This window comes from Paramormyrops kingsleyae, chromosome 17 (assembly GCF_048594095.1).
Source record: "Paramormyrops kingsleyae isolate MSU_618 chromosome 17, PKINGS_0.4, whole genome shotgun sequence".
Taxonomy (NCBI): Eukaryota; Metazoa; Chordata; class Actinopteri; order Osteoglossiformes; family Mormyridae; genus Paramormyrops; species Paramormyrops kingsleyae.
In genome coordinates, this window is record NC_132813.1 from 23,670,831 (window position 1) to 23,815,009 (window position 144,179).

General features: G+C 40.6%; 5 protein-coding genes across 9 annotated transcripts in view; 3 read left to right on the forward strand and 2 right to left on the reverse strand.

The window, feature by feature from the left end:
* Positions 1-7,095: 7,095 nt before the first annotated feature.
* ywhag2 (3-monooxygenase/tryptophan 5-monooxygenase activation protein, gamma polypeptide 2) lies at positions 7,096-21,144 on the reverse strand. Of its 5 annotated transcripts, XR_002841881.2 has the most exons (4): positions 20,900-21,144; positions 10,106-11,112; positions 9,710-9,758; positions 7,096-9,079 (listed from the first exon to the last, which is right to left on the reverse strand). XR_002841881.2 is itself a non-coding variant. In XM_023842672.2 (2 exons), the coding sequence occupies exons 1-2, from the start codon at positions 20,984-20,986 to the stop codon at positions 10,456-10,458; spliced, it is 744 nt and encodes a 247-aa protein (XP_023698440.1). In that variant the 5' UTR covers positions 20,987-21,144; the 3' UTR covers positions 7,096-10,455. The 5 variants fall into 5 exon arrangements, 1 of the variants encoding a protein (XP_023698440.1); XR_002841880.2 differs by having other exon boundaries at positions 7,096-9,758; XR_002841879.2 differs by having other exon boundaries at positions 9,710-11,112.
* A 12,205-nt stretch (positions 21,145-33,349) lies between these two features.
* Positions 33,350-100,254, forward strand: LOC111859710 (RIMS-binding protein 2-like). Its single transcript, XM_072701475.1, has 25 exons — positions 33,350-33,488; positions 49,333-49,402; positions 51,720-51,801; positions 57,918-58,035; positions 58,117-58,221; positions 62,713-62,763; positions 63,330-63,350; positions 67,760-67,922; positions 68,505-68,701; positions 78,046-78,146; positions 78,254-78,324; positions 78,437-79,237; positions 79,374-79,525; positions 84,409-84,717; positions 86,409-86,579; positions 87,445-87,558; positions 89,982-91,058; positions 91,258-91,363; positions 95,936-96,105; positions 97,007-97,175; positions 98,158-98,261; positions 98,398-98,469; positions 98,567-98,659; positions 99,530-99,564; positions 99,766-100,254. The coding sequence occupies exons 5-24, from the start codon at positions 58,120-58,122 to the stop codon at positions 99,560-99,562; spliced, it is 4,077 nt and encodes a 1,358-aa protein (XP_072557576.1). The 5' UTR covers positions 33,350-33,488; positions 49,333-49,402; positions 51,720-51,801; positions 57,918-58,035; positions 58,117-58,119; the 3' UTR covers positions 99,563-99,564; positions 99,766-100,254.
* Positions 100,255-120,542: 20,288 nt separating this feature from the next.
* On the reverse strand, positions 120,543-125,977 carry LOC111859697 (vitamin K epoxide reductase complex subunit 1-like protein 1). The gene is made up of 3 exons (XM_023842643.2): positions 125,692-125,977; positions 121,159-121,268; positions 120,543-120,933 (listed from the first exon to the last, which is right to left on the reverse strand). Exons 1-3 carry the CDS (start codon positions 125,880-125,882, stop codon positions 120,707-120,709), a joined length of 528 nt encoding a protein of 175 aa, XP_023698411.1. The 5' UTR covers positions 125,883-125,977; the 3' UTR covers positions 120,543-120,706.
* A 4,352-nt stretch (positions 125,978-130,329) lies between these two features.
* Positions 130,330-135,681, forward strand: LOC111859701 (dehydrogenase/reductase SDR family member 11). The gene is made up of 7 exons (XM_023842652.2): positions 130,330-130,619; positions 131,568-131,777; positions 132,524-132,618; positions 132,914-133,043; positions 133,292-133,384; positions 134,006-134,071; positions 134,350-135,681. Exons 1-7 carry the CDS (start codon positions 130,488-130,490, stop codon positions 134,389-134,391), a joined length of 768 nt encoding a protein of 255 aa, XP_023698420.1. The 5' UTR covers positions 130,330-130,487; the 3' UTR covers positions 134,392-135,681.
* A 455-nt stretch (positions 135,682-136,136) lies between these two features.
* The window catches only part of LOC111859700 (flotillin-2a-like), a 64,702-nt gene continuing 56,659 nt past the window's right edge, over positions 136,137-144,179 (forward strand). Inside the window, exon 1 of the mRNA XM_023842651.2 lies at positions 136,137-136,292. Coding sequence (XP_023698419.1) covers positions 136,244-136,292 — 49 coding nt within the window. The 5' untranslated portion in view covers positions 136,137-136,243. The remainder of the gene's footprint in view (positions 136,293-144,179) is intronic.

Here is a 144,179-nt window from a genome sequence, read left to right on the forward strand (position 1 = left end):
TAGATAGATGGATGGATAGATGGATGGATGGACATGTTATCCTGCTGGAAGTAGCCATTAGAAGCTGGGTACACTGTGGTCATAAGGGGATGGACATGGTCAGCAACAATTTTCAAGTATAGGCTGTGGCATTTAAACGATGCTCTACGCTGGAACTAAGAGGCCAGAAGCGTGCCAAGAAAATATCCCAATACCATTACACCACTAGCAGCAGCCTGAATTGCTGAAACATGGATCCATGCTGTTTTTTATATGAATTTATGACCCTATCATCTGAATGTTGCAGAAGAAATCGAGACTCATCTGACCACGTGAGACTTTTTAGAAGCCCATGTGAGTGTTTGTTCTATTGTGTCCAGTGATCAATAGCAATTATATTTGAAGAATATATTTTAGTGAATTATTCAGTTGCCAGGTTAGTTAAGCAAGTATGCCATGTGAAAAATGTATAATGTTTTTAATTTGTTAAGTTTCTTAAAAGAAGGACAACTCAAGAATGTGAAATTGCCAAAACACACAAAATAGCATAAATCATGTATTTTCATTCTAATGGATTTTTTTTTTAATCTTTTATCATTACCCAAACATTTTCAGTTAAACATTATGTCTAAAATTAATTTTGGCTCAGGATTATGCAAAGGGATGCATTTCCCTTGCTTTTGATTACCATTAAGAACAGAGCTTCTGTTTCTTGTGATATTTAAAAGTGCATTTTCAGTTGACAATATTAATTTTTGAAAGTATTTGAAAAGTATTCAAAAAGTATTCAGAATAAGTTGCACATTTTGAGTACTGAGTCAGAATACAAATCTGAATACATTAAGGACTGTAGGGCTATAATCAGTATTCAGAAACTAAATACTTTTTAAGATAATTCTACCCAACAATGGACACGACACTCTAATTGTATCAATGTGTGTACAGGTATGTTGTATTCTGACTTCCTCTGGCCTATATCTCCCCCTGGCTTCAACTAACAGCGTTACAGCTTATACGTTCAGTTTTCAGTGGCTTGTCAGTGGTAGCTTAATTAGGAGATATACTTTGCAATTGTATCTAATGACCAAACAGTTCACAGTACAGAGGTTAAATGAGTAGCACTACTGCATCATACATCTAGTGCTGAGGGTTCATTTGCTGCCTCTACTCTGGGCATGTGGAATTTGCATGTTGTCCTAGTATCCCAGAGATTTCCTCCTGTAGCTCAAAAACATGCAAATATGACATCAATAAGTGCGTGTAATAGCCAGGAATGGTGTGTGGCCCAGGCAAACCAGGAATTTGGCGGGGAGTGTCAGACCACTAGGGGCGCACTGAGAAGGTTTTAGTAATAATGCGCAATTGTCTGCCATATTGGTGCAATGGCAGGCATGAGCTGTGTCCCAATTCAGGGGCTGCATCCGTCAAAGGATGCGGTGGCATAGCCTTTGTAGGCTGTGTCCTTCTAAAAATCCACACAATGAATCTTTAGATAGGTGGGCACATCACCCAATGGATCCTTTGCAGCCTGGGAAAAGAAGGACTCAGAAGGAACCTTCAAAATAGGACAGACCTGTCGTGCCGCTGTGACACATTCAATCTTTGAATGCAGCTTTAGAAGGCTGCAGCCCGTCAAATGGGACACTGCTATGGTAATGGAGTACTTTGAGCATGCAGATGCAAGCAACTCAAATACGGCTTTATTGTTACACCGGTTATATTCAGTACACAGCAGACGGTGATGTGAAATTATATGATGGTATATAAAATGTTATATAAAAAATAAATAAAATGAAATAAAAGCAAATGATACAAAGACAGAATGGATATTGTTGGATGTCATCCATGCACAATGAAAGCCGCCTGCTGTCCGTTATGAGGATTTCGTTAATTAATGGGTTTTTCAAATGTCATGAGTAACACTAAAGCAAATGACATCTGGAAGCTTTATTTCCTTTTTCTGCTTGGGTACAAGAACTGCAGAGAGAAAGTGTGGAAAAATTTTGGTGTATTCATGGGTAAGTACAAGTATAAATATTATGATCATTATTCATCATATGCTAATATTATATATTATTTATTTTCAGCTTTTAATGGTAATGTTAAGCAATTACATTGTTCTGCACTGTAATGTTAACATTATAATACTGCGCCAACTGTCGTTATCACAACAAATTTGGTATGATCGCACATAAGTGAATGTGTTTTACAGCTAAATAGCTAATTGATTTATTTTATCCCTGGATGTGCGGCTTTCATTTAGCTGAGGGTACTGTCTGAGTTGTTTTTGTTTTGCATTCCTCTTTTGGTGTCTGTCATGCTGTCAGATTCTTCCCACTGCAGTGTCCCAAGTTCACTGTTGGCACCCAGTTAGTGCTGCCTTTGTCATGGCTGGTTTGGTTTGCCTAGCATGAAAGGATAAGAATGTCCTCAATGACGTGTTTTTTGTTTTTTAAACCAAACAATAATTTTATCTCATTAGCTTTCCTCTCATAATTTACGTGGCACCAAAAGCCATAAAATTCCTTGGATTCACGTTAGGTTTCATGATCAGTCGCTACAACCATAAACAGAATGGGGATCATGAGATGCAGTGGCATTAGCACGCTACCAAAAATGAAGCCAATGTTCACCAAGAAGCCCAAAACCGTTATCTAAGGAAATGAACACATACAGTGTAGAAACACTAGTAATTAGTGTTATTCTTACAAATTACAAAGAGATTTCCACAAACTCTGGACCTGCTAAGGTTCTTCTCAGTATGACCTTTATTTCAGTGGAACCCATAAAATATCTGTACTTTATATTTCTGCTCCCTGCATGGATTACCTTACATTTATCTACGTTAAATTTCATCTGCCAGGTATAAGCCCAGTCGCTAATTAAATCAAGATCCCGTTGTAGCCTCTGTGCTGCTAGTTTAGTATCTGCTACAAGTTAAACCGATTGGCCTATAGTTTGCTGGATTACTTCTATCCCCTTTTTTGAATATGGGTGTTATATTAGCATGCTTCCAATCGGAAGGTACCATACCAGTAGATAAGGATTTCTGAAATAGTAAAGTTAAAGATTGGCTAATAATATCCATCATCTCTTTTAAAACTATAGGTAAGATGCCATCAGGGTCCTGCGATTTATTTATTTTGAGCTTAGCTAGGCTTTGTACCACATCAGCCTCAGTTATACATACACTGTATATTTGTCATAGATGGCGCTGTATTTGCACTAAATGGTGGCAAATTACTTGTGCCCTCTACTGTGGACACTCATATAAAATAATCATTAAACTCTTTTACTATATCAGTTTCATTTTCAGTTGTAAGACCCTTACTATCCTGCAGATTAGTGATTTCAGCTTTTAGAGCTCTTTTGGAGTTAAAGTATTGGAAGAAACTTTTATTGACATCCTTAGCCTCCACTGCAATCTTCCTTTCTACATTCCTCTTAGCAAATCTAATGTTATTTTTTAACTCAACCTGTAGACTTAGATACTTCTGCTTTATTTTGAAATTGTTAGTTAATTTCCATTTGTGGAAGAGAGCCCTTTTCCTCCTGACTTTATTCTTAATTTTCCATAGTAAACCACCTTGGCTGCAATTTCCTAGATTTAGTTTAGCTGGAAACAGGTATGAAGTCCTCCTGCACTTGTAACAATGTGCTTTTAAAAAATTCCCATGCCTCTTCAACAGTTTTTCTGTTTAACTCCATCCAGTTTACAGTTTATAGTTTCAGTCTCATACCATTAAAGTTAGCCTTCCTAACATTGTATATGTTTTGGACTTTGCTCTTCGGACACAAAAATTAACCTCAAATTTAATCACGTTGTGATCACTACCGTCCAGTGGCTCTAATTTTCCAATGCTATCCTGGTTGTTAGAGAAAAGCAAGATCAAGAAGGGCTTCTCCCCTGGTAGGGGTATTAACAAACTGAGTAAAAAAACAATCCTGTACTAATTCCACCATCTCAAGTTCATTTACAGAAGAGCCAGAGAGTCCCACTGTATCCCAGGTAAATTAAAATCTCCCATAACCACCACATCATTTTTATTACTCATAATCCTGATATTGATGAATAACATTCTGCTTTGCTCCGCAGCTACATTAGGTGCTTTTTAACAATCAGCGACAATTAGGCCATTTGAGTTTTTAGCATCTAGTTTTACCCATACAGCTTCTGTACTTTTATTTTCATCATTGAGCTCCCTTGCCTCTCCGTCGTCTCCATCATCGTCACTCCATCATGTTTCTGTTATTCCTATAATATCATAAGTGTCTGATGAAATTAAAGCCTCTAAATCATGAATTTTGTTTCTAATACTCCTAGTGTTTAATTACAGCCCGCAAATGATAGGCCTTTTACAGTGCCCACTTTTAATAGTAATTGTGGCTTTCTGTCTCTCCCCACCTATATTCATAACTAACCTCCCTGCCCCCCCAGTACCTAGTTTAAACATTCTTCAACTACTCCCCAATACACTGATTCCCCTCTTGTTCGGATGCAACCCATCTGGCTTGAACAGGTCCCATCTGTTCCAGAAGGTCTTCCAGTGCCCCATAAACCTAAACCCCTTTTTCCTACACCACCATTTTAGCCATGCGTTTAATCTCCTTATCTCAGCTAACTTAGCCTGGCTTGCACGTGGCACAGGAAGTATTCCAGAGAATACCACCGTGGACATTCTTCTTCTAAGCTTATCTGTGACTTCTATAAATTTATCCTGTAGAACAGCCCTCCTGCCAAAAGCCTGTCCACTCGATTCAGAAGGTCCCCTACCTGGGCACCAGGCAGGCAAGACACCATACAGGACCCTCTATCATGGGTGCACACATAACTGTCTACACCTCTAATAATTGAATCCCCTACTACCACAACCTCCCTCTTCCTGACCCTTCTGCATGCCTCCCCAGTTTCTTCTGGCTCTAAAGCTGGAAGCACCTGAATGCGGTTAGACACAGTCAGTTCAGGTGATGCCGCCTCTGTGAACTGTGTACGCCCTTTTCTACGTCTGCGACCTACATTCACCCAGCTCTCTCGACCTACCTGTTCTTCATTGTCCCCCCTCCTCGCTTGTGATGTACACACCATCTCCCTAAAAGGCGTATTAACTCTCTCCTCTAACTCCTTGTTGTGTCGGATGAGAGCCAGTTGCTCCTCTAGGTCACGAACCTTGACCACAAGTGAGTCCACTAGCTTACATCACTTGTAGATGAAGTCTGACTGGACGCAAGCATCCAGAAGGGCAAACATCTTGCAAACACAACACTGAGCTGGCCCCATAATTAACTAGCTCACTATGACCCCGTCCTTTACTCCCAGCCCAGTATATTTATATAGCGTATTTCACTTTTACTTGATTTAATTAACGTATAGTTAATATAATAAAGTGTCGAGTACAATAAAACACTACCGGTAAGTTAATATTTGCTTTTAAAACGGAACTTTTTAAAGTATTCGATAGGGTCAGAGATAACAACATTAAACTTTTAAAATAACCAAATGAACAATTCCTTACCCAAGAATAACTTACTGAACCACGTTTAACTTCAATTAAATTAAGTAAAAGAACGCGAAATTGCTCTTGGGAGGCTAAAAAAACACAAAAAAAGGTCCTAAAGTATTCTTTACATTTGTCACAAACTCTGCTGCTATTGCATCTGACAACAGCACAACCAGTCATGATGAACATGCTATTTGCACAGATCATGCATACAGAGTATCATGCGGCAGATGACACGCTTTATCTTTTTTCTGAAGTCAGCCTTTGCTTAGTGTGGATGCTGCAGTGTGCCATTACCTGCAAGCCTCCTTTTCATGATAGGGAGGGGGTGGCGTTTGCTTGTTTTTGCTGGGGGAAGTTGATTGGCATGCGCCGGCCTGGGTACTAGGCCAGTGATGGACTGGCATCCCATTTATGGTGTCAACTTTAACAACTTTAAAACTTATGGAGCAGATTTTTATTTTTTATTTATACAGTATATTTTCTTGTAGTATGGGAGAACTTTTATTTGAAGCACCTGAAAGCTGCAGTGACAGGATTTGGTGACAATGATGCCTGAGACAGCCTGTTATCAGGTAGATGGGACAAGAACTCAAAACCAATATTTATTTCTTGGTGTAAAATGTACATAGGCTTAAAATTAAAATGCCAAACTGGGAGGTATTTTTAAACTTGAAACCACAAAATGAACACATTTCATGTAATTTAATGGGTAGTGTGTGGCTCAGTAGGTTAGGAATTTGTGCCCATGTGCAGATGGCTGTGGGGCCAAATCCTATGAGAAACAGAGAAATCATAATCGCCACTGGACCGCTAAACAAGACCTTTCACTCCAACTGCTTCAGACTGACCCTGCTGACTGCTAAATAAATATAATTACAATATTCAGAGACCACGGGGACCATTTTAAGACACATAATGGTTTATGTATAATTATGGAGCACCTGATCATAGAATTCCAGGGTCTGATTTATTATTTGATGTAAAACTGCAAGGATGTTGCAACTGATATGGGACTGAGGCTCTGCTTAAAGCTTTATAAGGTATTCTGCAGTAGAGCTGAGATTTTCGTAACTTAAAATCTGTTTCAAAGTATGGGTAAATGGCATGTAGTCACAAATGCATACTCATAACCTTGCTATGCATGCCACAATCTCAATATCTTCTAAAATTTAACCATTTGCCAATCATGACTTTTCCCATTATTAAGCGATACAGATTTGGTCCACAGGGTTCAAGTCGCCGCCTGGGTTGCATGTGTGTGGAGTTTGCATGTTCTCCCCATGTCATCGTGGGGTTTCCTCTGGGTGCTCCGGTTTCCCCCCACAGTCCAAAGCCATGCTGAGGCTGATTGGAGTTACTAAATTGCCCATAGGTGTGCATGTGTGAGTAAATTGTGTGTGACTGTGCCCTGTGATGGGCTGGCCCCCCCATCCTGGATTGTTCCCCACCTCATGCCCGCAGCTTCCAGGATAGGCTCCGGACCCCCCGCAACCCAGAAGGATAAGCAGTTTGGACAATGGATGGATGGATTTGGTCCAAGCAAAATTTTACAGCTCATATAGGCCGAAGTGTGACAGTAAACCTTAAGAAAATTCATCACAAAAACAATGAGACATTGCCAAGAAACCAATATCTTTAATAGGTAACAGAAGGCAATCAGCTTTCCTTAGAAACATACAAATGCCTTTGTAACAGTATACCTTCCCGTTTCTGGTTTCCCATTTGTGGAAACTGTACCCACCCAATTATTATTACTTTTAATTACCCCAGCACCTTGATCACTCATTAGTTTCCCAAACAAGGCAGGATAACACAGTTACACACTGTCGCCTTAGTAACCACCATCAGCTGACGCATTCGGTACTTCCTCACTTTCTATTGGAAGATGCAGCAGAGCATGCATGTGGTTGTGAATGTTCATGGGAACAGCAAGAAGCATCCTGTCATCTGCAGTTTTTGTTTTTTGTGTAAGGGTGCTTTTTTCCTTCCTCTTAAGGACTGAACAATATGGTAAGGATCAGTGTCGGAGACAAAACATTAAACTGCACTATAATGACCCTATGTCTAGGAACCAGAAGTATTGCTAAGACACACATCCAAACAAAGCAATGGTTACAAAAGCTTGATTGTTATAACTTTTCCACCAACTAATGAAACAAATTCCCTTTGGATACATTTTACATATATTTATTATTTTTGGTAGCTGGCTTAGTAGCACATAGAATGCTTATTATGTTGGTGTCCAAAAAGCTAAGGCAACAGCAAGTTGTCTGGAGCTAGTTCATTCTTAAGAGTCTTTATGATTCATTTCTAAATTTTAACAGTCCCTCCCACTATTTCCTTTCCATTCTCATGTCTCACAATATCATGAACCAGTCACTCGGAATTTGCACAAATCTAGTTCTACACCCAACACCACCAGCCTGATTTTAACAAGCATCTATTATCACACCCCCACCCCACCAAAAAAATTAAAACCCTGTTTAGATGTGATGTAAATAGGGCAGTGTGTCTGGACTGGTGTGGTGTTATTTGTCTAGTGGGACAGAAAACCCCAATTTGTTGGACTGCAGCCTGGTTGTCTGCAATACCAGGCATTTCACAGTGATAAACTGTTATGGAAGATGGCTTTAAAATAACAGCAAGGAAAACAGCAAAAATCATGATAGGGCAAAATGTGTGGAAAACTGTATAGAGGACGTACTCGGGGTAAAAGCCTCTTTTCCAGCTTGAACTGTTGCTTGCAGCAGCTCCTCCCACTTTGTACCCCACATCTATCACTATTGTTGTCCGCAATGATGCTCTGCACTGAAGTCAAATGAAAAAAAAGAAAGATAATAATCATAATAATCAATTCAGTAAGTGAATAAGATGATTTAACGTTAATCCTAAGGTAAAAGATGGTTTAAACTAAAGCAGCTCCTCACCAGTATAGGTAGGACATCACAATTACAGTTGTGTCACATATGGAATAACAACAGTAACAGCAACAGTAACAACAACAAGACAACCTTCACTGGTATCTTATCAAACGCTAATGAAATATAACCTGGAATGAGCAGGATTTTATAGATGCCATTCCAATTGCACTGTCCCACACAAAAAAGGGATCTTAACCTCAGAGCAGATCACTTAGTAAAAAAAATAAGAAAATACCTGAAATAGCAGCAAAAATTTAGGGTAAAACAAAAACAAGAATAAAAGATATATTTGTATATCCCAGTGACAGATAAGTAAGCAGTATGTCAGAACCAATTTATGTGGTTTTTCTGTCCTGTATTTCTGTCACTGCTGTCTTATTTTGAGTCACTAAACAAAAACTAAGTTAGACAAATTAGACCCTAGTCACATGAATGAAAATATAAATTGCTGTTTTAAAATCATATTCATAATACATCAATTCTAAAAACAAAATTACTAACTCATCTCTAAACCAATGCAATTTCTAAAAATATTGTGACATAACTCACCGAAACAGCAGAGATTTGGTCCAGTCATAATTCTGTTGTATTTTTTGTTTACATTTTCATGAATATTATAACTGTTACTACTATTTTTGCTCAAGTGACTGCTCCACATTTTCACCAATCAGGAAACAGCTAAAAAGTGAACAAGAAATACAACAATATATATAGTCATAAATAATGGTCCATATGAATAACTTACAGAAACACTGATTCTGAAATGTTACCACTGTTCAAACCTTAAATATCTTACTGCATATTGTAACATAAATCAGAAAGGTAATAAACGTTAATCATGATACAACGCCATTATCATAGTTTTACCATTACACCAGACAATTAGATTATCCTAACACTGGTGTTTTTACTTTTCCCGTGTTTTTTCATAAATTGTTCAACAAATCAAACACAAGAAGTGCATCTCACAATAGCAACATCCATAAAAAATTTATTAACGAACACTCTTTTGGTATAGCATACTTAAGCAACGGAAAAATACAACCAAACCAAGAAGTAATAAATTAAAGTATTAAGATTAATGCTTATTTAATTCTTTTTCATAGGAATACATAACACCTACGATACCTTAAAGACAAGCTACTGTATTAAATACATCACCAGCATGCACAATATCGAATCATTGAGAATATTTGAGAAGCTATTGTTTTACACTGAAGAAACAGTATAATAGGCAAGTGCATTTCATAAAAAACACAAAAGGTACATCACAAACTTCAAAGCTGCTTAGTCCTCTTAAATCTTTACCTCCAAAGTACCTTGACCTCCACAAAAGATTTTTGGGTTCCAGTAGACTCTGTGCAAGTTTAAACAAGAAAAAGACTGAGATACTACAGTGTTTTTGGTAGCAAATCAGCTCACATATTTCACCATATCTTTTACAAGGGATTTATTACTGGTATTATGATTTAAAAGGAATTTAAACATTTCAATGCATCTTTAACTAAAACATTGATCCACATTCAATTATTTTCCCTTTTCAGGCAAGTACTCATGCATGTCAATTTCGGCCATTTATGGTTGGACTCTGTATTACTCATCATGACAAGGTTTACTCTTAGCAACCGTCTAAGATGTACAACACTGGAACCTATGAAAACTGGTTTTGAGAAGCTCTCCCGGTCAGGAATTCATTATACTTACTACTCTTACAATGGTCTTACTCCACTCCAATCAATAAACAAGCAGCTCCACGTTGTTTGTACTACATGAACAGTCCCTAGGCATGTGTGAGACTCACAGGTACAGCTCACAAGCCTCCACTGCTGACTGATTGGCCTCATCCTCCGTTTGGTTTTGGCAAATGCTGAGGAGGCGATTGAGAAGGTGGAGGTGCTTTTTTAAATTCTACATTTCACTTAACCTCCCGTTTATATTCATTTGTATTCTTTAAACTTGTGGAAAAATAAAGAACAGCTGCTGCGGTAGTAACATTGGCAAAAGCTGCTGCCAAAGTCCACCGACCCTTTTGCCTTGCAAGCGCGATTCACGTTTTAATTGTTGCCCTCGCCTCCCTCGTCGTCCTGCTGGTCACTCGTCCACAGCGTCAGGTTGTCTCGGAGCAGCTGCATGATGAGCGTGGAGTCTTTGTAGGAGTCCTCGTTGAGGGTGTCCAGCTCGGCAATGGCGTCGTCGAAGGCGGTCTTGGCCAGGTGGCAGGCCTGCTCGGGGGCGTTCTGGATCTCGTAGTAGAAGACAGAGTAGTTGAGGGCCAGGCCTAGGCGGATGGGGTGGGTTGGCTGCATGTGCTCCTTGCTGATCTCGTGAGCTTCACTGTATGCCTTCTCAGAGGACTCCACCACCGTAGCCCTCTTCTCGCCCGTGGCCACCTCGGCCAGGTATCGGTAATAGTCGCCCTTCATCTTCAGGTAGAAGACCTTGCTCTCGTGCTGTGTTTCGCTGCAGTTCTTGATCAGGAAGTTGTCTAGGAGGTTAAGTACATCCTGGCACACCGCCTCCAGCTCCTTCTCAATCTTCTCACGGTAGGCTCTCACCATTTCGATCTTCTTCTCATTCCCATCTGCTGAGGTCTTCTGCTCGATGCTGGAGATTACCCGCCATGAGGAGCGACGGGCCCCAACCACGTTTTTGTAGGCTACCGACAGCAAATTCCTTTCCTCATTGGACAGTGCCTCATTCAGTTCTGTAACCTGGTTGGTGGAAAAAGAAAAGATAGGAAGTTAGGAAAATGTGTTATTAACAGTGTATAGTATATCTTTGATGACAGTGTTCTATGTATCATGGAATGTTAATAAACATAAAGAACAGAAAAAGAATCGTACAGCGACTTCATTATCTGTATCTGTTCAACCAACAAAATTATCTTTCTCTGGATCTGTATTTGGATTGAAGACCGGATGTGGATGTGGTTTATATTGGAAGTCCCGTTAAAACTGTATTTTCTAACTACCCCACCCGCCAACCAGAGAAGAACATCGAACAATCGGAAACTGGAAAAAAACAAAAGTTTTATAAATCGAAAGATTCAGTTTTAAAGATAACAGTGTTTCCCCCCCCAATTTTTTCCCTGAATTTTTATGTGATTTTGTAAGGAATTAACACATACAACTAAAAATGTCAAGGGATGTATAAGGGATGTATAGGTTTAGGGGTTTGGGTTTGTACTGGGGTTTGAAAAAAATCTGCACATGACACTGACACCTTCTCCCTCTCCATGTGAATTTCCCAGAGTGACAGCCAGGAAAACTCAGCTCTCAGCCCGCTGACGGTTGTGTACTAGCTTGGTGGCTCGACTACAGAATATAGCCATAAATTTTTAAATAATTTGCAGAAAATGGAATGATGAGTTACTGAAATCACAATCCTGTGTTTCAAACAGAATGGGCATTTATATCTAGTGGCCATCCTCAATAATATGAATCGATTTGAAGAAACACTGACATGTCAGTCATGGAGTTGACTTTTTCCAAATAACAACAACTTTGGGAAGAAAGAAATCTGTTTACAATATGTTATCTGTGCATTTCCAAATAATGTACTCATGTTTGGGTACATCCATGAAATATACCTAAATGTTATAGATCATTTTTTAAAATTAAACACTTTCTCAGGCCTGAGTTTGACTATAGTAAACCAAATTTAGCAACACTTCTGTGCATGGTATACAACAGATGGTTCAACTGTGACCTAGTTTAATTTTTAATGTTTCTTACCTATCCAGCCAGCTACTCAACCAGAGTTTTAATTTATATTCCAGCGGGAAAAACAAAACTCAACCAATCCCTTTTCTACCAAACTGAATAGAGTGGGAGCAATTTCACTGTAAGATCAGTTAAGATAATTTGTATACAAATACATATGAGTACTTGCTTTAGGTTTTCTCATAATCTTTGCAACGTGGAGCATTTTTGTAGAGAAAACAGCCCATTAGAGTCAAAAATGACCTTTGTTGCAAAAGGATCCTGAAAATAGTATGACCTGTACAAAGCAAAAGGGAATAGTGCTGCCCTAAATTATTTTTCAGAGACAGACAACTACCTACTGTTACCATGTCTGACTTGGTGAATAATACAGTTTTTTGACAAATCTTCTAAAAGAAATATTGCAAAAAATTGTTTTTAAAACATCTAGTAGAATAATACCTGTAAAAAACTGCATTCAGCCATATCTTGAAGATTTAGAATTTATCTTAAATGCAGCCAATTAAATACCCTCATTAAGCTGGATCTGCTACAGCACTACTAAAAGTGAAGATTGAACACTGATTTTCCTTCTATTTGCTTCTTTCAACCCATTAGATAAGCAAAAAGAAATCAGCTCTGGGTTTCTATGGCAACCTGCTTATTTGGCATACGGTACCACCACAGCTACTATGGTGACAGGCATCATGATACCAGTGAAGAGAGTGCCTTCACAAGCCCTACAGCACATCCAAAACTGGACATAATCAATGCATGCATGTGTTACTGACCTTCTGTTATGCACAGGCTGACTTTACAGGCTGAGTAAGATTAAAACTATTACTGTTATTAACACTATAATGATCCATATATGCCAGAAAATTTGTTTTGATGGAATTCCTTCCAGTGATGAGCTTGGAAAATTTAATACTGTTACACCATTAATGTATTCATTTTACATGACATATTCACTGCAGCCTACTGTATAGCCAATGGTGCAAATAAAGGTTCGTATTATGATCATTATTAATATGAAATATATAGTTTGTATTATTATAATAAGTTTACTGAAAACCACAAGAAAATTACAGATAACAGTAATATCACAAATTATGAAAGTGTCATCTTGGTTTTGCTCTACCAAAGAATCATCCATTTATCCATCCATTCCAGGTTCATGGTGTGTGACTGTATATGCAAGTTCTTTTTTTTTGTGATCAAATTTTTATTGGAGATTTTTTAACAAAGAACATGATGGAACGGAACAGAACACCCCCCCCCCCCAATACACCCTGAGACAGCACCTCAAAGGAAAAGAAACAAAAGACCAACAATGGTCTATATGCAAGTTCTATTTAAAATTATAATACCAGGTTAATCTGACACATAATATTGCCATTACAAACATTAGCAAGCATCCTAGCGTTCTTGTTATTAGATGTAGGCAACATCTCAGTAATGTATCCTGTCCACCTAGAATCATTAAATAAAAACTAGTTTGTTTACATTATACTGAAATGATCATGATCCCACTCTGAAAATTCTGTTTTCTGTGTTTAAGTGTACCAAACCTCAACATAGCAACATAGTAAATGTACTAACATACTGCAGATTTTGTACAGATACACTCTCGTGCTCTCACATGTACACAACTTATTTTGCTTTTGTGAAAACAACATTTTCCTTCAACTCAATGTAGTCCCAATCAAAAAACACCACATATTCACAATGTAAAAAATGAATAAGTGGGGTAAAAACACAACAATTTCTTTTAATATCTCTCAAATAGTACAACAGTGATGGGGGAATTTCTGTTGTTTTCCGACCATACTCTGTTTTCTAAACACAGACAACTAGTGGTAAGGCACTTTTCTCTAAACTAATTTGTATTGTGCCAAAAAAGAAAAAGGGCTAAGGCTGCAATGAGTTCAAAGTTTTATTCGTCACATACACAATTATACTGAGAACAATGTGCAGTGAAATGCACTGTTGCCTAGCTCAAGACTATGGGGAAAAGGACACAAGTTTGAAAGACAAGACAGAGACAAGGCATCAGGTATTACAGATATTAGACATTAAATACAACCAAAATATCTAAGGTGTGCAAAATTGGCAGTAAGTTGAGTTACTGCAAGAGTCCAGAAGTAAATAAGCATTTATATCAGTATTCATATATCTACTTGTATGAGTTAAGTAGACTGTAGCGTACGATGGTGTGTGGGTCCTAAACACTGTCCTCATTTAGGATCAGAATTGCCTGGGGAAAGAAGCTCTTCCCCAGCCTTTCTGTGCTGGCCTTCAGGCAGCAGTAGTGAGTGCATGCCTGGCCTCAGAAGAGGGAGTATTAATAATCGTTGTGGTCCTGGACCTGCATTGTCCAATGTAAACTTTCTAGAGGTTGGCACGTGAAAGTCCGATGGTGCACTTGCACTTACACAACCCTTTGCAAAGCCTTACAGTCCTGCTGTTTGTTGTTCCCGATGTTCCCTCTGGATGCTTTCAATAGTGGCAGAGTAAAAGTTTCTTAGTAATGGGAGGGGCAGCCTGAAGTCCCTGAGTAGTCTAAGGTGGTACAGGCGCTGGTAAGCCTTCCTCAATAAGGAGTCTGTATACAGGGACCAAGTCAGGTCCTCGGTTCTCTAAACACCAAGGTACCTGAAGCTATCCTCCCTCTCCACCAAAGCACCATGGATACTGATGTGGTGCTAGTCCCTCTGCTATCTCCTACCAAAGTCCACAATCAACTACTTTGTCTTTCTTACACTGAGGAGTATGCTGTTGACCTGGCATCAAAATTACAGCTTCTTCACCTCCTCCAGGTAGGCCTGCTATATGTCATTGGTGATCAGGCCTACCACAGCTGTACTGTCTGAAAACTGGACAATGACATTGGAGTTGAATGCGGCTATGCAATTACAGGTATACAGGGAGAACAGCAGAGGGCTCAGGACACTGCCCTTGGGGGGCCCCATGTTGATGGTGAGGGTCGATGAGACGTTACCGACCACTCATACTATCTGGGATCTATCTGTACCCAGTAACACAAGGAAACATTCAGTCCAAGGTCACTGAGCTTATTGATGAGTCTGGAGGGGTTTATGGAGTTCAGTGCTTGTAACTGTAATCAATAAACAGCATGCTCACAAAATTCCTGTTGTGCAGGTGGGCCAGTATGGCGTCAAGTAGAAAGATGATCATCAGTGGGTCTGTTTGGTCAGTATGGGAATTGTGCTGGGTCCAGGTCTTAATGGTCAAATCCAGACCAAATTGTTTCAACTAACCAGTTCAGTACTCTGTGACTGTGACTGTTTATACTCAGCTGGTTGGTTGAAACAAAACCTTTGTCTGGATTTGTATTTCTGGATCTGAACTTTCCACCTCTGTCTGTAATGGATTACTTTTGCAAGTAACTTCCCCGTCACTGTGAGCAAGGCACAGAATTAGTCTACAAGAAAGATCCCAATAAAACATTACAATTCCAAATTTTATAAAAGAATCCATGAAATTAAAGAGAATTGGATTTCATCAATAATTTTGTTTACAGTTCAGTTCAGTAAATTTCCAAAGTGTTCAGTTCGTTGTATTTTATATTTGCACATATTGGTTTGCATATAAATATGTAATAAAACCTATTAAATGAAATAAAAGTGATACAGAACTGTACTTCCACAGACACATTTTGCAGAGAAAACTCAAAATTTTAACATTCTTTTTCCAGGATTTTTCATTGAATTTCTGTGTTCTGAGTTCTGAGGAATTGCATAAAACTCTCCAAAAGACTTCATACAAAAGGGTTCAGCATTATAACTGGTACATTTATTGATCTAATGATGCTATGTGTTACATCCGTTAATGAGCTCAAACTCAAGCTACCTCTCACAAATTAGCAAGATAACATCTTGAATCCTGAGTCCAATATAAGGTCAACAAAACATGGCAACATAGCTTACCTGATGTATCAAGAAAGGTGTTAGAATAATCCATGTCTATCCATTCTACCCATTCTAGGTCAGCTCAAAGACTACTAATCAGCATGTAAAGGTGCACCGATCTGATATTCGGGATCAGTATTGGCACGACCCATACCTAATTAGACAGATCGGGTATCGGCCATATGTGACCAATCCATGGTCGATACTTACATATTTAGTTTTTGGCAGTCTGTAAAAAGATAGCTGCTATTTCTTGGTAAATTGATTTGTACAATGAATTGTACGACAGCTCTTCCACATTTAAGATGTGTTTTTGCCACTCAGTGGATGTGACTGCAGTGAATTCTGCCTGCTATGTCATATGCATACCCTTTGCAGTTGTATGAGAGTAAGAAAATCAGATAAGAGGGTGAAGATAGTAAATGTGACTTTCAAAGCAAACTAACAAACGTCTGCAATCTGGAAGTATTTTATAAGATTTGCAATCTTTGTAAAAACAAAGTTTTGAGAGGAAGTAGCATTGCAGTGTACAACACAAACAATTTAATCAAGCACCTTAAAATTCATCACACAAAGGAACGTGAGGAGCTCAGACAAGCCAAACAGAAAAAAGAAAGAGTTAAAAACAGCTGACCTTGACTGGGGCATTTAGCCGTCATGAAAAACTTCCAAACAACAGCCCAATAGCAGTGAAAGTAACAGAAAAGGTACTAGGATTCATTGTTCTAGGTATTGTAGACAATGTGGGATTTTGTCGCTTGATGGAACATCTAGAACCAAGCTACAGTTTGTCATTTTGAAAATAAACTCAGTTAAAGTTAAAGACCCAGAACTAATGCTCTGATTTGGATTAATTTGGTACATGTGCAGACCAGCAATAGGTATGTAAAAGATCTGATTTGCAAGAAGCTGGCACGTCTAGTCACTAGACACAAAGGTTGCCTCGTAGACGCATTAGATAGCATTACCAGCATTTGATGGAGTTTGATTGGGGTTGCATTGTGGGTTTGCATGAGGCCAGGTGGTCGTATTGTGCAATTGCCCGGCATGCAGTGCATGCAGATGTCATAGTTGCCCGATGTTGGAACCAATGGGCACATGAGGGCACCCACACACACTGTGAAGGTTCCAGTAACCCAAGACAGACCACACCAAGTGATCACCAGTCGCATTGTGTGCCAAGCATTACAGAATCCCATGACATCTGCACTTGCCATCCCGCACCTTGTCTCAACGACTGGCATCAGCCGGACTATGGGTTCACCATCCCATGCGTAGGCTACCATTAACACCAGCACAGAGACGGCTGCGTTTGAAGTGGTGCTGTAATCGGGAGGCATGAACTGATGACGAGCGGCGCTGTACCATGTTCAGTGATGAATCTTGGTTCTGCATTACCATGGAAGACCATTGTGTGTGCATATGGCAGCACCGAGGAGAGAGGACCAATCCTGCCAATGGTGTGGAGAGAGACACCGGTGTTACTGCTAGCAACACTGTGTGGGAAGCCACAGGGTGTGACTTCAGATAATCTCTGCTAGTGATTCGGGGGACTTTGATAGCATACTGCTACGTCAGTGACATCCTGCGTCCGCATGTGTTACCCCTCCTGAGACAGCACCCTGCTTCAGTCTTTCAACAAGACAACGCCCATCCACAAACGGCACAAGTGCCTATGGACTGTCTGTGTCATGTTGAGATCCTCCCGTGGCCAGCCAGTTCCCCCATCTTTCCCCAAACAAACATGTGTGGGATCAGCTGGGACATCAACTCAGACTTGGTGCCAATCTGCAGGATCTCGAGGGCTAGTTACAACAGCTGTGGGGTGCAGAAGAGGATACAACGGCTGTACGACTCCCTTCCGCATCGTATCGCTGCATGTATCCAGGCCCGGGGGGGTGCCACACCCTACTGACATGGGACCAGTAGTGTGCCCATACTGCCAACTCTGTTGTCCGTTTGATCCAATATTATAATCATTGCGAAACAGTCACATGACCTTTCATCACGTGCAGATTCATTTAATTTCCACCACTCTGTCTGGGTGCTTAACTTTTTTGTCACTGAGTGTATATTTCTGTGGTGGCTTTGCCTGAACTGTACTCTAGTGTGATTATGCTCATTGACGAGCAAGTCAAAGATGTTGAGTCAATGAGTTTCACTACAGATATTTGGAGCACCATGACTCTTAAGTTTTCCTATACACTGGATGAACCCGCACAGCTACAGCTTACAGAGTGAGGTGCTACAAGTTAAAGAATTTCATGGACCACACACCAGCACTTGAGTTTCAGATGCCCTAGAAATGCTGGATAAGTGGAATGAATGGTTTCATCCTAATGAGACTTTTACAATAAATCAACTGATAAACAGGACGATGAAATCTTGGACTAATATCTGATGATCATTCGTGGAGGCAATCCACTGATGTGTCCATCTTAGAAATAATTTCAGCCTTGAAGAGATTTGTATTTAACATTTTACTTCAATAAGTATTTGTGTATATTATATCATCAGGCTCAGCTACCTACTTGCATTACTATAAACAACCACAAGTTCACATTAGCTTAACTTGTTTAATGCATGAAGTGCCTCCACTAATACATGCAAGAAGCAGGCAACTATTTTTCTCCTCAATATCAGGAGATGGAATCTCCAGGGCTGCACATTTCATATGTTTCCCTTAATTCACATGTGAAACACTAAATAAGGATACTTTCCATCCAAATAAATACCTAAAACGGTTTGGGGCAGATTAAGAGAAAAAATGGTGCTTGAAAAGAAAACAACTTTCTTCAATAATATAGTTCATTTCAGAGTTTTAAAACATACTCTGGACAACACTGCTACTAGCCAGTTGCCATGACTGCAGCTGCATGTGATTACCCGTAGCAGGGAGAACGGTGCACAGACTCGTCTCAGGTAATGAATCCTAATGGTAACTAAGTTAACAAAGAAACAATTCAAGTAACATTACATAAATATTTTATGCTTCTTAATAGTATAAGAAATGTTATGTATGGAGGCTTCAACTGATGTGCACCCAAATCTAAATGTGAAAGGTAGTGAAAGTAGTATTTAAACTAGATACTTAAATAACATAATTAAGAAATGAGCCGATGAGATGACAAAGTGAACATCGGTGTCTCCATTACTATTGTAAAGCTTAGGCCCTCCTACTGAGAGCTGACAGCTCACTACCCACGATGGCAAGGCAGTTCAGGAAATCGTTTCATTATACTGCACAAAGACACCGGGCACACAAGCAAACGGTGTCTGATGACAATGCACTTTTCAATGTATGATCCATTATATCACACACACACACACACACACACACACACACACACACACACACATATATATATATATATATATATATATGCTTATTTCACAAATTACGTGATTGCAATTAATGAAAAAAAATGGAAAGTTGTGTTTTACTACTTGATTCTCCCAACAGAAATTACGTTTCACCAACGTAATAGTTGGTCAAAAACCAAGTAAAGTCTCCTGTGATCTGACAACGAGAATTACACTAGATCATTAAAAGGTAATAATTAATAAACCCACAAGCGCGCTGGTATATTAAGCGGCTCCACGAATTGGGATACACAATACAATGCGTATTTTCCCTATCAATGGCGCATAGCGAGGGCTTTCAGGAATGCGAATCTAAAACCGCATACATTTAGGCCTCCAAAAACAGTAATTTTAAATCCGCATTTGGATGTACGATATTTATTTATTACCAAAAATCCGGAAGCATCCTGTACTTTGGAAGAGGCTGCGGCATGTCTTTCCCGCTACCTGCTGAAGCTGTAGTCACATACAGCCATAAAAAACCATAACCTGATTTACTGATTTTCACTGCAATATGACAGGAACAGAATATTCTGGAAATATAGTTCTGGCGAATTCAATGCACATTTTGACAATCATTATAAATCTTTCAACGAAAATCCATATGTTGATACAGATGTTAACTACTTTCTCCACATATACGAAAATTAATTGAAACAAAAACCAAGCAGCCCACGGCCATTTTCCGTCCGGATCTGAAAATGAATATTTCACTAGATGTGCACAGGTAAACATATTTGAATATGTCATACATATGTATACATTAAGGTATATATTAAAGGTTTCGTTTGTAGTTAAATTATACGGTATAAAAACGTGCGCTTTGTCATTAGGGGGCCCTTAATTAAACCATTGGGAAAATCCGTGATGAATGATATAGCAATGTTCACAAATAATACAGTTAGCTAAATTATTTAAATAGTGTTTATCCCGTAGTCAGGATCCTACGCCCATTACACGCCATTAAAATGACTAGTTACACTGAAAGGCGAAAAGGCACCGCCCCGAAATCACTGTCTGCATTCGGCACCATTCCCGTTAGACGTCTGGGCTATAAAAACCACATATCAGCTTTGTTCTTTACATATTAGTAGAATATCCGCAACAGCGTGTTTAAATCATTTGACAACCTCAAACACACACAAACAGATATTGTACATACATCCATATAAAGAGAGGGGGAGGGGTAAACGACATGCAGTACATTTAGACCGTTTTATTCTATCTAAAGATTAGACATTTCGAACAGTTCATTCCAGCCTGCAAATAATTCCATTTTCGCCAATAAACAGCATGAAAGATTTAACAATGTATTTTTCGCAATATATCGCATTTATGTATGCTAGTACATCTACATTTATGGAAAAGAAAGGTTAAATATAATAATTTATTAAAATAATGACGGCTCCAAATATTGGTAAACTCCGGGAATATCAACCAATACAGGACAAAACAGAAAATATAAAATGTATGAAAATGATTCTGGAGCAGAAAAAACTTACCGATTTCATGGCAGCTGCCATATCATCATACCGTTCAGCTTGTTCGGCCAGCCTGGCTTTCTGCACCAGTTGCTCGCGGTCTACCATTTTCACTTGCTTTTGGTAGGCGCGTTAATCTTAATTTTAAAGTGAATATTAAAATGCTGCTTGTTTGTGAAGCGGCACTACGATCCTCTTACTGCAGCTGCTCCCTGCTGTCTGCGCGTGCCGACGGGACCCCCTTAGCCCCTCCCTGCAATTTCTACAGACTGCGTCATCCTCCTAAAAAGGCGGGTGCTTCAGTAATGATGTAACACTCCTAATATGAGAGACGGAATTTTTTCAGTGACAGATCGATTAGCCAATCAGAATCTCTGTTCGATATCCACTGCTTGACTTTAAAAAATCTAAGCGCCACGGGAAACGTAGTTTCACGTTGCACAAATTCGTGCATATATTATTTCAGAAGGAAACGCCCAGCAGCTATCACAAAGGGTTTCTCTGATCCTATTGTGCAGTAGTGATATAAGTTGTCCTAGATTGAACAATCACTTCAAAAGTTTGTGTCAGAGGCATAATAAATTCAGACATCTCACATAAGCATATTAATTTAATGTATTTCGGAAATGCCCCCCTTGGCAAATTTTATTGGGAAATTCCGGAATAACGTTGCTTTTTAAGCAGGGGCTTAGGAATCGGGGGCCGGGTACCCCCAGTATTTGATTTGGCTTCATTCGCGCTCTCACTATAAACAGACCTTTACCTCTAGATTATTAAATTGTGTCTCCCAGATATCAGACTGTCCATACACTATTAGTTTTTAAAATCCCGTCAAGATACGGTATATACCGCGATATAAAGTCTGGACGTTATGACTATTTAAAATTAGATACCGCTCCAACATAGTGGTGACCGGGGCTGCGGCGATAAAACTTCTTGCCTGCTAATCTTTAGGGATGACTCAGCATTGTTTAATATTCGCCTGTGTTGTAAATTAAAAAAAAATCTTAAAAACAAACAATAAATGGTCAATATAATAATTATTTAGCGACGATGTATAATTACTTGTGATTTATTCGTTGTCTGAGAACTTTATGGTTTGATCGTTACCTCCGCTATTTTTGTATGATCTCTGCATATTCCACAGGAACGATATTGAACTATAGGAAGTGAATCGCCAAGAGTGCACAACTCGCAGCATGGGTACCTGCAGATGTACTGTACGTTTGTATGCACTGTGCGTATGTTTGACATTTATTCTTATTTGGCTGATATGTTACATGTCTTTTGAGTCGTTATTTCTGCAACATAAACGTAAAAAGAGGATTGTGGGTAAAATATGAATCTTTTTTCCACTCATAATCGATATTGCGATTTTCTCTTGGGATTATTGACCAATATACTTACCACTTTATCATTATTTTGCATGAATTCAATTCAATTTTAATATTTTCACAATATTACATGTGTTGTGACCACGGGTAGCGAACAGGCAGGAAGCGGGGAAGGACGAGGCAAGTAGGCGAGGATGAAGGAAAGCGGGGTTTTATTACGGTAAAGACAGGGCACACGAACATCAATGACGGATCTGGGAAAAACACTCAGACGCAGACTAAACACACAAAACAAGCCGAAAATAACAGGAAACAGGTGATCACAATCAGGTAGTACGCGTAGGTAATGAGGGGGCGTGCCACACACGAGGATCGGACGAGCAGGTCATGACAACATTGTCTCAAAGCACTTTACATTATCCTTGACCAGGATTTTTTTGTTTTTTTTGGGGGGGGGGGGGAGATATTTTTAGCCCCCTCAAATAAATGTGTATTTATTGGCCTAAGTCATGAATAGTTTGCCATCAGCCTCCCCCCCCAGTAGAAACTCAACCTCCTTATCCATTCACCTCAAGCTACACCCTGTCCTTGCCCAAAGCACCCACTGAGCAAACCAGAGGTGACCATGGCAAGTAAAAACTCCCTAAAAGGAAGAAACCTTGTCTTTATGAAGATGGAACAGACAGTATGTGGAGATGTGCAATATAATTTACTGCTGCATGGGTACTAGACACAAAAATGACTTTTACTGACTGTATGCCAGTTGCTCTGAAAACTCACAAACGCTGCCCATCATGTTGGCCACCCTGAGACACACACACACACACACACAGGTTTGTAATTATATCTTTGTGGGGACTCTCCATTCATTTATATGGGGAAAACTCTAATGCCAACATGACAACCTTAACCACTACCCAGCCCTAACCATAGCCATAAGTAAACAAAAAAAAAAATGGGAGACTATTGGCAGTTTTAGGTTTTTGATTGCATTCACAGATCTTTGTGGGGACCTCAAAAATATTTCCCACAACATCAAAATAACAGTTTTTTATATCACATTTGGTCCCCAAAATGTAATATAAACTTAATACACACACACAAATTATTTATTCAATAATTATTTACAAGAATTAACATTAAACACTACACATGATACACATGACAGTTGGCACAATAACACTCCTGGGTATGTCCTGGATATGATGTTACACTGCATCCGGCCCTGCAAGTGGTCGTCCAACTTGCAGGGAAAACTTTTTGGAGGTTGGTGGAGGAATAGACACCGTAAAACAACTGACAAAAGCTCAATTTAAACAGACACAACACCCTTCTGCTCTCCGCTGGAGTAGCTCTGCTGCAGCCACCCATAAGAAGGCTGCACACACCATCAAAGGGATGGTGTGGTCAAGGCTGGTCAAAGCCTGCAGGAGCCTCATCCCCGGATCAGAGAGCTAATAGGGTCAGGCCTGTCGGGGATCTGGGCTCGTGGGGTCCTGAGGCGTCGTCTGCTGCATGGCACCACTTGGGCCCCAGCTTGAGGTGGCCCATCCCAGCCCAGGTAGGCATGTGGAACCTTGTTTCTCTCCAGCAAGATGACCATCTTCCTCTGCTGTCAAGGGAACTTCGTAAACCCCGGATATCAGTGGTGACATTCTCTGAAGTACGCAGACTGGGGAGTGGCCAGATCTCTGTAGGGGGGTTCACCTACTTTTGGTGTGGTCGTTCTGATGGCTGCCATACTCAGGGAGTAGCTGTTGCTGTGGTAGGTCAGCTCCTCGCAAAGGTGTCTGATGTCACTCCATTCAACGAGCATATTATAAGACCCAGGCACTCTTTGGGTGTCTTGTCTGTTGTGTCAGTGTATGCTCCGACCATGGTGACTGATGTCTCATTGAGAGAGAGATTTTACTCTCAACTTCACTCGATGGTTGATGGGTGCCCACAAATTGACACTCCTCTGGTCATGGGTGACTAAAGTGCGACCACTGGCACTGACAGGACTGGCTATGAGGATTGTGTCAGTCCCCATGGGTCTGGACACCGGGGTGAGAATGGCTCCATGTTCCTTGACTTTATAAAAGGTCAGGGGTTATGGGGCACTGGATCCTTGTTCCATCACCCTGAGCTGCATTGTTGGACTTGGTACTCTAATACAGGTAGTGTGGTGAAAGAGATCGATCACATCCTTGTGGGCAGATGCTGGAGGCTCCTGCAGAACTGCAGGGCCTAAAAGAGTGCCCACTTTGAGAATTCTGACCACAGACTTGTTGTTGCTACTTTGAAGATTCAGCTTAGATCCAGTAGGCTACTACCTAATAAGAGAATGAGGCTGGACTTCACCAGCCACCAAGATCAAGCTGTTTCTGATGAGTTTGTACTCAGTTTGTGTGAGGAACTTGCAGACTTGGGTGCAACTTCTGACTCTAATGAGATGGAGAGTGGGAGACCTTCTGTGATAAGACCCTGAAGATTGTTGAGGGTTGTGTTTATGTGGTTGCATGTATTTCCCCATATACTGTAAATGAATGGAGAGTCTCCAAAAAGATATAATTACAAATCTGTGTGTGTGTCTGCCAGTGTTTCCAGAAGGAAGTGTTTCATCTCGCAAGGCACCCTGGATATTATTGAGAGGAGTCACAGTGCACGACTTGGTGACAACTCCAGTCTGTACTAGGAACTGAGGAGGATGGCTGTGAGGGCTCTGAGGGCAGATAAGGTGGTATTTGTTAGACAAATCTGTGAGCAGGTGACACATCTAGTGACCCACGTCTTGCTTACAAGTGGAATCAAAGCATTACGTACAAATGAATCTGTTCCTCTGAGACTTGTAGTTAGGGTGGGTGATGGAATGGTCCTTACTGATGACACTGCAGTTGTGACCTGCTATTTTGAGCAGTTGTTTAAAGCTGATCCTCCAGGTAGGATGCTGGACATCTCTGGGTCCACAGTTCTTAAGGCTGATCAAGGCTCCAATCAGCTGTGAACCACCCAATCTCACTGAGATGGCATAGGTGGTGAATCAGCTGAGGGTAGGGAAGGTGGCAGGGATCTGTGGTATTCGGGGTGAACTTCTGTAGTCTGGTCGTGAGACTGTCCTCCTGGCATTGCGGGCAATCTTTGCTTCCATTTGGGAGTCCGGTGTCATCCCAACTAACTGGAAAATGGAACTTGTGCCTGTCTGGAAAGGGAAGGGTGATCACCGGGATTGTGGCAATTACAGGGGGATAACACTGCTCTCAGTGCTAGGGTCATCTGTAACAGGATCCATGATCACTTGCTCGCCTGTCATTGACCGAGATAGTCTGGTTTCACGCCTAAGAAGTCTACCATCGATCGCATCCTGGCACTGAGGGTTCTCATCGAGCGCAAGCATCAGTATTGCTGAAGTTCTTTGCAGCCTTTGCTGATTTTCATAAAGCATTTGACTCAGTTGCCCTGCGGGACCCACAGAAGTTGCTATACGTCATGGCTGGCCTGTACCATGGACTGGGTGTTGGGCAGGATGGTGTCCAGCAGTTATGGGGCATCTGATGGATGGAAGAAATTTAATGATCTTGACTTTGCTGATGATGCTGTGATATTCACAGAGTCAATGGATGCTCTGACTGGGGCTCTTGAAAGACGAGCAGTCTGAGTGTCTGGGATTGCGAGTGTCCTGGATAAAAACCAAGATCCCCGGTCATGAGGTTGCTGGAAAGGGGTGTGCGGTGCTCCCGAAATCTTTGCAAGAGGTCCAAGTCTTTAGAGTCCTGGTGCTCCCTGTCTTGCTATATGTCTGTGAGACACGGATGCTATCCAATGAGCTGGGCCGAAGACTGGACTACTTCAGTACTTCAGTAGGATCCTTGGGTACTGCTGGTTTGACTTTGTGTCGAACGAGCGGTTGCTGGAGGAGTCCCGAATGAAGCACATTACCTGCATTGTGAGGGAGTGTCATTTATGACACTACAGGCATGTGGCACATTTCCCTGAGGGTGATCCGGCTTCCAGGATCCTTGCTGCTGAGGACCTAGGTGGCTGGACCAGGCCGAGGGGACGCCCACGTAACACCTGATTGTGGCAGATGGATAGCTATTTCCGGAGAATGGAACTGGACTGTGTCTGCCTGGGGGGTCAGCCAGCTGGGATTCCAAGGACTTTCACCATATCGTGGGTGAGGCAATGCGCTGCATCTGTGCATGCTCCCCAACCTGACCTGACCTGACAATGACACAATACACACTACACACAGCTATTTACATTATTTACAATTAGCATCAGTCCAGCATGCTGCTGCGTTCCCTGATGGATACACCCAGCTACCCATTCTGATACCCCAACAAATTCCCAATAGTGCTCTGGTCAGCCACCGGGCCCTCCACAGCCACCGGGCTCCAAGTCCCTCTGTCTAGACTGCCACAGTCCTCACCCTTTGGTCCTGGAGAAGGGTGCTCCATGAGGGCGAGGGGTTGGTACGGAGTCAGTAGTCAAGATGTAGCACGACAGTCCTGTGCCGCTCTGGGATCCGCACCGTATACACATCAGAGATTAGCTTCAGGACCTCCCCGGGATCCCTCCAGTGGTTGTCCAGTTTGGGCAGCTGCCCCTTCTTCCTGATGTGACAGTACACCCAAATGGAGTCCCTGGGCTGGAAGGCCTGTTCCCAGCAGCAGAGGTCATTCACCCATTCCTGTCTGGCCATGACTGTGTCTTGTTGCCTGGCTAACTTGCACACACACACTCACATGCTGGACATGGGGGCGAACCAAACACCAGCTCTACATGGGTCCGCAGTCCATGGGCTAATATGAGGGCAGTAGGGGGTCTTCTGCATGATAAGCCCACAGGACCAGGGTAAGGTGGGCATTCCAGTTGCGCTGGTGCTGGTCAGTGAGGATTGTCAATTGTGGGGTTAGGGTATGGTGGAAATGCTCCACCAGCCCATCACTCTGAGGATGAAGAGGAGTAGCTTGAGTTTCTGTGATCCCCAGCCCCCAAAATTTCTGCATTACAGCTTCCAGTGGGTCCAGGGTCAGTCCTGTGATGGAGCTGGCCTTCCTGATGAGTTTCTTTCAACGTTTGGCATCGTCTGTGGCCACAGTGTAGAAAAGCACACTGGCTGCTAGGGACTGATAAAACATACACTGCAGCTGGAGTCGGCAACCTGCGGCTCGCGAGCTATGTGCGGCTCTTTTACCACGTGGCTCTTTTCATAAAGATAGACGCATTCACATTTTCACGTCTTAACATATTATGATAATACTTTCGTAAAGATAAATTATTTGTTTATGGGTTAATATTATTATTTTTCATTTAGATATTTCTTTAGTGGAGAGCGAAGACCAGACGACTACAGCGTCAAACGAAAGGAGGGATGAGGGTGAAAACTATCACTACAGAACTAATCAGTGTTGTACTGTCACCTTTGCGCTGTTACGCATCCGAGTGATTTATATCTGAGATGCCCCCCCCCCCTCCAAATAGTTTATCTATAATAGTTTTTGTTAGTGCTTGAACTTTTATTTTTGTGTTAAATGCATATATACACATATCACATTTAAAAATCTTTTCTCAATTCCCCCTTCTTTACCCATTGTGGCTCTTTGTAAATCTTGGGTCAGACATTTTGGGGAAAATGGCTCTTTGCTTTAAAAAGGTTGCCGACCTCTGGACTAGAGCCACCCTCAGAAAGTAAAGTTTGCTCTGGCCTTTCTCAGACAGTGCTGATGAACTTTCTTATTTACAGTATATATACTGTAGGAGGTTAACTACAATGAACAAGAATAGTATTTACAGATAGTAAACTTATTGTCACGCCCAGCTCCATCCGATCCTCATGTGTGCCACGCCCACCTCGTTACTTCGTGTTAATCCCTGATTGTACTCACCTGTTGCCTGTTCCTTTTGCCTAGTCTTGTGTATTTAGTCCATGTCTCAATCGTTATCCCCCAGATCTGTCATTGTGGTGTCATGTATTGTAGTAATGTTTGGTGTTTGTCGCCAGTCCGACCATTAAAACTCCTGATTACCCATAAGTTCGGCTTACTCTCCTGCTTCCCCGCTTGCCGAATCGTGACACTTATAGTAGGCCATACCAATTTCTTGCCCACAAAACAAGGAATATTGATGAACAAGAGACTTTATGTTGCCTGATGGCTGAACATTTGTTTGGACTGGCTATACTGGTTTCTTGTTGTCCTTTTCTGACACATTTATACATAATCACTGGATATTTTATTTGGAAGTTAACTTGTTCAACTGCTCGTTGAAGCAAATGTCTAATCAGCCAATCATATGTCAGCAGCCTAGTGTATAAAATTATGCAATTACAGGTCAGGAACTTCAGCTAATGTTCATATCACATACCAGAATGGTGACTTTGAACATAGCATGGTTGTTGGTGCTAGATGGGCTGGTATGAATATTTCAGAAACCGCTGATCTACTGGGATTTTCACACAGAACCATCTCTAGAGTTTGCAGAAAATGGGCTGAAAAAGGAAAAAACATCTGGTGAGCAGTAGCTCTCTGGGTGAAAATGCCTAGTTAAAGGCAGAGGTCAGAGAAGAATAGGCAAACTCGTCAGAAGACCATCTCTGAACACACAACACGTCGAGCTTTAAAATAGGTGGGCTACAGTAGCAGAAGACCAGACCAGGTGCCACTCCTGTCAGCTAAGAGCAGGAAACTGAGGTTACACTGGACACGGGATCACCAAAATTGTATAATGGAAAATTGGAAACATGTTGCCTGGTCAGTGGAGTCTTGGATTCAAAAACAAAACAATGCTCTATTTGCACAAATATATTGGAACACTTCTCTTCACCTGCCCCATCTCGCTCTCAGTAGCTTGGTGGGGGTCACAGTGCAGGGTCAGCCAACATGCAGCACCCCTGGAGCTGAGAATTAAGAGTCTTGCTCAAGGGCCCACAGACATGTGCCTATTCTGCCAAGGCTGAGCCTCAAACCAGTGATCTTCTGATCACTGGCACAGAGACTTAGCCCACTGAGCCACTCACCACTGCAAAAGTCTGATGAGAGTGTCAGAATTTGTAATTGATGCAAACAACAGCATCTTGCCATGTGTTAACAATTTAGGCTGGTGGTGATGTAATGGTGAGGGGGATATTTTCTTGGCACATTTTGAACTCCTTAGTACCACTTGAGCATCGTTTAAATGCCACAGCCTACCTGAGCATTGCTGCTGTCCATGTCCGTTTATGACCACAGTGTACCCAGCTTCTAATGGCTACTTCCAACAGGATAACATGGCATGTCACAAAGCTAATATCATCCCAGGCTGGTTTCTTGAACATGAGAATGAATTCACTGTACTAAAATGGCCTCCACAATCACCAGATCTCTATCCAATACTGCACCTATGGGATGTGATGGAATGGGAGATTTGCATCATGAAGGTGCAGCCAACAAATCTACAGCAACTGCATACTATCATGTCAACATGGGCCAAATTCTCTGAGGAATTGTTCAAGCACCTTGAGGAATCAATGTCATGAAGAATTAAATCAGTTCTAAAGGCAAAAGGGGTCCAACCATGTACTATCAAGGTGTACTTAGTAAAGTGGCCAGTGAGTGTGCATGTGTGTGAGCGTTGTGTTTGTTTGTGTGTTTGTAAGGGATCAACCCCTTCAAAGCGTACAGTTAAACGAAAGTAATCAATGACAATGATGTAATGCAGCCCAGTTGAAGCTGATTATTTCATATAGTCACACACCTCAAACTGGTTTATCCCACTTATACCAAGGCTAATGAACAAAAAATAATATGAGAATAAACTAGTCTCAGTTAGTTTTGTAGAAGAAATTTAATTAGCATTTAATAAAATCACAATGAACATCAACATCTGCTCAGGCTACTCATTGGAAGCAGCAAGTCTGTTAAGTTACCATGGAAACTGTCAACAGACAAGTTCTTGCATTTTGAAAACCATGGAAAATTATGCTGATAAGAATGACTGCATATTTATTTATGAGTAAAAAGTTACCAAGGTTTTTATATGAACATGTTTAATAAAACATTAAAACGCATTATTTTAAAACTTTTATTAGGCTGCCGGAACTACCTGTGCAGGTACACGAAAATAATTAGAATTTTAGAACTAGGTGATCAGTGGTCATTGTTAACACACCACACCACAGCACGCAACAACGAAATGTGTCCTCTGCATTTAACCAATATGTGACTTTCATGACATAGCAGGGGGCAGCTAATTCAGTGCCTGGGGAGCAGTGCTTGGGGATGGTACCTTGCTCAGGGTACCTCAGTGGTGCCTTGCTGATCAGGGATTTGAACCTGCAATCTTTAGATTACAAGTGTGCTTCCCTAACCATCAAGCCACCATTGCCCTCAAAGGGATTTGCACGTAGTTGCATGCTCAACACTTTGAGCTATGCGGCTGACAATAATACCCACGTGACGCCTCTGGACCAATATGCATCAAATTCAAATTCAGCATGCATTTATCACAAAACAATAATATTTCTCAGTTTCAACAATTGATATGTTGTCTTTCTTGTACTTTCAATTAAATATGGGTTTATATGATTTGCAAATCATTGCATGTGTCACAATGCGTAGCGCCCAGAGCGGGAACACAGGGTTTAATCAAAGGAATGGTAGGCAATAGCAGACTGACACTACACGCAACAATACAATGACCGGACTGGGGATACTAACACAGACGTGGACTAAATACACAAGACATGTCAAAATCAAATAGGAAACAGGTGATAACAATTAGGAAATAACACGAGGTAACAAGGTGGGCGTGGCACACACGAGGATCGTACAGAGCTGGGCGTGACAGCATGTTGAACTTTATTTACACAGCATCCCAACATTTTTGGAAAAGGGGTGGTATCACACATGTGGTATGGAAATAAATGGGGAAAAAATATATGTTTGAAATGTGCTAGGTAGTTTGTCCACTGGAATTTCCACTAAAATGTGAAAATATCATTGCAATGGGTCTCCCTGTGCCTTCTACAGATGGCATCCTGGTTTGATCCCCGGTGACTTGGCCATCTGTGGCAAGAAGGCCTAAGGAATACCTAATTGCTTTGAGTTCTGTTCAGTTAAACAACTGAGTTCTTTTCAGACACCTGTGGGCGTAGCTGAGCTAATAGCGCTTGCTGAGAAATGTGTCACATCACTTGATAAAACTTGTAGCATGTTGAGTGAAAAGAGGCACGTTGTCCCCATCAGATTAGGTGCGTGCTTAGTCTGTTCTCAGTTACTGTGATGGTAAAGTGTGAGCTATCTTTAAACTCAGCTTTTCCTGTTAGCCACAAACATACAATTCCGATGCGGAATGCGTGTCCCCTGTAACAATACCAATAAACACATTCAAAAATAAGCCACAAATTTTCATCCAAAAATTATTGCCATTAATTAAACAATTAATACTGTGGCTTTAAAGGTGAGAGATTAAAGAAGTTTCACTTTAATGATGTTTATGGGTAAGAAGCATAATTAATGTCAGTACAAAAACTACCAATGAAAAAGTAAGCCAGGAATTTATGAATAAATCCGTTTTCTATCTGCTTATCCTGGAGTTATAGAGGAAGCTAGAGCACATCCAAGGTACATAACTGGGGTACAGCTTAGATGGGATGCCAGTCTATTGCAGGGCACATTCTCACATAATCAAATATTATGGGCAATTTGGAGGCACTAATTAACCTAAATTCATATCTTTGCACTACAGCTACCTAGAGAAAACTTGTACAACAGAAGAAGAACATGTACACTCCTCAAAGACAGGACATAGGGAGGATGCAACCCCCTGACCTGGACAACAACTGATACCTAATGAGCCACCAATGGACAAATTGAATTATAAAGGAAGAATTAGGATTATTGAGAAAAGAAGGCTGTACAAAACCTTCTTACAGAGGAATCAGTTTAAAGTGGATCTTTCATAATATTACAGAAGGAAAAGTGTAGATAATATAACTCAGACGGTACTAGGTGACACATTGTCCTCTACTGTTGGCCAAACTAATCCATGGAATTAACTGCCAGCAGGAGTTTTAATGGCTGCAGTCAATACTTCTTGTGGTTGTTGAGCCCTCTACTGGTCATATGACTAACAACAGAGTAATCCTTTAAACACCAGGGTTGGAAATTTCTGAGAGGATTCAAAGACAATTTTTAGTTTTTTGATTGCTGTCACAGATTTTTATAAAATTTAGGTTATCCTTATGGGGACTGGAAAAATTCTCCACACAATGTCAAAAAAAAAACAGGCTTTTATCATGTTGTGGGGACATTACACATAATTACACATTAAAATTACATTACACTTAAAAGGGGTGGGGGAACACTTATTTTGGTCATCATATTTATCGCTGATGCAGCAGTTTGGAGGCATAGTGTAAAGCAGGTTTAGGCAGAGCATGAGTTTGGCATCCATGCATCTTCTGCATGCACGTGCACACACACACACATACACACACACACACACACACGTTTGTACTCATATCTTTGTGGGGACTCTCCATTCATTTATATGGGAAAAACCCTAATCCCAACAATGACAACCTCAGTCCACAGCTGTAACCTTGACCTTAAATAACCAAATAAAATACAAGAGTTTTGGCATCTTTAGTTTAGTTATAGTTATGGGTTTTTATTAAACTTAAGTTTCCCCTGTGGGGACTGAAAAAATGGTGCCCTCAACAGGTTTTTCTCAATATATACATGACACACATATACACGCACACGTATACACACACACACACACACAGACACACACACACTGAATAAACACTGTAATATAAATTTTATAAGGATTTAGGTGCATGCTTAGAAATATACATGAAATATAAAAATTTAATCTATTGTCTTTAAAGCACCAATTGTCTTATATAATCAAATATCAATATTACATAACCCAAAATACTAAAGGAAGAAAGGAATTTTAAATAGTTTTTAGTGTGTGTGTGTATCTGGTAATACAGTCAGGAGATTGCTATTTGCAATGGCATTATTTCAGCTTACGGACAAACTGTTATTATGAAAGAAAGGCCAAGTGAAAGCAGCCATGTTGTATACATGTTAATCCCCTCTGACAACAGAGTGGTATGATCCAGTAAATCCTCTCTCTGTTGCCGTGGCAGCACTGAGAGGGTTTTGTTGGATAGGTAAAACCTTGTTGCACCAAAGACTATTCTAGCACTTCTGAACTGGATAATTAGTAGCAGCAGAAGGCCTTTGAGCTACCAGAAATCAAGTGAAACGGCAAGAGGTGTGCATGCTTGTGGATTTGCGCAGGTATGTTCATTATGCAGGTTTGTGGGTATGTCCCTGGATATGGGTGGGGGTGGGAGCTAATAATTATTCTGGCTATCAGAATCCCTTTAAGAGTAGCCTACTACATTTTCTCACTGGGACAAGTAAAACAGTTTATTGTTTCACTAACAAGCAGTTATTCTAACTTTTATACTGGCAGTGTGTTAATGTGTTGCAAACCTGTATAAAAGACACAATTTATGGGTGAACAACTGAAGGATTCAAGATTTGTATTTGTCACATACACAATTGTATAGCACTATGGCAGTGAAATGTTATTGTGGCAAAATACTAACACTGTGCATATATAAACTATAACGGAAAATGTTTAGAAAAATAATAAAATAGAGGATAATAATAAAAAATGAAAACTATTACAAAGGGCAATAAAATATGTATGAGTATAGTATGAAGTGTGCAAAATTAGATGCAAAATCCTTCCATAGTATTGATGTTAAGTGTAAATGCAGTATCAGTAGCATAATAATCAGAATTAAAGACCATGTATCCTGGGTAATGCAAATACAGAATATGACAATGGTGAAAGATGACAATGATTAAGCAAAATTTAAAGTTCATATGACCCGAGGGGAAATCTTCTCCTCAGCCTCTCCATTCTGGCCTTATGGCTATGGATGCGTTTGCCTGAATGCAGTCACTGGAAAAGTCTATGGCTTGGATGAGATGTGTCTGCAATTATCTGTTTTGCCCTGGTCTTGTACCAATGGGTTTAGACGTCCTGCAGGCCTGGCAGTATTGTCCTGGTGAATCATTCAGTGCACTGTATCACTCTCTGCAGAGTCTTGTGCTTCCGGAGGTTGCAGCTACCAAAGTAGGCAAAATGATGCAAAAAGACTGCAAAAGGACTGCAAAATGTGGCAAAAATACTGCAAAGAGGAACAGAAGTAACATAACACTATCAGGGCTAGCCACGCATAAAAATTTACCTTGTAACTGAAATCCCAGATGATGTTTTCAGTTTTAAAAAATATTTAATCTGTTACATTTCCTAAAAAGACAAAAATAAAGTAGTGCAGTTTTCACACTTGACCCCATAGCATAATAATTAAAAAATTATTGAAGGATCTTCTTTAAACTTTGGAGACACATTGATGAACAACTGAAATTGGTCAAATTTTGATAGAAATTGCCTCAAAACTGAAATAACGCTGCTTAGTGGTAGCAAAAGGGAAGGGTATCTGCAAAGGACATTTGACCTTTTGAATGTGATAAGTCAAAAAGTAATTATTATTATTACTACTTATTATATGGATGACGATCTATACCACATTTAATTTTGAGACAAACTGCCCCAAATATGAAGCAGTGGCGTTATGTGGCAGCAAAAGAATGAAGGGGAGGCTATAGAAAACACTTGGTATTGTGAAGGGAACACATGTGATTTTGGGAGCAGCGCTGCTGCAGACACTTTCCTGTTAACGTAATAACTGTAAAAGTATTTGATGTATCTTTAAAAAATTTTACCAACATACTGTAAGGGTGAAGATCATAATGTCACATTTGGCAAAAACTAAATATGATATCAACACAAACACTTCATACCAACTGTCAAGCATGGTGGTGGAGGGATTATGTTTTGGGATTGTTTTGCAGCCACAGGACCTGGGGGATGTACTATGAAGTGGGGTTACCGGCTTATCGGGGTAACTTTTCGGATTTAAGGTAGTCTGGGCAAAAATGTAAGTGAACGAATATGAAGTCCATTTAAACTGTGGTACCGTAAATCCGACAAGTTACCCCGATAAGCCAGTAATCCCGCTTCGTAGTACAGGCCACAGGGCACCTTGCAGTCATTGAGTCCACCATGAACTCCTCAATATACCAAAGTATTGTAGAGTCAAATGTGAGGCCATCTGTCCGACAGCTGAAGCTTGGCTGAAACTGGGTCATGTAAAAGGACAATGATTCCAAGCACTCCAGCAAATCTACAACAGACCGATAAAGTCGTACAGAAAATGATTACTTCAAGTTATTGCTGCTAAAGGTGGTTCTACAAGTTATTTAATCATGGGGTGTATTTAGTTTTTCCACACGACTTTTCTATTTTGGCTACATTTTTGTTAAATAAATAATGACACGGTGAACCTGGTAAGGACAAGATTATTTTTTGTTATGTCCTGATATGTAAAACCCCAGAACTGACAGTTCTTCTTTTTCACATGACTATATCGAGTGTTATTAGTAATAAATATATATGTAAATACATAATCTGAAAATCAAAGGGTGTGCATTGTCCCCCACAGTCAACCAAAATAGGAGTGGTATAGACTGTGACCCCCATTTTGCTGATAGAATTTTCCTTGTTGTATAGAATATACTGTATGTGGTCTGGTAGAAACGTCAGTGACATCTTTATTTTGGTCCGGTAGTGGGATTGGTCCTCTGGTAATTGCCAGTGCTATTTAGGCAGAGAAAAGCTGTGGTTGAATGATTGGGACGATGGCAGTGGTCATGCATCTTCCCCTTTTCTCTTCTTTTGGTGTGGTTTTGGTAGGTCTTAATTAATTACAGTAGGGGGCTGCAGTTTCTTAATCATTTCTACTGTTGGGTTTACTTTTCTTTTGTTTGGTGTAGATTTCTAGCAGCAGCCTTCGGTTTTGTGGCTTTCCTTGCTACTTTTGTGCTTTCTTGTAGCGCAGGTATGTGGCTTCTTATTGTAATGTTTGTTTGTGTGCATTTATTTACGTTGGTTTTGTAGCATGGAACTATGACTTCGCCTTCCATTATCCCCGAGGGGTGTATTGGTTCCCCCAATTAATTCAGCGAGGCTCCGTGAGATGGTCGTCACTGGAACCCGGAGCGGGCGCATTAATGAGTAGCCTCGTGGGCAAAGAGGCTGGTTTTTGTGGGCATTGCTGTTTTGCTCTGATTGGATTTTTGTTTACGTATTGGTTGTATTCTTTTCCCTAATTTGTGTTATCGATTGGGTAGGTGCAGGTGGTTCGAATGGTTTGGCTAGAGTCATCCGATGGTGGGACCGAATCATTGCATGTTTGTGTATTGAAGGATTTCGTGTGGCTAATGTGTGCCTTTCTAGAGTGTGTGGGTGGTTTTTATTGGATTATTGCACCAACGTCATTGAGTGTGCACGAGTAGTGTGACTATGGGGATACACCATCAGCTAGTCTGTCTCCCCTTTGTAAAGGTATCCCTGCCTAGTCGTGAATGATTTCTTTCATTGTTTTGTGTTGTTCTGTTTTTGGTTGGGTAATTTTAATTGGTCTGTAATTTTTGAATTTAAGTTTTAATTGTTTGGTTATAAAGAATGTTGTCATATAGGTATCTTGTTAATTTGGGTTTATAGAGCTTCTGTTATTATTTATTCATTAGGCCTATTCTGATTTATGTAATAAAATGTGTAAAAGAGAATCCATGCCTGCTGCTTAGCGCATTGGACTTGTGTGGGTGATCAACTGGACGTAGTCATGTTGTCCCCCCCTTCTTCTTGCTGCTTTGCCACAATCTGGCGTAGTCGGCAGGATGCACAGTAAAACGTGGTAAGACTTGGATTTCTCTTTTTTTATGTACTGTACAGTCGTACCTCAGTTCTCGAACTCACTAGAACTTGAATTTCTTAAAAGTTGAAGCAACCAGTTTGAAAAAAAATTACCTAGAACTCGATCTGAATCTCAGAAGTCAAACCATGAACACCGACCTAAGATAACTTGTACAGGCGGGGAAATGAGTCACTCGGCACGTCTCTCTGCGGAAACAAAGGGTAACGCTTCACTCACAGCCTCACATTCGCTATTATAGCATCGTGCATGTTTACACTAGCTGAATACATATATTTAGACAGTAAAAATACATTTAGACAATGATAGACAGTAATTATTATTATATAATAAAATACATTTAAAAATAAAGATTTCTTATTAATTATTTTAATATTAATAATAAACCATTAATACATTTAATTATACAGTAATAATATTGTCATGCCGAGCGGGGATGGAATGGAGACAAAGACGCAGACGTCAGGGTATCGGGAAATACGGGGTTTAATTACAGGTAAGGCAGGCAAAACGCAGATGGACAATACGATGACCGGGCTGGGGAAACAAACTGAAACACGGACGAAATACAGAGGACTAATGACAACAACCAGAAACAGCTGATCACACAGGGATTCCACACGGGGTTAATGAGGGGGCGTGGCAAACGGAAGGAGCAGACAATCGGGGCAGGACACATTGGGCCTCATTCACCAATATTTTCTTAAGAATTCTCTTGAATTTGTTCCTGTGAAATTTGTTAAGAACAACCTATGTCGGATTCATGACGTGTTCTCAAGTAGCAGAATTGTTCGCACCTTTGTTCTTAAGAATGGTGAATCCCACGTCTTCGTAACTGAAGGCACGTGCCAGTTTGTCCTAATTAGCATAGGGAAACGGCCTGCAATTTCCCATAAAAGGGCATGAGACTGTAGGGCCTTGTGCAAGGAATGGTGAAGAGACGTGCAGGCTGTGAGCCGCTTGGCACTAAGAGGAAAAAAAAGTAATGCTGAAGTAGAAGTGTTAATACAGTAAAATCCCGTTATAGTGCACTCGCTTATGACGGAATATCATCTATAACGGACGAGGTCCGCTGGTCCCGGCATGCGCCTTTAAGAACATGCAGAAAAAGCATCGGATATAGGGGATTGGCATATAACAGAATTTCACTTATAACGGACAAACAATTTGGTCCCCCGGGCCACTTTTAGCTGTAGTTTTGTTCAGCTATAACGGACATGCTGGCTCCGCCGACATGGCGCGTGGCGTGCCGGTGATATCCAGCACAGATACGGAGTCGGGATTATTAATAGTCACGCATCTGATTAGGTAAAGTTGGATTACTACATGTACAATATAATAATCTATACCACAAGTGTGTCTGCTGGGGTGTGGCATGAGTAAATGGTGTCCTGTAGTTGTGTTCTGGGCATACAGCAACTCTGGACATAACGGACTTTGGATATAATGGACTGCTTTGCCAGGTTCCTTGAAGTTCATTATAACTGGATTGTACTGTACAGGAGGTAAATGAAAATAGACACATGTTATTTAGTAGTTTAACCAGTGGATATAAAGCCCCCAAGAAAGCTGACACATGGAAAGATATCACTTTCTCTGTGAACGCTGTGTGCCAAATAAATCTGAATAACAAGCGTCCCCTTCTCAGAGCACGATTGGCAAGTTCTTCAAGAATTAACAGAAATGCCATTTTGATAGCAAGGCCAATGCGCAGAAACAGACCTATTTTAAAATCTGCATGATTGCCATTACTACGATGAAAATAATTTTTACACTTTAAAATTATTTTTTATATTTTACTTTTATAAATTATTCAAATACTATCATTTTATCAACTGTAGAATGAAGAAAACTGCTATAACCGATTATTTTGAACAAACTATCATTACTCAAAAGTGCGTACAAATGGTTTTGCGTGTGCATAGATTCTGTTCTTAGCTAAGAACAAATTCAGATAAGAAAACATTGGTGAATGTCAGAATCTTCGTAAAAAAAAGTGCGTACGTGGGGTTTAAGAACAAATTTGTTTGTAAGAATGGTTGGTGAATTGTTTTTTGTAACTTTACACATCGTTTGGATACATTTATTTTCTTACTTTACAAATTACTGTTTTGATAAATGTGCTTAGATGTGTTTAGTACAGTATATGCTCTTCTTGTTTTATCCATTATGTGTTTAAATGCTAAAAAAAAACATATTTAGATGTAATTTTTTGGGTCCAGGAACCAATTAATAATTGGTTTTCCATTATTTCTTATGGGGAAAATTTGATCAAAACTCGAACCTTTTAGGATTCGATCCGGAGTTCTGAACGGATTAAATTTGAGTTCTGAGGTACCACTGTATTGTGTTCCATTTTTGTAATTAGTTGCTTTAGATTGATGTGGTGCAAAACAGCAACAGCTTTCGTTTTGGGATCCGGGTTAAGTCCTAGAAAATTTGGATCTCTGTATTTGACTTCTGGTTGGGCGTGGGTCATTGTAGTGAACATGGATGAGGAAATGCAGCAACTTTGAGAGAGGGTTGCCCAGCTTCGAGCTGATAATGACTGCTTGCTGAGACAGCAGGCTGGGGCTTTAGGCCAAGCCACGGCCTCCCAGTCCGTACCAGTGTCATCTTTTGCTAATGTATCAACTGAGAGACTCATTTTGATCCCTGGGGATAGGAAGTGTTCTACAGTACTTTTACTGGTAGGGCTGGGTAGAGTCTGGACAAGTGAGAGGATGAAGTGCAAGCCTGTATGAGGGCTCTTTTCCTTTCCCTAGCCGATCAGGCATTTAATGTTTCTGTTTGATCATTTAGAAAGAGAAGCAAGGGAGGAAATTAAACATCGGCCCATTGAGGAAAGAAAGGATCCAGAGAAAATTTTAGCTATTTTGCGTGAGTTGTATGGGTGTGCCCAGTCACATGTCTCCTTACAGGACGCTTTCTTTTCTAGGAAACAACAAGAGGGTGAGAGCCTGTTGGAGTTTTCCCTGGCGTTGATGAAGTTAATGGGGAAGATCAAGCAGGTTGCACCTCATCTGTTTTAAATTCTGAGGTGATGTTGCGAGATCAGTTCATACAATACGTTATTGATGGGGCGCTCCGTAAAGAGTTAAAACAGCTGGTACATCACCTACTGGCGGCAACTCTACTTGAGGTTTGGGAGGAGGCCATTAGGTGGGAACGTGAAGGTATGCCAGTAACTATGCGGGCTTGTAGTCACTCTGTCCCCTCTGCATATAGTCTACTGTATGGAGTTCAAGGGGAGGCTCGATCATTAGCTAGCAGTCTTGTATTGAACTCAGAATTGGTGGAGCTGAAGGCGATTTTAAAACACAAGAGCAGCTTGACCGTCTTACCCATAGTGTTGGTCTTCTCCAGGCCTCTATGCAGAGTAGATCTTTTTCTAGTCCTGTTATTTGCAGGAGGTGCCAGCAGCCTGGACACTTTGCCTGTGAGTGTGACGGCCAGAGGGTTCCATCACGTCCTAAGGCTGCCATTACCTCTAGTTCTGCCCCGCCCATTCAAGGCACTACCCAGCCTAGTCAGGTACAGGGAAACTAGCAGCCACCGATCTGTTGGGCAGCAGTTCAGATGGGGTTTGTAAACGCTCAGGTATTTTGCCCGGGGGTATAGGGAATTTGCCCCGGGTAATATCATCTTGTCCACATATAACTGTCAGTATGGGGGGTGTGGACATGCCTTGCCTGTAGGTTCTATGATATCATCTGTTACAGAGACTTGCTTTTGGCGTTATTTTGAACCTTGGGGACAGGATCGCCTGAGGCAGTATCAGTGGTTGTAGCTTAGAGCTGCTAATGGGATAGCAGTCCCGTATCTTGGCTACTTGGAACTGGATGTTGTGCTTTGTAATAAGGATATTCCAGGGTGTGGGGTGTTGGTAGTTAAGGACCAATCTGGGGGTTCCTCGTCTCAGGTCCCTGGTGTACTGGGGATGAATATTATAAGTAAATGTTACCATGAACTGTTTGGTCATCCGTGAGTACTTGCTGGGTCAGAAGTGTGTTGTGTTTACAGATAACCCTCTCAGTCATTTATCCACTGCTAAGTTGGGGGCCACAGAAAAACGATGGGTGTCCCAGCTGGTGGCCTTTGATTATGAGATTAAGTATAGGTCTGGCAAGAGCAACCAGAACGCAGATGCTTTGTCATGGCAATACTTGGCTTCTGGCTCTGGTCCAGTGGGGGTGCCTGGATGGGGCAAAAAAGCTCCTGATGGGGGGGAGGAACTTTTACAGTTAGTCCTGCCTGCCTTATTGAGGCCAGTGTTGATGGCGCAGCTTCACCAGAACCACGGGCATCAGGGAATTGACAGGACCAGCCGGTTGGTACAGCAGCGATGTTACTGGCCTGGTATGTTTGCAGACATTAAACGTTGGTGCCAGGAGTGCGGACGTTGTCAAGTTAGTAAGGACACATAGCCCATAGGGCTACTTTGACAAGTTTATCTAAGGAGGTACGAAGAACAGCATGTCCCACTGCTGGCCAACATTCTAACCCATATCATCTTCCATGGTCTGCAGGGGATACTGCATGAGGGGCAGCGGGATCTCCTAGATTAGCATGTTGGGTTTAGGGATGAAGGCATCTATAACCTTTGGTAGTTCATCGTTGAGCGGGTATGCGGGTGGGTAATTCATTACACACAAGCGGGTAGCAGGTCAATCAAAACAGTATTGTAGCCTGCAAAAATAACATATAAGCGAAAATATCTATGTATTAGACCAGGGGTGTCAAACTCATTTTAGTTCAGGGGCCGCATACAACCTAATTTGATGCCAAGTGGGCCAGACCATCAAAATCATAGCACAACACATCATAGCTATAAATAACAAAAAAATCATGTTTTCCCCTTTGTTTTAGTGGAAAGAAGTATAATTACACACAAGCGGGTAGCAGGTCAATCAAAACAGTATTGTAGCCTGCAAAAATAACATAAGCGAAAATATCTATGTATTAGACCAGGGGTGTAAAACTCATTTTAGTTCAGGGGCCGCATACAACCTAATTTGATGCCAAGTGGGCCAGACCATCAAAATCATAGCACAACACATCATAGCTATAAATAACAAAAAAATCATGTTTTCCCCTTTGTTTTAGTGGAAAGAAGTATAATTACATTAGGATGTTTTTTTATTTAATGAACTATCCTTTTACAAAACATGTTATGAATAACTTCAGATTTCTCAAGAAAAACGTGCAATTTGCTTCAGTTTATGATTTACATGTGTGCATTACAAGTGATCACAGTGTTTGTACAAAGGCACAAAACTTTAAGTCACAGGTATTTAGAACTGAAAAATATGGTAGCCTATTGCACTTTAAGATTAAATAAACTAATCAAGATATAGGAATTATTTTTACTCCAATGTGTAATAATTCTCAAAACTTAAATTGACTCACCACATCTTACAAACCAAAATGGTGGCCATTTTAAATGTATAAGACAGAAAGTAATCACCCGGCCTGTAAATATAAGATTTATACATGAAACATACCTAACAAATGCATACATAAAATGTATGACCAAACTCTTTTGTAGTGAAGCTGGTGACTAACAAATTGAACAATTTTTAGCTATTATTACAGCAAGGATTCATTTTCACAGAACTATATTTTTTGTATATATATATTTTATATTTTTCTCTAGTCTCAGTTGTCCTTGCAGGCTGTCATATTTTTCACCATGCTGAGTCTCACAGTGGCGCCGAATATTAAATTCCTTAAACACCGACACGTGTTGCATACACACCAAGCATACAGGTTTCCCATTCACCTCTGTGAATAAATAGGAAGCTGTCCATTTTTCCATGGAAAACTCTACACTCAGTATCCACTTTTCTCCTTTTTGACAAAGACATGTTGGCTAATGAGGGTGTAAAGGCGAGCATTGTTTTGTCTTTTTCTTCATCTTTCAGCTGCTCCATGTCTAAAACAGTGCGCCCCTAGCGGACAATTTAGGAATAGCAGTTTATTTAAAAAAGTCTAGTTCATGTCTCATTGAAATTTTTCACTTTCAAATTTATCCTGCGGGCCGGATTGAATCCCTTGGGGGGCCGGTTCAGGCCCGCGGGCCGTACGTTTGACACCCCTGTATTAGACTATCATGTACAAATTGTCATCATCACAGTGTGTTCAGTATGTCGGGGGTACCTTATGGTGCTTTCGATTATTTCTCTCCAAGTCGGCACTTGGATGAAAACGTCACGAAATACGCCACTTCCCGTTGGAAACATGCTTCTTTTATGACGTTGATGTCGGACAAGATTTTGTTGTCCGAGTTGCCCCTGTGACGTAATTTCAACATGGCGGCTTATACACTCAACAATAATTCTATTTTATAAATCTTTAAAAATGTTTATTTTGTTAAATGTATTGATAGTTATAAATGTAACTGCACGTGTTCGATTTAGCGAATACCATATCATGACCATAACAGTATCCTATCATGCAATATCAGATTTTTACCAGACTTGTTAGTGTCTTTTGTTTGTTTGTAGTTTGTTTGCCTCTCGAAAAAAGAATATTGCTATGAATGTGCTAAAATATTTTATAAAGCTTTTAATTTGGTTTGACTCTCTGAAAAAATAATCTCACTCCAAATCTGCTAAAACATAAAGCAACAACATACAGCAGCGTGTTCATGGAGGCAGCCATGTTTGTTCCGAGATGTGGTAGCTCGAACGGGAGATTGTCGGACGTGATGTCACTCAACTCGGAATTTCCGAGTTCCGAGAGAAAAACGAACGCACCATTAGATTACCACCTCGATAAACATTCAGATACATGTCGTCGTGTTCTCTCTTTCACGCTCGTCACAGTATGGATAGCTTAGATCTATCTGATTTGATTTTGCAGAATGTTATATGACGATATCAGGATTATGAGAAATAAAAATTATGTGGTGGTTATGGGTGATTTTAATTTACCTGGGATACAGTGGGACACAGTCTCTGGCTCTTATGTAAATGAACTTGAGATGGTGGAATTAGTACAGGATTGTTTTTTTACTTTACTCCCCTCCTTGGATTGCCACCTTATTGTGGTGGAGGGGTTTGCGTGCCTCAGTGAGCCTGGGGGCTATGTTGTCAGGGGCAATTGCCCCTGGTAGGGTCTCCCAAGGCAAAAAGGTCCCAGGGGAGGGGCCAGACAAAGAGCAATCCAAAAAGAATCCTATGATAAGGTATTCAAGCAAAGTCCTGTTTCCCTCGCCCGGACTAGGGTCACTGGGGCCCCACCCTGGAGCCAGGCCTGGGGGAGGGGCCCATTGGCGAGCAACTGGTGGCCGGGCCTTGGCCCATGGGGCCCGGCCAGGCACAGCCTGAAAGAGGCACGCGGGACTGTCCCCAGGTGGGCCCACCACCCGCAAGGGGAATGTCAGGGGTTCGGTGCATTGTGGATTGGGTGGCGGCTAAGGGAGGCCCTGGTGGTCCAATCCCCGGCTGACAAAACTGGCTCTCGGAACATGGAATATCACCTCTCTGGTGGGGAAGGAGCCTGAGCTTGAGATATAGTCGGGCTCACCTCAACACATAGCGTGGGTTCTGGAACCAGTCTCCTGGAGAGGGGCTGGACGTTCTTTTCTTCTGTGTTCTTTTCTTTCTTCTCTTGATCTATTGGTCCATCTTCATTCCTACCCTCACCTATGGTCATGAGCTATGGGTAATGACCGAAAGAATGAAATCGCGAATACAGGCGGCCGAAATGAGGTTTGTCTGCGGGGTGTCTGGGCTCTCCCTTAGGGATAGGTTGAGAAGTTCGGATATCCGGGAGGGCCTCAGAGTAGAACCACTGCTTCCCCGCGTCAAAAGGAGCCAGTTGAGGTGGTTTGGACATCTGGTGCGGATGCCTCCTGGGCGGCTACCCGGAGAGGTTTTCCTTGCATGTCCTACAGGGAGGAGGCCCCGGGACAGACCCAGGACTCGCTGGAGGGATTATATCTCTCGGCTGGCCTGAGAACGCCTCGGCGTCCTCCCCGAGGAGCTGGTAGAGTTAGCTGGGGAGAGGGAGGTCTGGGTATCTCTCCTGAAGCTGCTACCCCCGCGACCCGAACCCCGGACAAGCGGTAGATGATGGATGGATGGATGGATGTTTTTTTACTCAGTTTGTTAATACCCCTACCAGGGGAGAAGCCCTTCTTGATCTTGTTTTCTCTAATCACCAGAATAGGATTGGAAAATTAGAAGTTTTAGAACCTTTGGACGGTAGTGATCATAACATGGTTAAATTCGAGGTTAAGTCGAAATTAAAAGTATACAATGTTAGGAAGGTTAACTTTAATGGTATATGACTGAAACTAGAAACTGTAAACTGGATGGAGTTAAATAGCAAAACGGTTGAAGAGGCATGGGAATTTTTTAAAAGCACATTGTTGCAAGTGCAAGAGGACTTTATACCTGTTTCCAGCAAAACTTAATCTAGGAAACGACTACCAAGGTGGTTTACTAAGTAAATTAAGAATAAAGTCAGGAGGAAACAGGCTCTGTTCCACAATTGGAAAATAACTAATGATTTCAAAATTAAGCAGGAGTATCTAAGTCTACAGGTAGAGTTAAAAAATAACATTACACTTTCCAAGAGGGATGTAGAAAGAAAAATTGCATTGGAAGCTAAGGATGACAATAAAAGTTTCTTCCAATATTTTAATTCCAAAAGAGCTCTAAAAGCTGAAATCACTAATTTGCAGGATAGCAAGGGCCTTATACTTGAAAATGAAATTGATATAGTAAATGAGTTTAATGATTACAATAGAGAACACAAGTAACTTACCACCAATTAGTACGAATTCAGCGTCATCTATGACCAATATATGTATAACTGAGGCTGATATGGTACTAAGCCTAGCTAAACTCAAAATAAATAAATCACAGGGCCCTGATGGCAACCTATAGTTTTAAAAGAGATGAGGGATATTATTAGCCAACCTTTAACTTTAATATTCCAGAAATCGTTATCTGTGGGTGTAGTACCTTCAGATTGGAAGCATGCTAATATAACACCAATATTCAAAAAAGGGGATAGAAGTAATCCAGCAAACTATAGGCTAATCAGTTTAACTAGCATTACTGGAAAAATAATGGAAGCTATAATCCAAGTGAAAATGGTAGATTACCTGGATGCAGATAACATTCTGAGGAATAATCAACATGGATTTAGGAGAGTGTAGGAATTAATAGCTCAAATAAATTTTAATATTCTCCACCAATATGTTTGAATTAATTAAAGCTTAATTAATTATTATTTAATGCTGATTATTAATCAATTGTTATGCCGAATGGTCGGCTCCTCCAAACTCAATTGTGGTATCCCTGTGAGTCTGTTAATGTGAGACTTAAATGGGATTCACTAATTACCAGTATCGCTTAGTAACCTGGGTTAGAAGGCTCGTCCAGCGAGCTGCATCACCAGGTAATGTACACGATTGGTAGCGAAGCTCCCCTCACGGCCAATGAGAGAGTGTCTCGCGATGTTTCAGGCGAGTTTGAGGTTCAGAGCGTGTAGCAAGATCGCACAATGGCAGGAACTTATTATGAGACACACAATGACGGAGGCTAAAGTTGTGTAAAAGACATGCATTTATTCCTAGCTAACACTACAACTGACATAAGACAGACATTACACCTAACACAAACAACAAACACGAAATAACGGAATAAAACAAACAATGTAATTATGAAAATGCAATGACCTGATTTAAATGAGTAACCTGAAATGGGAAATACTGTTCTGCAAAGCAAGCACAGTTTGTGGAAACACGACCCTAAAGTCTTATAGCAGGTTAAACAGAACAGCTTAAGTTGTTAGAATGAAAGGAAGTTGGTTTACTTGGTTGAAGAGTGGGGGGGGGGGGGGGTCTTGGCAGTTGATGGCAGAGCTGCTGAGCTGATGGCACTCAGGAAGGCGCGGCGTTTGGAGCAGTGGAGTGGAGTCCCTTTAGATTCTCTCTCCTGGTGAAGCTTTGTCTTGGGTGCTGTTCTCTGTTCAGCTGGGCCTTCACCGGAGGGTTCTTGTGGGCTTCTCTTCTCCCGGGCTGATGTTCTCCTTCGGGCGGATGGTTTTCTCTGCGCCGGCTGGCGGTTGTTCTGCTCTGGTTGGCGGTTGTTCTGCTCTGCTGCTGGTTGTTCTGAGGTGCCAGGATTTTTATGCTGTAAAGTCCATGAATAGGGATGACCAGGAATTCGACTCCTGGCCCAATGGCTGGCCATCCATTTGGCGGGCTTTCGGAAGGGGATCTGTATCAGTCCTTTTGGGATTTATGGCCCGCCAGATTCTACCTTTACTGATGATTTTCATTAAGCTGTTATAACTTTTGATACATCCACTTTTATGGTAATCACTGACCAGATTTGGAATCAGGGGTGATTAACAATCAGTTTGATACCAAACATGCCATACCAGCTTCACAGGTACATACCTCATACCATCTGCATTAATTGATTAAACAATTAATTATTGTATCTATGTGACTGATTCATATCAGTATAGGATACAGGGGTTTTGGGTTGCACCTCAACAGATGTTACACTTTGTGCGGATATTACATCGAATATTCCTATTACAAACAGCACATCTTATCCATAGATAGGCGTGGCCGTTAGTTTGTGGTAATATCAATATAAGTTGCACATCTGGAAACAACATATTTTGTTTGGTGTGGCTTGTGCCAATTCATCTTCTCCAGAATGGATAAGATACACCTTAATTCAGTTCTTTTAACATAGCATGGTAGAAACAAAGAAACTTGGTGACTGTCCACCAAGATCAGATAAGGACCACAAAGGAATGTTGGAAGAGAAGGGGGGGTTTCTAACACAGAAGACTCTCTAAAAGTTAGCACACATACAAACATAACGTATCTGTATATTGAGACTAGTAGTCGTGAGTAAATCTAAATCTAAATATACAGGGTATACAAAAGCCAAACTTAAATGAAATTTCCTTTAGGGTGTTCGTCTGTTGGGTGAGTGAGATGTAAGGCAGAGTGTATGTGGAGGGGGTTGGGTGCCAAGTCGAGGGACCCCTGTCCGTGAAGTCCACTCTGCTTGTCTGTAGGTCCCTAAATCTTTGGGCAATAAAAGTTGGAGTGCTAGCCTCCCTGGTTATCTGTGTGTGTGTGTTTGTGTGTGTAACCCCCCTTTGGTGCCTCTCGTACCAGGCTCGGCCTTGTCTCAGGCTACCTGGAATTTAGGCCCTGTGATATGTGCATGTGTGATCCTACAAGAGGTAGATCCTGTTTAACGAATCTACTTGAGTTCTTTGAGGAAGCTACAAGTGAAATTGATCACAAAAAGGCCTACGATGTGATCTACTTAGATTTCCAGAAGGCCTTTGATGTTGTCCCCCACAAACAGCTCTTCCTAAAGCTCAAAGCTGCAGGGATTTTAGGAACTGTGGCAGCTTGGAGTAGTTGGAAGCAGCGAGTAGTTATTAGAGGCACAATAGAAGCCTGCGTTCATAGTGGGGTACCACAGGGTTCAATTTTAGGACCACTATTGTTCCTAATTTACATTAATGATATTGACACCAATACATATGTCACAGTAGGCAAGGGAGAGAAGCAGAGATCCATGAGTGCAGGGAATACAGAGCTTTAATGAGTCGGTGTAGTCAGGAATACAGGAAATGTCCACCACGGCACAGAGAGGGCTCACAGGTTCTTCTTCCCCGGTAACCGGAGAGAGAGCGACGGGCAGGGAAGATATCACCGACTCGGTAAGCTGGCAGGTAGGTACAGAAGCAGCGTACCGTAATCGTAGTCTTTGTCCGTGAGCTGAGGTCAATACCAGGGGAAGCCGTCCGACAGAGAGACACAAGACCGGGGAACACAAGGAGGGGCGAACAGGAGAGGCTGGATTCGGCAGAACAGGTGGGTCAGATACGGGAGCTGGACTGAGGAGGGAAGGCAAAAAGGTAAGGTACGCACACAGGTCTAACAGACAAGGCAAGGGAATATGGGTTGATGGAAGACAGAAAGAATGCTCGGTAAGGCTAGGAAACAGCACAATACTTCGCGAGGAAGGTTTGTGGTGACTTCTCTTTTAAAGGTGGCTAATCGTCCTGTGATGTGTTGCACCTGTCTGGCCCTGCCCCTGTGGGCGTGACAGTACCCCCCCCCCCCTCCCGACGGCGGCCGATGACGTTTGCGGGGGCGCCCCCAAGGATGCGGCGCCGGCTTGTCAGGATGCGTCTGGTGGAATGCAGCCTTCAGGGCTGGGTCCGCCAGGACCATCACCTTCCCAGTCTACGAGATACTGTAACTTTCCTTGACGTCTCCTTGAATCCAGAAGGGCGTGTTTCCGAGAAGAGGGACCCTCTTCGGTCACCGGAGGAGGAGCCTCGTCAGGCAGATCGGAGGTAGGGCGCAACGGGCTGTACTTTACAGGTTTCAGGAGAGATATATGAAAAGTAGGACAGATCCTATAAACTCGAGGCAACTGCAATCTTACCGTTACCGGTCCTACTCTCCGCAGGATACAGAAGGGTCCTATATAGCGAGCAGTGAGCTTACGACATCCCGGGATACGGAGGTTTTTTGTAGATAGCCATACTTGTTGCCCGACTTGGTATGGGAACCCAGAACGCCTATGTTTATCCTCTTGAGCCTTTGTCGGCAGTGCTGGCATGCAGTATTCATTCATTCTGTTGCATGTAGAGGCACAGACGCATTTAGTTGCAAACCAGGATGACATTGTATCGTTTCGTGCCATCTTTTACCAGTGGTATTGTAAATATTACAAATGAAGTTGTTATCATTGAGTTTTGAGTTTCATCATTTGTTTAATTGTTAGTGAAAGGTCAATGATTTTTAGTAGACTAGTTTGGTTGTTTGCTAACTAAGCTGGGTGTGTTCAAAATGGTCAAATCACTTGAGAAAAAGCCATGCTGGTATGACAGGATAGTAGACCATCTCCTACAAAAATAAAGGAGAGGAGAATTTACATGTAAGTAGCTGCTTGTATTGCAATGTAATGTAGAGCAAAACGGTAAAACTGTGTACACATACATCGGAAGTCAACTTAAGGGAGATCTGAGTGCGACTCGAATCCCAAAAATTTAGAGTCACAATTTTCCACTTAGAGTCCAAGTAAAGTCTGAAGTCCCTCATGGTTCCAATATAGCATTACTATTTGTCAAAAATGTATCCGCCTATTTGTTTGTTTTCTATTAGTAACTGATGTGGAATCACTACGTGAACAGTTCAAAAACTGCTTGTCTCATAGTTCCTTAGGCTTATATACATTTTGAAAGTAATTACTTTTGCAAATGACTTTGAAGCAATTTTGTAAGAACAGAAGTACTTTTATAAAACAGATTTTAATATTTAAACACTAGTACTTACTCAAAAATAAGATTAAGTCATCCCTTGAGCAGAACAGGTGAACTTTAATTAGTGTGACTAATTACAAACAGAACCCAAAAGAGGGCCCAAACTTGGCAATTACAATCAACTATATATACAGTATATATATACACACACACACGCACACAAACGTACACACACCAAATGAAACCTTTCCCAACATGATTAACCAACAAGTTGCTTCCTGTGTTTGAGGCAGCCAGACTGAACCATGCCGGACTCTGCCCTCAACTACCTTAAAGTTATGTGATTGGCTAAAAAATGAGCATACTCAAGACTCCGTCATGCTGCTAAAGTAAATGCAAGTAAAACATTAAATCGTTCTTACAGTATGTGCACTAACCGGTGTATGTTCTGAATGAAAATAAAAGTGGTTATTCTATTCAATTCTACACATCGTTCTAAAGCAAAAACTCCAATTAATGGATAAATCGGCACTCAATGCTTTGCATGTGTAGAAGTTTCACCAGAGCTTTAAAGACTCTTATTGTTCATGAGTCGCTATCAAGGAGTTAGAGTCAAGTCCAAGTCAAAAAGTAACAAGCTGAAAGTCAAGTCGGAAGTCAATTTAAGAGCGACTGGAGTGCAACTTGAGTCCGAGTCGCAAACTTGAATCCACATCTCTCCTACTCATTCAAATAAAAGGGAAATTCATAAAAAATAAAGTACCTGATATGTAAATATGAAAAACATAACCAAATAACCACAAAGGATAGTTTTTGGCCATTAAAAAAGGAACAGGAACATAAATTGGGAATGGGAGACATATCATGCATTATTATAAAGGTAGGGGCTTACGGAGTTTGATTGCATGGCTTGAAACTAATAGTATTTACACACTTCACTCCAGCTTGCAGAGCAAATGACGGAGTTGACTGGGAAATACATTGCTGTTGTCCCAGCAGCCCCCCTTTGTAGTTTATTCAGTGGAACAGGCCCTCTATTCTCATTTGTATTATAGCTCATGTTCTTAATGACATTCAGAACAGACATTCAAGAGGAAACTTTTATAAACTCCACCCTAACAAACACTTATAAAGTGCCCTCATGCCTCACAGATAACATGACAGTTGAATAGAGCATCTGTCTTTTTTTACCAATTTTAGTATCACATAAATGAGTCAAGTGATCCTCCCTAGGACATAAAGCAAAGATTTACCACAACATGCACCAACACCACAAAATTTAAATACTTATAATTGCAGGTCACTAGCTCTTGGTGGTGTTCATTTAGGGGGTCCCTGGATCTCTGCTCTCTTTGAAAATTGGAAATGATGACAATGGTTTGTTTTCTTGCTGTACATTTCTCAGTCACCAAGCAGAAGAAGAAGAGAAAAGAATGCAGAAATTTCAAGCATGAAGAAAGGAAATGACAGGCAGATGTCCGTATTTGGTAAGATCATATATGAACTGTGGCTTAAAGATATAAAACGGAATTTAATTGCACCTACAAAGTCTGCTGTCGTAATGACAGCAAGTTATTCCCAGGACAGGTCCGTCATCCCCTCAAATCCATCTAATCCTTATACCTCCCACACCCCCCAACCAGTACAATTTCTGGAAATACTGGATCTATCCACTGGAAATGTAAAACCCAATAAATGTGTTTTTACCCAAATGGTATGAGTCCTATTCATGACATGTACATCTAAAACTGCACCTATTTATTTAATGCACAATCCACATATATGAAAATGTCCACATTAATTTGGTGGTTCCCTGTATTTCTTCATATCTTGATTTCTATGTCTAAAAATATAATTTGTATTATTTGTATTTTTATATGTCTTTATATATAATATTTTTATTTGTTTCTCATTTGCACTATGACCAACACTTTCTGCGACAAAACTGAAACAGATACATGGTGTATATACAGAGCCCAGGATGATCCACTGATATTTTTTTTTCATGGCCACAATGTATTATATTATGCACACAAATTAAGTTTAACGTCCCCACGAAATATTAAATAAGCTTGCATGAAAGAATGAGTGGACCCTTAAGCTCGGGATCTCTGCCTGCATGATTTCCCCTACATCTAGCCTCCTTTCTCAGCCTGAGCCTCTTGTCTGCTCACCTCAGTGGTTCATGAACAATCCACTGATAGACTTGGTGAGTGACAGCAATCAAGAGGAGCCTGATAATTCCAACAAACTAAATGAGTCAACCGCCGTTTAAATTGCCCTGCCAGTGCCAACCTCATGGGTTATGGAGCAGGGAAAGGAGAGCAGAGGAAGCCCTGTCCAAGCTGATTCCGCCTGGAACTCCTGGTTCCCCAGAGCCCACACTGATCGCTCCAAAGCCACCTCTCCTGTGAGCCAAGGAATCCTTCTCCCTCGAGGATGCCACTTGGAGTAGAGGCAAAATCCCACCTTGGTGCCTGAGGCCAGGTCCCACCAATAGCCGATGGAGGAGGAGGCAGAAGGAGCTGGCTGTGCCCATGTCTCCCATCTCATCCGACCCCATGGAGCCAGACCCAGTCTCGTCAGATCTCATACAGCCAGAGCCAGAGCAAGAGCTGCAGTGCCACTCCACGCCGCTTCTCCAGAGCCTGCTGCCTCTCCACAGGGAGAAGACACTCAGTTCGCTGCCTCTCCGCAGCTTGCCTCGGCTCCATGTGCCGGTTCCCCACACCTCTCCTCGGCTTCACCCTCTGGCTCCCCGTAGTTCTCCTCGGCTCCATCTGCCATCTCTGGCCGCAGGAGAAAGAAATGGAGGAAGCTGGTTGTGCCCATGGCAGCCCCTTCGTCTGACGCCGTACCTCCAGAATCCTGCCCAGGGGAGGCTGCTGCACCTCCAGGGTCCTGCCTAGGGGAAACCACTGCCGTCCCTCCATAGCCCAGCCCAGGAATGGCCACTGCCACTCCTCCAGAGCCCGACTCTGCAGAGACCGCTGCTATGCCTGCAGAGCCCGTCTTCACCTCTGCCGTACTTATGGAGCCCACTTTTGACTCTGCTGTGCATCTGGAGCCCGGCCCAAGAGGGGCCGCTGCTCCATACAAGCCTCCAGAATCTGCCTCCCAGCTGCACCCTGCTTGCTTCCAGGTACCCCAGCTGTGCCCTGCTTACCTCCCAATGCCCCATCAGGTACTGCCTCATCTCCTGCCATCCTGTCGGCACCTGCCTTGTCTTCTGCCAACCTTCCAGTGCCGACCTCATCTCTTGCCGTCCTGCCGGCACCTGTCGCTTTTCCACTGCACGAAGTACGGTACTTTCGGTGCGGTACTTTCCGTACTTTCGCTTTTCCATTGACTTCCAGTCGAGTACCAGTACCGAGAGTTCTAGTACTGAAAGTGCCAAACCAGCTGGGGTACTTCTTTGGTACTTCGGTACTTTGGGGTGAGATTTGCAAAAGTATTTGCTGTTGATTGGTTATGCAAATAGCCTGCTGCTGAAACACAAAATACAACCGCCATCTTTTGAAACACACAGCAAACAGCGAGAAACAACATAAAATGCAGTAGAAACAAAAATATAAAAAAGTAAAATGGAATGATGGACAAACGAGGAAACACAGGCTTTAATCGCCATATGGTCGGATGAACAGATCCAGCGGGATTTCGATGGCATGACTCAAAATAAAAAAGTTTTTGCCGTTACGGGCAATTCAGTTTCCCTATCTTTCCACTGTCGCGCGCTGATTTGTACATGGTTTCGCTGTTGTTTTCATGTCTTTTTACGAAGCGCTTGTGGTAAACAAGCCATATATTTTAAAACATCACATGCCTTTTCGATGTTTTTTGTTTTTACAGATAATAAATGAAATTATTTAATTCGCAGGATAGATATTTCTTGATGAAAATGGTACAGTATTGCTTATAAGACTATATTATGCGTGACGATCTACTGTATTCACATGTAATAATGTACCTGAGTGATTTTCAGACATTTCACATACCTCTTTGTTTTAATATTAGGGGAAACATTATTTCCTGATAGACAGGAGAAACATATAGGGAAACTGAATTGCCCGGACCACCGTAATACCAAGCCGCTTGGAAGAAATGGGGCACACGCGAAACACCGAACAATGCCGCTTGAAAATCAAAAAACATAATTAAATAATTTGTTTGCTTTCAAAAGACTGAATAGCAGTAAGCTTATTCTTACTGCTTTGATCGGCTTAGCCAAAGTAAGTGTACCTACGTAAACGTAAATGATGGCAGCATTCATGCAATTTGGATATTACTGAATCTTATATAGTACTGTGATAGAAGCTGACATAACATGACATAACAATAAACTGCATTTTCCAGCCTAAACTGTTAGTTTTAATTTTGGGCTGTTTTTTTTTCTTAATTATTATTATGATTTAAGCTGCGCTTTGTGACGATGTCAGTCAGGGGTGGTCACTGATGATGTCATTTGGCGCCGGTACCATTTTTTACGCCAGTGGAAAACCGACACAAAAGAAGTACCATACTTTCGCCACTTTATGGAAGTACCGAAAGTACAGTACCTGGTGCGGTGGAAAAATGCCCTTTGTTATCTGGATGGCCTCCTCACTGCTGCCTGAATCCCTTGGAGGCTGCCACCACCCCAACACCAGACTCCCTGGCTACTGCTAGGCCAGATGGGATTGATCCGGAGGATGCCCTTTTGGAAGAATTAGAGTGGGACCCTCAGTCTGACGCTTAGGCCGATCCAATCCCAGACCTTGGGCAGCCACCGGTATCGGCCGGGACCCAAGAGAGGGGCTGGCTGAGTCTCCATCTCAAAGAGAGGTGACCTTTTGTCTCCTCAGTTTCCCTTGGCCCTACTGTCTCCATTGGCGCCACCCAGTTCCACTGGTCCTTCAAGGCCCTTCAGTCCTGCAGCCCAGAAGCATCCCACCTCATCTGTGGATGGGCCTAGGAAGGTCCACATCCCAGGGTTGCTGCCCAGCTCCACAGGGTCCGGAAGACTCCCCGGCCGTTCCCCACTTCCTCTGATCACACCTTAGTGCCTGCCCCGTTCCCCAATCCTGCCTCTGTTCTCCCCTGGCTTGTGTCCCCTGTGACTCGCTCTCATGTTTCCACCCCTGTCTCTGTTGCCCCACTACTTGTCCATCTTGTCCTGGAACATGTTGTGATGGTTGTCCCTTTTGCTGCCCTTCTGGTCCCTGGTTCAACCCCTGCATTTTCTGTGCCTCAAATCTTGCCGTGTGTCCTGTTCAGTGGTTCTGCCCCTCATGTCTTACCCGGTATCCACTCTGTGGTCAGTTTTACCCCACATTCCCAGTCAGGTCCTGCGTCTTCTGTTTGTTTTCTCGGTACCATTACGGTTTCTCCCATGGTATCTCCCATGCCCCAGAGTGCACACTTTGGGGGGAGGGTCCTTGGTCATGACCCATCCTGTCCATTCCCCGATATGACCATCATTGCTGATTCTCTGGAATCCTCCTGTGTTCTTCCCAATTGTGTTCCATTTGTAATCCCTAATCGTAATTTGGTAAACGTCAACACCTACCACATATTCATGCTTCCCAGTCCTGTGTTTCCCAGTCCTGTGTTCCCCAGTCCGGTCATTAACATCAGTCATCCTGTTGCCTGTGCCCATTCCAGAGTTATTCTTCCCATTTTGACTCCTTACAGTCCTGTTTGTTTCTCTGCTCCTGTTTTGGTAATAAAGCCCCTTTTGCTCTGACGCCTGCCCTCAAGTCCTTCATCCCTCACAGTGTGACAGTAATCCCTAAAATGTTTACTTTTATTAGGCTCTCAATTTGCTACTTCAGGTATTCAAATTAATTTTTATTTTAATTTTATTAAATTTATTGGCATCAGGCTGCACAATCAACCCTCCTGAGCCCATATCTTTATAAAAATGCATAATATATCTCACATTCCAAATGTATTCTCCCATAATTATTTTCCTGTATTTTTCCTTCCAAATTTATTCTCTTGTACTTTTCTTTAATGGACAAAAACTAGGCTTCTTGGTCATTAAGTTACCATAAAGTCTGTGGAATGACCACAAAGCATAGTTTTTGTCCATTAAAGAAAAGTACAAAAGAATAAATTTGAAAGAAAAAATAATTTGGCTGTGGCCCCTCCAGGGCTCTGTCTGTTCCATTACTATATCTGTTATAGTTCTCATTGTTATGTCACGGAAAATGTTAGTCATAATGCAATTCAGCATTAAAGTCAAAACATGTTTGTTGGTTTTCACATTTCCAGTTACTCCATCCAGTATTTCTAGAAATTGCAGAGGTTGGTGAGTGTGCAAGGAGTAAAGATTAGATGGGTGGAGTGAGTGATACAGCCATCCATGGAATACAATGCTGTTGTTTCAACAGCTCCCCTTTGTGGTCTATGTTATGGTATTTGCCAGACAAGGAATACATTTGTTCCTTAGGACTGGTCTGCTGCTGCAGATGTTTTGTTGTTGATGTCATCCATCCATTTTCTGAGAGTGCTTGTCCAATTAAGGGTCATGGGGAGTCCAGAGCCCACAGGCACAAGGCAGGGAACAACCCAGGATGGGGCAGCAACCCATTGTGGGGCACACTAGCACCCCATTCACTCATTCATGCAATTAATTAACTCCAGTTAACCTCAGTGTGTTTTTGGACTGTGAGGGGAAACTGGAGTACCCAGAGGAAACCCCATAATGACACAGGGGGAACACACAAACAGGCATGATAGAGACTTGAACTCTGGTCCCAGAGGTGTAAGGCAACAGTGCTACCCACAGCACCACCATCCCATCAGTTAAGGCTATAACTCATAAACTGTTTGACCGATCTTTTTCAAACTTTGCAGAGGCATTGCATGGCTGCTGAACTAGAAGTGATTACATTTTAAGACAGATCATTTTCTATGGAGCCCCTCTAGTATCAGAAGAGGAAAAAAGAGCCACGTGTTAATCTGCTCTCAAATTCCAGTTCATCACCCAGACAATATGCATGCAAACTTTGAAAAAGATCTGTAAAAGACTTATTGAGTTATTGTGTGCAGTTGCAGAGGAAAAAATCATGTATATTCCCTGACCAGAGATTAAAATTATGCCCTACACTAAGAACAACAAGATATTTTCTTTTTAGCTGAGCATTTCTGCCTATCCATCCTGAGCACAGGGGAAGGATACATCCTGGATGGGATTCCAGTCTAACGTGGGGCGCATGCACACAAAACAATTGAGATTTAGAGACACCAGAAAGCCTAGCTGCACATCTTCAGACTGCAGGGGGAAATCTGTCTCACTTGTGGAGAACATGCTCACACACAGTGAAGATAAGATTCATTCTCCTAACCATGAAAACGTGAACTTCCACTACTGCTCACTGCAGAATATTTTAATGACCATTTATAAATTTTTTTTACTGTTACTTTTCAAGTAATGGTAAGTATTTTTATGATCAAATCCACCTCATATTACTATTCAATCTTGGTTAATGTATAAGGTTTATGGAATCTTTAATGCTTTATTTTTTCAATGGCATTTTCTAAATATAGGACAAAGAGACCATGTGTCTCGGTATCTTGGCTTTGATCTTTGATTTTGACTATACTGTTTTTCTTACCATAGGCCCCAGCTGACAATGAAGAGGTGAGGTCTGTTTGCATTGACTTCTCAGCACATTTCCGCTTTTGCAGAGGACCAGAGACTTCACGGCAAACTGGAGAACTTAGAACAGGTTCTAAAGGTAGGCCTTTCTGTGACATTTAGAGAGTTGGAGTGCAGGTGGATGCAAATATACTTAATACTTTTTCCTTTCATTTGGCAGCATATGCGAGAGGTTGCTGAGCGTAGGCAACAGTTGGAATTTGAACATGATCAGGCCCTGGCAGTCCTCACATTCAAACAGGATGAGGTCAAACGACTGCAGAGAGTGAGTGTCTAGAATTTAGCACCTTAATAACTGTGAATATCCAAGTTATATCAGTAATACTCTAACTAATCAAATTTTGAGACAGATCATACCAACATTAAGCAATGAGACTTAGTGGAAGTAAACTGAAGGGTGAAAGCAGACGACTTTTAAAATGAGAATGACTACCTCAAAAAAATTATGGATCAAGATCTACACCTGATTTCATTTTGAGACAAATTGCCCTAAAAATGAAGTAGCAGCACTGTGTTGCAGCAAAGGAAGGAAATGGAGGCTGTAAAAGACACTTGATTATGTGAATACAGTAACTCTGTTGGGTCTTTTTCAAGCTTTGAAGACACATTCTATGGGGGAAGATCTGGAAGCGGTCAAATTTTGAGAAAGATCCCCCAATACTATAAAGCAATGCCCCATATTGATAGCAAAGTATCATTTCAGACATTTGATCAAGTTAAAATAAAAAAAATATTGGTCTGATCTCTTACAAATATTGCACACATTTTATGGGTGAAGATCTGGACATTTTCAAATTTTGAGATAAATTGCACCATAACTGAAGCTTAGAGACAGCAAAGAGAAGGATGATTCAGAAAACTAGAACTTTACAATGTGATTTCGTAATCTTTTTTTAATTTCGAAATATACATTAGAAACCTTAAGAGTAATTACTGTCCCCACAGGTAAATACACGAAACTAAAGATTGGGCGTCAGGCTGGTATTAAACAGCGTCAAGCGAACGCCAGTGAAACGCCAATCGAACGCAGCTACAAAACGCAGGAAAAACGCGTATGGCGATCAGAGGGCGTTCGTTCAGAACGTCCGTGTGGATGAGGCCTAAGGGAGAGCCCAGCCACTCTGCGGAGAAAACTCATTTCGGCCGCTTGTACTCCTGTCCTCGTTCTTTCGGTCACTATCCACAGCTCATGACCATAGGTGAGGGTAGGAACGTACTGTAGATAGACTGGTAAATCGAGAGCTTTGCCTTTTGGCTCAGCTCCTTCTTTACCATGACAGACCGATGCAGCGCCCGCATCACTGTGGACGCCGCACTGATCTGCCTGTCGATCTCCCATTCCATTGTCCCCCTACTCATGAACAAGACCCCGAGGTACTTAAACTCCTCCACTTGGGGGAGGACCCCATCGCCGACCCGGAGAGAGCATTCCACCCTTTTCCAGCTGAGGACTATGGTCTCGGATTTGGAGGTGCTGATTCTCATCCCAGTCGCTTCACACTCGGCTGCGAACTGTCCCAGTGAGAGCTGAAGGTCACGGTCCGATGAGGCCAACAGAACCACATCATCTGCAAAAAGCAGAGACCTAATCCTGAGGTCACCAAACCGGACACCCTCTACGCCCTGGCTGCGCCTAGAAATTCTGTCCATAAAAACTATGAAAAGAATCGGTGACAAAGGGCAGCCCTGACAGAGTCCAACCCTCACCGGAAACAAGTCCGACTTATTGCCGCCCATGCGGACTAAGCTCTGGCACCAGTCATACAGGGACCGAACAGCCCTTAAAAGGAAGCCCGGCACCCCATACTCCCGGAGCACCCCCCACAGGACTCCCCTAGGGACACGGTCGAATGCCTTCTCCAAGTCCACAAAACACATGTAGACTGGTTGGGCAAACTCCCATGAATCCTCCAGAACCCTGCGGAGAGTGTAGAGCTGGTCCACTGTTCCACGGCCAGGGCGAAAACCACACTGCTCCTCCTGAATCCGAGGTTCGACAATCCGGCGGACCCTCCTCTCCAGAACCCCCGAATAGACCTTACCAGGGAGGCTGAGGAGTGTGATCCCATAGTTGGAGCACACCTTCTGGTCCCCCTTCTTAAAGAGGGGGACCACCACCCCGGTCTGCCAGGCTAGAGGCACTGCCCCCGATGTCCACGCGATGCTGCAGATGTGTGTCAACCAGGACAGCCCCACAGCATCCAGAGCCTTAAGGAACTCCAGGTGGATCTCATCCACCCCCGGGGGCCCGGTCACTGAGGAGCTTTTTAACCAACTCAGCAACCACCGCCCCAGAGATAGGGGAGTCCACACCCAAGTCCCCAGACTCTGCTTCCACATTGGAAGGCATGTCGGTGGGATTGAGGACGTCTTCGAAGTATTCCTTCCACCGACCCAAAACATCCCGAGTTGAGGTCAGTAGCACCCCATCCCCACCATAAACAGTGTTGATGTTGCACCGCTTTTCCACCCGGAGCTGCCGGATGGTGGACCAGAATCGCCTCGAAGCCATCCGGAAGTCGTTTTCCATGGCCTTGCCAAACTCCTCCCATACCCGAGTTTTTGCCTCAGCGACCGCCGAAGCCGCACCCCGCTTGGCCTGCCGGTACCTGTCAGCTGCCTCTGGAGTCCCACAGGCTAAAAAGGCCCGATAGGACTCCTTCTTCAGCTTGACGGCATCCCTCACCACTGGTGTCCACCAGCGGGTTTGGGGATTGCCGCTGCGACAGGCACTGACCACCTTACAGCCACAGCTCCGGTCAGAACATGGCCCATTCGGACTCAATGTCCCCCACCTCCCCCGGGACATGGGAGAAGTTCTGCCGGAGGTAGGAGTTGAAACTCCACCTGACAGGGGATTCCGCCAGACGTTCCCAGCAGACCCTCACTATACGCTTGGGCCTGCCAGGCCTGGCCGGCTTCCTCCCCCACCAGCGGAGCCAACCCACCACCAGGTAGTGATCAGTTGACAGCTCCGCTCCTCTCTTCATCCAAGTGTCCAAGACATGCGGCCGTAAGTCCGATGACACGACTACAAAGTCGATCATCGAACTGCGGCCTAGGGTGTCCTGGTGCCAAGTGCACATATGAACACCCTTATGCCTGAACATGGTGTTCATTATGGACAATCCATGACGAGCACAGAAGTCCAGCAACAAAACACCGCTCGGGTTCAGATCGGGGGGGGGCGTTCCTCCCAATCACGCCACTCCAGGTCTCACTGTCATTGCCCACGTGGGCATTGAAGTCATCCAATAGAACAAGAGAGTCCCCAGGAGGAGTGCTCTCCAACACCCCTTCGAAGGACTCCAAAAAAGGTGGGTAATCTGGACTGCCGCTTGGTGCATAAGCACAAACAACAGTCAGGACCCATCCCCCCACCCGAAGGCGAAGGGAGGCTACCCTCTCGTCCACTGCGGTAAACCCCAATGTACAGGCGCCCAGCCAGGGGGCAATAAGTATGCCCACCCCCGCTTGACGCCTCTCCCCATGAGCAACTCCAGAGTGGAAGAGGGTCCAACCCCCTTCGAGGAGACTGGTTCCAGAGCCCAAGCCGTGCGTCGAGGTGAGCCCGACTATGTCTAGCCGGAACTTCACAACCTCACGCACCAGCTCAGGCTCCTTCCCCATCAGAGAGGTGACATTCCATGTCCTTAGAGCTAGCTTCTGCAGCTGAGGATCGGACCGCCAAGGTCCCTGCCTTCGGCCACTGCCCAGCTCACATCGCACCCGACCCCTATGGCCCCTCCTATGGGTGGTGAGCCCATTGGAGGGGGGACTCACATGCCTTGTTCGGGCTGTGCCCGACCAGGCCCCATGAGTACAGGCCTGGCCACCAGGCACTCGCCATCGAGCCCCACGCCCAGGCCTGGCTCCAGGGGGGGGGCCCGGTGACCCGCGTCCGGGCAAGGGAAACTGTGATTCCACTCTTTTATTCATCATGAGGGGTCTTGTGAGCCGCACTTCGTCTGGTTCGTCTCACCCAGGACCTGTTTGCCTTGGGTGACCCTACCAGGGGCATAAAGCCCCGGGCAACTTACGATAGGGTGTCAGCTCCAGGAGAGGTGAATGAGAACCTACACCTAAAAATGTACACTTAATCAAATCCAGAACTGGAACTGCAAACAGAGAGTGAAATTGAAGCTGGGGCCGCCATCTTGTGAACACCACTATACCTAAATGCATTCCATGGATCTTTTTGCAAACTTCCCAGGTCGGTGATTCTAAAACTGTGAGGCCAACACGATTTTCTAAATATGCTGTATTAAAGTTTATGCTCATTTTTTTTCGTTAGTCTTCCCGTTCTGCAAATTTTAGTGATAACAGTCCAGCAGCCAGCAGTCCTGCAGCCAGTAGGCTAAATGTATGCTGGGGAACTGGGCAAAATTTGCAGTATTGTGGGAGAATTTAATTGTGTCACTTTTTTGTGTAGAGGTGGGAAGAGAGTGCAAGGTAGGCTTGTAAAAATATTTTCCTTAGATTGCAGTATTTCACCCAAGAACATTTTCACCAACCAAAAAAAAGAATTCATTATTACAAGCCTCTGTCTGTACCAATAGGGTATCTGTGATAGTTCCATTTCAATCACAGTCCAAATGAGAAATAAACAGAATATAAATATTTAGACATGTAAAAAATTTGAATAATATAAATGACATTTGAGTTCAGATTGGATGGAGGGCAGGTGATGGGTCTGTCCTGAAAATGCAGTGCTGTCATTTGCTCCCCTTTCTATGTTGTTTTTTTCACCTTTCAGGCCCAGTTTGCTGCTAAGAAGGAGCAGGAGGGAGTTGTGCAGATGCTGGAAGTGAGTTTTTACACACCGCATTCCACAGCAAAATCAACATCAGCATCATCATTACTATAATTATGAATTATGTATGCAACACAACATTTGGTAATACTTTACTTGACGGGGCACGAGTAACTTTTACTGAAGTACAAATCATGAACAAATGTATAAAACAAATGTTATGATTGATTATAGATGAATGAACACGGGATCAATACGTAACTAACAGTTTCTAGTTAATTAATCCATTACACAGATCCATTACTACTGCATTATTTGTGCCCCCTCAAGTAAACTGTTACACAATATTGTACTGTATTAACTTTATTAGTAATGATAATTCAAGTTTAAATTTATATTAAGAAAGTAAATCAATTTGCTTTGGCATTATACACCTAGAAAATGACCAACTCTGGACTGTCAATGTGTGTTGTGAGAAAGTTGGTGCACATTTTTTTCATGAAATTTTATGCATGTGGTGTTTGTTACGGCACAAATGTTTTCTTGCTTCATTTTTTTTTTTTTTTAATACTTCCTATAAATTTCTTAATGTTGTATGTTTTGTTTTTATTTTGACTCAGACCACACTGGACAGCATGCAGGTAATGGCAAATAACATTATCATTTCTTCCCACATACAGAAGTGGACAGATTTGTTGGTACCCTTACAGCTCATTGAAATAATGCTTCATTTCTCCTATAAGTGATTCAATTAAAAGCAATTGTCTAATGTATACCTGCATGCCTTTAGTATGTGACAGAGCAAACCAATAAAATTGTGAAAAAAATGATTTGTTGTTGATTTTACAAAGATTTGCTAAAATAGTATGAAAAGATTTGTTGGTACCCCTATCCTTGCATTATAGTCATGTTTCAAACTAAGTGTTTAATCTTAATTAGTATCATAGGCGCCTTCAAGCTTTTCATCAGCCATTCAGCCTATTTAAAGGGAAAGAACATGCTACTGTGTTGTTTGGTATCATTGTGTGCACCACACTGCACATGGACCAGAGAAAGCATATATGTAGGAGAGAGCTGTCCGAGGAGCTCAGAAAGAAGATTATACTGTAGATAACCATGTTAAAGGTAAAGGGTATATGACCATCTCCAAGCTGCTTCATGTTCCTGTGACCACAGTTGGCAATATTATTAAAAAGTATAGGATTCATGGGACTGTAGCCGACCTCCCAGGACGTGGACACAAGAGGAGCAACCCCAGTTGGATCAGAAGGATAGTGTGGATGATAGAATAAAAGCCAAGAAAACCATTCAAAACCATTCAAGCTGAGCTCCAAGATCAAAGTACATTACTTTCTGATTGCACCATCCATCGCATTTTGAACAATAATGGACTCCATGAAAGAAGACCCAGGAGAGCTACACTACTGACAGAAAAACATATAAAGCCAGGGTGGAAAATGCCTGTTGACAAGCCACAAAGTTTCTGAGAGAATGTCCTTTGGACTGATGAGACAAAACTGGAACTCTTTGGCCAGTCACATCAGCTGTATGTTCGCAGAAGGAAAAATGAAGTTTTAAAAGAAAAGAACACCATTCCTACTGTGAAACATGGAGGGGGCTTGGTTTTGTTTTGGAGCTGCTTTGCTGCATCTGGCATAGGGAACCTTGAATCTGCGCAATGAAGTCTCAAGACTACCAAGGCATCCTGGAGCGAAACATACTGCCCAGTGTCAGAAAGATCAGCCTCAGTCGCAGGTCATGGGTCCTTGTGGTGACACAAAATATTAAATTATAGGTACCATATTTTTTGCCCGTGCCATTTTCATGTGTTTAATTATATAAAATATTCAACTGAATCAATAATCAAAAACAAAGTCTGATTTAAATATGTTAAATATGGAATAAACAATAAGGGATGCCATTAAACATTTTCAAGTTATTTCAGAGATAATTGTGTTTTTTTGTGTGTGTGGAAGGGTACCAAAAAAAATGTCCACATCAGTATCTACTGCAGTACTTGGCATTTTGTAATTTCAGCAGTGTCCCTGGTTAATTTAGCTAATTTAATTAAAGTGACATGTTAATGGAAACGGAAAGATAGTGTAAGATAAATCTGAACTCTTTTGAAAGGCTTCTTATAACATTTTGGTGGCCTACACCCCTGAACAGAGCAGTGTACTGTCATAGCACATCGTCACACACAAGAACATGCATGATGATTTAATTGCTGAGCAAATGTATTCATTGAAAGTAAAAGAGAATGTATAATTGTGCCTCCCTATTTTACAAATATAAAGTTATAAATTCTCTTCCTTATGGGTCTGCAGGTCCTGCTTTTAAGTTTCAACATTCCCTGTTGTTTTACTAAGTAAATCACAAAAAATCAACAACCCAAAACATTTGCCATGAGATTAACCATACAGTTGTGGCCAAAAGTTTTGAGAATGACAATAGTATTGGTTTTCACAAACCAAAGCTGCTTCAGTGTTTGTCAGATGTTCCTATGGTATACTGAAGTATAATTACAAGCATTTCATAAGTGTCAAAGGCTTTTATTGACAGTTATGTTAAGTTTAAGCAAAGAATCAAGATTTACATTGTAGGCCTTTCTTTTTCAAGACTTCTGCAATTCGCTCTGCCATGCTGTCAATCAACTTCTGGGCCAAATCCTAACTGATGGTAGCCCATTCTGGCATAATCAGTGCTTGAAGTTGTTGGTTTTTGTTTGTCCACCCACCTCTTGAGGATTCTAAATGGGATTAAGATCTGTGGAGTTTGTCAATGGGGATTCATCAGAGAAAATGACTTTACCCCAGTCCTCAGCAGTTAAATCCCTGTACCTTTTGCAGAATAGCAGTCTGTCTCTGTTGTTTTTCTTGGAGAAAAGTGTCTTCTTTGCTGCCCTTCTTGACACCAGGCCATCTTCCAAAAGTCTTTGCCTCACTGTGCATGCAGATGCACTCATACCTGCCTGCTGCCATTCTTGAGCAAGCTCTGCACTGGTGGTGAATCAACATCAACTTTAAAAGATGGTCCTGGTGCTTGCTGGACTTTCTTAGTTGCCCTGAAACCTTCTTCGCAACAATTGAACCTCTCCCCTTGAAGTTTTTGATGATCCAATAAATGGTTGATTAAGGTGCAATCTTACTAGCAGCAGTATCCTTGCCTATGAAGCCCTTTTTGTGCAAAGCAATGATGACTGCACATGATTTCAAACCCATTTCCACTACATTTCAGCCCTGCCACAAAAGGACCTGCTAACATCATTTGAGTGATTCTCTGGTTAACACAGGTGACAGTGTTGACAAGAACAAGGCTGGAGATCACTCTGTCAGGTTGATTGAGTTAGAATAGCATACTGGGTGCTTTAAAAGGAGAGTGGTGCTTGAAATCATTGTTCTTCCTCTGTTAACCATGGTTCCCTGCCATCACTTCCCTGCCATCACTTTGTGAAAATTAATGTATGTGTCATTCTCAAAACTTTTGGCCACGACTGTAGTAAGCTGACATGTAATGAATGCGGGTGAAATTTTGATGGCACATTCATGTTGGCTTTATTCTGTTTCAAAGAAGAATATTAACAAAGTAAAATAGTCCGTGTGATCTAGATGTATAAATGAACAAGCAAGACGATTGTGCTGCTTTGCCATGATGAGGTAGTTGACTAGCTCACTTACCATCTATCCATCCATCCATAACACTGTCTGTTGAGGGCATATGGATGCACTTCATGCTCCCTGAACATTTTTCTCAAGGTTTGAGTGCCAGAGTTCGTTTCTACTTCCTTTCTCTATTTAGGCATAAAAGTATACAAACTGCCATTAGCCCAAAATGAAGCCTATGATCAGCAGTGCTGAAGTTCATGTGATGTAACTCCAGCTTGATGGTTTGATGCCTGATACCCAGAGGCATTTCGTATCTTTTGGTGTTTCTCCCCAAAACTGGAGTGCAGAGATGCTACTCTTTGACCTAAAAGCTGATTTACACTTCTGTGCCAAGCCTATGCAGAACTTATAGAGATTCTACGCAGAAGTTTAAATCAGCCTTAAGCCTAGGTGATGACAAATATTTTGATTTTTTTCATATCAGTCAACATCAATGTATTTCAATAGAATTTAAGTAATTAATTCTTTACTTCAATGCTCCTTTTTTGCTTAAATTTCCTTAGAATTGCCTTGAACCAGATTCAGAACATGAAAAACGCAACAAATTCAATTAATTGAAATCTCCATTTAATAAAAAAATCATACAAATATTTTTGTCTAAGGGTATAACAGTGGAAAATGCTGAGATTACACATTATACCTGGATTTTTTCTCTGGCTGATTCTTCCAGGGAATAGTGTCACACCCCGCTCCGTCCGCTCCTGATGTGTGCCACGCCCACCTCGTTACCTCGTGTTCAGCCCTGATTGTGATCACCTGTGTCCTGTTATGTCTAGCCCGTCTTTTGTATTTAGTCCTCGTCTGAGTCAGTCTTCCCCAGACTTGTCATTGTGTTGTCCGTTAGATGTCCCTAATTGTCTGTCTTTTGACGATTAAAGACCCCGATTACCCGTCATTTTGACTCTCGCCTGCTTCCCTGCTCACCTGCCTACCGAAACGTGACAAATAGGATTGATATTGCTGTTAATGTTAACACTCATCCCTTAATAAGAAATAAAATGCTTTGTCCTGTTTTTAACTAATACAGGACGTTATTTGTCGGGTTTACAGAACACAGCATCAATCTGTTGTGTATCAGATATTAAACTACAAAAAGCACCACCAGCCACCAATGTCTTTTTACCTTATTTATCCACAATATCTCCCTTTTTAAGATGTTGTGGCTGTTGAGCGGTCCTTTTCTTCTTAATTTTGGTATGATTTTTGTATTAAAATTAATAAGCAAAATTAGAACCTTGAATGGAAGAAAAAATTATTTAAATTAGAATTATATTGTGTTAATTATCAGTATTGACTGATATGAAAAAAAATATTTTACCATATCACTCAGCTCTAATGGATAGATAAATTTAGTTGTTTGCCAACTGTTTTTTTTTTCATCTCAGGCTAAAGTTCAGGAGCTGGAGGAAAAATGTCGAAAACAGAGCAAACAGTTTAGCCTTCTGTCCCGCGAGCTGGAAAGGTTCCGTCTACAGGCCGAAACCTATAACCCTCACAGAGGCTCAGCAGTATCTGACCGGGATCTGAACCAGCTGACAAACATGAAAGGTTAGTCATGGACCTTGCACTGGTTGTAAACATGTATTGTTTCAGTTTGTAATATTTGTTACATGTATTCTACTTTAATTTGAATGTTTCATTTTATTTCATTTCATTTTTTATTTTATAAAAAGAAAACAACAAATAAAACCATTTCCACATTCTCCATCATAATATCACACCTTTCGATTTCCTTGCTTGAAAAGGAGTAGGCAGAAGTATAAACTTATTTGGTCCTACCCCATTCATACCATATCACATCAAGATTAACCTCCTTCAAATTACAACAATAACAGCTGAATAAATTAACCTTACAACAAAACCAGCAATTCTACCCCATGCACAATTCCACCCCCCCCCCCCCAAAAAAAAGAGCAAATCACAATTTTTTATGTTAGAATGTTGTGTAGTTCAATATCAAAGAAAAACATTGATTTCCAATTATAGCCATTATAATTTTCTAGGTTATTTGCATAGTTGTTTCCCTCATAGAACAAAAACACCACTTGTCAAATGATATAGTTCAGTCTGAATTACATTCCAAAAAAATCCTCACAACCCTGTAAGAAATGTTGCGTTCTCCTTCTTCAGAAGTGGAGGCTGCTGCTAGCTTGGTGTCCAGCACTCTTGGAACGGGGTTTGGGAGGATGGAGCAGACACCAAGAATTTATCATCATGAGCTACCTACTACTGGCAGTGAATCAGCTCCAGAGCCAGAGCCCTACAGCTTTGCATCTAAACCTGTGGCTCTTCATCCCAGCTCACGAAAGGCCTTCCCACCTCAGGGTGTGAGTATGAGTATATATGCCTATGAATTCTCCAAAGCATACCTATAGTTGTATATAAATATGCAGTTAGGTACAAATGATATTAATAACAGAGGTTTGAAAGGGAGACACTGCCCCATTAAATGACTTCTTATAGTTATAAGCCATTTTCACGCATGAACTCCAGACATTGTCTGGATGTTTTCCTGACTTGCCCTTTCATAAATGTGACACACAATCAGAGATTGTCCATGTCATATCTACTACAAATACTTTGGTTGGTTTAGACAAGGGTTGATGTTTGGTTGAGCATGCAGGAGGCAGGACATGACCCAAAAGTATCCTGCAGAAATCACAGTGTTTTGTTTACAACACATCGATGACAGCAGACAAAGCTACGACTCATGTGCAGTGATGATTGTTTTTGTGTTGATCAGTTGATACATTTTACATGTATTTTAACGTATCGACAAAATCAGTGAAAGAATGGAACACAACGTACAGGCAAGCAGAAAAACTTCTTTATTCTTCCAGTTTCAAGGCAGTCGCATGATAGAAACATCATCAACACGCCCACTCGCTTGCGGTGAATTCTCCAGACATTTTCCTGCTCCATTCACACATAAGGGTCAATTGGAAATTACTCAAAGAGCTAGGAGGGTATATCTGTTTAATGTCCGGTATAACTAATTTGGACATTGGCGTTCACGCATGCAGCCCCTGCTGGTAATGCATAAGAAAGCTCAGGGTGGCTGTGCATGCAAGTCTAGAAGAGGCCAAGTAAATTCAACTGGGTAAGAGGAGCATCAGAGTGGAGTAACTTTGTGTGGTTATCAGTGGTTTCTTTTTGGTTCACTTAAAAAGCTTAAGACGTTTTGACCATAGTGTGACCATAGTATATCGTTAGTTTTTTCTGTAATGATGATTTGGTTATTTCAACCAAACTACCAAGAACCTAGGTACCACCTTTTTGGCAGACCCTCAGCCTTCAGCCAACTTCGGCCAAACAAGATATGTTTCCCTTGAGTTCTATGATCTTGTAATGAATCACTCAATATAAGTGTAGCGAGTGGTGATGGTATACTCCCGAAGGGTACCAACCAATGGTACCAATAGCCACAAGTCAGCTCGACTACGCCACCCCAGGTACTACCCCCGGAGAAAGTTCGGTCGCCCTACACCCCGGGCCAAGGCACACAGGTCCGTTTACCATGAAAGCGGAGAGATATTGTTCGAACACAAATTTTATTAGAACTAAAACCACAAAATTAGTCAGTCACAACACCATAGGCCTAAGATACAGCCTGGACACCAGCAGCCACGTCTTGCCGGTCTAAGACTGGGCGCTGAACCCTAAAACAGCACAAGAAAACCCGGAAAATGCATACAATCATACAAACCAACAAATATATATATATATAACTACAAGCCACCACAATAATCACACAAAACCCAAAGAAAACACTGCAGTCAAGTAAAAAAAATCAACCAAACAAATAAAATACATAGCCACATACCCGAGCGAACAATTTACATTGATAACACAAAACACATTTTTACCCATTCAAAACAGGACAATATATCAAACAAATAACGTAATACAATTAAAACAAAAACCAACCTTTGAAAAGTGAGGGACCAATCAGCCCCTCTAACACCGTCGCACGCAAGTAACCAGGCTTCCCCCCCCCCCAGCCAAACCGCTCCCCAGCTAAGCACCCGCTGGTGAATCGGCCGGCCACAGGCTGGACGGAATACAACAACTCAAACCGGAAGCGCTCAAAGCGCGACACGGTGCAAACGTCACTAAACAGCAGCAGTAGGGCAGCACAGAGCCGCCGTAGGCAGAGCGGCAGTAAGGCAGCACAGAGCCGCCGTAGGCAGAGCGGCAGTAAGGCAGCACAGAGCCGCCGTAGGCAGAGCAGCAGTGGTTCCACGTAAGATGGAGCAGCAGTCACCGCCGCACCACAGCACACGGGACCCTATAGTAACAAAACAGTAAGGTAAGGGGCTAATTAATCATAAGGTAACGCCATCTACCCACCTACAAACCAGGCGAAACATTTAACTCACACCTTAGGAGAAACCCCGCTGCATTATTCCCAGCATCAGGCGTCCTGTCGCAGCTTGGACCATTTACACCACCCAAGGGCTGAACCCCCGGTACAAGATGTCCCGACCACTAATCCCGGAACAAACCGGGAATCCAACAATTACAATAACCGCCGAGAAGGAGCATAGCGCATCTGTGCTAGGGTAACCCTTATAGTCTGAGCGCCCTCTCCTATTGGCTACTCACCCCCCAGGGCTTAATAACACACCCGTTGTTATCGTTTCCTCCTCCTACTACAGTCTACCCCCATCTCTTTTCATCGTCGCCCCGACGATGGCACAAGCCAAAGAGAGAAACCACTACATCCATGGCCTAAACGAAGCAATCACAGCATTAGATGCAGAATCTAATGAGCGCACGGCCTCATGCCCCCCCCCCAATGGCCTAGGCAGATGATGGATATTGGAATGCCGGCCAGCAGTAGGTCGTACAGTCCGCCGAAGGGTCACCCCCCTAATGTCTACATTATTAGCTAATGGGGCTGCCAAGGGAGCTGACGGTTCGCTGGTTAGAGCCAAGTCCACCGAAGGAGTTTGAATAGGTTCCACCTCACCCGGTATCTGAGACACCTGCGGAGTAGCTGCCGACACCAAAGCTGGAGCTGACGAGATCACAGTCAACACCTGATCTTCTGACCCTAAACACAACAAGTCACCAGCCACTGAATCCTCATCCTCCAACTGTGGCAGGTCTATTAATGGTGGAGAACTAACTGCCACACCTGTAGGAGGGTCAATTCCCACCACTGCCTTCAATAAATTACGATGGACTCTCCTTACCTTAGCCTGATCAGTCAGGGGTGCCACAGTGTACACAGAGCCACCGGAATCAGGTGCCTGTAAAACTCTATACACTACCGAACCCCACAAATCCTGAATTTTATGCCGACCCCTGGCATTGGTCTCCCGTAACAGCACACACTGACCCTCAACCAAAGGGACATCCCGAACATGCTGATCATAGTTCCTTTTCCGACGGGCTGCAGCAACCCTTAACCGTTCTCTAGCACCATCAGCCGCATCCTGTAATCGGGCTTGATGCTCTTTGACCCACTCATGAACATACCCCCTACCAGGTTCCTGAACTCTACCAAGTAGAAAATCCACCGGGAGCCTAGGCTCCTGGCCAAACATCAAGAAAAAGGGGGACTCACCCGTGGCCTGATGGGGAGTTGTGTTATAGCAGTACAGTAACTGCGGCAGACAGGAATGCCAATCTCGCTTGCGAGACACCGGCAGCGCACGAAGTAGGTTATGAAGCGTCCTGTTGAACCGCTCGCACTGCCCATTCCCAGCCGGGTGGTATGGAGTAGTGCGGGAGCGCTCAACGCCATAAAGATCACAAAGCTGGCGAATCAGAGAGCTCTCAAAATTACGGCCCTGGTCGGAATGAATCCGAACGGGGACCCCAAATTTGTAAAACCATTCCGAAACCAAAACCTGCGCCACAGTGGTGGCACGTTGATCTCGAGTAGGGATGGCCAGCGTGTACTTACTAAAAATGTCTGTCATAACCAGAACATTCTCCAAGCCATTGCTAGCAGGCTCCAACACCGTGTAATCTATCGCCAAGATTTCATTAGGCTTTGATGCTAAAAGATGCCCCATATAGCTATGAGCTACTGGCTGATTGTCCTTCGCTACCTGGCATCTCTCACACATCTGGCACCACCCAGCCACCTCTGAAGACATACCGGGCCAGTAACACCGTGATCGCAGAAGCCCCAAGGTCCTCTCTACCCCCTGGTGGCCATGCTCCTGATGGAGCTGTGTCAAAACCTCCTCCTTCAATGCAGCTGGTAGTAGCAACTGAAGTTCAGCCTCCCCCCCATCGGGATGAAAAACCTGCCGGTACAAAATTCCTTCCCTCTCCACCAACCGACCCCATTGTCGCAACACCACCAACACAGGCCGGGAAAGCTGTTTCCGCTCCTCAAAGTTGGGGCGCTGCTTCCGCCTCCAAAACACCAAAACCTCCTTCAAAATGGGGTCAGCCTGCTGAAGCACACAGATGTCCACCGGGGAATGCCGTGGCAAGACTGTAATTGCCGCTTGAGTCCCTTCAACCTGACGGGACTGCAAAGCTTGCCGTAAAGGCCCAGGAAGCAAAGTGCCAGGGACTATACCCTCCATCTCCGAGGCACTTAATGGATGCTGCCGAGATAAAGCATCCGCATTTTTATTACTCTTCCCTGACCGATACTTAATCTCAAAATTAAAACCCGCAAGCTGAGCAGCCCACCGTTGCTCAGTTGCTCCAAGCTTTGCAGTAGACAAGTAGCTCAGTGGGTTATTGTCGGTATACACAATGCACTTATGCCCCAGCAGATACTCCCGAAATTTTTCAGTCATGGCCCACTTCAGTGCCAGAAACTCCAGTTTCATAGAACTGTAATTCTGCATGTTACGCTCAGTCGGCCTCAGACCTCGACTGGCGAAAGCTATTGGCCTGACCCTACTATCCTGCTCCTGTGAAAGTACTGCCCCCAGGCCGCCATAACTGGCGTCCACCTCCAAAATAAATGGCTGTGAGAAATCCGCATAGGCAAGCACCGGCGCAGTAGTCAGCTTGGTCTTGAGAGCTTCAAAACTATCAAAACATTCCACAGTCCAGCTCTCGATCAGACCCGGCCCTCCCTTCCCTTTGGTCTTTGAGCCACTAAGCTCTGCAACCCACCTGTGGAGGGGGGCGGCCAGCTTGGCAAAACCCTCTACAAACCGCCTATAATAGCTAGCAAAACCCAGAAAAGAGCGCAACCCTGATGCAGTGGTGGGAAGTGGCCAATTAGCCACTGCTTCTACCTTGGCTGGGTCCGTAGAGACCCCCTCCTTCGAGATCACATGGCCAAGGTAGCGTACCTCAGACTGGAAAAAAACACATTTGCTCAATTTGACCTTAAGACCCTCCTGCTGGAGTCGGCTCAACACTACCTCCAACCTTTCCAGATGTTGTTCCACGGTGGAGGAGAACACAACAATGTCGTCAAGATATAACAATAAGGACTGGCCCTGTTGGTCCCCAAAAATCCTCTGCATCAGCCGCTGAAACGTGCCCGGGGCATTGCATAACCCAAACGGCATACGATTAAATTCGAATAGCCCAAAAGGCGTACAAAATGCCGTCTTTGGACGATCCTGCTCTGCCACCATTACCTGATTGTAACCACTGGCCAGGTCTAAAGTAGAAAACCAGCCTGCCCCAGTAAGGGCATCAAGAGACTCCTCAATCCGAGGTAGGGGAAAAGCATCCTTTCTGGTCTTATTATTCAACTGCCTGTAGTCTACGCACAGGCGCAAGCTACCATCCTTTTTCCGGACCAGAACAATAGGAGAAGCATAGGGACTACTGCTTTCCTTAATCACCTGTGCCTCCAAAAGCTGATTAATATGCCCTTTCACCAACTCATATTCTGAAGGTGGTATACGCCTATAGCGCTGTCTCACTGGGGCCTCATCCATTAATGGAATCTCATGCGTAATCAAATCTGTACACCCCAAATCCCCATCATGAACAGAAAACACTGACGCAAATTTCCTCAGCAGGGTTTTGACTCGAATCTGTGCCTCAGCCGAGAGTGAGGAGAGGTCCAGAACCTCCACTGGATCCAAGGCTGCCATGGTTGCAGACTGAAATGCCGTAGTGGATACCCCAGATGACACCTCAGTAACTCCAGTAGGGAGGCTCACCACGCTAACCTCACCCAACGTACCTAGAAGGGTATGGGGGTAGAGAAGCACATCAGTGGCCCCCACATTAGTAACAGAGACATACACAGTGCCCCGCACCACCCTAACCAACGCTGGGGAAGCAAGCAGCCCAGCAGGCAAACCAGTCTCAGGAGGTTCAAACATTACAGTGCCACCAGAAAACTGCTCTGAGCATGTCGCAGCCACCAGCTTCATCGTCCCACCTGGAACGCGGCAGGCCCTCCTACCACGAACCTTAACCCTACCAGAGACAACCCGAAGAGCTGACTCCTGATCATGACACTGATGTAATGCCTGCACAACTGGTTCAGGGGCCTGACACAAGCCAGGCTGTTCAAACAACAAGCCATGCTGGGAAAACAACTCTCGGTAACACCTCTTGATCACATTCATACCCAATATGCCTGGAAATTGGGATGGTAACCCACCAGGGGGGTCCCTAACCACCAGTACTCCACACCCCTTCATCCACTTCCCACACAGATTAATATCTAGCTCGAGATAGCCGATATAGGGAATAGCTAGTCCATTGGCAGCTCGAAGCTCTAACCAGTGGCAATCCCGAAGTCGCTCATGACCCAAAGGCACAAAATACTGCTGGAAGAAGCTCTGAGTGATAGTGGACACCATAGACCCAGTGTCAACCAAACAGGGCACCCTGACGCCACTCATGTCCACCTCCAAATGGGGGCAAGGTGACACTAGCTGGGAAGCATTCCCCAAATTACTTGAGCCCGTAACAGTCCCAACTGAACTTTGGCCCCCCAGTTCAGTGGGCGCTAGTTTTCCGACGGCTGCGCCGGACCAGACTGACTATTAGGCTGTGAGGATACCCGTTGCCGGGGCAGATTACCAGGAAAAACACGCAAACCATCACACTCCCTGGCGAAGTGACCGGGCTGCCGACAACGCCGACATATTACAGGGTCCTGCCGAAAGGCCCGATCACGCTGACTGGGGTTCTGCAACAGAGCAACACTCTGTGTGAGCTGAGTCAACTGCTCCTGCTGACGCTTCAAGAGCTCTCTCACTTCCTCCAGTGCAACTGACTGAGATGAAATACCAGCACCCTGAGGACCACCACGAACCCCATACTGAATACCGAACACTGCAGGCACGGAACTACTCCGTCCACGTGCACCACGGGGCAGGCCCTCACGCTCCCACCTAATAGCCTCCCCTCGAACATCCAACAGCGTAGCCATAGGCTGCCGGCGCACCAATTGTTTCAATTCACGGCGCAAAGTGCCATCTAGCACATGTTCAATGAATTGATCCCGCAGCAACACCTCTGCATTCTCCATGTCAGCCGGCGCACGCTGTTTCACAGCCTCCATAAGGCCCATTAAAGCCAAGGAGAACTCCTGAAGAGATTCCCCATCCTCTTGCCTTCTAGCAAAGAAGGCTTGCTGTAAGGACACATAGGATTCGGTACACCCATACAGTTCCCTTAAAATGGCCATTATCCTTACTGGGTCTGTTCTATCCTGAGGACGGTACTTTATCTCCTCCCTTGCTTCCCCCTCCAGATGATCAAACAAGAAAAATGCCCGATCTGCAATAGACAAATGACGCGCCCTCATACTTGCCTCCACTTCCTCCAACCACTCAGTTAACCCTATACCTGTTCTTCCCCTAAAAATTGGGCATTTCCTATCCCTAGGGACAAGAACCATACGTTCAACAACAGGAGGACCCATACTGGGCATGGTGGATTGGATGGGGTTAACCATACTGGCACTAGGCCCTGGGGCAACAGGAACCGGCTCTTGGCGCAACCTCTCATTCTCAGCTTGTAGCTGAGAAACAAGCTCCCTCAACTCCTGTAACTCCTCAGCCATATCTACAACCCAACTAAAAGCTGAGCTATCCTGTATGGTATGGCACTCAAATTACAGTGGCGCGAAACCGTATCTTGGGCAATTCTCAGGAACATCCAAAGAGATTCCCAAGGAACCAGCTGCTGCTCTGCCTCTCCAAACTGAAACTACCCTTTGCAAAACAAAAACAAATTACACAATCACAAAATTAAAAAGAACAAACCTCCGCTAAAAGATGATCCTGCCGACTGCGCCCCAATGTAGCGAGTGGTGATGGTATACTCCCGAAGGGTACCAACCAATGGTACCAATAGCCACAAGTCAGCTCGACTACGCCACCCCAGGTACTACCCCCGGAGAAAGTTCGGTCGCCCTACACCCCGGGCCAAGGCACACAGGTCCGTTTACCATGAAAGCGGAGAGATATTGTTCGAACACAAATTTTATTAGAACTAAAACCACAAAATTAGTCAGTCACAACACCATAGGCCTAAGATACAGCCTGGACACCAGCAGCCACGTCTTGCCGGTCTAAGACTGGGCGCTGAACCCTAAAACAGCACAAGAAAACCCGGAAAATGCATACAATCATACAAACCAACAAAAATATATATATAACTACAAGCCACCACAATAATCACACAAAACCCAAAGAAAACACTGCAGTCAAGTAAAAAAAATCAACCAAACAAATAAAATACATAGCCACATACCCGAGCGAACAATTTACATTGATAACACAAAACACATTTTTACCCATTCAAAACAGGACAATATATCAAACAAATAACGTAATACAATTAAAACAAAAACCAACCTTTGAAAAGTGAGGGACCAATCAGCCCCTCTAACACCGTCGCACGCAAGTAACCAGGCTTCCCCCCCCCCCAGCCAAACCGCTCCCCAGCTAAGCACCCGCTGGTGAATCGGCCGGCCACAGGCTGGACGGAATACAACAACTCAAACCGGAAGCGCTCAAAGCGCGACACGGTGCAAACGTCACTAAACAGCAGCAGTAGGGCAGCACAGAGCCGCCGTAGGCAGAGCGGCAGTAAGGCAGCACAGAGCCGCCGTAGGCAGAGCGGCAGTAAGGCAGCACAGAGCCGCCGTAGGCAGAGCAGCAGTGGTTCCACGTAAGATGGAGCAGCAGTCACCGCCGCACCACAGCACACGGGACCCTATAGTAACAAAACAGTAAGGTAAGGGGCTAATTAATCATAAGGTAACGCCATCTACCCACCTACAAACCAGGCGAAACATTTAACTCACACCTTAGGAGAAACCCCGCTGCATTATTCCCAGCATCAGGCGTCCTGTCGCAGCTTGGACCATTTACACCACCCAAGGGCTGAACCCCCGGTACAAGATGTCCCGACCACTAATCCCGGAACAAACCGGGAATCCAACAATTACAATAACCGCCGAGAAGGAGCATAGCGCATCTGTGCTAGGGTAACCCTTATAGTCTGAGCGCCCTCTCCTATTGGCTACTCACCCCCCAGGGCTTAATAACACACCCGTTGTTATCGTTTCCTCCTCCTACTACATAAGCAATTACAATTTTAATGATTTTCAATAAATGCATCCTTGTTACAGGATGCAGTAAGTTTCTGACAGGTGAGTGCTCTCCTTGGACCCCAAGAGCAATTCAGATCTAGGGCAGCAAGCTACAGATTCAATGAGCTTTCATTAAAATAATGGCTTGCTCTTGATTATTGACTCTAGGCACATTCTGTCCTGCATCTGGAGGAGCCAAATACCCATGTTCTTCTGCTCCCAGATGCTGAGAGGAGAGGCCCACCTCAGGTCTTCATTAGCAGATACAGGCAAGTAAGCCAACCTCACTAGATTAAGCTATTTTAAAATTGTAATTTGCTCTTTCCAACATACACCTTTAAGCAATATAATTCATTCAGACTCTGGTTTTCTGCAGTTATAATCCATATGATGGTACCAACGACAACCCAGATTTGGAGCTCCCATTGACTGCCGGAGCACATGTAGGTAAGGATAATGATAAAGGCTTTTATAATGGTGCCCTCACTATTCTGTAATACTGATCATAATTTAGTTTGCCCATCAAGACACTGATGCCTTATCATCTCTTGTTTTGCAGGTGAACTAGCAGATGCCCATAGAGGACGGGTCCCATCCACATTTGTGGATCCTGTTGTACAACCAACCATGTCCAGTATGCATCCTCCAGCAGTCAGCCCCCTATTCAGTAACTACTCCCAGGATCCCTGGTGCTTAAGAATGGACAGTCCTGTGAAGACTAACATGTCTGCCCCTAGTGCAGATATTCTTGATGTGGCCTTTGAAAATGACATAGTAGAAGCTAGTGCTGACACAGTGCCTTATCCCAGGAGGCTAACTGTCATCAAGCAGCTTACCAAAAGCATCATCATTAGCTGGGATCCACCCTTGGTGCCTGCTGGTTGGGGAGACATATTAAGCTACAACATCTATGTGGACAAAGAACTACGACTGAATGTGTCCTTTGGCTCACAGACAAAGGCTGTGCTGGAGCGCCTTGATGTCCAGCTGAAGACGTATCGCATCTCTGTGCAAAGTGTGACAGATAAGGGCACCTCAGACCAGTTGCGCTGTACCTTCCTAGTGGGGCGGGATGTGTGTGTGGCCCCCACCCAGCTAAAGGTGGAAAACATCACCTCTACCTCGGCCAACCTCATGTGGTTACCAAGCAACAGTAATTATGTGCATGCGGTATATTTGAATGGAGCTTATTGGCATCTGGTCAAGGCGGGAACTTACTCACTCTGCCTCGTCAACCTCCGACCAAACCAGAGCTACAGTGTAAAAGTGGAGTGTCACTCACCCCAAACACATTATGAGTTACCTCCACATCAGAGGGAACACAGGAATGCTAACACCACCTTTACCACACTAATGGCAGGTAAGAAATGCTGCAGACGGCTCCTCTAAGTGGCTTTATTGATTCAGACACCTGTACTTGTATCTGGCTTCTGTTAGAGTTCCTAGCCGGATATTAAAATGAGCGCTCAGTGATGCTTTTCCTGTCCTAAACACAGGGCCTCCTGAACCCCCAAGCAATGTGCGGTTGCAGATCGGTCCATCCCCAGGCATTGCTCTCGTTAAATGGCTGCCTGTCTTGGTTGATTCAGCTGGAACTTCTAACAATGTGCATGTAACAGGATATACCATTTATGCAGACAAACAAAAAGTAAGAATATTTAAGAGCCGTATCCATCATACATCCATCCAACCATTTTCCAGACTTACATCTTCTAGGTATAGTGAGGGTATTAGCAGAAGATTTTTAAAGGGGACTTCACCTCAAACTGATGGCTGGGCTGGCAAAAGTTATTGTGAGGGACCAAGTCACTCAGCAAAATTCATGGTGGGGCTGTGGGGGAGAAATTTAATTCCACTCCAACCCTGTCTTATGCCATCAGCAGATTTTTTTCTTTTTACTGTAAATTAAAAACCCGAGGCCTCATTTATCAAAGTTGCATACCAACACCCAAAATGTGTGTATGGAATTTATCAAACAAAACGTGACAGGAAAACCGTGTGTATTTACAGAAACTCAGGGGCAGGCATATGCAACATTTTGGACAAATCAGGAAAAGGCATCAGCCTTTGTAAAGCAGGGAACTGCAGATAAACAGAACATGCCAGCATCACCAACAGGTGGCGACACCAGGATCAAGCTAGTGAGCATGTATGTCATGCAATAAGGGAACAGCTGAACCACTAATCTTTTCTTACTGAACTTTATTAAACTCGACCACTCTCTACATAATACACTAAGCCATCATCCATACACTTGGCAACCAACACCTACCATTGCACCTCCATGCCACCCACCATAAAAAGATTCAGTTTTGTATGAATGTTCATGGGCAGATTTCCAAACAAATCATATACAGTAGAATCATGGAACTTGACATTGAACAGGCCTGTCAATTTTTTTTTCGACCGAAATGTTGGAACTTGACTGTTCCTTCTAAAACTTGTATGGGTCGAGACACGTTTAACTCTACGAATTCGGTCCTCAACCAGGTCAGTTGAGAAAAATCTAGCCACAACTTGACCAAAAACTCAGAACATGCAAAACAAAACAGACCTGCTAAAACTTGGGCTGGTGCAAACAAAAAGGATTTTAGTTTGATTTTGAAATCAGAGGCCGAGATCGACTGACGAATAGCAGTAGGGAGGGAGATTCGAAGTCGGGGAGCTAAACAAGAAAATGCGCAGTTACTATAGCTGTGGAGTTTGGAGGAGGGGCTGAGGAGAGAGCCAGAAGGGGGAATCTAAGACTGTTCAGAATGATATGACAGGGTTTGATTGTTAAGAGCTTTGAATGTTAGAAGAAGTATTTAAAAGTATGTGTTCTAATATAGGGAGCCAGTGAAGGCTCTGAAGTATGACGTGTTGGTAGGAGCGAGTGTGGGTGAGGTAGCGAGCGGCAGAGTTCTGGACTATCTGGAGTTTATGGAGAGATTTAGCATTAATACAAGCAGGTGGTGCGTTGTAGCAATCAAGATGGCTAGCGAATGAGGGACTCAAAGCCATGCAACATTGTGAAGAAGGAAGCAAGCTGTTTTCAATATGGAATATATGTGTGCTTCGTATGAGAGGGCTGAGTCACAAGTAACACCAAGGCTGCAAACTGGAGGAGAAGGGGAGATGGTGCATGTGGTCCAAATGGAGGGTAACCAGTCTAATTTTATTGAGAGTGTGGATTTTGTGTGGATTTTGACCCAATAATTAATTATAAATATAATATCTAGCTATTATAATGGAGAATTTGCCAGGTAGTAGAAAACGCTTCTCTGCAGAGGAAACAGCTTTTAAAGGGAATGGGAGATGACACTGTGATTGGTGTTTTTACCATATTATGTCTCAAACACACCTATAACTAATTAGGAGTTAGGTAGAATCCTTTAGGGGCCTGATGCTAGGATTATTTTTCCACCATGAAACTAGCAAAAGTGGGTTGGCCACACCGTAAAAGAACTTGTGTCATGTGCTTCAGACCCTGTGCTTCAGACTGTTAAAATAGGGCCCAAGAGTTTCTTATTTATTCGCATCAACTATTGGGAGACAGACTAGGCTGGTTTGCTTACTTGTAGAAAATTGAGACTAAATAACAAAATACTTTCCAATATTTTTTTAATTTAAGATTTATTAAAGGTATCCAGCATAAACACTTTGTAGTTAATATTGTAGCCGTCAAGTAGTGCAACAGGTTGGACTGGAGCCAGCCATCTATTGTGCTGTTAGTGTGCTTAGTGTAATGTTGTGTGTAGTGTTTAATGCTACGAGTTATAAATAGTGGTGTGCGTGTGCCCACCGTGTGTTGCCGGAGTGATCAGGATGGTCAGCACGGTGGCCAGTCTGTCTCGGGACCCCTTGGAGTTTGTTGTTTGTGTTTGGTCCTTTTAAAGGCTGCAAATGAGGAGCACTTCAGTGCAAGCAAAGCTGCCTCATCTGCTTGTTGCCGCCGTGTTGCCTGGGCCTGCCGGTTGTTACAATATAATCAGTATAACAATCAAAACACTGATTTCCATTTTATACTGTAGGAGCACAGTATTGTGATCAATGCTAAAATCCATGATTCAAATTGTGGAGTAGATATTATTTGATATTGTAAATTGTGACAGAATTGAGACTTTAGTTAATTTACTAGGCTTCAGGTGACCCAGCAAAGACAGAGGAACTATATCAGCCTTTGCGATGAGAACTACAGCTTCATATCAAAATGTAAGGAAGATTTCGGGACTCCAGTGACTGGGCCAATGCTGGCTATTATCATCATACACAGTTTGGACTACAGAGGAGAGCCTTTAATAAGAACTGGTACACCACTCATTTTCCTCTTGTCTGCTTGTAAAGCAAGAAATTAGAAACAACAATGACACTTCAATTAGTTATGGCTTCTGAAACTGGAATGGGTTTCTGAGTCAACCAGAGAACATGAAAAATGTACTCTGCATAAAACCACCATAATGTTTTGAAACAGTTACTGAACCACTCAAACACAGGGAGATAATGTTGTGTTACTGCAAACTACCAGTATAGGTGAAATAAGAGAGAGCAGTACCTGCAGCAGATTGCAGCAGTAACTTCATTCCTAGGGAGGCAAAGCATAGCATTTTACGGGTATAATGAACAGGAGTCCGAATTATAAACTTTTTTGATGTACTAGAAATTGTTCATTTATTTTCACTGCATCTTTTGTCGACTGCCAAAAGTTTTCAGATCTACAAAAACATCTTTGTTTTAATCAGAATAAGCTTCTTCAACCGTTCCCAAAACTTTGTCAGGTCATGTCAGGTCAGTCATTGCTATTCTTGAAAATTATGTACCAATTTTCCAATGCCTTCATACAGTTCAAACACCTGTGCCTATAGGGTTCTAGCCAAAATTTGGCAGGTTTATAATGATCTTCAGCCCCGGAAAAAATTAAGAGATCACAGCACAGTATTTTGTTTCACTAATTTCTTAATTTATGGGTGTGCGTGTGTGATTTTTTTATTTTTTTTGCAAAATTCAGCCTGATTGTTCTCCATTTCTTATTAATGAAAGACTTCTTCCTTGCTAACCCTAGCAGTGCACTTCACACCTGCACTTAATGTTTCCTGTTCCTTTTGAAGTTCACTTGATGTCATCCTACAATTCATGAGAAACTGTTGGATAAGTTAACAGTCATCTCTGACATTAGAAAGTTGCTTCCACCCTTTACCTGGCTGGTTTCTGGTCATTCCCAGAGTCTCCTCAAATTGCTCTTGGGTACTACTGTCTTAGAAATTTTGAACCTGGAAGCAACCTGCTGCTCAGCATACCCTTCTGCCAGCAGAAGACCAATTAAACCAGTATTTAGAAATGCTAATTATTTTATATTTATATATATATATATAGAGAGAGAGAGTGGTCTCTTCATTTTTTCCATGGCTGTATACACTGTTAATAGGGGTGGGCAATATGGTGATATTTTATTGTAACTGGTTACAAATGTGACCACCATGTCCATTTCAGAGGTATCACAAGAATCGTGATACAGCACTACATTTACATATAATCATGTAATTTAGCCAATGCTTTTGTCCAAAGCTACATAAGAGTAAGCCAAATAGCACATTCCAAGCATATGAGCTGCCGAGAATTCGACAAGGTTAAGAAGAGCTAAGCTGAGCTTCCACTGAATGCTCTGCTGCTAGTATACTATTAACACTATTATTATAATAATAGAACAAACTGGCAAGTGCCTATTATGCAATACTAAATTACAAAGCAATTTCAGCGTGCATAACATCTCAGCACCTGAAATACACCGATTGTCTGGCTATGCACATTTTTATGAGCACATTGTTCTCCGCTGCAGTGTCGTACATGTGACCTGAACAAAACCAGAAGCAAACATTTCTTACCGATGCAAAAGATTCAAAATACACATTTATTACTTAATTCTTTTATTTATCGTTTAATTTTTGTATTTACATACCTTAATAATTAATTATGATGCTACCAGCAGTGTTTCTTGTAAGGATCAACTTGCTAGATAAATGATTAATTGTTTATTAAACATTTATTTACAGAAACTATTACCAGACTTTGCAGCCAGAAAGGTTTTTTTTGCATGTAGTTCATTTGCATTGGTTATTTACGGTTACTTGTGCATGGTAAAAGGGCAGGATCTCATGCACAAACACATTTACAAGATTTGTCAAGGGCAAATTGCATACATATGTGTATGTACCAGGTTTAATAAACCAGATATTTTTATTTGCGTGTATGCAGTTTTCTGTTTTCGTTTGTACAATGAACTTTATGCAACATTTGACAAATGAGGCCCCTGCAGCATTTTCTGACCCCCATATGAACACCACTTACAGGTATTCCTGGTAGTGCTTTGCCAGTCAGCCTTTAGAAATTGTATTTATTTAAAATTCTTTCCTAGTTTTATTTTTCACCCTCAGTTTTCTTGAGTTCTCTTGTGCTACAAAATGGTAAATTGTAAATGAGAATTGGATGAAACTATTGACTGCTATGAGCTACATGCTATCTCATGTGAGAAAACACAGGCCTATGGTTTTTCAGGTCATGGAGGTTTCCTCCCCAACAACCAGTAGCGTGTTGCTGGGTCAGTCTCAGATCCACCTCCTGGAAAGCGCGTATGAATTGACGGTGCGGACCATGTCTCCCCTTGGGGAATCTGCTGACTCAGTGCCTGCTCAGGTCTTGCCAGAGCTTCTTTCAGCCATCAGACATGGGGTATCTCTGGATCCAAACTTGGAAATGCCTGTAAGAAATGTGTCCACGCTCCTTCGGAACCCACCACTAGGAGCCCCTGCCAATTCCTTGGATCAAGCCTCAATGATCCACGGAGAGAGTGGTATCATGCCAGAGGTACATCATCATGTGAACTGGTTTCTTATCATACTCCTCACTTCCTATTTAATACTGTATTTTCAGTCTAATTAGTTGGATATGGACACTATTCTACTGAATATCAAAAGATATAAAGCGCATGTACTGCCTGGACAAAAGTAAGTGGACACCATACCATGCATGTCGAAAATGGAGTTGCTGCTATAATAGCCCCCACACCTCTGGCAAGGCTTACCACTGGATTTTTGAGTGTGGTTATGGGAATGTGAGCCCATTCAGCCACAGGAGCATTAGTAGGTCAGGCACTGATGTTGTGGTCAGAAGGTCTGAATCACAGTCGGCTTTTCAATTCATCGCAGAGTGTTCAGTGGAATTGAGGTCAGGGCTCTGTGCAGGCCAGTCAAGTTCTTCCATATCAATGTCGCAAAACTATGAATTTACGGCTCCTGCTTTGTGCACAGGGGCACAGTAATACTGGAACAGGAAATGACCTTCCTCAAACTCTTGTCACAAAGTTGGAAGCACACAGTTGGCTAAAATGTCTTTGACCACTGACGAATTAAGGTCACCCTTCACTAGAGCTAAAGGGCCTAAACCAAACTCTGCCCTAAATCAATATGCCCCGTCTACCAAACTTTATATTTTGGCACTATTTACTGAGGTAGGTAGTGTTCTCCTGGCATCTGCCAAACCCAAATTTATCTGTCACAGCATCAAATAGTGAAGCCTGATTCTTCACTCTTGTCTTGATACATTTCCACTGCTCCACAGTCCAATGGCAACGTACTTTACACTAGTCGAGTCAATGCTTGGTGTATTTGCTAGTTTCAAACTGAGGAAAGGCAATTTTTACATGCCCCGCACTTCAGCGCTTTGTCATCCCTCTCTGTCTGCTTGTATGGCCAACCTCTTTGGTGTTGTACTGTGATTGCTTCTAAACACTTCTGCTTTACAAAGACAGTTCTTGACTGGAGCAAGTTGACACATGGAAGAAATTTGATGGACTAGTTTGTTGCAACAGTGGCATCCTGCGATGGTACCATGTTCAAAGTCACTGAGCTCTTCAGTTTGACACATTCCAATATCAAGGTCTATCTATGGAGATTTTCATAACTGTGTGCTTCATTTTATGTTCATTTTAGCAATGGGCTTAGCTAAAAAAAACTAAACTGAATAATTGGAAGGGGTGTCCACCTACTTTTGAACAGGTGATGTAATTTACATGACCTGGAATTTTGTTAATGTTGTTGCATTTGGAATAAAAACCTGCATCTGTGATAAATATATAAAACAGATGTATGGTATGAGGCATGATAAACACATGGTAAACTGGATGGCAGTCAATGAAAGCAATTGTATTCTCAGGTAATGAAATTTGTAAACAAACAAACATATATATATATATATACACACACACGCTGCTTACTCAATGAAACTTGAAATCTCAATAGAAGTCATAAAAAATAAAAAAAATAAAAAGACTAGACAGTCATGGAGGTTTTTTTGTTTTTAGTATAGAAATTCATTTGAGGTTTGCTCAAACAGCTGTAGGCCTTCAGGACTATTTTTACATTTATTATTGTATTAAGTCATTTTACATTTAATTCTTACATAATGTCTTTTGTTATATTAATATAAGGTCATAATCATTGTTTATCTGTCTGTGTTCAATAATTAGTCTTATAGTGTGTATCACCCCATGGCTGCAGGGCAGTGCCAAGCCTTTGCCCCCTACTATTGGAGAACCTTTGAAATCATCCAAGAACCAAGGAAGTCAGCGGTTGAACCATCTTTCGGAGACCTCGGACCAAATTATGCACATCACCCAAGCCAACACAAGCTGTTCCACACAACTGTCTGCAGAACACATTTCTCTGAAGGTAGGCTCCCTCATCTCACCATGCACCCATCTGGAGGCAGTGTTTGTATGGGAAGATCAGGTGTTGGTACTGCCCTGGCTATTCCGTGCTAGCAGATTGTACTTTGCTTCACTAAGAGAAAAACAAAGAGGTGGCGGTACTGTGTACTGGCCAGTACTGGCTCACTGCCTGTAGGTCATCTTACACAAGGATCCACTAGTGAGTGCATGGTGTTTTGTGAGATGCTGATGGTTTCATGATGTCAGATTAACAGTCACTGGACTCTGTGGACTGCTTCTTGTCACTTAATCGTTTAATTGTCTGGCAAAAATTGCCAAGAATCCCTTGAAAGACAAAGCTCTACTAGATCACTTTTGCTTTACCATGGATACTTATTCATGTCTTAAAGTATTTCCTTTGTTTCATTTGGTTGCGTTAAATGTAATGATGCAAATAAGGATAAACCCTTACTAGTTTAGAATTATATATTATTAAAACCTTGCATCAACTATAATGCTGATTTTGAATTTGAAAACTGGAAAAAATATAAAGGTCAACTTTGTTTAGAGCAGGGGGTTTTCAACCAGGGGTATACTACGCCCCCCAGGGGTCCACAGAGCAGCTGCCGAGGGTGTACAGAAACGTATCATCGAAATGTCAGTATAATCATCCAGAAAGCTCTGTATAATCTCCCAATTTACACAACATAAAAAATATTCAAAGACTAAGCAAAACATATTACAAGTATTAATTCTTAGTCACTTATGTGATATAGCATTAGTTGGAGAGGGTCTGTAGCTGCGGTGTGTTTTCATTTAAGAAAGGCTGCAAACCCTTGTACAGCCTCATTGGCTTCTTTGCATCATGAAAATCACTATTGACTCAGTCTTCTAAAAGAGAACACCAGAGCGGCAAAATGCAGATGCCCCCTCTCCCGGACATCCAGGAAGAGGAGGAACCCTACTCTGACAACCCAGAGTCTGGTGGAGCTAGTTGCAAGGTAAATAACTACAATGTGGTTTATTTTTGCCAGATCAGTCTTCCGTTTTTTAATACCCATTTATTCAGTAATAGTTATGCTGATCCAGAACCTACATTAATAAAAAATTGACATATCTTTAAAGTTGTAGCTCTTTGCAATAATCTGATTGTTACCATCTTTTGTAGGCCCTAGTATTTTATGAGAGCAGTTCCATTTGCTCAATACTGCATCCGTTATTCTAAGGCAAGACCTAGTTGCAAGTTCACATTCTTAACCATGCTTGGTTGTAATGCGGCTCAGTGGGTGAGGCCTTGGTGCCAGTGATTGGAGTGTCGCTGGCTGAAATCCCCTCCTTGGCATAATAGCCACATCTCTGCTGGAGCCTTAAGTAAGGTCTTAAACCCCTGAAACATGTTCCAGGTGAACCTTTTTAATGGCTGACCCTTCCGTCTCACCTGTATGAGTATGCATGCTTCAGAGAAGAGCAAGATGGGATATGCAAAAACTAAAAAATAATTCCAATGTACTTGCACAAATGGCAAATAAAAGATTCCTACTAATCTTACACAACAGTTGCTTTCATATTTCAGCTGCATATACTGTACTACTCAGTAATATTCTGCTTTAAGTTATTCTGCTAACTACACAGTTATGATAACCTACTTGTTTTAAAATTGTGAAATAAGAAATAAGATACATTTTTAATTGCTTTATATGTAGTAATTCATTATTGCTGGGGTGTCCTGCTCATTAGAGTTCAGTCCTAATTAATAATCGTAGTATTTGCAGGTATTTCTGTTGATATATTTGAAATTAAAATTTAATATACTTAAAGAAAATATTCCCAAGAAGAATATTGTACTTCTGAGTCTGTAGGTGGCAGCAATGTGTTTTATTATTTTGAAGATGCAAGATTTGTATTCCACAAAGTAGAGGCATCTTTTTTTTTTTTGCTAATTTTTAGGTAACACTTTACTTGACGGGCACAAATAATATAGTATTATACAATTACATATGTATTAATTAACCGCAAACTAAGTCTTAGTTACATACTGATCTCATGTTAATTCATCATTAATGAATCATGATGCATGTTTTATCTCCATAAGTTACTGTATTTGTTACTATGTTAATTCTGTAAACCTTTGTGAACTACTGAAGGAATTACTGAAGGAACAAGTAATGAATAACACAAGTGAAATACTATTCTCATGTTTGTTCATCATTAATGAATTGTGACATCTTTTATCTGCAGTAGCAAATATATTTGTTCATGATTTGTTCATAATTTGTACTATACTAACAATAGTAACTGAGTTATTACGAAGGGTACCGCAGGGTTCAATTTTAGGACCACTTTTGTTCCTAATTTACATAAATGATATAGACACCAATATATACAGTAAACTGGTGAAATTTGCAGATGACACCAAGGTGGGTGGTGTAGCAAATACTGAACTAGCGGCTCAGCAGTTACAGCGGGATCTTAATTTAATTAGTGACTGGGCTGACACCTGGCAGATGAAATTTAACATAGACAAATGTAAGGTACTCCATGTAGGGAGCAGAAATATAAAGTACAGGTATTTTATGGGACCTACTGAAATAAAGGTAGCTGATTATGAGAAAGACCTTGGTGTGTATGTTGATGCTTCCATGTCTCATTCTCGCCAGTGCAGGGAAGCAATAAAAAAAGGCCAATAGGATGTTGGGGTATATATCCAGGTGTGTGGAGTTTAAGTCAAGAGAGGTAATGCTAAGATTATACAATTCCTTGGTGAGACCTCACCTAGAATATTGTGTACAGGTTTGGTCACCATATCTTAAAAAGGACATAGCGGCCTTAGAAAAGGTGCAGCGTAGGGCCACAAGAATGATTCCTGGTCTTAGAGGAATGTCATACGAGGAAAGGTTATTTGAGCTAAATCTGTTCAGCCTCAAACAAAGGAGACTGAGGGGGGACATGATCCAGGTCTATAAGATAATAGTTACTTCAGCATTAGTTCAAATACAAGAACTCGTGGCCATAGGTGGAAAGTAGCGGGAGAACATTTCAAACTGGATTTAAGGAAGCACTTCTTTACACAGCGTGTAGTCAGAGTATGGAATAGTCTTCCTAACGTAGTGCAAGCTGAATCCTTGGGTTCCTTTAAATCAGAGCTAGATAAGATTTTAACAACTCTGAGCTATTAGTTAAGTTCTCTCCAAGCGAGCTCGATGGGCCGAATGGCCTCCTCTCGTTTGTATAGTTCTTATGTTCTTATGTTCTTATTAGTGCCCCATCAAGTAAAGTGATATTTATGACTACTAATAAACATAAAAATCTAAAATAATAGTTTCATTCTGGGGGATTTAATCATTAGCTTTTTTCCTCCTTAATGGTGGTGTGTTTTCCACTCCATGAAATCTCTTGTCTTCTTTCCCTATGGCTACACACGCAGCCAGACCACTATGAGACGGACAGTGATGAGGAACATTTGCGAAGACTTATGAGGCTACCCTGGCAAGCTCAAAATAAGAAACATCTCGTCAGCATTTCTGAAGGAACGGAGGAGGAAGACAACATAAAAAAATGTGTAGAGCCACCACGGCCAAGCTCTGCACAGAATCAGCAAGTTGGACCACAGCAGGAGGAAATTATTGCTTCCAAGAACATGGCATCACCACCAGACCGACACTCAAACAACAACTCTGGGCCTGTAGGAGGTGATCGTCTTCCAAGGATCAGCAAACCCCAAGGCTCTGAGGTTTCATATGTCACTTCCAAACCTAGGCATTACATTGATGGAGACCAAGGTGAGAGGTTAAGTGGAAGATGTGGAAGAATCCTACATGCTAAGAGCAAACCAGAGCGCAGAGTACATTACTCAGATATTGTGGAAAGTATCAGCTACCAGGAAGAGGACTCAGATAACAATGTTAATGCCACTATCACAGAAATTTTTAAGGCACCTGAAAGGGTACATCAGTCTTATCATGTGGAAAGCTCACACAAGGGTGGAGACCAACTGAGGAATGCTGTCTTGCAGAAGAACCTAATGTCCCCCATTCGGCATTCATCAGACCAGTACCTAGGGAGTAAGACTGTTATAAGAACCAGGGCCAGTGAAGGCTCAGGAATGGAAATTAACTTGGAGTATGGAACAGAAGACGATGACGAAAGTGTCCTTGGTGGTCCAGCTGACGTTTTTGTAGAAAAGATGTCTTCAGAATGGTGGTTGGAGGGTGGACAATCAAAATTGCTGCAGGGGTTTGTGAGCTGCTCTGACCAGTTGAATAAATTCACCACAGATACCTACAGGGCCAAGAAACCACAGCTGCTGTCTGATAAAGTCTTTGAGCACAAGGTAGCCCGTATCCCACAGCATCACCACAGGAGAGTAAGAATGGGTGCCTCAAAGACAGAGGGCTCTTATGTGGATAAACACCATAATATGACAGAAGACGAATCATACCAGCAATGTGCCAAATTTGAACAGGCGATGAAGGGTCAGAGCATCATAGACAACTATCAAAGGGTACGTTTGATTTCATTGTTTAAGCAACCCATTTTGATTAAAGCAGTGGTTTGAACAGTATCATAAATGTGCTAACCAGTTCTCATTTTTTATGTATTAGTAATGATTTGCTATTTCCAACTAAGAGACCTTAAAATGATATAGCCTTCCTTAAGGGATAAAATAGAGAAATGTAACCAAGGGACTTTGTGTTTCTTAGGACACTTGCAGCAATGAAGGCAAATCATGGGCTACAGTAAGCTGCACCCAGGAAAGACGGAGGCAATCCTTAATGAGAGTGCGAACAAAAACCAGGCGGCTTAAAGGTCAGTCTATAACAGATCCAAAGCTGATACCCAAGCAGTAGTAAAAGGGCCGGCCCAACCCATTTTGAGGCCCTAGGCAAAATTTGATCAAGCTAGTTGCCATATTCCTCGGATGTGGAATACATACAGTTTTGGGACTGATCTCCCCCCCCAGTGCTGCCACAGACACTTTCTAATTAATTTTTTTTAAATGTAGGCATATTGTCTCTATGACAAATTAGAACTGTACATTTCGAGACCGATCGCCTAAGATTGAAGCAGCATCACAAAGTGAGAGCAAAGAAAATGGCCATTTCGGATACATGAGACTGTTAGCATGATAACTCGAAAAATATTTTCTGGACCTTTTTCCAACTATCTGAAACTGATTCAATTTTGAGACAGATCACCCCAAAATTGAAGCAGCACACCATAATCATAGCAAAGAAAGGGACTGTTTTGACACTTGATGTTGTTAGAGTGATAACTGAAAAAGTATCTGAAGGATCTTTTTGAAACTTTTAAGATACATCGTATGGGTCAGGAAATGGAAATGGTCAAATTCTGAGACAACTCGCCCCCAAACTGAAGCAATGCTACTTTAGTGGCACAAAGAGAAGGGTGATGGAGACAATATTTGACCTTGTGAATGTGATAAAGCAAAAAATATTTGATGGATCTTATTACTGCTTCAGAAAAACATTATATGGATGAAGGTCTACACCTAGTTTCATTTTGAGACAAACTGCCCAATAAATGAAACAGCCACACTATGTGATAGCAAAGGACGTAAAGGTCAGCTATAGAAAATACTTGGTTTTGTGGGCATAATAACTCTAAAAGTATTTGATGGCTATTTTCCAAACCTTGCAAATACTGTACATTGCAGGGGTAAAGATCTGGACTATATCAAATTTTGAGACAAATCACACCAAAATTAAAGCAGCACTGCATAATGTTAGCAAAGAGAAGTGCAGCCTCAGACACGTATGTTACTATGATAACTCAGAAAGTATTTAACATATCTTTTTCAGTCTTTGCAGACACATTGTAAGGGTGAAAATATGGACTTGGTACAATTATATTGCAGTATTTTGATTTAGCAAAATTTATCAAGGGAGGATTTTAGTCACTTAGCCCTAGTTCTAATCAGTGGCCCACATAAAAGAACAGGCACAGATGTGGTGAACCTGATTACATGAAGACACGCATAATTTGGACAATATAATGGTATGAAAAATGACATACATCACTCTATCACGGTTTTTTGTCTATTGATTAAAAGGTTGATCGAGACAATGAAAATGATACATCGCTACGCATCGGAAGCATCTTTGCTCTTCGTAATTAAATGTACAATAATAACAATATGATATTTATAACGTCTAATATTTCTTATTTTCTATTATTTTTTCTAATATTTTGGGTAATACGAGTAATTGTCATGACCTGCCTGTCCAATCCTCTTGTACATGTGTACCACGCCCCCTTATTAACCACATATGCAACCCCGATTGTGACCAGCTGTTTTGTCAATTTGATTCAGTTTGAAGTCCACGTCAGTGTCTATAACCCCAGGTCTGTCACTGACATTTTGATGTTACATGTTCCTGTGTCCTGCATTTGGAGTGATTCCAAATGAACCCTTCAGTCCTGATTCCTCATCTCCCCGTTCCTGCTTCCATGTCCTGTAGTCATAAAGTAATGGTGACTAAAGGGTGTTATTTAATGTCTAGAGGGCTCTAATAATGTTAAAAAAACGTATTTAGAAGGTCGTAAACAGGTTTCCAATGCTCTAACTACGAAAATATTCGATTTATAAATAAAGAATCCTACTTCGCGGATTTCGCCTATTGCTGGTTATTTTTAGAACGTAACTCCCGCGATTAACGAGGGACCACTGTACATGCTCTTCTTACCTAGCCTAGCATTATAATATAAATATTTTATTTAATACATATAGGGCCCTGCTGGCCATTGGGCCTCAAAATACTAATTAGCTTACTCATGCCTTGGGCTGACCCTGAGCAGCAATATCTTTGTCTGTGCTGCTCTGATTGCCTCCTCTTAGACCTTAGTCAGTGCTTGATGTGGGCCGGTATTCACTGGTATGCAACACCAGCACCTCTTTATTTTTTTCTTTAGAGTACCAGCACCTCTCAGTATCTGCTGATATTGAATAGTTAGGCGAGTAGTGACACATGGTGCTGAATAACAAAGGGAGTACCGTCTCCTAGTACTGAATAACAACGGGGAGTACCGGCTCCTGGTACTGATTAACAAGGGGACTACCGGCTCCTGCTACTGATTAACAAGAGGAGTACCGGCTCCTGGTACTGAATAACAAGGGGAGTACCGGCTCCTTTGTACTAATTAACAAGAGGACTACCGGCTCCTGGTACTGATTAACAAGAGGACTACCGGCTCCTGCTACTGATTAACAAGAGGAGTACTGGCTCCTGGTACTGATTAACAAGGGGAGTACCGGCTCCTGGTACTGATTAACAAGGAGAGTACCAGGTCTTGGTACTGAATAACAAGGGCAGTACCGACTCCTGGTACTGAATAACAAGGGAAGTACCAGCTCCTGGTACTGAATAACAAGGGAGTACTGGCTCCTGGTACTGAATAACAAGGGCAGTACAAGCTCTAAAGCTGGAAGCACCTGAAAGTGGTTAGACACAGTCACTTCAGGTGATGCCGCCTCTGTAAACTGTGTACGCCCTTTTCTACGTCTATGACCTACGTTCACCCAACTCTATCAACCAATCTGTTCTTCATTCTCCCCCTTCCCCACTTCTGACATAGACACCGTCTCCCTAAAAGGCTTATAAACTCTCTTATCTAACTCCTTGTTGTGTCAGATGAGAGTCAGTTGCTCCTCAAGGTCACGAACCTTGACCATGAGTGAGTCCACTAACTTACATCACTTGCAGATGAAGTCCGACTGGACGAAAACATCCAGAAGGGCAAACATCTTGCAAACACAACACTGAGCTGGCCCCATTATGATCCCGTACTTTTCTCCCATCCCAGTATATTTATATAGCATATTTAACTTTTACCTGATTTTACCTGATAACTAATTAACATATAGTTAATATAATAAAGTGCCGAGTACAATAAAACACTAAATTAAGACTTGCGTTAAAACGGAACTTTTTAAAGTATCCGATAGGGTCAGAGATAGCAACCTTAGAAATTAAACTTTTAAAATAACCAAATTAACAATTACTTACCTGAGAATAACTTCCTACTGAACCACGTTTAACTAAAATAAAGCGAAATTCCTCTTGGGAGGCGGAATAACAAGGGGAGTACCGGCTCCTGGTACTGAATAACAAGGGGAGTACCGATGCCTGATGCTGAATAACAAGGGCGTACCGGCGCCTGATGCTGAATAACAAGGGGAGTACCGGCACCTGATGCTGAATAACAAGGGCAGTACCGATGCCTGATGCTGAATAACAAGGGCGTACCGGCGCCTGATGCTGAATAACAACGGCAGTACCGGCACCTGATGCTGAATAACAAGGGGAGTATCGGGTCCTGATGCTGAATAACAAGTGCAGTACCGGCACCTGATGCTGAATAACAAGGGGAGTATCGGGTCCTGATGCTGAATAACAAGGGCAGTACCGGCTCCTGATGCTGAATAACAAGGGCAGTACCGGCTCCTGATGCTGAATATCAAGGGGAGTACCGGCTCCTGATGCTGAATAACAAGGGGAGTACCAGCGCCTGATGCTGAATAACAAGGGGAGTACCAGCGCCTGATGCTGAATAACAAGGGCAGTACCAGTGCCTGATGCTGAATATCAAGGGCAGTACCAGTGCCTGATGCTGAATAACAAGGGCAGTACCGGCTCCTGATGCTGAATAACAAGGGCAGTACCAGCGCCTATCGTTGAATATCAAGGGGAGTACCGGCTCCTGATGCTGAATAACAAGGGCAGTACCGGCGCCTGACGCTGAATATCAAGGGGAGTACCGGCTCCTGATGCTGAATAACAAGGGGAGTACCAGCTCCTGATGCTGAATAACAAGGGGAGTACCGCCTCCTGATGCTGAATATCAAGGGGAGTACCGGCTCCTGATGCTGAATAACGAGGGGAGTACCGGCTCCTGATGCTGAATAACAAGGGGAGTACCGGCTCCTGGTACTGAATAACAAGGGAGTACCAGCTCCTGATGCAATAACAAGTGGAATACCAGCTCCTGATGCTGAATAACAAGTGGAATACCGGCACCTGTTTTTCCTCACTTCAAGCACTGATCTTGGTAGCGTATCTGTGAACAAATTTGGATACATACATATTTAGACACAAATCATCTTACAATTAAGTTATATTCTCCTGCCCAAAAAATGTCCCTGTATGATTTCTCTGCCATAAAGCCAAGTGAACATGTAGCTGCTCGAAAGCCGCTCAGATAGTTTAGGACTTATTGGAAGTTAATGACCGACACCTAGGGAAATGTGTAATGAAAGTTCTAGACATAAAATTCATAAGAGGTCCTTGCTTTAAAGAAACACCTGCCACTAACAGTGAGGTCTGAAGCGGCATGATGACATACTTATTTATTTACAACCAGATGGAGCGAGACTGGCAGCCCCAGAAGCTGGGAGAGATCTGGATGGGCTCTTTGAAGACAATCCTACACGTATCTTTGTGGCTTTATTTCCTTATGAACCTGCTGTCATGTCCCCGAACCCGGATACCGCAGATGAAGAGCTGCCCTTCATGGAGGGACAGATCATCCAGGTAACACTGTTTGCTACTCTGCTGTAATACATGAACAGGGAAAATAATGCATATTTCTTAGCAGTTCATTTACTCAAATTAAATTATGAATAATTTTGCTATTTTTAATTGTGCACTTTTTGCCCTCCAAATATGATTTTTGTAATATTTTTTCAAATCATTGATTATGTATAGTTCTTGGTTAGCAGTTGTAAGTATTGAGAAATTATCATAACTACTATGAGACCAATCTGGGTAAAATATACAACATAATATTTTTCGATAATGCTTTACATTAACTCCACCTTCATAATGCATTCATTATGCATTCATAGAACATGCAGTGCACCTTCATAATGCATTTATAATGGATTCACAGAACATTCATAAGCAGCATGCAAGTACACCTTAACATCCTAACATCCCTTAACAGCTTTAATATACATTTCTAACAAACATTACATGATTATACAATTATAATGTCTGTTATTATTATATAAATAATAATATTATATAATAAATAATATTTGTTATTAATGTATATTACATGCAAAAATACGAGGTTAAAAATACGAGTTATACATCTGGGATACCAAGGCTAAGCAATCGAATCTGTGGATGCGTTCGACTTAGGCTTAGATCAGTCTGCAGCTGACGTGATGTAGAGCAAGATCTACCGGCGTCTGCAGGGGTGGAGTATAAACTGACTGCAGCCAAGTGGGACAACTTCTGGAACTTACAATTGCTTCGTTTTAAACATCGTCTCTCAACTAAGTAACAGGTCCTTATCTTTAAAGATAAAAAGAATAAGAATATCAGCTAAATGCAAATATTCTTTTGGTATATGGTAGTAAATCAGCCCCTGGAATAATTTTAAGAACCCATGTTAATATGTGATACATTGATTGTGCATTTTCATTAGGTATATGGAGATAAAGATGCTGACGGTTTTTACTATGGAGAATCAAATGGCCACTTTGGCTATATTCCATGCAACATGGTGTCTGAGGTTCAGGTGGGGGATGAAGAGAGCAGACAGCAGCTACTGCAATGTGGCTTTCTGCCTGCAGAGGTCCCCATGGAGAAATCAGGTACCTCTGTCTCTCTTACACACACAAACCCAAAAATATACGTAAAGTCCACCACCTTGTTGTTTTCGAATCTTCCAGTGGAATTTTATGTAGCCTCCCCTTCATTATTTTATGCCATTAGTGGCAATGGGAAATTTTTTATTTTTTGCAGAAGTCTTACTTTTGAGCACTTGAACTTTTTCAGTCAGAAAATCTGTGCCAGCCTGATTACAATGGTGCTATGAAGTGCAAAACCTTATGAATTGAAATGTGGCACATGGCAGTTTTTACAGTGTAGAAGATGAGATTTCACATAATAATGAATTAAAAATTGGTAATTTTATTTTGAGGACTAATGGCGACTGTTTAACACAGGAAGTGAAATGTGACATGGGCAATGCTGTGGGCGCAGGCTCACCTGTGTTTTTATGTTCTGCCTCAGCATGAGGGAGGATTTCACACTCTTTGTGGATTTTGCTTGTCAGTCTTCCATTGCTTTTGTACCCACCATTTAATGGAACATCTTAATTTGGGCCGGTCCTCCTCCCTAAACCCAAAACTATCCAAGACCATGACACTGCCTCCATATGCAGACCTCACTGTGTCTTACAAATACACAGAAATTAGGTCCACATATTTCAGATGTCATTTGATAAGATCTGTATTGGCATGAAGAAAATATGGCAATCATAATACTTGCGTGAATTCACTTAAAAAAATATTTTTAAATTTCCTAAAATAAATTTCCTAAAAATTTCAACCCTGTTCCCAAACTAAAAAACAAACTCTTAGCTGAAGCTGTATTTCAAAAAAAATCATACAAAACAAATTCCATCCATATAAAGCATGTAATCAGGATATGTTCACAGAGGCAGTGCTGTGTTAAGTTGCGCGTTGAGGTGAGATAATCCATGTCAGGGAGGACACTTTGAGCTAAGCCAGAATTTGTAAACTACCATTTCAGTGAAAAGGACCAGGCTGATTGACTTGTCATTGCACATAGATTCCCGTCACTCAGCTATGAAGCTTAAGGACCAAACTCCCTGCAGGATGGTGGCGATCTTCGATTACGATCCTCGGCAAAGCTCTCCAAACATTGATATTGAGGTAATGGCTTTGAGGACTAACGGCATTATAAAATGTGCTTTGTTAGGTGGAGCTATCAGCATCCACTAACACCACTATGGGCAGGGCTGACAAAGACACTACTCCATCATGCAAATCAGCCTGTATTTCTCTGCAGGCTGAGCTGACCTTCAAAGCAGGGGACACTGTGTTGGTGTTTGGCAATTTGGACAGTGATGGGTTTTTCTATGTGAGTGTGGAATCCAAAATGTGTGACTAGACTTGTGTGTGATTGGACTGACCAACCTAGAATATGATTGGGTATTCAGCATGGAGCTCTGTTTCAGGGAGAGCTGAATGGACAACGGGGCCTAGTTCCATCTAACTTCCTCCGAGCTGTATCTGAGACTGAGGTTGAGGAGTGTTGGGGGGCAGGGAAGGTGAGCAAAAATTTATCTTTGTATATTCATTGAATACAATGTCTGGTTTTCTACATAAATGCTAAATACAGTCCATTCACTTTATTGTTCCAATGGTGAAGAAACATTTTCATTACAATTTCAAAGGAGCCAAAGTTCTTAAAATTTAATTTGTGGGAAATTATACTTCTCTAACCTTCATCAAACAGTAAAAGATCAATGAAAATGCTGATCAGCCGAATCATTAGAGCCTACTATTTTTACAGTGATATGTCTCAAAGTATTTAAACTCTTTATGCCTAGTCAAAGTATCAGTCCCAAAAAATCAATATCACTAAACATTCATTAAAATAATCAAGGGGGATAATTAGGTACTGTGAATATAGGGTGACCAGATCATCCATGTCAAATAGGACACTTTGAGCTAGGACAGAATTTGTAAACTACCATTTCACTCAAAAGGACCTGGATTTGACTTAAGCACTGAGTTCTTGCTGTGTGCTGATTGGTTAGTCTCTATATTCATGCATGTGTCACTAATGTTCAATCAAGGAAACAAACCAGTCAAAGTGCAAGAAGAAGTGATCTATTTAGCCAAGCACAGGTGCCTTTCAGTTTAAGTTTGTAAAACCTGAAGTAGCTCAAAGTGTCCTCCTTGATATGAATTATCTGGTCACCCCATGTGGGTGGGGAAAGGCTAATTATGACAAATTAGTTGGAACACAATACACAGATATACAAAGCTTCATGTCACTATTGAAATATTCAGAGCTTTATGTTCACTGATTTGCATTAGGCCACTAAATCCATCACTTAGATTGTTTTTTCTGGGTTTCTTTCAGTCGTTTACATGTTTTTCCTTGTTGTTTGTCCTTTGTTTGGAAATAACAGGGATGCAGGAGGACCGTGCATTATAAGCATTAAATGTAAGTGTTACTGTTCGGAGCCATTGTATTTAGCAAGCTAGGTATCCTAACTTAAGTTTCATATAGTCTATGGTAACCTTCTAATCTTTGTCATTGCTGTACTCTCCTCATGTATACCCTTGCTTAATAGATGGAATAAGAAAGTGTTAGAAAATCTCAAAAACCCGTACTTTGCCTGCATGTTCATTATCTCTACTGCAGGAAAGCCTTCCATTGGTTATGAAAGACAGAACCCCTATGGAGTAATTTCAAGCAAAACTTCTTCAGCTTTCAGTGGCTCTCCTCGATCCTGAAGCACATTCTCTGGTTTGGGTGCTTGGGGCCTCCGTCCTCCATGGATTTGTTAGTATGTAGGTTTTTGTGTGAACTGGAATTTTGTTCTGGTTTTTGTGTCTTCTGATAGTATCAGTTGTAGGGACTTGATTCAGATGAAGAAGTCTCTAGCTAGTAGTTATCAATATGACAAACCAGTTAAGTTCTCCCCAAATGAGCTTGATGGGCCGAATGGCCTCCTCTCATTTTTAAATTTCTTATGTTGTTATGTTCTTATGGACAGCATACATCTTCATATATTGCACATTTGGGTGCTCTTTTGCCAGTATGGCCTTGTTTATCTCCAGGGACTATTGTCCATTGTTATGATTACAGTACTGGGTTGAATTTTTAAGGTCAAGAAATTAAACACTCATTGTTTTTATAGTTTGTATAGTTCTTATGTTCTTCTTATGTTCTTCTTATGTTTTTCTGTGAGAAGCTGTTAAATGTGTTCCTGGGACAGGTAGTTTTGGGGTGCCTCAGATGTTTTCTTTTTAAGGTGATAACTCAAAAACTATTTGATGGATCTTTTCAAACTTTGCAGGGGGGTTGTTTGTGTGTTGAACTGGAACTGATCACCGAAAAATTTTAAAAAATTAAATTTAAAACTTAGTGGCCGCAATGGGAAGTGTGAAAGTAGATGACATTTGAAATTGTGAATATGATAGGTCAAAAAGTATGTGATAGATCTCTTTACTGCTTCATGCAAACATTATATGGATGGAGACCTACACGTGATTTAATTTTCAAACAAATTGCCCCAAAAATGAAGCAACGTGGTAGCAAAGGAAGAAAATGGAAGCAGTAGAATACATTTGGTCTTGTGAACACCGTAGTTCTAAAAGTATTTGACGTTTTTCAAATGCACATGATATGGATGACAAACTTAAAGTGATCAAATTTTGAAGCAGATTAGCCAAAAATTGAAGCAGTGCTGCATAGTGATGACAAAGAAAAGAAAAGCCTCAGCCAGTATGATAACTCAGAAATTGTCTGATCTTTTCCAAACTTTGTAGACACATTGTATAGATTAAGACTGTTAAAATTTTGAGACAAATCACACGAAAACTGAAACAACAGTGCATACTGACAGGAAAGACAAAAGTAAGAACCTTAACCTAGTGAACAGGATAACTCTGTTTGTTATTATTACTCTAATTGCTCTATTTGATTTTTGAAGGATCTTATTACCACTTCACAAGAACATTATATGGATGAAAATCTACACCTGCAAATCTTCCATGATAGACCCCAAATCACCCTAAAATTGGAATTGCAGCAGAGGGTGAAATGGAGGCTATAGCCACCTACTTGTAAACACAGCTATCTGCCGTGTAAACTTATTCCGTGGATCTTTTTTCAGACCTCCTAGGAACATTATATAAGTCAGTAATTCTTGACCTGTGGGGCACAAAATGATTTTCTGAATATTCTATAATATAGTTTATGCTGTTCTTGTTTTTTTTTGTCGCCGGCCTCCCCATTTCGCAAATTCTATCAGTAGTATTCTGATATCCGGTCAGCAAAATATGTTGGGGTGCAAATTATTGTGGGGGAATTTTACTTTATCAAGTTTTTTTGGAGAGGTGGGGAGAATGTATAAGGTATGCTTGTAATAATATTTTTGTTATATTGCAATATTTTCATTCTGTGTAATTTATCAAAAGTGAATCCCTCTGCCCTCACTTAGCGAAATTTACCGTGGGAGACTTTAGTTATGTCATTTAGCTCTAGTCCTAGTCAGCGGTGTAATAACAGGCTCAAATTTGGTGAAGCTGTAAGTCCAAATTGTGTACATTGGACTCCCATTTCCTGTCCGCAACATAATTTTTTTTTTCTGCTCGCAAGTGATAGAGCCAAGAGTTACAAATACTTTGATCTGTCATGTATACCATGTAGACTATAAATAACTATGTTCATTTTGTTTGATTTTTTTAATTTGCAAAATGGACATGTCAGTGCAGTTGTGCAAGTCAACGAAAGTGTACATGCATCTTTTGTTACCCAAACACAATGGCACTGAGTCTTGTGATATGAGCCTGAAATGGCTGATTGATGCAATTTATGTCTTTGGATGACATTCTGGGTACACAAACTCTGATAGCAAATAGATATGTAATTGGTAACTAAATGACTACACAGCTGTTATGTCACGGAAAATGCTGGTCATAGTGCAAAAGAAAACTAAATAGAATGTAAATATTAAGACATATTCATAATATAAGTGGCACTTTAAGACATGGACATAAAAACATAGAAATACAGGTAATAACCTAATTGGTGGGAAAAGATTGTGTAAACTGGCATGTAAGTGCAATGTGCAGTAAATAGCAGGTGTTGTTTCAGAGGTACATGCAAGGACTAGGACTCCTGGTATTCAAGTACAAACACATTTATTGGCTTTCATATCTCCAGTTAGTCCATCCAGTACATCTAGAAATTGTAGAGGCTGGGGGGTGTGCGAGGAGTAAGTATTAGATAGGCGGGGGGTGACATGGGTTTCTGGGAAATACAATGCTATTATTTGGACAGCCCTGATTCTCGTTTTAAGTCTTTTGCAGCATGTGCAGCTAATACCTTTGCAAAACATTATACAATCAAGTTCCTGACAATATGAGGTGCTTTTCTAACTGTGAAGAGAACACAATGAATATTTGTATGGCTGAAAAAGAAAATCATTTTATTGTGATATTGTTAAAGGTTTGCTGACAGTTTTTCTTAATGAAAAGAACTACTTCTCGATAACTCTTTCTCAGTAAATTTCTGTAACCGCTAGGAGGGTACTATCTGTGCTTCTCTGGCACATCCCTGCTTTACAGAACTATTTAAACTAGTATCTCAGTATTAGATGCTTAGAAGCTGAAGCTTAAAAAGCTAATGGATTTTAGCCTTAAGTGATGATTGTTAGTCTTAATGCACCCACTTAATGGAGTATGATGGGAATGTATGTATGCTGGTTTCTGCCTTATGTTTTATACGTACCATCTGCAAAAGAGCTGACAGTTTGCTACCATGTGTATGTATGGTTAATCCATTCAATGACATACAGTGCAAAAGAGTGTTCACTTTTTAGTTTCAGCGGATACCTAACATGTCACTAGGGAGTTTTTGTTCCTCTATCAGTAGTATATGTTCTTTAAAAATCATTTCTGTAAATGGAGGTTCATTTGTGAATATAGCTGTATCTGTGTCCTTCGTACTGTCTATGTACTTGTAGACATTTAGTTTTTGCCACAAAAACTGGTCCAGGGATATTTTGAGACTAATTTAAATTTTATTTTTGCAAGAATAAAGTGTATTTTTTGCAAACACTGTGCTGTTTTTCAATACAGCTTTCATTTGATGATGTGATATTATCCAAAGAGATGGGTGGAGTTGGCAATGATGCAGCAATGTTGTATGATAACATAGTTTAGTTTAGTTTTCTTCAGTTTAAATGGACACCGCAATTACATTAGAAAAAACTTTGTAATTTTGATGCATGAGTATTGATGTTTTGTAGTTGTATTGTATCAGTGTTTATCACCAGTTTGAGAACAAAGCCTTAAGTTACCCAAAAATATAATTAAGTGCTTACAATTAACATTAGAATTGTAATATTAAAATGTGTCCTAAAATATAAAATAAATGCAAATATGACAAGGTTTTGCAGATTATATTTTTATTTAATACACCAAATATAAAAATTCATATTAATTGCATAAAGGAAAATTCAGCACAACAAATGACAGAAAATTATTGTCACTAATAAACACAAACGAATTTCCTTGGGTTTATTAACAGCACATGTTACAGATTGAGCTGCCTGTCTGATCTTTGTTTCCTGGTCCGGATTCCACAGAAGCCAACAGTACACTCATCCATAAAGTAGGAAACACTACACTGTGCAGCGGAGTTTAGTACTGCTTTCTACTTTATGGATGACTGCACTGTATCTCCAGGGTCTTCTTCCACCAGGTGGCGACGTTCATTTCTTGGGCCACACTCTTGAGTTACATTCACTCTCCAAATCATCTCTCCATTAATACCCCCCACCTTCAGTCACAGACTGAAAATGAAATAAAACTAAACAACTTAGAAAATGCTAATAGAATTTCTCATATAAGATGCTTCTTTTTGAATCACCATTTTACCAGTAAAAAGTGTACAAGTCATTAATAAGAACACTGTATTAAAAAATTCTGAAGCATTTCAAACAGTTCTGTTCAATTCAGGTTCAAAAACATTCAGGCACAACCATAGTGGAAATTTTACAAATTAAAAAATTATTGTAATATTGAAAGTATGGAATAATACTATAAAAGACAAATTAAGTTATATTGAAGAGCTGTTGACAGAGTACTTTCATTGATATCTAGTCTTAATTTTTCACATAATAGCATTCATTTATTAGAAACATTAAACTTCCTGAGTGATGATGAAGACAGTATGAAACCCTGCTTTGTACAAAGAAGCCATTTTGTGGTGCATGAGTATTATACCTTTTTTGACTTAATAATGATACAAGTATTTAAGCTGATAAATATAGAATATCTCTATTTTAAAATCTGACCTTACATGTTGACACAAATGTGTACTATTCAGCTTGTACCAGGATGAAAAAGTAGCTACATTTTGTAAGTTACATTAATATTACTACATTTCCGCTTCACTTCAGGCGAAGACCAGAAACCTGATATATAACATGAAAGCACAATCATTTTAAGCACAAAGTAAAAATAAGTCAAAGTAAATTGTCACAGTTTAGATTATGAACTTAGTTTCATTTAATGTTTTTATCATTAAATTTCAAATTTAATTTTAATTTTAAAAAACAATACCTTATATCATCCTTAAGAAGATTAAAAATAAGTGCATATTGAAATATGAAATTTAGGCATTTCTTAGTTATTTGCTAATCACTTTTCAATGAGGGAAAGCTTGCACGACAATCTTACCGGCTTCCACTCTTGAGGTTGTAAAAGAAACAGGCCAGTAACAGAGAGATCTCCTCCTTTTTAGCTGATCGTCACCCACGTGATGTAAACCACAGGAAGAAGGCCTCCCGCTTGCACTCGAAAGACACCCGATGGGTGTGGTGTTCACCATGTTCAGTGGATGGCTGCTTCTGCCAACCTTATTGACGTTAATGGGTCAAAAATACAAGTCAAATAAAAATTGTGAAAGAACTGTGAGTGAGGATGGTCAGTGCCTCCAGAGCATGCTTTTGTATCAGGCTACATTCAGTTCACCTTCTCTAATCAAAAGTTCATGTGCAAGAGCTTGTTAGTTAGAATAATCTTCATAATGGTTTAATAATAGTGGTTCATGATAGTCACCATGACCCTGTAGAAGTGATATGGAAGGTGGAATGATAGTTTGGAAGACACACACAAGCAGCATAAGCCAAAACACTTGTGGAAGTGTGTAGCTCAGTCAGTTAAAACTGTATGCCAGTGATTGAAAGAGTTCAGGTTCAAATCTCATGGTCAGCAGCATAATTTAACCTTGAGTAAGGCCCATAAACCCAGCTTGCTTCAGGGACTGATAAAATAATCTGCTAAATCAATAGATGTACCCCTTTCCATTGTGAGTAAAGAATTGGGTTTTGATCAAATCTATATAAGGTCAGAGTATGTAACTGTTGTAATAACATGAAAGATTATTTCAGACACAATGACAAAACGGACACAGACAAAACTATTTAATGTTAAACTGAAGCAGTGAGATGCATGAAGTGTTTACAATAAGGTTGGCAGAAGCGGCCATCCACTGAACATGGTGTTTTCCACTCTTTTCTAATATATCCCATGAACTCCCACTCAAAATTGCCCTACACTATCTTTGAGTCTAACAAACTGAGACAGATTTGGTACCCTCTGAATATGCACTACTGTGGATTTCAATGAGTCTTGGACAGTTGTCTTAAAAAAATAAAGCATAGTCTTGCATTGTAACCAGGAACCGTGGGACATTATTAAATTGTAACTCATCAGCATTTAAAAAGCCTATAAGCAGTATATTATACTTACACAGCAGATGTATTGCAACCCAAGCATGGCTAGCATGTCTACATGCTTCAATGCACAGCTACCTTTACCCATGTCAATCATTTTTAATGTTTGTACTTGCAGATGTTTCAGTATGACAGATGATAACGGCAAAACTTCATACCGCATTTAGCTACTTGTATTTCTGAGAAACACCACACCACTTTATCACTGATGCATTATGATTTATAAAGGCACATGCTATCATTCTCACAAACGCTATACTTTAATAACTATTTATTAACCATGATATGAAAGTCATTTTACTTCATTTGAACCAACAGAAGACATACAATTTTAAGACACTTATCGTCGTCACAAAAACTAATTTATATTGTTTGTGGAATTTTCTTTATTTGGTGTTTATATATTTATATATGGGTGTTTATTATACGTCTATTTATGGGCAGTAATAATAATGGTTCTCAGATATAAGGAGGCATTGAGCAAAAGATGTTTGATTATAGAGGCTGTTCTGATGTGTTATTTTCACTTTGCTGACAGGAAACTGCTCAGAGCCTGTTGGTAGTGCATCGCTAGCTGCAGCAGAAACTTCTTGCCTGCTCTGGGTGAGATATGCTGCTCGTTGTCTAGACAACCCTAACCTCAGAGTTTAGCAGAGCATGAGGATGAGGAAGTGTGGGGGAGGGGATTGATGTGCCACACTACACTGAAAAAATAGGGTTGTTTTTTTGCAATATGCCAAAGGCATTGGCCTACCTGATCCTAATGTATGTGCACCCTTAATATATATAGTTAAGGGTGTATATATACATATATACAAAATTTTAAATATATTGTCCAGTTTGCATCTTCTGGTTGAGTTTTGAGCCTGATATTTTGCTTTTAGAGCACTCTGACTGGTTTTGTTTCCCCATGAAACAAAAACAGCTCCTCTTTGTAAGAGCTGCACATTACTGTAGGCTAGTGGAACAAGCTGCATCAGCAGTAGAAGAATGGAAGCAATGATAAAACAGAAAGAATAAACATTTGATCATCTGTAGCATTTTGTTTCTGAAAATTAGTCAGCCCCATGTCCCCCATCATCAATTCCTTTCAGTATTTCTCAGTACGTAAAATAATTACTGCACAAACCTACAGATCTGATGTTTTTCGAATATTTTTTCATGCTATTCATTTAGTTGTGGTGCTACTGTCAAGTGATTTGATGTACAGACTGCAGTTTAACACAAAAAAGTAACTGGGTGGGCTGGGGTATAGGTCAGGCTGGCCATAGACTAGATAAATGCAGTAGTTTTAAAGAATACATCCAAACTGTAGACTTGGATTTTTATTGAAATATGTATCAGTTAGACACGTTATTATATAAGGAAGGGCTTCAAAGACATACATAAACAGTATATCTGTTTAAAACTGCCACTACATCTGGTCCCATGCCAACAGTCAACAGCAGCTTATTCTGAAACGTGAAAATTTTAAATTCATGGCTCCCTCTGTTTGAAACCAGAGAATATGAACATCCCTGTGGATAATTTTTGCAGTGTAATAGGGCACCATATCCTGGTGAAATAGGCCACTGCCATAGAGGAATACTGTTGCCATGAAGAGCTGGTCTACAACAATGGTGGTATGTGTCAAAGTTTCATCTGCATGGATGCCAGGACCCAAAGCTTCCCAGCAGAACATTGCCCAGAGTATCACGCTGCCTCTGCTGGCTTGCCTTCTTCCCATATTGCATTCTGGTGCCATCTCTTCCCCAGCTAGGTAAACGACACAAACACACTGAGCTGCCCACATGATGTAACAGAAATCGTGATCCATCAGACCAGGCCACCTTCCTGTATTGCTCTTTGGTCCAGTTCTTACAGTTACATGCCCTTTCAGTGTGTCAGGCATCAGCATGAGCACTCTGAACCTGTCTAGCCATCACAATTTTGTCAAAGTCACTCAAATCCCTACACTTACCCAAGACATCACACATCAGCTTCAAGAATTGACTGCTAATTTCCCTGATATATAATAACACTCTTGTCAGGTGCCATTGCAATGACAAAAAACTGACTAAGTGACAGAAGCGTTCATATTCAGAGGAGCCCAGCAGTGACAGAATATTTTAATAATATCACACATAATTTACATTCTCTTTTAAGAAATGTATATGATTTATTTTTAAACTTGAATGCACTATTACAGATATTATTGCTAAACTAAGTTACAATATTTAGTTAATGGTGAGCCAACAAATATTTTTATTTTTAAAATATATTTAGTCTATTATTATTGTAGCTGTCACAATTATCATAAAAATATCAGTGAAAAATGAAAACTTATCCTAGAAGTGCTGCTCACTTAACACTTTTCACAAAAATTGAATATTGTTTTACTTAATCTTTTTAGGAAACAATATGTACATAAATTAAAATCAACTAATGTTAACGTTTGTTAGGGTCAGCACCCGTCCAACCCTGCCCTTCGTGTCTTCTCCCTGTTTGGCCAGCAGGTGTTGCTGGCCATCCTGTTCTCCACCCTGTCTCCTGCCCTTCAGCCCCAGTGTGCTCTCCTGATTCTCCAGCTCACCACATGGCTCAGTGGGTTGAGGGTGTGGTTTAGGGACTGCATTCCCCCAGTAATGGGTTCAAGACTGGTTGATGATCAACCTTATCTCTTTCTTTGTATTTGAGTTTCTGTTCCCCAGTGTTTTGTTTCCTTTTGAGTTTTCTGTACTAGGTTTGCCCTCCTTGTGCTCTGTTCTGGTGTTATGTTGTACTTTGTTTTCTTGTGTATTTCCCAGTGTTTCCTTAGTTTCAGGTCTTTAATTCCTTAGTTCTGAATTCATTCGTGTTAGTTAGTTAGTTAGCTTCATCTATGTCTTGTTGCCTTGTGCCTTTGTTAATTTGTTGCTTTTGATGATTTACACCTGCCTTTTGTTAGTCCCTGTTTTCAGTATATTTTAGTGCCTGTCTTTGTTCATTTCCCCAGTTGGTCATTGTTCATATTCCTGTGTGCAACATAGCTGTGTATTATGTGCCTGTGCATTATGTAGCTGTTTATTATGTTTGTGTGTGCTACGTAGCTGTGTATTATGTTCCTGTGTGCTATGTAGCTGTGTATTATGTTCCTGTGTGCTATGTAGCTGTGTATTATGTTCCTGTGTGCTATGTAGCTGTATATTATGTTTCTGTGCTCACTCCTGGTGTTGCCTTCTTCCCTGAAATGTGTTTTGGAGTCTTGTAATATAGTCGTGGTTAGTTCTGTTTCCCTGGTTGTGTTAATTTAGTCTCCTGGTTCTGCAGTTTTCCCTGTTTGTTTCGGCTTGTTGTTGTCTTTTTGGTTTTCATTGTTTTCCCCAGTCTGTTCTATTTCTTTAATAAACTCCATTGCAGTATTGGAGCTGCTAAGTGGACCACCGCCTTTACCCAGCCTGCACCATGTCTTGAGTCCCTGACAAACGTTACTCTACTTTTTCCCCTGAGTATTTGGACAGTGTTACTTCTGTATGTATGAACCACTTTAACAAATTTAACAATTTAACAAAATTGCTAACATGTAATCCACATTATAGAAACCAGTTTGGAATATGGGGCTAATTTGTTTGAATAAAATTGCTAGTCAAATTTTGAAATTATCGGGGTAAATTAAAAATTTTATTTTTATTTGTCGTTAGTTAACCAGCACTGTGTCGTCTAACTTGCATTGCCAAAATTTGTGTCAAAATAGCAAAAACTCTCCAATCTTCAAGCCCATAACATTTTCTTTAATCTGAATTATCCCTTAAATATATACACTATAGGAAGAAAAGTATTTGCCATTACACCTACAGGAACTGTTATGACATCCCATTCTAAATCCACAGGCATCAATATAGAGTTGGCCCATCCTTTGCAGCTATAACAGCTGCCACTCTTCTGGGAAGGCTGTCCACAAAATTTTGTAATGCGTCTATGGGAATTTTTGCTCATTCATCCAGAAGAGCATTTGTGAGGTCAGGCACTGATGTTGGATATGAAGGCCTGGCTTGCAGTCTCTGTTCATCCCAAAGGTGTTCGATGGGGTTGAGGTCAGGGCTGTGTGCAGGCCAGTCAAGTTCTTCCACACCAAACTCACCCAACCGTGGATGAGTTTCCCAAAGCCTTCTTAACACTAGGTTGTTAGTAAGTTCTGTGTTAAAAAATAAAACTTATGAATGATATACTGAATGTTGTGTTTTTATTATATATATAACAATAAAATTATTGAACTTGAATTATTGAGAGTGTTGGGACTTTTACACATCATCCACCTCAGCACTCTGTAACTTCACGTCAGGGTTAGGATTATTACAGCTCAAGAGTAATTAGCACAAGGAGTTGAATCAGGTGTGTTAAATGAAGGTAAACTCTGGCCCTCCAGGACTGGAGTTTGAGACCCCGGCTTTACGTGGTCTGCCACTTCATGGCTGAGTTTCTGTTGTTCCTAAATGCTTACACTTTGCAATAGTATGACTTACAATTGACTGTGAAATATCTTGCAGGGAACTGACTTTCACAAACTGACTTATTGCAAAGATGACATCCTATGACAGTACCACACTCAATGCACTGAGCTCTTCAGAATGACCCATTTTTTCCACAAATGTTTGTAAACCTGACTGCATGGCTAGGAGCTTGATTTTATACACCTGTGGCAATGAGTCTGAATGAAACACCTGTGTTCAGTGTTTGAGAAGTGTGTCCCAATACTATTATCCTCATAGTGTATGATTGATGATTTTGCACCTGAATTTTCTATGCAGCTGGCATGAATAATACCTCCATGCTTTATGATTTTTGTAATGCATCATATTATAAATTATATATAAATAATAAATACTATATTTTCAGTGTTTTCTTTCTTTACCTAATGTTGTATTGCCATCTAAATGCTTTGATGATGTAGTGCATTGTAGCAGTACAATATACAAAACAATTTAAGCAGCCATTCATGGACACAGTGGGGCATCTTGGTAGATCTTATTACTGTTCTTTTACGTTAGATATTTTTGAGTAGTTAAACGTCTAACATATTAAATGTTAAACAATGACAAGGAAATACATATGTATATACATAGATACTCACATTAAAAAGGTATTTGACCAGAGAAACAGGCAGTGTAGATGTGCATTTTTTTTTTATTTTTTAGAAGGTTACTTCAGATGGGTAAATTTTCATAAAGAGGGAGGGACCACAATTCAATTTTACCCTTAAAGTGGAGAGCAACTCTTAGATTAACCTGTGTCCTCTAACCCCAGGTTTCCGGGGACATTTGTGCCAGCAACAGAAATGTAGCTGTGAATAGTTTATTCCGTCATGAAACTATGACAAAAAGAGGAAGTGGCTGCAGCGCAAAGTTTGTGAGAGAAAAAAAAAAAGAGTCCATTTGGCTGTGTGTAGGAATTGTACAATTTGTTTTCTTTTGGTTTTCACTGCTTAATAAAAAGCCTTGAGTGATTAATTACCATTTATGGTTATTGTAAAACACATATGCATCATCCAAAATAAAAAATTCTTTACCGAAGGAACATCTTTTACTTCGGTTACAACAATTCACATTGTTTATTGGCAGGTTTATTGAAATTATTTCACAGAATCTACACACAATTAATTTCTTTTAATTGCTTGTGTTTTTACTATCAATGATACCCAAGGATATATCAAAAGGAGCTTAAGCATTACCTTATATGGGCAAGGCCTTGAGGGAACCAACCAGTGAGAAATGAGCTTGCAGGCCTGTGGGTTCTAGCGACTCAGATAGCTTGCACAGAGAACATGTCGAACCACGCACGCAAAGCTAAGCAACTGTGTGTGGGCTGACACAAGCGCAGTTGTTTTCAAGGCTGTGGTTTAGGAAGTCCCATGTGAATTCAGAAAGTGAACTGGTTCCCGGTTTTGCTTTGAATAATTAGCTTGGTTTTGCTTCTGTATACTTTCCACTCACATAAGAGTTATGAGATTTCTTGCTGTATACCTGACAGGAAGTGTTAAAATGAAACTTGGTCACAGGCATTTGAGTTTTACTTTAAAGGAAACTTACATTTACATTGACATTTTGGGGGAAGAAAATCCTTTTAACATAATAAACAATATACTGCATTTGGGAAATGTAAAAATGAAAGACAATTTTTTTTTTTTAGCAATTTGTACATTCCTTTTTGACAAAGATATTACTTCACCATTTAATACTATTTTTTTACAGTGCAGAAAAGGAACTGAGATCTTTCTATTCAACAGTACATTAGTGCTGCACAGAAACAGTCCCTTAACAAAAATAGCTAGTTTGTAATATAGTGCTCCAAAAAAGTTATAAAGGTGTCTGTTTCTGTTCTATAAAAGTTAGCACAGGTCTCAGTGTTGAATGGTTATTTGTAATGTGTGTCTAATTCTATATATAAAAATGTGCAGCATAATGGTCTGCCATTATCTCTTTGTCAATCCTGAGTGATCACTGTGCAGAAATACTAAATGTCACCTTTTTACATGCATCTCTTGATCCAGTACTTTTCCATTTTTATAAAATCATAAATAGGATGATTTAAAAGAGCATTTTGGATATATCACAACTGATTAAAATGATCTCATTCATTAGATGTAATCCACAGTTCTGTCTTCGTTTAATTTGACAGAAGTATGACACTGAATCACATTCCGAAATAAAACATAGACCTATTGACGGAGAAAAGTAAAGAAAGGTGTAAAGGTCTTTTGAACAGGACTGGTCACATGGTAAGATTACACAATGTGGACATTTACATATATCCATTAATCAGTCCGCTAACCACACACCTTGGGTGCCAGGGGATCCAGGAGCCTATCCAAGGCAGGACAGGGTACCCTGAGGTACACCCTGAATGAGATGCCAGTCTACTGCAGAACACCAATTAACAACAGGCATAGGGAAGGTTTCTCAGGAATGGTGAAGTGGAAAATATGTCATGGAGGGTAATAAGAAACAGAAGTTAAAGAATCTTTGAGAGTAACAGCCTACACTCATAGGACAGGTGGTTCTGAACAAATGGCAATTTACCAATAATCTCTTACGGAAAATAAGGGAAATTTTCCGGCACCCACCGTGAGCCACCGCACCACCCCAACCAAGCTCCAGTATCCCTTACATTTTAAGACAGGTGTACAAGAAATCTAAAATAACCACTTGTCATCTACATTTTATTTTCATTACACATTTTCTTTTAATTTCTCATGTTCAGTCATGTGGCTCTCTGGCATTCACTAATGACTTATTATACAGATTTGTTGCAGACTTTGTATCCTTGTTGAAGTCGTCACAGAAGGTGAAAGTAACGTTGTTTTTGGCACACAGCATTGCCATTTTAACCTCCGCATTTATGACCTGGTTAATGTTGTAAATGACCTGCAGGCTACTGCAGGTGGCAGTTCTCATGAGGCTACTGGCAGTTCAGTTTGGAGAGGCAGAGGAATTTTTTTTTAAATGATATTATAATACGGGAGATTTACAGGAAAATACTAATACGGGAGGATGGCGGGAAAGAGGGGTAAAATACGGTAGTTTCCCGGCCAAAACGGGAGACTTGACAGCTATGTTTCAATGACAGTTCATGAGAAAAGCACTATTGTAAAGTTAAATAAATCTTGACAAGATGCCCACTAAAACTGATAGCTGATACACAGCAAGAACGATTTTGGTAGATTTAAATGCAATTATGTGAATTGGTGTCTAACCTGCCCATTGTGTGAGTATGTGGGGATGGATTGTAATCCTTTACAGCGTGTTTTCAGCTCTGTGTCTTATGCTAAGAGGCACAGTATAGGTCTGGTGATTTCATAATGCTTTATTGCCTTCTACTGGAGACATTTATAAAGACAATTGCACTTTCGAGTACAAATGTCAAGTGAAAAAATATGTTTTTAGGTGTATCTTGCAGTGATTTTTATCATTGCAATCTACAGTGGAGGGTGAGAACATGGATTATTTTTACAGTAATTTACATACTTTTTATAGCACTAATGTAGAAACAGAAAGACACAAACAACAGAAAGTATGTGTTTAGTATTAATTCATGCAGCCATTCTTACCAGAGGCGATTAAATCTGTGCATTCTGTCCTCTCTGGGAGCATTTCTGTCTGGTACGGCAGCTAAAGTTCTGAGGACCACAGAGCCCTGCATTGGGCGATAAGGTGCACAGAGGCAATCACCAGAACAGAACTACCCACCCTGCAGGACATCTACTGTACATCCAGCGATGTAGGTCCAGGGCATTAAGCATTATCAGGTACACTCAGCACCCTGCAGGACATCTGTATACAATGATCTAGTTCAGGTCTTTTCCAATCTGGACTTCGATTCCAAATCCAGGCCTTGTTTTCAGTTCTCCCAGGTAGTTAGTTTAATGATCACTGATTCTGATTGGTCAGAGGTTTCACAACTGGCTCACAGGTAAAGGAAGGCTGGAAAACCAGCAGGACTCGGACCTCGAGGACCGTGATTTGATTAACCCTGATCTAGGTCCAGGACATTGAACATTATCAGGAACACTCACTACCCTGCAGGACATCTACATCCAGTGACGTAGGTCCAGGGCATTGAACATTATCAGGAACACTCACTACCCTGCAGGACATCTACATCCAGTGACGTAGGTCCAGGGCATTAAGCATTATCAGGAACACTCACCACCCTGCAAGACATCTACGACCAGCGATGTAGGTCCAGGGCATTGAGTATTATCAGGGACACTAACCACCCTGCAAGACATCTACACCCAGTGATGTAAGTCCGGGACACTGAGCACTATCAGAGACACTCACCACCCTACCACATTGCGGGACATCTACAGATGTGGACAAATTTGTTGGTACCCTTACAGCTCATTGAAACAATGTTTTTTCATTACTCCTGAAAAGTGATTCAATTAAAGGCAATTGTCTAATGTATACCTGCAAGCCTTTAGTATAAGATAGAGTAAACCAATAAAATTGTGAAAAGATATTATTTGTTGTTTATGTTGTTTATTTTACAAAGATATGTTAAAATAGTATGGACAGATTTGTTGGTACCCCTAAAGAGACTACTTATCCTTGCATTATAGTCATGTTTCAAACTAAGTGTTTAATCTTAATTAGTATCATAGGTGCATTCAAGCTTTTCATCAGCCATTCAGCCTGTTTCAAGGGAAAGAACATGCTACTGTGTTTTTTGGTATCATTGTGTGCACTACACTGAACATGGACCAGAGAAAGCAAATGAGAGAGCTGTCTGAGGAGCTCAGAAAGATGATTATAGATTATAGATAACCATGTTAAAGGTAAAAGCTATAAGGCCATCTCCAATCAGCTTCATGTTCCTGTGACCACAATTGCCAATATTATTAAAAAGTATAGGGTTTATGGGACTGTAGCCGACCTGCCAGGACGTGGACGCAATAGAGGAAATGCAACCCCAGGTTGATCAGAAGGATAGTGTGGATGGTAGGAAAAGGAAACCATCCAAAACCATTAACAAAAAAACATTGGACTATTCTTAAATGGTCCTCCATGAACCCAGATGTTAATTATATTGAACACCTATGGAAATATCTGAAAATTGCAGTGTGGAGACGCCACTCTTCAAAACCTGAGACCACTCGAGCAATTTGCTCAGGAAGAGTGGGCCAAAGTACCTGTTGGCAAATGCAGACATTGTGAAGTACAGAGATCGCTTGTTAGCACTGATTGCTGCAAAAGGTGGTGCCACAAAATATTAAATTAAGGGTACCATGTTTTTTGTCCATTCCATTTTCATTTGTTTAATTAGATAAAATATTCAAAGTCCGATTTGTGTTAAATATGGAATAAACAATAAGGGATTCCATTAAACTTTTGTCAGTTTCAAGTTATTTCAGAGATAGTTGTGTTTCTTGTGGAAGGGTGTCAACAAATTTGTTCACGCATGTGCATCCAGCGATTTAGGTCCAGGGCATTAAGCATTATCAGGTATACACAACACCCTGCAGGACATCAACATCCAACAATGCAGGTCCAGGGCATTAAGCATTATCAGAGACACTCACCACCCATGCTGTAAACTATTCCAGTGCCTGTGCTCATGTAGGTGCCTCCTGAGCCTTATGGGCAGACCTGAGAGGCTGAGGAGAAGCTTCTACCCCCAGGTCATTAGCATCAATAAAACTACCAATTAAAATAAGATAAAATTGCAGCCTGCTCTTTAAATATTTCCCCATATTCTCTTGTTACTTTTATGTTTTTATTTTTTAATACTTATTTTGTTATTCTTCTACAACTCTGTACTGTAGATGAAATTTCCAAATTCATTGCAATATTATGTTATGGAACAATATTCTTAAATTGTTACACTATTTGTCTTTCACAGAGTGGTGAACCTCTTCTCATTTTCACTTCACAGAGACTGCCACTCTGGGGGGCCCTTTTTATACCTAGTCATCTTAACCCTTTCATACATGGTGTCCACTGTAGTGGACAGCTATTTAAATTCGATTATCTTCTATATGAATTGGTTTTAAAACTAAAGTCTTGCATGGACCTCTTTATGGGATGCTACCCCATATGGACATGAGAGTGAAAGCTAAAGGCAACAATGATTTCTGCATGAAATCAGTTTGGAAAGACAAGATGGTGGGTGCTTGCTGGCCAGGGTGCAGCCCTGCTGGGATTTCTGTCCAGTGCTTCTATAAACAAAGCTTTCTGCAGATAAGGAAAATATAAACCAGAATATCTGTGGAACATTATACATCTTATAAATGATGTTTTGCTTAAATGTGCGGTAAATTACGAGTAGACATGTGTCCACTATAATGGACTTCATGCATGTATTAAGTCGAATTTGTCCAGCATGGCATCCACGTGGTGTCGGGTTTCATAAAAAATAATCTCCAAATTGCCACAATTCATCAGAAAAAACATTATTTTAAAAACACGATTTCAGGAGGGTTTAAGTAGCCAAAATAACTCAGCGGGACCAGGTAGCAGCGACGGGATTTTAGTGTTTTATGGAGAATTATAAAAGCGTTGTGAATGGCGTCAGCTCGGGTAACCTCTGTAGACTTTCATTTTTTTCTATCTCTTGTCGCTGCGGGCGGTTTTAGCATACACATACCCATTATTTCAGATCCAATCAGCTAATGGTTGTCTTTTGAGTGACAAATGTTAAGATGGCTGTGTGTACGACACGTGTACAGCGTCCTACGGCCATTTACAAAGACGCCAGAACGTCACCGCCCCCTTTTTGAAAATTCGCGGGAAATGAGTACCCGCCTGCCGTGGGAAGATTCAAACACGCCCCAGTAAACAGGATTTCTTCGTAGTATTAGGCATATTGTTAATATTGCTGCGATTTCGGGTTGTAGTTACATAAATTATTGAAACGTGAGATGTGGCTTAATTGCATATTTGATATGTTGTCTTCTTTATTCTGAAAACAAATGTTTCTTAACCTGCAAAAGACCTAACAACACACACTTTGTATTTCCCCAAATAAAACTGACATACCATTTATTACGTAAAAAAAAAAAGAATTTCAAGATTACAAGACAGATTACAGACAGAAGTTACATTGGCTAAAACAAATACCAGTGAATATCAGAACAGTGCATATCCCCAAGTTAATAAAAAGGTGAATTTGCATTTACCATCCAGAAGGGGGCACAACATAACCCGTAACAGTATAGGAATGCATGTTTAAATGTAGGTCATGAAGATTTCTAAAAGGGGGAACCTATTTGTCAGTCTTCTGTTATTGCCTAAATTGTATATAAATACAGGACAAGTTTTTACAGAAAAAAATGTTCTGCTACTTAAAAGATTGGTGTGCGTAAAGTGCTTGTTCAGCAGATTTCACACATCATAACCATCAAAATAATACACTTATAACATCCTGAAAGGCACTCCCATTACATGGTGCAGTAACTGGGCAATATCCTACACACCAATGTGCAATTTTACAAGCCTCTCCATCAACAATAACCAATAGCTACACATAAGCCTTTGTTTAAACTGAAGGGTCAGTTTTCAGCAGAGACCTCTTTACAACAACAGTAACAATCATAAACAAGAGATGTTTTACTTGTAAACCAAATTCCACAACATGTTTAAAATGTCATTAAATTTATCAATAACCATCGGTTTTACATTTCCCAGTCACATCTGTTCTATACGTTTGGTTTGTATGTCAATTCCTGTATACATGTAGCATATACAATTACATCAACATATAAACAACTTGTATTTGGCAAGTGCTCGTCAACCTTGCTTATTTTTTACAAATTATACAAATACAAAGTCAGTATATGAAACCTATAATTAAGGAATCCGAGAAAATCGTTCATTAAAACGAACAATGAACAATGGCTAAGCTAAACTCCGACTTCCAAAATGAAAAAATATTCCTCATTTGAGAAGATAAGAAATTAGCCTTCAGAATAATCACTGTCAGTTGGGCAAGAGCATCATGGAAAACTATTCCTTCTCCATTAGAGAATAAATAATTAAAGAAATTCCAGACACAACAACTTTATAACAAAAGCAGCTTTAACAAGGACGAGGCCTATTCTGAAAACAGACCATCAGCAGATCAGCAGAGATATCGTAGCACATCCTAAACACCTAGGTGTGATTTAACAAGCTTCTTCATCAACAATAGCCGATAGCTACAGATAACCCTATGTTTAAACTGAAGGCACTGTTTGTTACATTAAAACAAACATTTTATTAGTCTACTGTATTTGGGTGAAAAACATTATGTTACATTGCATATATAAAATGAATAAACAAAAAAATTCCGAATACCAGATAATTACTGTATCTAAAACTGTTGTTCCAAAAAATGCATCAAAGTCATGTTACATGTTCCTATGGATACTGATGCCATTTTATTCTTATTATATGGATACTAATGTCATAGCCAGACTACCTTAAATCCAACAAATTATTTGGCTAAGGAAGAAATCCTGCTTCATGATAAAGACCCCAGATGGGTTGTTTTTACCCAAAGACACTTGCCTCTGCAGGTGAATACCTTCAACCATGTGCTAAAAATCTCTGTGATTACAAAAACAAAGTTACTGGATCACAACTCATGGCTTGTCTACACCTTCTCCATGTATAAAACAGTGACATTAACCCCTTTGTCAATTACAAAGTACGATACTCAGTACGATACTCAAGTTTAGATGGAAATTTATCAAAACTGTTTCTTAGAGGAAGATAAAGTGAACAGTTTCATCAACTAATTATGATCACACAGTCACCCAGGTACATCATATTACATATCCATCTAAGCTCACAAATTAGGCATTCTTAATAATCATTCTGAGAAAAAAAAACATTTTAGCTTCCTTGACAATAACACTTCTGTAGGTTACACTACTGTGAGTAATACTGTCTGATATCTGATATATTATGTCACACTGAATCTATTATTCACTACAGCCAACAAAAGCTATATAACAACCTGTTTCACAACACAAGCTTTTTGACCATGGACAGGTAGACAGGCCTACAACTGCTCCATACCACCCCTGTGAAGTTAGGTCCAGTTTCAATGTGTTTACATCAGCAAAGATTATAACGTATTCTGAGAGAAATTAATAAATGAAATTAAAGTTTGTACTATGTGTACTGTTTTCGTACCTTGTCTGAAACATAAACTACATGTATGTTTGTCTGTGCACATGTACTGTATGCACCAGAATTGCCCCCTTGGATCAATAAAGTTAATCGTAATCTTAAAATTACCCATGTAAAAACTGCACACATCCAAATTCTTCAAGAAAAGACTTGCCTAATACATTTCATCTTCAGATGGTTCCTTTGAAAAGCAGTTTTAAAAGTTTATTTCTAAGATGACTGGTAATCATAAACAGCTGAAGTGCAACTGCTGGTGAAGAAAGTGGAATGCTACAAAACTGCAAGCAATGAAAAGTCTGCTGGAATGGACAGCTTGATCCTTAATTAACACCCTTCCTTAAAAGCCATGTACAGGGAGTGACAGTTTAAACATATACTAATTTCATAAACACCAAGAATACACACAAAGCTCCATCAAAACTGACTTCATGATAAAACTTTTTAAGCAATTATAGTTTTTAAACACATTGCATGTGTATCTTTTATTTCTCCCACTTTTCAAAGGAGTGTTATGAAAATAATCTAAGACTTGAGTCCTTAAATGGACAAATATTATTTCTAAGTACATTTCAAGACAAAGAGACAATGAATACTGCTGCAGAACAGTAAACATTTAGACAGTTACACGCCAGTTTCATCAATATATTTTCACACCTTTTACAGACATCTTTCCTTCGTTGCAGTCTGCTTCGCTATTAAGAAAGTGTCTCCATTTCTCAATAGTTAGGATAGTTGTACAGCCACGTTCTCCAAATATTCTAATGTGGCATTGTAAACATGAATGCAAATAAAAAAAAAAAATCACTTTTCAAGTATGTGTTTAAAGTCCAGTTTATCCATCAGTTTCAAAAATAACTAAAAATTCCCAGGACCCATTGGAAAAATATCCATCTCTGCTTCCTTCCTTCATGAGGACATCATATGCAAGATCAGTTTTAAATTTTGGAAACAAAAAAGAAATTAGGAAGAATTAAGAGATTACATATATATATATATATATATATATATATATATATATATATATATATATATATATATATATATATATTCACTGTTCAAATGAGCATTTACAAAAACAAAAATTCTGCTCTTACTCTGCTTCACCGATGCAATTGGAAAAGAAAGATCTCCTGATGACAAAATAAATGATCAAATGTCACATTTTTCCAATTGCTTCCCTGTTGTGTTCTTTTTCTTCTGACATTTAGTCCCGCTTAGGGTGAAGCTGTTGCTTCCAGGCATCATTTAAATAAACAAGTCGCTTGTAGTTAAGAACAAAAAGGACCAAGTTCAGTATGTATGCTATGACGCTGACAATACAAAAATCTTTCAACACAAAGTAAAGAACGTAGCTTAGGTAGAGAGAGCCCATTACTGACACAATGGATGTGGTCATGAGAATGAGAGCTGCCATCGCACTCACTGTCATCCCTGCAGAAACAAAAAAGGGGGGGGAATCAGCATGGCGGTTATATCTCAGGTCTGTTCCTGGCTGGGGTGGAGGTTTAACACCCTTACTGCTTTACAGGCTTTTTATGAAATTTTCATTAAACACTCAGTCTTTGTATTTAAGAGATTTAACTGAAGTATAGTATGGTCGTGCCAAGATAGCACAATTACTTTTTAGTACCTTTCAACCTGCACTCTTAGACTTACCTAGTAACAGCTGGAATATGTAAAACACAAAGCCGTAGACACTGTTCGGCTGGTTCATTACGCCGTTTTTTCCAAATACTGAGCCAAACAGCCCAAATCCTCGACCCCACCTGAAGAGACAGATGGTGCTTAGGTTTAGTTCACTGTAAAATATAAACAAATTGCATCACCATAAAATTATGACCTCTTTATAAAATATTTTCAGCTTGATACTGCAAAAGACTTAGATGGAAACATTAAGAGCAAATACCAACAGTCAGTAAACAGCACAGAAAAGTAATAGATTAATGCTGGGCCATTTAATTAAATACTTGAAACTAGGTACCAGCAGAAAGACACATTGACTGGAGGAAATGGTTAAAAACTGGCCCAAAATGCTTCACTTAGGCTCGTCTCTGTCCAAAAATTTCTTTTTTAGAGGAAAAAAAAATATTTCTAACTATTTTTGCCAAACTATACCTTATTTCTTTGACAGACCCCATTGTAATTATCCACCAAATTGCAATGATTTTTTCAGCAGTTTGATTTATTTTTAGTCAATGTAACCCTCAATGTTCATAGAAGCCTATAAAAAACCAACTAAGATTTCCAGGAGATTCATAGTGAAATCCCACAATCAACAGCAGAAACCTGCCTTGGAAATGAAAGTGAGCTCAAAATCAGACAGAGAAAATGATCTGATTATTTTGTGTCATTTAGTCTGACTTATTAAACTAAACCAGGGCCAATTTTCAATTTTTACCTGCTGGTGCCTACTAAAACAGAATGCCTGGTTGTCACATTTTGGGTAAGAGAAACCCAAACCTTTTTTTTTTGGAATATATTAGCCTAAAAGTAGAAAGATGAAGTACATCTTTTTAAGCAGAATTTATGCAAATGTTGTTGTTCCACATATAAGTGCTGCAAGAGCTAAAGAAACTATGACAAAAAGTGTAACAGTCTTGTTTTGGAAGGACAATCCACAGAAAATTAAGCACCAGACAAACTAATCCCGTTGTGCCAATATACTGAGCAATTTGTTGTCATTTTAAATTTTAAATCAAATAGTACAATCCAAGATCGAAGTACTTCAAGTGTCATCAACTACAAACACCCTACTGTTTTATCTGCATGTTCTATATATATATCCATGGATAAATGCTTATTATAGCCCTCAACTAGGTTTCGTGCTGTTGTAAATGACAGCACTATATTCCCCAGAGAGTCCTGTCATTTGGTCCGACCATCTAAGCCATACCCATCCCATACTCAGCTGCTTGTACAATTTCTAGAACTACTGGATGGATTACCAGAAAATGTGAAAGTTAATAGAAATGTTTTTACCTGAATGCTCAAAGTCCTCATTGTCATATGTAGTTCCGAAAGTATACTTACTCATTTATTGCTCATTCCACTTATATGACAATTTGCTGAGTCTTTCCCCACTGGTTAAGTGGCTACTTGTATTCTTTTGTTTATGTTTCAATGTCCATGTTTGAGAAAGTCATTTATTTATATGTTTAAATTTTTGTTAACATTTTACATTAACTTCACCTTCATAATGCATTCGTAGAACATTCAGTACACCTTCATAATGCATTCAGAGGACATTCATAAGAAACATGCAAGTATACCTTAACATCCTAACATACTTTTAACAGCATTAATATAAGACATTATAGAACCATAATCATAAAATCATAAATGTAAAGCATTACCAAATATTTATATTGTATTTATTTCTCTTTTACACTATCACTAAAATTTTCTGTGAGTAAATACTATAACAGTAAATACTATAACACTAATGGTGTGTACCAAAGGTATTGAAACTGTGGGGCACGCCCCGCTGGTGAGGTGTGAAAGAATTGGGGGGTGGGGGAACAAGTGAGGGAAAAAAAAAAAGTCTGTTGGGGGGTTGAGCTGGAGGCAAATCTATTTTGAAAATATTAAAAATAACGTGAACACATTATATGCCTGTAGACAACGCCAACACATTGAAATAATTAAAATGTGCAAAATATTGTAGTGCAAAAAACCAAATGTCAATGGTGTATTGTAAATATTGTAATGTATTGAATACATTAAACTGTCAAGTCCAATAATGTAATGAAAGTTTACAATGGGAAAATTGCTGAATTAATGCTTACATAGGCTACTTGGAGGAGCCATGGAGAAAAGTGTTAAAAGAAAATGTAATGCCAAAGAAAGAACATAAAATACGACAACACTAGTGGTGGATGGTGATTTTTACAATGGGGGAAGCACAGTGTCAACAGTTGGCAGTATAATCGGTCAGCTACTTATACATAAATTCTGCTCTCCTTTATTTTTTGTAAGATAAGTATTATTCTGCCATATCAGCATGGCTGCTTCTCAAGCAATTTCACCATTTTAGCATGCACAGTTAGCAAGCAACCACCAAAGTAGTCCACTAGAAATCACTTAAATATATAAACACAGTTGAGAACAAAGCTGACGGTACAATCATTTATATAATAAATAAATGAGAATAATAAATAAATGCAATCCAGATGTTATGGTCTTCAATCAGGACCATTTCAGATTGCTTTAACCTGTCTTTACTGTCAGTGGGAGGTTCATGGTTTTGAACCCCAGAGAGCACTAGGTTGCCACTTTTTTGCTCTTCTTGTAAAGTGGCCCATACATTCATCAGAACTGCTGCATAAACTTATGTACATTATTAAACTGAAATGACAGATCAGTATAAATGTAGTTTTTTGAGACAGGATATAATCCTTCCTGCAGCTTCCTTGCGCCAAAACAAAACCAGAGCTGGAAGGACATTGCCAGCAGGAAAGAGTTTGCTTACTCCATTATTTTGCTGTGCAGAAACTAAGAGACGAAAGAAAAAGAAAGCTAACTGGTATAACTAGAATTCTTATAGATAACAAAGGCTTAATGCAGTCTGCCTTTGAGGCAAAAAAACCAAAAGGATAATTGGTAAATAATTTGGTAACGACAAAGGCTGAATAGTTCAATTTGTTAAAATGAATGATGGCAGCATTTAGACCTGCAGTTCTTATAAATGTCAAAGGTGTAATAACTATTTTGTAACAATTGTATAAATTTAAGTTGTTGTTGCTACTTTGATAATGCCTTTTCCAGTGTGGTTCAACAACAAGTTCTTGATTAGTAACAGGAAAAGTAAGAACATGTTCATTCACCAGATATCCTTAAATTCAAGACCTCTACTGCTGACATGTTTTGTACTATTCCTTGCCTGTGCAAAGATACATTTTACATGCACAAAAATTAGCATAATGTAAAAGCGGACTCAGTTTTCAACTTTGAATATACTTGTAAACAATTATGTTAGGGAGAAAATGCATTGCTACTGCTAAAGTGAAATGTAAAATATTTCACTTTATATATATATTTGTCAACCAATGTCAAATATGGAGCCCATTTCAAATGACAGAAGCCCTATACAAGATGTAGAAGTAAAAAGAAAAACATGCATGACATTCCTATTGGTGGAAGCTAACTACTACTTAACTCGACCACCAAGCCATTCCAATTCAAATCTGGTTTTGTAAGAAAAGCGATAGTGCAGCACTAAATATACTGTAATGAAACTTGTTTTAATAACAAGAGCCCAAAGACTTGCATACCTCGATACTATAATTATTTATAAATATTTTGCTCATTTAGTTGCAAGCCCCATTAACTGAGCCATTTTACCATGAGTGGTACCCATACGTCTAGCAAGCTCAGCGTGTACAACGGGATTAACAGTGGATTGAAAGGCCATAGAAAACCGCTCCGACCTCAGGTAATGGGGTCTATAGATCTACTGTGTTATCGATCACAAATTCGTCCAACCTTCCTAATAGAACGTAATATTAGAAATGTTAAATCCTTCATAGTGACTGCTTGAATATAAAGGGGTAACATGGTATGGTCTGCTACAATAACTGCATGTAAATATTAGCGGCACATCTTTTCAAACAAGGAGCAGTTTCGAAATAATGTTACCTGTAAAACATCCGAAATAGATGCAAACGTATGACACAGCAAGTGAGCAATTTGTCGCTGTATGGGTGGCTTGTACGACCCAAGAACAAAAAAGATTTATCGGGGTAACTACACAGGAGTAAAAAAAAAAAGCATATAGCCAGCTGAGTACAAAGAAAAATTATAATGTACTTGATATTAAACTACAATTCTCTTCAACTAGGTAAATGTTAACCCAGTTTACAGTGAACTACATTACTAGAGACATACTAATCATAATTAGCACAAGGGGATTCTTCAAATAAGAGAAAAAATAAATATAACTTGGACCATTTTGCAAAATAATGCATCGGTGATGCACCGCTTCACTCACTAAATCTTTTCACAAGATTAAGTCAGCTAGCTGCAATTTATCTACTTAAAATTTACTATCAGCGTTCATATAATAGCTTGCACTCGTCTCACTGCTTTACAGACACTGTCATAAACTTATATATATATAGTACTTATAGTGGCGGTACACTTTTTTTGTTTCTTTTGAATTTTATTTTATTTACCAATAACTGCCCAAGGTACCTGGAGTTGAACACTTTACAGCAGCCCATGGAAGTGATCACGTCGCATATGGCTTGGTAATTCGGGTCTCTCGCCTTTTCCCTTCCTACATGGAGGGCGTACATTGACAGCACCATACCGAACATGCAGACTAAGAGCCGAGCTATTCTTTCCCACCGAGGAGTAGACACTCTGAGGACGGGCGCCGCCATCTTTCTCCGGCGTCGCGCGGGTGCGCATCCGCCTGCCCAAAGCGGCGCTGTGTTATAGCGTGTGGGAGGCTGGTGCCACGTTTTGGAAGCAGCTCCTCACAGACACCTCCTTCACAGTCTACGCTTGTAGGCATAACTGCAATTTATTATGCAATTATAAAACAATCTTACAGTCCTAGAATTTACCTTTGCTAAAACTACGGTTATGAGAGGCTCACGCCACACCATATTTTGGAAAGAGTGCCTCATAGGCATAACTGCTATTTATTATGTCCAAGAAATTACTCTAGAATTTACGGAAAATGCTGTTAATGGAAATAGTGTTCGAGTCTCTGGCATGGCTTTGTGGGTGGAGTTTGTTTGTTCTTCCCCTTGTCCTCAGGCGATCTACTGTGATTTTCCCCCACAGTCCAAACCCATATTGTCCATAGGTGTGTCTATGTGAGTGTGCCCTGCAATGGATTGGTGCCCCATCCCGGGTAATTTCCTGCTTTGTACCCATAGGCTCTGGACCCCCACGACTCTGAGCAGGACAAGTGATTATGAAAGAAGATCAGGTAGACGGCTATGTTGGTTTGTCTTACTTCCTTCTTCATCACAAAAAGTTTTTTTTTTTGGTTATTTATTTTTACTTTTGTTGTCAATTAATTTTCTGTCAAGACAAGTCGAATAACTTGTATTTGGCTTCTATTTCAAACTTTGCAGAGACATTGTACAGATGCTGGACTGGAACCCGTTAAATTTTGAGGCAGATTGCCCCAAAACTGAAGCAGTGCCACTCAGTGGCAGCAAAGAGAAAGGTGAAAGTAGATACATTTGACCTCCTGATTGTGAAAAGTCCCATAGTATTTTATGGATCTCATTGCAGCTAAGATTATATGGATGAAGATCTACAACTGGTAACCTAAATTAGTAGGCCAATGTCTCGCTTATTTGAAAGGGAAAAAACACACCACAGGCACAGAAAAATCAACTTTTTGGTCACTAAATTAGATGAGGTTACATATGGCAGGTTGTTACAGCAAAATAGTTAAAAGAATATTTTGAAAAGTAATATTTATAATTTTTGGCAAAGCAACAAAGTAATAGGAACTCAGATAGAGCAGAAATGAACCAGAAAACCTGACAAGAACAAGCAGAGACAGGGAGAAGAGGAGCAGCGTTTGTGGATGCTAATGCTAATTAGAACAAACAGACAGTGAGGAGAGGAGTAGCATTTGTGGATGCTAATGTGAAGAAGCAGAGATAGCGAGGAGAGGATCAGCGTTCTTTGATGCTAATGCTAATGAGAACAAGCAGAGACAGTGAGGAGAGGAGCAGCTGTTGTGGATGCTAATGCTAATGAGAAGAACCACAAAGAGGAGTAAGAAAAATCTGATGCAGATGAAAAGTTTGCTGAAACTGACAGGTGTGGATAGAAAATATTGCATTGTTACATGTTTAAGTAATTAATAACTTATTATCATTGGCAAAGACTGATTTGTGCGTTTGACGCCATTGTGGTCTTTATGAGCTCCAGCATCTTTGAATTTACAAATTAAGCACTGGGCAACATTGACTACATTCCTGGCCAGGTGATGCCTGCATGCCTCAAAATCAGAATCATCCCGGTGTCTAAGAAGTTGACTATGTCCTATCACAATAAATACCAGCCTTTGGCACTTACGCCTGTCATCATGAAGTGCTTCAAGAGGCTGGTATTGAGGCACTTGAAGCCAAAACACCCAGACCAACTAAACCCCCTACAGTTTACCTGTCACCCAAACAGGACCATTGATGATGCCCTTTCCATTGTCCTCCACCTCAGCCTCTCACACCTGGATAGAAAAGACAACTATGTTAGAATGCTGTTCATTAACTTCCGTTCATCATTCAACACAATCATCCCACAGAGGCGGGTAGGGAAGTTGAACCTGCTGGGCATGGACAACAACCTGTCTCTAAATGTTGTGAAAACAAAATAATCTGACTGCTTGTTGTCCCTTGAACATCAATGGCTTTGCTATGGAGACAGTCTGCAGTATGAAGTTCCTGGGAGTGCACATGGCAGACAACCTCTCTTGGACCCTGTATGGAATATTATATAGTACTGTATAACACTTAGAGAATGCAATCATTAATACATTATAAAGATATAACCAGAAGCTGCTGTAAACCATATAGAGTGTGACCTAGTGACCTTTAGAGAATGTAGATCAAGTTCACCCCAAAAGACAGGGAATAATAGTGAAGACACTGAGGGGCAGAATACCAGAGCACCGGTAAGGAAGCACAATGATTGCAATTGGTCCAGAAACATGATGCTTACGACACCCCCTGTAACAAATATCTTGATAAGAGATATGAAAAAATGTATAAAAATCAGTGTAATTCGTCATGGGATACACTTCTGCAGGGTGTCCAGTTTTGGTTGTAACTTTGATGTTGCAATAAAGAACTGACTTAAATTCTACACAAGCAACTTCTGACTCCTGATTCGGCTCAAACGAAAAACCTGCACACCACCTCAATTACCAAGACAGTCCAGCAGTGTCTCCGCTTCCTACAGAGGCCGAGGGACCATAAAGAGCGTCATTCATCTGCCATGCAAACAGCATGGTGACAGACCCCTCTCACCCATCCTTTGGCAGAAAGTTCCAGAGAATCCAAACAGTCACTGCCAGACACTGCAACAGCTTCTTTCCTCAAGCAGTCAGGCTTCCCCATACCCTGCTGCCCCCCCAGCACCGACACTGTCCCAACAAGTAACCATCAAGACATCCTCTACTTTAATTTATAGAAAGTCTTTTGGTTTTACAGTCAACAGCCATTCTTTTAGAACTTAAGAACATTAATTTAAACATGTGGTCACAGTTGTGACTAGTGGAAGTAAACAGGTTAAATACAGTAGTATTGGCTATTACCAATAACCTACTAATGTTTTATTTTATAATTGTGAGTACTGCAAGTTGCAGGGGACAGGTCTCAATAACAGTGGCACAGCAAATTGGTAAGAACTTAAACATGAGTAAAGGAAGCAGGAACATTAAGTCAGACATAATAATGAGGATAACAATGTCACAAATAAGAAAAGAGGAAGAGCCTGATTGAAGCAATCTTTTCCGTTTTTTTTTTGTGTGGATTACACATAAAAGAGTGTTGAAACTATTTCAAAAGTGTGTGTGTGTTTGTGTGTCTGTGGTTAAGTATGTGATACGGTGTGGGGCCCAAATTTTCCAGTCCCTTCAACTCAATTTTATAAAAATCAGTAACTGCAATCAAAAAACAAAAAATGTCAAGTCATGGATTTTGTTTGCCTAATTATGGTTAATTATGGCTAGGTAGGGGTTAAGGTTGTCATTGGTTGGATTAGGGTTTTACCTATAGAAATGAATGGGCAGTCGCTACAAAGATATAAATACAAACATCTGTGTGTGTGTGTGTGTGTGTGTCGATCTATATTATGCATTTGGAGGAGGGGTAGATGAATAAATTAGTGTTATGGTTATTTGTTCTGCCAAATGTAAACCACTATATATAAGAACTGGCATTGAACACTTCTTTGTGAAACAAGGATAAGGCAGGACACACCCTACAGTGGATGGAATATTTCATCATGCATCTGGTAATTATGCACAAACAAAAGAATGTGATTGTGTAATTCTCCCTGTAGACTTGCTTAGATGTCAACATTTAAGTTGTTGAACAACAAAATGGAAAGTGTTCATAAAAGGTACAATTATTAATTTATGTGTGTGTGTGTGTATGACTAATTACAGAATCAATCAACAGTTTGGACGCACCTTCTGATAATGATTTGATTTTTAATAAGATAATGACCCTAAGCACACCTCAAAGTTATGTATATACCGTTATCTTGTGGACAAGGAAAGACGACCTGCCCCATAATCCCCTGATCAAAAACCTATAGAGCTGGTTTGGGATGAGTTGGATTGAAGAGTAAGAGTAAGGTAGCCAACTTATGCCCAGAACTTGTGGAAACTCCTTCAGGACTGTTGGAGAAACATTCCAGGTCACTAAATCTGGAAGCTGGTTCAAAGAATGCAGAGCCTGCAATGTTGTCATCAAAGTAAAATGGGGTTATTTTGAAGAGTGTAAAATTTGAGAATTTTTTGAACAGTTGAACACTTCTTTTGGTTGTTATAATAATTGATATGTATTACTTAATTGCCTTGAGGCCTTTTACTATAAAGTGAATAACACTGCTAAATTAGAGACCAATGCATAAAGAACAGGCATGTCCAGACTTTTGACTGTAGCTATTTCTGTTATTCAGATAAGGATATTATTTAATATAGTTTACTTTTAATTGCCAACTGCAAACTGCATAGATAAGATAATTTGTTAAGCTAACTAAAATTCACAAGTAGTTATACTGCATGAAATACTGAATAACTAAAAAAAAAAAAAACGAACTGCATGCTGTTTAATATTATAGTGAGTGGGCGGGAATTGGAGCTTTGCGTTACCTTTGCCTGAAAATAGTAAATGTGAAAGTATTTAGGGGCTGGTTTGGACTGTTTGTAACTATTTTGAAGCGTTTTCATTGGAATATATATATATAGTAACTGAATTTCATAGCTTATCTGTGTATTTCTTGAACAAATGGAGCGCTGGAAAGGCAGAGTAGCTCTGGTGACCGGGGCTTCGGTCGGAATCGGAGCGGCTGTTGCCCGAGAGCTTGTGCAGCACGGCATGAAGGTGGTTGGCTGTGCCAGGAGCGTGGACAAAATTGAGGTTCATTCTTATTATTTAAAAAATTGGGACAACAATTGGACTTTATAGCAGTAGCACAGAACATAGGAACTATTGTCGAAGTACTAATTTAAACACACGATGAGCCGAGGCACAATGCTCTGGGCTAGCTAGTTAGCTAAGATTAGCTAGTTGGCTAGGTGGTTCGTGAAGTCCAAGATCGCGGAAACTGTTGCGCGTTCATGTGTCGTTTGGCTTCTTCATTGTGCATTTTATGTGAGCTACATGTGTAGCATGCTGCTAGAACTCTGTTTGCATACAATGCTTGAAATTGTTGATATGTATTGATTAATAAGTAGTTTAAGATGAATTTCTTTTAAACGGGCAACGCTCTAGGATATTTTGGGGTGTGCGTGACGTCACCACCTCTGAATAATAGCAATTATTAATAATCCAATTTGTATGAATCTACCCTTAGTTTTGTAAGATTAAGTATTTACGCGGATTACGGTTTCCTCTGAAAAACATTTCTAACATTGAATTACTTAAAATGTGTAAGGCTTATTGGGCCAGTTTCTCTAATGTATCCTTTATATGTATATTATCTATCATATCCCATAAGTTTAAACATAAAGAATTATTAACGCATTAAAAAAAAAGTCTATAACTGCAGATTTTCTTGAACTGTATAATTCAACTATATAATTCAGCTGAGAAAAAGGAGCTCGAAAGGGGTACTCTAGATACAAAACGGGAGCATCATAACAAAACGCGGCACAATCATAATTTTATGTTATTTTGTTTTGATTGTTGGAAGCTAAATTTGTAATTTAAATTAAAATTTGATCAATTGCCCAGCCCTACTTAAAAGGCTTGGCTCTAGGCCACTTAAGATTATTATGATTCTTACTTGAAGTTGAGATGTCATAAAATAGCTCTTCTGGGGGTCTCATTGCAATATCAACATCATATTTTCTGATTGTCGTTTAGAAACTGGCAGCGGAGTGTCAGAGTGCAGGATTCCCAGGCACCCTGATCCCCTACAAATGTGATCTCTCCATTGAAGAGGAGATCTTGTCCATGTTCTCTGCTATCAAGACTCTTCACCAGGGTGTAGACGTGTGCATCAACAATGCTGGCTTGGCCTGTGCGGAGCCGTTGTTGAGTGGCAGGACTGAAGGTTGGAGGACAATGATTGATGTAAGCGGTTTCCAACCATTTCCTACTGTCCATATCTACCACAGCCCACACGGCACTAAAGCAACACACCTCTGTCTGACCATTTTGCAAATATCCACCTTCCCAACTGAACTCCTCTTTTTTAATATACAGAAATTAATACTTAATGACTTGCACTGAGCTCCAATAATTAAATGAGCTACATTACTAAATGAAATATTTTTGAATGGGGGAATTGGACATATTTCCCATCTATAAATTATTCTCAGTTTGTTTAGTATTTTTAACTGTGCCATAGATTCACAGGTAGTGGTTATTCTGCCCTTATTTACGACACTTTTTGGGCGTTCCTTGTAAGTGCCTGACAGCTTTCTTTGTTACTTTGGACTGCTGTAAATCGGCACGCAGGCTAAACAATGTCTTATCAGTTATTCTTTTTCTTTTCAGTAGCTGTAATTGTATTACTAGCCATATCATTTAAGTTGCAACTCGGAACCCAGGTGTCTCTGGGAAAGTAATTCTGGGTAAATTGCACTGCATTGGCACATAGGTGAAAACGTAAGCCAGGGAAATAGGATGGCGGTGACACTGTTACTTGAAGAACTCAGGAGTGTAACTTGTCAATATCCGTTAATGTACCTACTGTTTATGACACCAAACTGACAATATGGGTCAAACTAGATCAGCACCTTAATAGATAAGGCTAAAAAAAACTCCTCAAGCTGTTCTGTCCTACCAAGGCCTATTCAGTGGGTGTTTTCTTCCAGATAAACATCCTTGCCCTGTCGATATGCACACGTGAGGCCTACCAGTCGATGAAGGAGAGGAACATAGATGATGGCCACATTATCAACATTAACAGGTACAGCTTGATCCCCCCCCATTAGTAAATCTGGTATGCAAGAAGTTTTGTGAGTGCAGAAGGATAATAAGAATAGCGAGCGTATAGTCATTTTTATTCAGTTCCCTCTGTTTATTTTGTCCTTCCAAAAATAATATATCCAATAAAATCTCAAGGCAGAAATAATCTTCTCTGAGCCCTGTAGCCTTTTCAGAAGTTTCTGTTATCCAGTTGCAGATATGTCGTTCTGTGAAATTGAGCAAAATTGAGTTTTGGGGGAAATAATTAGCCTTTATTCTCTGCCCCTACTGCACAGCATGTGTGGACACAGGGTAGTGCCAAATGCTGACGTGCACTTCTACACAGCCACCAAGTATGCAGTGACTGCGCTGACTGAGGCCCTTAGGCAGGAGCTGTGCGACGCCAAGACTCACATCAGGGCCACGGTATGAGCAGGTAGAACCCATGCTGAGTGCTGTCCTGTGCTGCGGAAGAACCCCCACCTGGAGCATCTCTGCAGTTCAGTGGAACCTCAGCTGTGGAGCAGTCATAGCTATTAATTTAGACTTGTGAAGGTGGTTTTTGTATCTTTGGAAGTAGTTTTTATTCATGCCCAGTAAAAACAATTGAACAGTTGACTTTTCCTTCTGATGAACTGAGATGCCTTTAAATTTTTTTTTTTACACTTTTACAGTGTATCTCGCCTGGCTTGGTGGAGACTGAGTTTGCTTTTAGGCTTTATGACAGGACCCCAGAGAAGGCAGCTGCTGCATACGAGAGTATAAAGGTGAGAATGCAAATACTGTAAGCTCTTTTGGTAATGATCAGTGCACTGAGCCATGCTTTGGAGAACCCAGGTCGCTTGGATACAAGAGTAGTACCTGAGGTCAGATGAAGTGCGTTTTCCCTAAAAAGGACATGTGATGGCCCTGTGATTAACTCATTTAGATTAACATTAACCACACAAAGCCGTAGCTTGACAAAACAGGAACTGTGGGTCACAAGCATGGGTGGATGATGCTTGATAATGATGTTAATCATTTTTTGAAAATCCATAATGGACTTTAAAAAAGATTAGATTTTAAAAGTGAAAATAGTCCTTTTGAAATAAATTCATTTTTTGAATTTGAATGTATAGTGCAGGGGGGGGGTTCTAGCTATTTGTAAAGATCAGGGATTAAGTCAAGTTTAATTGGGGCAAGCTTTTTCTTGAAGATTGACCCCAGGGCTAAAATACTCGGGGCTATAGTCCCGACTGGTTGGACCTAACAACACTCATGATATAGTGTGTATGCATGCACTTTGTTGGGATAAAAAGTATGGAAGATGGTTAGAGACATTTATACATACGTTCATACATGACCTATGCTTCCTGCAAAACTTTGAGTTTGTGTCCTCTCTCTTGTAGTGTTTAAAGGCACAAGATATAGCCAGCGCAGTCACATATGCCCTCAGTGCCCCCCCTCATGTGCAGGTATGCGGAAGTGACATAGTATACGAGCGTATGTGTTGGCATGTTTGTGTTAAGCATATGAGAGTGCATCCTTTGTGTATTGGGCACTACTTATTTAGAGAAACTAAGACAATAATTTTTGGTAATTTCTGTTAACAGAGGGCAGTCTAACAATCATGCCTTTGGAGTGTATGTGAAAGAAACTGGTTGTAAAAAAAAAGGATGTAGATAATTGTTTCTAGAAGTTTTTGGAAAATGTTTTTTTTTTTTTTGCTCATTTATAATTCTCTCATATCCAGGTTGGAGATATTCAAATGAGACCTGTAGAGCAAGTGTCCTAGTAGGTGTCCAACTGTCGAAAGTTGCATCAGTCAAGTCTGCATCGTCAATAGCTGTTTAATATCCTGCTGGCACTTCTAGAGATAATTTGGTTTAGGAAAGCTTGGGGGTGAGAAATTGCCGTAACATAAGAAGTACATATGACCTATGAAAGAATGAATTTTAACGAGTCATTCAGAGTGCAGTGGGAATGTGTGCAAGAATTAAGGTGTTTCTTCAGACTTTTAATGGAAATTACCAGCAAAGCTTCCCTGTCCATACAGTCACTTCTTGGCCACACAATGTCCAATCAATTGCATGGTGGTGGAATTTACACATATTAGGTTAAAAAGATGTTTGAAGAAATGTCCCAGCTTTTACCATGTTGTTCCAATGAAACTTGAATTTTTATGCGGTAACCTTGTTGCACTTGATCAAATTTAGGGGGGAAAAAAATCACTAGGTAATCACTAAAATTACTACTCCTGTTACTTAATTCAACACTATTGGCTGTTCCCAATAGATAAAGTTTGTTTTCCTTGTTTAGATGGTTTCCATTTTTTCTGCATATGTCATTTTGTGCAGTCTGGTTTATAAATGCAGAACTAATTTACAATTTAGGTACAAAATGAGGTTGGTTTGTTTAAATGTGATTTAAACAGGACATTTCTCCTAAAGATAAACATTTAACACCATGGCCTGGGAGCTCTGGTGAGAATAGAAAAGAGTGAAAATGGAAATTGAACAATCTTTAATTGCATTGTTTATCCCATCTCTTACAATCTGTCAATTTAATGCTGAATTCAAGCTCAATTGAAATATGGAAGGGGGTTATTTTCACTACTTGCCTTTTCTTCATTTATCAACTTGATTTTTTGATTTATAAATTTACTTAGACTTTTATTCTGTATTGTTGTTTGAAATTGTGTAAAATTTCTACACATCCATTTATTTTTTCCTTTTGGAATTACAGTGGTCCTGGAATATATATGGTATAAATAGGAATATGCTTTTCATGGAGCCTGCATTCACATCGCAACCATAGATTAAATGACAATGTGTGATCATAAACACACAACTCTTTTTGATATTGTGTGAGAAAATGGAGGACTCTGAAGACACTGGAAACCTGGAGAAAGTGCAGAGCGGGGGCTGCATCTCAAATTTTTTTTACTAATTTAACTGGTTTGACCTTTGTCAGGGCAACAGCTGACCCCCTGGTTTATGTTGTATCGAAATCTAATGTAGGCTACTCTAATTTTGGAAATTATATTAATTTACAATGAAGTTCATTAAAGTACAGATTTTAACAAGCTGCAGTTCCTGGGAGAATACTTTTTATCTGCCTAAGTTCCAGATTTCGTGATAAACTATGAACGACCAGCTTAGTCTGTTGAATTCTACGCATATCTATCGGGTTGAGATTACGAAATCTAGTATATATGACATGGCTAAATACGAATATAAACACGTTAACTGTATGAGAACAGTCAAATTCATTTAATATTATAACTCCATCCAATTTCTATACCCGCTTATAGAATAAAATATAGACCGAGTATTTGAACAGCGACTAGAGGTGACTGACATACTGTAATAGCTGAGGTCTTAGAAACAATATTTTACTTTCGTAAAAGTCCTGATGCATAAGCTTATTGCATTTGATCCGCACTCCACAACATATGATGGCGCTATAGATACTGTCGCTTACGATTCGATGAGGTTAACCAGCAAAAAAGATGCGGAATGTGGGGCGGTGCGGAGACTGTGGATATCTGGAGGGAGGAGTTTGATCCTGGGGGAGTGAGCATTCATTGCAACTAGTATTCGGAAGGAACTTCTGGTGTTTATCACGAAAAACTAAATCATAGTGGGATGGGTAACTGTCATACTGTTGGACCAAATGAAGCCCTCGTTGTTTCAGGTAAGGGTATTTATTCGTCACATACCAGCAGATGATTGCCTTTGTTTTGTATGGTAAAAATTCAAAAGGAGCAGCCACAGGGAATGCAGCGGTTTCTTTTAGAGGATCATTCACCTTAATTAAATGAGTTATCGAAAGTCATGTTAACTAAAGAACACATTTATTTATATATATATATATATATATTTTTTTTTTTAAGTTGGATTTCTTTGTTATTTGGATTCTTAGTTGTGATTCCAGTATTCTGCGGTAAATAAGTCGGCTTAGATTTCATGCACAATTCCTTTTATGTGCGAGCAAACAAACAAATGACACGACCTCAGCCACGTAGCCACGTAGTAAAGGGATTTGAAACCGCCCTGAAATACATTTACTATCGATCAGACACTTAGCCAGATAGCAAACTTATCAAACCACCCTTGAAACCTATTGGCAGCGTTGCCGGACACCCCTCGAAACTTATTTCTGGCTACGGGCCTGTACGACTGCGTATCTTCTGTGCATTTTAAACGAGATTTAAAATAAGGCAGCTTTGAGAAACAAGGAATAAAAGTCCCAAATGAGCATGTGGTGTTCTGGAAGCTGATATTGTGGAAAAAATCCCCTGCTACCGCTTTAGTTGATGGAGAAAAACAATCTGCCTTTAATTATAAACATATTTGATAACAGCATGGTACGCCGGTCCATCTCAAGTGTCAATAGCCGAATGGATAGACTCCAATTTAGAAAAGGTGTCGTTTAGCAGGGTTATTAAGTCGTGTAGGGTTACCTGGCATGGTAGCTACATCAAAATACTTGTCATTGTAAGTGCTGTTTTGAACTGATAGAATAAACCATGCAAGAGTTACTTGGCTTTCTTTATCTGGACAGTAAAAACGGCAAAAAGCCCAGCGTAACAGTAACTCTAACATTGAACCACTATTTGTCGGACTTCGTTTTCAATTTAACATAGAGTATGTTAATGTTGACATTAAAGTGAGTCGTTTTTATATCCCTATAAGTACTTTAACTGATTTTTTTCCCCACCTAGACAGTCGTTTAAAATTTGGCTCAGAGTATATGACACTTGTCAATTCGTTTTATGCCCATGATATTAAATTTTACATTTGCTAAAGAGCACACTTGAGTAATTACTGTTTTACGGCCATGATAGATGTTTTTCAATCAACCACATAGTATACATGGCACATCAGTGACTTTGTGACACCTGTAAAACTCATTTATATATTTTTAAAATAAGATAAAATCTTCTTGTCTAATATGGAAAAATTATTATTATTAATTTTCATATTAACCGCTAGATTACATAAATCTCATAGGCTAATAATGCAATTTGGAAAACGTAATATTTCCAGTTTTAAAATGAGGGACACGACTTAATCATTTTCTTGAAAGCAAAACAATTTTGATGTTAACAATCATTATCATTAAAAGAATTCATTTTTACTGTATAAAAAAATCTATTATTTTGGACAGTTTGAAGCATGTTTATGCTTTCTGGATGCTAAAAAAAAATAAAAATTAAAGGTTCAGTTCATTAATCTTTTTTTTTTTTTTTCCTCTTTAGTCAGTGACCCTGATCTGAGATACAAGTCAATAGCAAAGGGCCCATATACACACACATATACACTGGAAATTTAGAGATGCCAGCTGGCCTAACTATTTCTAACCTGTATTTGGAATGTCGGAGGAAGATTATGTGGAGTAAACCTGGACAACAGGAGGAGGACAGTCAAGCTCCATGCACACGTAGCAAGGACTGGAATCAAACTCACAACCCAGTGCCACTTAGCTTTAGTTCAGTCTTAGAAACAGTGTATTATATACAGGGTTTTTATGTAACATTTTTAGTTAGGAAACAGTTTCAGCATTTTCAGGAAGTAGAAATTTCCCTAATTGGAAGTACTGGCACTTACAACTTAAAAAATATGGAATTACAAAATGTATATCTACATTTTGTGCTTCTCTGCAATGTCAATTACTATATCAACCCCCATGATCCAGTTCCCAAAGAATAGAAGATAGCGTGCATGCACCAGTGCATGCACCAATTATTTACTCAGGGCATGCAAATAGTTCCTGAGCTTTTTTGCATTGTCAGTGAGTGAATTTCTCAGTCAAAGCTTTTGAAAAGCGAATGATCCAGGATGAGAGGTTGTGTTGACTGAATATTTTCCATCATTGACAGAATACAGTACTGTGCAGCCAAAGAAAATGTTTAAATGATCTTTATGTTGGTGTAAGACGATGCTTTTATCCCTGTCAAAGTGTATTACCTTAGCTATTTTAAAACCCCAGCTAAAATCACCCCATTATTTTCAGCAACCATACAGTACACCCATGTATTTTTTTACTTTTTACTCGACTACTAGCTCACCTACTAGCTAATGGATATCCCGTTTACTTTTTTTTTTAACTAAAGTTAAGTGAGCTGGTCGGGAAATTTAATAAATACATGGAATGGCTGAGATACCCTTGAGGAGAGGTTTGAAAATTGAAGTGGTGCTCCAATAGCCATTCAACTAGACGTCAGTAACTTTTGGAGAACAGAAAAAATTCTTGCTAGTTTTTATTGTATTACACTTACTTTGCATACTGTATATTCTAATGTTAATTTTTTTTTTCTTGTTCTGAGAAAATGTGCACGTACTACCCAGATAAACAGCTTTAAACATTTCTTTTGACTGCCTAAGACTGCATTGTAGTGTATTTTTAACAATAATGGAAAAATCTGAAAGCTGTCATTTTGACAGATTACAAAACTGAGGGGCATTCTACCAATACTAATTCACACAACTGTCCAGTCGACAATGAATGTGCATATTGATTAGGTGTAGTGTAGTCTTCTTTGATTTTGCGTGCATGATCTCTTGTCTTATACCAATAAACATGCTGATTAGCTGACCACAACCACCAGTGCTAACTTGAAAGTTATGCGGGAAGGCTGGGAAAAGAGAAGTAGTAGCAAAAATTGAACATATGGAATTTTTTTTTTGTACCTCAGTTATGTTTAATGTATTAATGAATACCTTTCTGCTTGGGTCTCCATATTTCTTCATTGAAATCAATAATCAATATACTTTTGTCTGATATTGCCAGTGCTGACAGTGAAATTCACTAGCGCTTATTGGTGGAATAACATTGGATTGTTTATTTTGCGGAAAACAAAAGATCGATCTACTGGCCAAATGACTAACTTTAGTTCATCACAATACACCTCTCAGTAATATTTTAGATGTAATACTAATCAGCTTATCAAGTTGTGACATAAGCAAATGTCTGTATAGTACTGAAATGCCAGCATCGGGCAGATTTTTCTGGGTGTAAATACTCTGGTACGCCTGTTATGTAAGCCCTGTTATATAAATATAACAAGCTTATGTAAGGATATAAATATCTCTTAAAATAAAATCTGTTAAAATAAAGTCATTGAAGAAATGGAAAAAAACCTTCCAATATATTCATTGGCCAAGAGACCATTATATACAGCAATATTGCATAAAATTGTCATGATACCTGCATATTCCAGTTCTTAAATGGTGACACTGTAGTTTCTTGTGCCATGACTGGTTTGTTTCGTGTAATTTTTTTTAGCAGAATGCATGGAATTTGTTAGGAGCTCTGCCTGTAATAGGCATAATAGTTCGTTCTCGTCCCCCTAGTACATTACTAACAGGGTGTGAGACTTGTTGTTGATTGTATGTGTGTATTTATTATTATTATTATTATTATTATTATTATTATTATTATTATTATTACTATTAATTGAATAGTGAGCTTTGGCTAGGATGATTTCAGGCCTTATGGCATGGGACAGCTCCTTTTGGATTTAGGGTGGTTAGGACTGGGAGTTTTTCCAAAAAACTGTCTTGTTTGTGAATTATGATACAGGAACAGACCCAGCGGTACAGGATTTATTGTTGAAATTCTGGCTCTTCATTCTGAGAACATTCTGTTATATGTTTTAATAAAACATAATGTAATTCCAGACGGGATCAAAGCATTCATGGAAAATACACTTTGTCATTGAGTACACACACATTTTTATTAATCAATGCAAAAATACATACAGTGGTACCTCAGAACTCGAATTTAATCTGTTCAGAACTCCGGATCAAATCCTAAAAAGTTCGAGTTGTGATCGAATTTTCCCTATAAGAAATAATGGAAAACCAAGTAATTGGTTCCCGGCCCCAAAAAATGACATCTAAATATGTTTTTTTTTAGCATTTAAACACAAAATGAACCGGATAAAACAAGAAGAGCATATACTGTACTAAAGACATCTAAGCACATTTATCAAAACAGTCATTTGTAAAGTAAGAAAATAAATGTATCCAAACAATGTGTCCTGCCCCGATCGTCCACTCCCTCCGTGTGCCACACCCCTTCGTTAACCCCGTGTGGAATCCCCGTGTGATCAGCTGTTTCTGGGTGTTGCCATTAGTCCTCTGTATTTCGTCCGCGTTTCAGTTTGTTTCCCCAGTCCGGTCATTGTATTGTCCGTCTGCGTTTTGCCTGCCTTACCTGTAATTAAACCCCGTATTCCCCGATACCCTGACGTCTGCACCTTTGTCTCCGTTCCATCCCCTCTCGGCACGACAATATTATAATTAAACGTATTAATGGTTTATTACTAATATTTAAATAATGTTTAAATAATTTTACTGTCTAAATATATGTATTCAGTTAGTGTAAACATGCACAGTGCCATCACAGCTAATGCAAGGCTGAGACTTCTGAGATAGAGCTCTAGGTAATTTTTTTCAAACTGGTTGGTTCGACTTTTAAGAAATTCGAGTTCTAATGAGTTTGAGAACTGAGGTACCACTGTATATAATAATTTTAAGCTCAGCACTTGCTGACTGTTGAGAACTTTCTGAGAACTGGTCATATCTTCTGTGTTATCAGTACTCATCAGTTCATGCCTGGTATACCAAACATTTGATAGGTTGCTAATAATTTGTTTTTTGCGTACTTAAACATGATGTGTGGCCTGACAAACCGAGTGTGTCTGTTAAATGGATGTGAGTTACTTGTACCATCTGCCTGTCTGCTCAGCATCTCTCAACTAACTCGGGTGCTTATAGTAGCAGTTTAGCTATTGACCAGTGATGGCTATTTTGGAGGAATTTGATGTTTGTCAGCTGGCATTAGGTCCTCTTTAACAATGGAAAAATATCTTGTTTTCCCAGGAAAACATTACAGTCATACTTGCAGTTTAGAATAATGTTCTTTGATCTGGATCAAACCAGATTTATCTACTACATTTTGAATTGTCTGGAATTGTTTGTAATGCGGTAGATCATGGCAAACTCCGGTCCACATCTAGACCAAAACACAGTGTAATCCTTAACTTTATGTGCCCGATGAAATTTAGACCATGGGAAAAATAATTTGGTACCCCTGCAATTGACAAACTGAGGGATAAGAGAATTCCATCCGTCCATCTACCCAACCAGCTTTATACTGGTCGGGTTGTAGGGCATATTTTTCATATTTTTAATAATCGTGCTACTATCCAACACCTGCAAAAGTGCAACCTGAATACGAGTCAAATGTTGGGACTATAATATCGAAAAGAGAAAAAGGTTTAGGCATCCAGAAGCACAGCTGCCACAGTGTGATTATCTGGAGTGCCTCAGCCCGGTTCAAGATTCAAGATTCAAGATTCTTTATTTGTCACATACATAGTTATAACAAGTACAACATGCAGTGAAATGAACCCTGACCGATCCAAAGACTGTGTATAAAAACAGAAAGAAAGAGTAAAAAAAATAAAATAAAAAATTCATTCATCAAATCTCCTAGGCTGCATCATCCTTATGCATTATGGCTGAGAAGGGCCCTTGCCAAGCAGTCTAGAAGCAGTAGGGCTCAAAACAAACCATTTCTCATTACTCTGCTAATGGGAGGCTCTCACAATTTCATAGATCCAGGATGTATGAAATGTGAACAATCAATTAACTGACTGCTTTTTTTTCATATCAGTACAGATAATACAGATAACGTACAATAATCTCAATAAGCTCCTTGTTTTTCTTGTTTTTACGTGCGCTCGTCTTCAAAACAGGAAACGCATCCGTGCGCTGCTTGTTTTGACGCCGAGCGCATGTCATCACAACTGAACCAATGGTTATTCACTTTCTCACGCTGCGGAATTGTGGGTAATCGTCTCCCATGCTCGGTCTCAATCGGCATGCCTCACTCGTATAGTCAAAATTTAGTAGAAAAGCACCACCTGAATAAGGGCGTAGAAGTGCGAGCAATGAATCTGTTTAACGACAATGCAATGTCCACATTTTTGCGAAATCGAAAAGGAGGCAAAAGAGGCTGTCATTGGATGGGTTCCTTATTAAAGTCACACAAACAGAAGAAGATAGCAGTGATTCCGTTAATTATAGTGAAAGTCGTCCTACAAAATAACTAGAGATGGGCGATCCACGTTTTTTCAGTTCCGATCCGATTCCGATACACAACTGCCGATACCGATACAGATTCTGATACAAGAGCTCTTTTTACTTTGTTATACTTTACATATTATTTTTTTTAAGCTAGTAAATACAGATGGAAAAAATGTATGACAAAAAATATTTAATTAGGCTACTACAAACATACATAACGTACTGTTCCACCTCATTTGTTTTAAGCGATTTTGAGGCATTTGCAGTTCAATATGAATATCTTCAAAGCAAATATACACAAGTGGCGAATACTTAAAATTTTAACAGTTTTTCTCCCATTGGCATCAGCGCACTTACACTTTTGTTGCGATGGCAGCCCCTCTTGTATCACAAGCAACGAGTTCGCAAAACAGTCCAATTAAGTTAGCGACTCCCAAATCATCCATTGCTTTGTTTTGTCTCGCAGTTGCATGCGCTTTGTTAAATGGGATTTTCCATTAAACGCTATTCCCACCTCAAAACCTTATTTTACATAGATTGCAAAACGCTGTGCTTCCGGTTTCTGTTAAAAGCCTAAAATACTCCCAGATCGTCACGTCTTATCTTACGCTCCTCGTACTGTGAAGGGTATGCGCATGACCTCACAGCAGGCGGAAGTCACTGTACTCACACCCACTGAGTAGCAAAAAAGACTTAGGGGCAGTGATAGCGTTCGATTTGAATTCCGCAAAAACACACATGTAAAATGGGAAAGAGCTGTCGTGCGATTGATTGCCAAAAACTAAATAAGTAAGTATAGGACGTGGATCGGTCACGCATGGCCGATTCCCGATCCGTCAAATAGGTCTGGATCGGCGCCGATACCGATCCGAATATCGGTATCGGTGCATCTCTAAAAATAACCCTCCTCTTCTCCTCTCTCGTCTCCCTCACACCATCCACGATTCTTTTCAAAGGTAAAGCGCAGGTTAATTTGTTGTATGTATTTTTACTTTATATTTTGTATTAATAATTTTTATATGAATATTTTTCAGTTGTGGAACTGATCATATGAGTTTCCATTATTTCTAATGGGAAAATTTGCTTTGATATACGAGTGCTTTGGATTACAGGCATGTTTCCGGAACGAATTATGCTCGTAAACCAATATACCACTGTATGTTGAACCATATTGAAACCCACAACTATTATTAGCAGCACAATGCACCTTTTGTTTGCATAAACATTAAAATAATAACATAGCCAATACATTTATGTAAACATATGAAAACCATACCCAGACAGCACACACATGTCCCTGGGACGTTAAAGTTCAGAATGTTGTCACGCCCTACCTATCTCTACCTACCCTTCCTGTTTTCACACTGTTCATCATGTCCTACCTCTTGTTCCAACCGTCATATGACTCTCTCCAGCTGCCTCTCATTTATGCCTTTGTTACTTTTTTTATAAAAGTGCTTCCCAATCCTGTGCTCCACAGTGC

Bases quoted from the DNA above. Each gene is read 5' to 3' on its own strand.
- ywhag2 (XM_023842672.2), bottom strand. From the start codon at position 20,986: ATGGTAGACCGCGAGCAACTGGTGCAGAAAGCCAGGCTGGCCGAACAA. The intron at 11,113-20,899 runs GTAAGTTTTTTC...TCCACCAACCAG, and splicing joins TGGCAGCTGCCATGAAATCG to GTTACAGAACTGAATGAGGC.
- LOC111859710 (XM_072701475.1), top strand. From the start codon at position 58,120: ATGCGAGAGGTTGCTGAGCGTAGGCAACAGTTGGAATTTGAACATGAT. The intron at 87,559-89,981 runs GTAAATAACTAC...CTACACACGCAG, and splicing joins CTGGTGGAGCTAGTTGCAAG to CCAGACCACTATGAGACGGA. The intron at 98,470-98,566 runs GTGAGTGTGGAA...GCTCTGTTTCAG, and splicing joins ACAGTGATGGGTTTTTCTAT to GGAGAGCTGAATGGACAACG.
- LOC111859697 (XM_023842643.2), bottom strand. From the start codon at position 125,882: ATGGCGGCGCCCGTCCTCAGAGTGTCTACTCCTCGGTGGGAAAGAATA. The intron at 121,269-125,691 runs GTACCTTGGGCA...CTGTCTCTTCAG, and splicing joins TGTAAAGTGTTCAACTCCAG to GTGGGGTCGAGGATTTGGGC. The intron at 120,934-121,158 runs GTAAGTCTAAGA...TTGTTTCTGCAG, and splicing joins CATATTCCAGCTGTTACTAG to GGATGACAGTGAGTGCGATG.
- LOC111859701 (XM_023842652.2), top strand. From the start codon at position 130,488: ATGGAGCGCTGGAAAGGCAGAGTAGCTCTGGTGACCGGGGCTTCGGTC. The intron at 133,044-133,291 runs GTATGAGCAGGT...ACACTTTTACAG, and splicing joins AGACTCACATCAGGGCCACG to TGTATCTCGCCTGGCTTGGT. The intron at 134,072-134,349 runs GTATGCGGAAGT...TCTCATATCCAG, and splicing joins GTGCCCCCCCTCATGTGCAG to GTTGGAGATATTCAAATGAG.